This window comes from Quercus robur, chromosome 3, assembly GCF_932294415.1.
Source record: "Quercus robur chromosome 3, dhQueRobu3.1, whole genome shotgun sequence".
NCBI classification, from domain to species: domain Eukaryota; kingdom Viridiplantae; phylum Streptophyta; class Magnoliopsida; order Fagales; family Fagaceae; genus Quercus; species Quercus robur.
In genome coordinates, this window is record NC_065536.1 from 59,060,011 (window position 1) to 59,204,189 (window position 144,179).

The 144,179-nt window shown below is 35.1% G+C and overlaps 8 protein-coding genes across 13 annotated transcripts; 1 reads left to right on the forward strand and 7 right to left on the reverse strand.

Annotated features, from left to right (window-relative positions):
• Positions 1-3,808: 3,808 nt before the first annotated feature.
• Positions 3,809-10,052, reverse strand: LOC126718608 (chaperone protein dnaJ 16). The gene is made up of 12 exons (XM_050420904.1): positions 9,631-10,052; positions 7,892-8,015; positions 7,594-7,676; positions 7,367-7,478; positions 7,118-7,222; positions 6,003-6,053; positions 5,277-5,366; positions 5,075-5,183; positions 4,820-4,968; positions 4,686-4,739; positions 4,341-4,558; positions 3,809-4,251 (listed from the first exon to the last, which is right to left on the reverse strand). Exons 1-11 carry the CDS (start codon positions 9,768-9,770, stop codon positions 4,346-4,348), a joined length of 1,230 nt encoding a protein of 409 aa, XP_050276861.1. The 5' UTR covers positions 9,771-10,052; the 3' UTR covers positions 3,809-4,251; positions 4,341-4,345.
• An 11,530-nt stretch (positions 10,053-21,582) lies between these two features.
• LOC126719863 (uncharacterized) lies at positions 21,583-22,032 on the forward strand. The gene has a single exon (XM_050422371.1). The coding sequence runs from the start codon at positions 21,583-21,585 to the stop codon at positions 22,030-22,032; it is 450 nt and encodes a 149-aa protein (XP_050278328.1).
• Positions 22,033-27,792: 5,760 nt separating this feature from the next.
• Positions 27,793-35,175, reverse strand: LOC126718609 (biogenesis of lysosome-related organelles complex 1 subunit 1). Of its 4 annotated transcripts, none has more exons than XM_050420906.1 (5): positions 34,938-35,174; positions 32,332-32,550; positions 32,027-32,232; positions 31,835-31,931; positions 27,793-28,244 (listed from the first exon to the last, which is right to left on the reverse strand). In XM_050420906.1, exons 2-4 carry the CDS (start codon positions 32,498-32,500, stop codon positions 31,842-31,844), a joined length of 465 nt encoding a protein of 154 aa, XP_050276863.1. In that variant the 5' UTR covers positions 32,501-32,550; positions 34,938-35,174; the 3' UTR covers positions 27,793-28,244; positions 31,835-31,841. The 4 variants fall into 4 exon arrangements, with proteins under 4 accessions (XP_050276863.1, XP_050276865.1, XP_050276864.1 ...); XM_050420908.1 differs by lacking the exon at positions 27,793-28,244 and adding an exon at positions 30,402-30,886 and having other exon boundaries at positions 32,332-32,527; positions 34,938-35,175; XM_050420907.1 differs by lacking the exon at positions 27,793-28,244 and adding an exon at positions 30,402-30,886 and having other exon boundaries at positions 32,332-32,566; positions 34,938-35,175.
• A 23,065-nt stretch (positions 35,176-58,240) lies between these two features.
• Positions 58,241-59,780, reverse strand: LOC126718611 (zinc finger protein 5). Its single transcript, XM_050420909.1, has 2 exons — positions 59,688-59,780; positions 58,241-59,501 (listed from the first exon to the last, which is right to left on the reverse strand). Exon 2 carries the CDS (start codon positions 59,202-59,204, stop codon positions 58,431-58,433), a length of 774 nt encoding a protein of 257 aa, XP_050276866.1. The 5' UTR covers positions 59,205-59,501; positions 59,688-59,780; the 3' UTR covers positions 58,241-58,430.
• Positions 59,781-67,363: 7,583 nt separating this feature from the next.
• On the reverse strand, positions 67,364-74,092 carry LOC126718612 (uncharacterized). Of its 3 annotated transcripts, none has more exons than XM_050420912.1 (7): positions 73,707-74,091; positions 73,186-73,328; positions 72,727-72,776; positions 72,061-72,629; positions 71,800-71,883; positions 69,937-69,999; positions 67,364-67,676 (listed from the first exon to the last, which is right to left on the reverse strand). In XM_050420912.1, exons 1-7 carry the CDS (start codon positions 73,758-73,760, stop codon positions 67,620-67,622), a joined length of 1,020 nt encoding a protein of 339 aa, XP_050276869.1. In that variant the 5' UTR covers positions 73,761-74,091; the 3' UTR covers positions 67,364-67,619. The 3 variants fall into 3 exon arrangements, with proteins under 3 accessions (XP_050276869.1, XP_050276867.1, XP_050276870.1); XM_050420910.1 differs by having other exon boundaries at positions 72,724-72,776; XM_050420913.1 differs by lacking the exon at positions 67,364-67,676 and adding an exon at positions 67,712-67,833 and having other exon boundaries at positions 72,724-72,776; positions 73,707-74,092.
• Positions 74,093-104,627: 30,535 nt separating this feature from the next.
• On the reverse strand, positions 104,628-106,275 carry LOC126718613 (protein JINGUBANG). The gene has a single exon (XM_050420914.1). It carries the CDS (start codon positions 106,091-106,093, stop codon positions 104,795-104,797), a length of 1,299 nt encoding a protein of 432 aa, XP_050276871.1. The 5' UTR covers positions 106,094-106,275; the 3' UTR covers positions 104,628-104,794.
• A 5,940-nt stretch (positions 106,276-112,215) lies between these two features.
• On the reverse strand, positions 112,216-113,612 carry LOC126719864 (metalloendoproteinase 2-MMP-like). The gene is made up of 2 exons (XM_050422373.1): positions 112,484-113,612; positions 112,216-112,231 (listed from the first exon to the last, which is right to left on the reverse strand). Exons 1-2 carry the CDS (start codon positions 113,554-113,556, stop codon positions 112,216-112,218), a joined length of 1,089 nt encoding a protein of 362 aa, XP_050278330.1. The 5' UTR covers positions 113,557-113,612.
• Positions 113,613-132,439: 18,827 nt separating this feature from the next.
• On the reverse strand, positions 132,440-133,891 carry LOC126718614 (metalloendoproteinase 2-MMP). Its single transcript, XM_050420915.1, has one exon. The coding sequence runs from the start codon at positions 133,745-133,747 to the stop codon at positions 132,644-132,646; it is 1,104 nt and encodes a 367-aa protein (XP_050276872.1). The 5' UTR covers positions 133,748-133,891; the 3' UTR covers positions 132,440-132,643.
• Between the last annotated feature and the right edge of the window lie 10,288 nt (positions 133,892-144,179).

Here is a 144,179-nt window from a genome sequence, read left to right on the forward strand (position 1 = left end):
GGATGTAAAAAAAATCATTTCTAGATGGATGTTATATTTAATATTATGCAAGTTGAAATGGATTGTGTTACATTCATGTCAACCTAACATGACTTGTTTATTAAGCATGTCAAATGGGTTGGGTTAGGTCAACCCACCTTATTTATAGGTCAAGTTAGGGTTGAAAGATCATGACACGATTATTAAATGGGTCGGGTTAGGGTTGAGCCATGTAGTCGAATACCCCTACCTCGACAAGACACGAACCTGACATGCTAACCCAAATTGACACTCCTAAAAAGGAGTACATTAAAAATCACTTTTTTTTAATAATTCTAAAATAAAGAAGAAGTGATTTGAAAAATAAACAAAAAAAAAAAAAAAAAAAAAAACAAAACAAAAAACAAAAAACAAAAACATGAGATTAGAATTTAGCAGAAAAGAAAAGAAACGAATAAAATAAAATAAAATTTAAAAAATTTAAAAAATAAATAATAAATAAATTAAAAAAATAAAAGAAGAAGAGTAGAGAGAAACGTTTGAGTCTTGATAAAGGAGAAAAAAAGGAGAAGAAAAAAAAAGTGAAAACTTTGGGCTTAGCGGTCCAATTTATAGCCAAAAAAAAAATTGTCTTTATTTTTATATATAATTTTTATTTTGAGAATTTAATTTATAAGTGGATAAAACAATTTGAAAATTAACAGAAGAGTGACCTTATTTTTTAAGCAATATTTTAGTAGGAGTTAGAGTTGTATTCTTACTGAATTGTCATTTAGTTTTGTCTCTTTAAACATAGAAGTGCAAGGGCATTTTTTAATATAAAAAAATTCGAATCCCAAATCGAAGAAGCCCCTTAAATAGTAGTATAAGATAACATATACTGGTATACTTATATTTATGTGCTAACTAGCCACGTGAAACTAAAAAGTGATATGTTCATAGTAGAAAATTGATGCACATTTGCAAGTTTGGGGAATTGAAATAGTAAAAAGTGACGGGTAGAATAGTGTGAGTCAACAGAGAAGTGAGAAAACGATGCATTTTTTTATATTTCTTTAAGTTTTCTCTTATTTAAATTACCATATTATCACACATTAAACAATAAAGAAGTCAATGGGATGGACTTATTAATGTAATTTTGCACAATTTACAAACCCAGCTAGGTCACACAGTTTGCTTAAAACCCGCTGAGTTTTATCGGTTTTGACTAGGTTTTGTGCACATTCAATCTAATTGATGACTCGGACTTGTCTATGTGCTAGGTCACTGAGTTATTAGTCTAACTGGCCAAGCCGAGCCGGGTTTAATAACATTGCCCGCAGTAGACACATTTGATATGCCAATTTATTTGTGTCAACTCGAAATGACACATGTAACACAACCCATTTAACTCGTATAATAAATAAATATTTATTTTATTTAAAATTTTTCAAATACCTTTTATATCCAACCTATATTTTAAACTTAGAAAGAAAAGTGAGTAATTACAAAACTTATAAGTGAAATAATTGTAAATTGAAATTTTACAAACCCTAGATCTCTAAACCCTACAAACCCTACTGTGTTATTTTGAATTTGGGTTGAATTATATGCACTTCTTTTGGAGTGTAAAGAATGTATTTCTATACGGATGTTATATTTTTGTTGAACTATATTATTTTGAATGTAAGTTGAAGACTTGAAGTGTATGCATTACTTTTGGGATGTAAATAAATTTTTTCTATATAGATATTATACTTAATATTTAGTGGGTTGAAATGGGTTGTGTCACATTTGTGTTAACCTAATATGACCCGTTTATTAAACATGTCAAGTGAGTCGGGTCATGTCAATCCACTTTATTAACATGTCAGGTTAGGGTTGAAGGGTCATGACACAATTATTAAATGGGTCGGGTTCAGGTTGAGCTATTTAGTCAAATACTCTTATCTCAACACGACATGAATACAACACGCTAACTCGAATTGACATTCATTATATCACTAAAAGAAGTTAAGAAATCTAAATGGTTAATTAGGACTAATTTTGGTGAATTCACAAATATTTAATTTTTTTATGACCTTTGTGTCAATTGTTGCCAAAACGACTAAACATTTTAAATCTATTATTATTATTATAAATAAAAATACTTTCTCATATAAGGAAGAATGTCATATTTTAAATCAATTTATAATTACAAATAAAAATATTTCTTATATATATAATCATTTAAATTCTCTAATATAAATAATTGATGTATAAAGAAAATCTCAAAGAATGTGGTTTTCTATATATATATATATATATATATATTGTAGGGGCTCGGGCCCCTAAACCGTGAATGGCCCATGTCACCAAAGCCCAACAAAAAGAGGGGCCCATGAGGCTAAGGCCCGTTACAATGTGGTCGGCCCATATGGCTAAAGTTAGATACAAAGGAGATGGGATTAGCTTGCTAACAAAATGGGCAAGTCCTTGGTAAAATAGAGTTACACTTGGGCTAAGTTGGGCCCAACACCGACAAGTCAGCCAAAGGAAAGACCGAGGGAGAACAACCATTTGAAGTCAAAACCAAACATTGTTTAATAACTTTGGGGAGTTCACTGCCAAACACTAATTGACATCCGGAACAAGTTCCAAGGAAGTCCTCTGAAGTCGTGAGGATTCCTGAGGATTCAAGCAAGGCGAAGTTTAGAACCTAGTTTGTAGCATCGTGACACATCCCACACATAAATAAATTGGGGCCCAAATACAAATTGAGAACAAAGTTTTTGGTCGCCACATATACATATATATATATATATATATATATATATATTGATTCTAACCCTTTTATTTGGAAAAACCATGTTGCTATCTTGTTATAAATAAGTCTTTTTATACCAAATTCTCAATTCTAACATTTTTCTCAAGTTAGGCAACAAGTTTTGCGCTCCAATTTTGTGGATTTTGTGTACATATGGTATGAAGAGCACTACTTTTCAGCCAAAAAACAATGCATATGAGAAAATGATTAGTTGTACGACTGTTTTACGATAGCTTGTTAAAAGCAAATTACAATTTCATGAAAAACATATCCTGATATTGTAAAATGACTACCAGCCACGTAAAAGACTAATTTGAGATCATATCAAAAGTTTTATATTTCAATATGACACAGTTCAATCTCCCTTATGAGGAGAATTCTCCTTTCCCCCACTCATAATAAGTTGAGGAAAAAAGATACAATGCAACAAAAACTGTCATATTTTGATGTTTTCTGGCCATAAATTTTGCAAAAATTTGAGACATTGCAGGAGGCTTGTGCCTTTGATTCCAACAACATAATGGCCAATTTCTTGAGAAATTCCAAATTTGTGCACAGAGCAGAACTGAGTATATTACCGACAAAACTGTAGTTTCTAGCCTTCTGGAGAGAGAAGCTTTATAGCCAGTTTGAATGAAGGTGAAGTAGAATAGAGTTGGCCAAAAATTGTGAGTAGGCTTAATTTCCAACTAACTCTACTCTACTTCCTTTCTCTCCCCCTCCCTCCAAACCGGCCATTGGTATCTATTTTCATGTTTTGGTACATAAAGTGATGAACCCCAAGTTGATAATTTTTTGGCTTATTAAAAAAAAAAAAAAAAAAATCAAGCAGCTACCTTGCAGGTAGGATCATTCGACCAGTATGAGTTTGGAACACGTTTGGATTACAAGAGCCCAGCCACCATGCATTATAGTTCTAAGCAGGTCATGTTACTGAAATCATGATTCAAGCCAATAGATTGTGGTGTTTGTAAACCAGGTCACAAAATTTCTGAAACCACAAAATAAACAGCCATCAAACCTTAACTGAAGGGCCACAGAACCTGAACAAGAAAAAGCAAGTACAGTAAATTAACCCCCACACGTTGAGGGAAGACGAATGAAATCCAATATCTTACTAACTGGGATTTTCAAGCATCAGGAAATGTCTTGCCATATTTTCATTTTTTTTTAATCCAAAAATACACCCCATGCTACAAGTTGTTGAACTGAACTTCATGAATAAGATTATGCAATTTACAGGTATGCTGGTCGAAGATACTGACGAAAAAGAACAAGAGAACGACCAAGGCAATGAGGGAAAAAAAAGAATTCTACAATAACAATGAGATGTTGTCATCCTCAGCATGCTAGAGAAATGGAAACATTCCACCAGAATCATCATTGATCAACACTCTTGCAGCAATGCTTAGCCTCCTACTTTGTTCACAAGATGCCAAGCGAATGCAACAAAAAAAAATGAGTGCACGCTACCTGATTTAGGTTCCCTGTAACATCAGAGTAATTTATTTCTACAGTAAACCATTGTCAAAATGGAAAGACAGATAACAAGGAAAGTATATGCCACAATTCTCACCCTCTTCAGCAAGGTTTTCTCTTTTCAACCTTCAAGTGGATATTGTACCATTTCTTCTTCTTAGGCCGATCCCTCATTGTAGATTTCTTGTCTTTCACTGGGCCATCTTCTTTGGCCTCCTTGAAGGAACCTCTGCTCTTGCTCCTACTCCGCTTCATTGGAGGAGCACTTGTGTACGATGCATGTATTTCATTCCGTTGCTTAAGAAGCTCATCAATCTGCAAAACAAACATACATCAAGAGTCAAGAAAAACTCGATCAGTGCATCTTATAAACTATCAATGTACTAAAACATCATTTCCCCATGTAAAACTAATTAGGCAACAAGTTTTCACAATAACTCACTGCTTGCATTTCCTGTGCATATCTATTGGTCATCTCTGTAAATTGTGCCAAAACCTGTCAAAACTTGATGTGAAAATTCAGAAAAAGATAAGTATTTATAAGGCCATAAGCACTGATTATGTCAAAGTCCAGACCTCTCGGTATTCAGTTTCAAACTTTGATATTTCCACTCTTTTTGTTAGAATTTGAGTTTCTACAGCTCTAAGATACTCCTTTTCTTCTTTAAAAGGTGCAGCACAGAGAGCCTCTATTGTGTAGCTTGCACTTCTAAAAAAGTTGTCACCTTGAATAAATTTGCCAGAAGATGAAGGTGGTCATCAGGTTCAACCAAATACCTATGTAATTGATAAACATAATAAAATCTAACTGGTTACTTGTCAATTACTGACCATAAACAGCAAAGACATGGTCGCCAGCCTTCAATTCAGTTATTTCACATGGCTGAAATCCATCCAACTTTTTGAAGAAGGCAGCATCTGGATCTTTTGAAGCAGCCACCTGGTGCCACAACAATTCTAAAAATTAGATAAAAAGAATTGACAAGCCAAACTGGAAGTTGAATAATATATTATTGTAATATCATCAGCGCACCGAATTCATTGTTTGATCCAACCGATAAACAGGAAAACCAAGAAAGTACATTCCAGCAGATGTGACCTTCCCTGTTTTGGCACTGTCCTCCTACAGGAAATACATTTTGTATAAGCAACTTGAACAAAACCAATAGAATGTTATGCATGATATTCAGTAGAAATGGCATCAGAAGATGCTAATAAGAAGTAAGGTCCTAAAAGACACATGTAACAGTATGACACTTAATGTTGCAAAGAATTATCAAAGATCCCCCAAAATGACACGATAGTTGTTACCCTACAATGTGTGTGCATGAGTGAATATACAGCAGTGCTACCGCTGAATACAAGGCACTGTAACTCAGCTCCTCATCGCCATCTCTCAAAACTTTTGATTAAATGCTAACATTCTGTGCTAGATTAAGTATTTCAAGAAAAAAGCAAGACTAATGCAGTTATTTATTCAAAAAAATTCAATAAAATTTAAAGAGAAAACAAAGTCTACATTTGCAAGAGTTGTGAACCATAAATTTGGATGAAACTTATGTTTACACAGAAACAATGAGACACAAGCATGTGATCTTGTAAAACCAAAAGATTGAAATCAAGCCATTAAAATCATAATAGTTCAATTCTATTCATCTAGCAACCATTTTACTCTACTTCCATGCTCATTAGGATGGAGAGTCCTAATTACGAGAATGATTCATAACCAACTCAAATGAAAGGAGAAGATGCGTGATACCTGCAGCGCTAGGCTTAAGCCGTTATTCTCTTCCCGATCAAAATACAACAACTGCAAGAGGCTAATATATTAGGTAATGGTGATTATCCATGAAAGAAAGTACTGTTATTTAGGCAATTACTCAACATGTATGGTTTTTCCTAAATACTAAGTAAATTGTACATATATGTATTTTATAAAATTCAAACAAAGAAAATAGGCTATGATATTCTGAAGTCAATGATTGAAACAAATTTAAAATAAAATAAAAATTATACAATCTAAGATTTTTAAGGTTTAATTTATCGAACTTAGGAGAAACTAAGTCATACACACTGCACAATCTAATCAGGAAAGGACCTCCAAAATTTGATTATTTTCTGAGGTGCTGAAAGAAGAAATTCCCAGATCATTGTACATGTTTAAAAATCATGACAAAGGGATAACAATAGCGCCAACTCACCTGTGTGAGAAATAGGGAAATACATGTCCCCAACATTCGTCTCACAAGCTGAAAGATTGAACTTTGTATTTTAATGCTGTAATCCAGGCACTACTTCTTTAGTAATTTAAAGCAGAGTAACTGGTCATAATGACATAAATAGACTGGCTGCAGGCTCATTTGTGGAACAACTGACCAGACCCAAAACTTATTGTCTTTTAAGTTCATTCTTGAAAGACTTAAGAGATGGAACAGATACAGCTCAATCTTCAACACAGACTAGGAAATCAATAGTCTAGTCTGAGGCTGTGATCTTAAGTGGTCTATCAGCAAGCAACAAGGAAAGTACACCATGTACAGCTTGATCATTTAGGAAAGCCAAAAATCAGAGAGAGGGAGAGAATAACAAGTAAAGGATCATTTGTAAATATAGAAGTTAATATTATCAATAATAAAACATTGACATAGATTTAAGATAAATATAGAAATTGCTGAGCTTTGATATGTTTGAAATAATGTAATCTCATGTTCTGAAAAATACACCAAGCAAACCATTTTGACTTCTGTTACATATGTAATCTTAACCACAACAGAGATATTTAGCTTCAGAAGACTAGAAAGAAAACCTTAAAAGCAGGGATAAAATTTTTAAATAGATGTAGTTTCCAATGCATGTGTGCCAGAGGTTTATCACCTTGAACTTGCTTTTGTCAGACGATTGCACTCGACATACAAATCCAGATCGTGCTTCCTCTTCTGTTATCCTGACAGAATAGAAGTGAGCACATTGCTTCTCAACCTGTTAGTTAAGAAATTAAAAACAAAAAATTAAAATCAGGACACTGCTTCTCAACCTGTTAATTAAAAAATAATAATAATAATTCAGATCAGCACACCACGAAAAAAAAAAAATGAAGGCTCAACTGGAATAAGAATGACTCACCTTCTTAGATATAGGTTGCCCCATTGGTAGTGGAAGAACAGTGACTAAATTATTAAGTGCCTCCTCTAAGACTGTTGCTGATACAGTGGTCTTGATTGGCACACCAAGTTTACTGTTATTTAGAAAATAGTAAAAATGAAAATTAACACATAGAAATCGTTAAAATCAATGAAATTTTTTTTTTTCACAATTAAAAATATATGAAATATGAAAAATGCAAAACTCACCTAAAAAGTGCGGCAAACATGGTGTTCACAGTTCCTAAACTTGAAAGGTCTAGCTCCAATTCTTGGCTTTCTGATTCAACAGCCTAGACAAAGAACAAGAAACCATGTTCCACATAAGTTTTGAATATTAAGCCAAGAATAAAATGGATTCTCAGAATTTTAATGATTGCATGCATAATGAATTTTTGGAATAAAAGGTGGACCAAAGAATTAAAAGTCGCATCTCTAGCAGGAACACAAGCGATTTTAATGAACCACATAGAATTAACATTTTTGAAAACTAGCATTAATATCTCACCTCAAAACCGGCTGTGTCATACTGACGCCGCTTGTCTGGGTCAGACAAGATATTATAGGAAAAGGTGACCTCCTTAAACATATCAGCTGCTTTAGGATCATTTGCATTCTTGTCAGGATGGTACCTGAAATAGTACAACTTTAGTATCTTTGATAATCTAAGTCAGCTTGATATGGAACCATGGAATAATATTAGCAAAAATAATGGCAACACAAAACGTAGAGGACATGAAATATAAGTATATAACCCAATACCATTAGTTAAAAATCAACGGAATCCACCTTAGGATAAAACTTTGGCCAAAAGCCCATTGACTTCAAGAGGAAAACTTCAGACACCAATAAATTTACCGTTCGAATGACTCTCCAAAATTTGCAAAGCACTCATGTTGAGCACAAAATGTAGATGTTTCATAAGGGAGTGTGTTGTTTAGCAGGTTCTCTCCACAACAACAACAATGAAGCCTCATTCTTAAAAATTTTGGGGTCAGGGTCAGCACATGTATTCTTTTCCATCTGGGTGGGTTCTCTCTAACTTTTCAAAAATAAGAACAAAATAAATAAATAAAACCATTGTAGGACAAATATAAGGGAGTTAAGGACCCACATTGATTATGTGCTTTGTGATATTTTCAATTGTTTGCTTCTTATTTGCATACTCCAGTATAAATGAAAGCACAGATGTTTTGCACATCATCTTACACATATAAACACACATGAAACATTATTGGAGGTTATATAGACACAAGACTTACTGATAAACCTTCACATGAACATGAACCCAAGTACTTAGAGCTTCACACTGTATTCCAGTACTTCCATTTATAATCAGTTCACACTACTTGACATTCATTTCCACTATTACACGAGGAAAAGGCACAATGAATTTGAGGTTTTGCACCATGCATCCTCAAGAAAACGTTTCTGATTGTGGTTTGCTCATGTATCAACTACTTCTTTTCTGATCAAGCATCCCTAATCAAGTTAAAGACAAGTAAGAGAAAAAACTCTTCGTAATTTGTGAAATCGAGCTTCCCTTCTCATTCCCATCCCCTGCATCCTCCCCCAAGAAAATGGGACCCCAAGATCCACTGTGTCAATGTCTACATTCTTCCTAACACAAAATCTCGAGTCCCTTGCTTGTTTCAGTCCTTCACCATTATATGCTCTCTCTCTCTCTTTCACAATATAAACACAACAAGTGGCAGTTGACAACTACAAGGAACCAAGTGTTACTTGAACCGAATAAAGGCTTCCCGTTCACGCCCCACAACCCCCAACAGATACTGCAAGATTGGCCGTCTTTACGTGTAGTCTTCCACACTCCTAAACAATATTAACAAACCCTTGTTTAGCTTTTAGATTTACCTCACTCGCAACCACAAGAGGCACCACAAAAACTACCATATCCACCGTACAAGCATAAAAAATCCAGCATCACTCGCACAGAGCTACTGCTTTGAATAGCTATCACTAGCTGCATAGTCCTTGTTGACTCTCTCTCTCTCTCTCTCTCTCTCTACACTCACCGCGTGCTAAAAACCGAGCTAAAATTGAAATTCTAGTAATTACATAATATTCAACATTCAAATATCTCAAAATTTCAAAGAAATTACACATGAACTTATATCAAATTCAAAAAAAAAAAAAAAAAAAAAAAACACAAACACAAACACAAACTGAGAAATAATGCTTCATGAGCTAAAAACACGAGTTGAAAACACAGAAATTGAAGCATACTTGAGAGCCATTCTTCGATAAGCGCTTTTGATTTCCTGATCCGCGGAGTTCTTGGAGACACCGAGCACTTCGTACGGGTCTCGCCGGACCGGCTTCGCCGCCGCATCGTGCTTCTCAGATTTCGATCGGTTCGCCGGCATTCTTTTTCACACAAAAACCCTAGAAATGCTTCTTTTCCTCCACAACACGCAAAAAAACACAAAAGAAAAAAAATTTGAGCTCACGGAAATTCAAGAGCTGAGAAGAGTAACAGTTGTGAATTTTTCTATCATTTTTATCTGAAGCTTGAGGACCACTGGGCCATGGCTTGCGAGGAGAGAGAGAGAGACTCCATGAACCCCTCCAAGCTGGAGCTCGCTCTGAAAGAAAGAAAGAGACAAAGAGGACGAGAAGAGAAATTGGAGGGGAATTTTACAAATTAGCTGTTTGTTTTTGTATACTATTTTTTAATATTATATATTCCCACCTTTTCAATACAAAAAGAGTAAATTACTAAAAAAAAAATTATTTTTTTAAAATAAAATTTTAAAATTTTTTTTTTAAGATATTCAAATTTGGAGTAAATATATGTCAAAATGGCAATAAGATAAACTCCTCTCAGTAAACACCATTCATATAATCAAATTTAACAATGTCAAGCTGGAATATTCGAGTCATGAACTCGACATACAATTAGACTTAACTGTGTTAAGCTGGAATACTCTAGTTATGAAGATTGTCTTGTCTTTTCCACGAAATTTTCTATTTTTGGGACAGAATAACTATAATTATTTTATGCATTTATATGGTATATCCAATTTCTTTTTATAGTGTTGTATGCAATGTTTAAAGGGTGATGATGCATAGGTTGGATATATGATATCTACGAGATATTTCAAATCGATTCACATACCTTTTAATTACTAAATAATGTTTTTGTGCTTCAATATACTAGATAAAAATGAGAACACATTTTAAGATATAGGGTATGTGTGGTTTATAATAAAATCATTTTCATTTATAATAGAAAAAACAAAATTTAGATATAGTACTTATGTGTTGTTCATTTGGTTATCCTCTTAAAATGGGTTATCATTTGAATTAAACATGTTTTAAAATATTATTTTATTTAAATCTTGTAAAGATATGGGGTTTAATTTGGTATTATAAATATATTTAACAATATTACAAATTTAATAAATTTCACAATTTTTTAATAACATTTGAGGTGTCATCTTAAGATTAATGAAGCATTACTGGATCACCATTAACATTAGTTTTATTGTACATGAATTACAACCTTAAAAAAGTTGTGAAATTTATTATATTTGGCAAAACTTAGTTATTAGATTTTTAGGTGCATATACGTTAAATTCAAAACATGATTCTGTTAACTAATTAATTGCAGACAGTGTCACCTTTAAAAAAAAAAAAAAACAAAAATTAAAGTCAAGGTAACTTTACCAGATAATTCTGTCTAAGCTTTAACCTATTGTGTATATATTTATATTGTAATTTATAGTTCAAGCCTTCAAGGTGTGCTTTGTTTGTACAAAGAAAGAAATAAATAAAAAAGATGAAAACGAATGTGCTTTATGGTAGAGTACGCAGGCAGGAGGGTGCGTAATACGCACGGGTATGTTTGATGCGATTTGCCTATCTGGAACGGGAATGGATTCTGATCCATGGAAAAAGGGGGGTGCGCAGTACGCATAGCAGTTCATGTTAGCAAGCGTGTCAGATTTGTTTGAAATTGAAGAGACTTTGCTTTTTGTTTTGGTTTCGAAATAATTGGGTTCGGTGGGAAAAAACTTGAGAAGTTTGTGAGTTTGGATGATTGGCCATAATCAATGCTAAAAAGCTAAGGCATTGCAATCGCAATCAGTGGGGGTTGTGACTGAGAGAGAAACTTGACCTCAAAACACTTATGACATTATTATTAATATTATTATTATTGATTGCTTTTGTTATTTGACAAGGTTCTTTGCTTTTTGTTGGGACTCTCATTTATGTGATTTTATAGGTACAACTTGTTTTTGATGTGTCACACTTGATACCAGCATAAAATTACTGATTTTTTTTTCTTTTTTATAAGAATCAACCAATACACTCATGACTCAATACTAAAACTTGTTTCACTGACTTCTACTTCAAACAAACAAACAAATAAAACTTCTTTCAAACGTATATGGTATACTCCTTAGGGATTAAGAATTGTCAATTTGTTGGCTTAAAAAAAGTAAAACAACTTTTCAAAGTTAAAAAATAATGAAAATGAAAGGTAGATGACTTTTTGAGGATATTACTTATGAAATAAGGTTTGTGATGTATGCTGTGATTATAGTCATGATATATAAGCAGTTAAGTATTTATTATACGTCTTATGTATGCATATGACAAATGCACAAAATAATTATTAATTATTGCATATAATTTGTGTTGAATTTTAGAAAGGCATTGTAAGAGACATCTATTTGGTGCATGATTGGACAAGAGAAAAGGAGTGTTTGTGTGTGAATGTTAAGATATCTTTTTTACAACATATGTGGCTTTTGTTTCACACATGTGAGTCTCATGAAACCGTTTCATGAGATATATTATTCAATATACTGAATAATTTTATATTTATATATAATTTAATTATCTCAAAAAAAAATTAGGATAATAGTTGGTCAATAATGTAAAAGGGAAAAAAAATGGAGACATTAGTAGATAATGCTGGAAGTCCAGCAAATATAACTTTATATATCCACTAATCGAGCTTTGAGCATTAATAAGAAACCAATTAATTTGTGGGAAAATTATTAAGTACTCCCGGAATACTATAAATGCGTACTCTCTCCTCTCACATGAATGGTGAGTCCCACAATGAATTTAATTAATGGGATCCACCATTTATGTGAGAAGAGAGAATACGCATTTATGTGAGAGGAGGGAGTACGTATTTATTAGGTACTTTCGGAGTACTATAAATGCGTACTCCCTCCTCTCACATGAATGGTGGGTCCCACCATGAATTTAATTAGTGAGACCCACCATTTATGTGAGAGGAGGGAGTATGCATTTATAATAGTCCGGGAGTACACAATAATTTCTCTTAATTTGTGTTACATTGGTTTTACTTGGCCTAAACAATCTTTTTAGGAGGCCTAAGCAGAATTATCAATTGGCAAACAAATATGTATAAGTGGCTACACTTTACTAGGATAATGATCCATCAACATGCTAGAATTGTATAGTCATATTATGTCCACAGTATTTTCACAAATATTATTAAGCACAAATGAGATAATTTATCTTAGAAGTGGAAAAATTCTTGTAGTTATGCAAAACCATGGAAAAATGCAAATATTAAAGAGAACTAACCATTGCATGCTAGCTCCTTGTATGAGGATCTATAATTGCTAGCCCCAAAATTATAAGCTTCGAAGCCTTTATTTTTAATTATGAGGTATTTTAAGCATTCACTCAAGAGAATAGAAATTCCAGACAAAAATAATCAAGTAAAAAGAAGAGAAGAGGAATCATGTTTGCCATATTTTGAAAATGAATGAATGAATGTCTATTGGTTTTGTGCTCGTTTCTTGTTTCTTATTTGTTGGATATAATGGAAGAAGAAAATTTTGAATCATGGAAGTTTACGTTAAAAACACTAATAAATATTAAATACTAATTGAGCTATAAGACTCCTCCATCCTAGTTTCTTAAGACTCTTTTTATTGTATGATAAAAATTAAAGAGAAAAACAAAGAAAGAGTGAGCATCAATCTCATATATAGTTCAGGAACATATTAGTCTACCCATGCATAGAAGTAGTGGATTAGGAATTCCCGTCCTATCATTCTTTAAACATAACTATTTATAATTAATAATAAAAAAAAAAAACTAAAACAATGATAAATCTTTTTCTATCATTTTCAAGATAATGTCATCATAATCATATTTCTTTATAAAATAAATATTTTATTAATGAAGTCGTATAATGTGATTAATTATTGAAAAGACATGTTGACTTTATGTTTTGTACTTAACTATAAGAAGGTTTGTCACTTGTTACAAATTAATTAGGAAGATTTAGTATTTAAGACCTAATAAAAACATAAGAGTAAAAAAAAAAAAAAAGGTTTTATCAACAAAAAAATTAACGAACTTTCCATGATACTATTGGAAATTAATTATGTACGTACTTTGGAGCTTTATAGTTTTTACGTACCTTGTCTATCCATATTCACTAGTGCCATGCATTGATCAGACATTTGGCTCCACTGATCTCGTCATTGGACAAGCAGAGAAGATAGTTGTTTTAATATTGGTTCCAGTTGACATGGGTGTTTCATGTTTGGCACTTTGCATGCTTGTTTTCAGAATCTAAATTAAGCACAGTTAGTGAAAGTACGCAATCAATAACTATAACTACTCCAACTCAACTCGTCCCGTTTGTCCTTAAATAATAATAAATAAATAAAAAGAAGAAAAAAAAAATGTAAATTACTAATTCTAAATTTAAATTTGACTAAAATTCATTTCAATCCTCTAATTTTATTTTCAATCAATTGAGTCATTTCAATTTCAAGTTCATTCAATTAAGATCCCTCTGACAACTCCCATTAAATGGCACCATTAAAACAAAGGAAAATTTGGACACTTAATGGCAACATTTAACGAAAGTCAACAGAGAGATGTTAATTGAAACTTAAAGAACTTAATTGAGCAAATGTAAAATTAGAGTCTTGAAATGTATTTTGCATTATCATTTTTATTTTTTATTTTTTATAAAAAAATCCATGTTCTATCTATTATAAACCGGTAATGTGTGCCTTAAAGACACAAATTAATGAATTAATAATAAATAAAAACTAAATTATGAGCTGTAATACACATTTTTAAAACATAAGACATACTTATTGATGATTGGGCTTACATGCACAATTATTTTTATGTAGATATTTATGTAATTATGAGCTAAATGATTAAAAATTAATAATAACCTATAGAGATTTTTTTTTTTTTTTTGAGAAACAATAATAACCTATAGATTGATAGAGTTTAAAAGTTAAAGCAACGGTAATTCACCATCATTAAAACGAAAAGTTATAAAGAAACTATTATTGGCAATTTTTGGTATATTTTTTATGATTTTAATTATTGAATAAATGTTAGTACACAGGTAAATTACTCAATATGCAATAAGTTGTCTTTCAAATAATTTATTATTATTGATTGATTCTCAAAAAAAAAATTTATTATTGAATTCCTTTTTATGATTTGTAAAAAGTTTTATTTCTCTCAAGATTAAACTTATCAGTACTTATTGCACAGTTGTTATTTAAAGCAGTGAAGTGGTGCTGATTGTTTGATTAGGTGCCATGCATGTATCATATATTAGAGTTATCATATCCTAATTATGTGTCTAAATTTGTTCCTTCATTGAAAACTAGTTTGGTTACTTTTGAAGAAATTATGAGAATACTTTTGTCCTATCACGAACATAGGTTGTAATTATTCGAAATGATTACAACCTATATATATGGCAATAAATGCATCGAACTATTAATGGACAATTTCGGTTTGATTTAGAAAAAAATTTTATATTTATTTATTTAGTAAATGAATGAAGCTCAAATATAATAATTTGTTTGCAAATAAACTTGTGAGTATGAGATTAGTATACATAATATTATATGTTTATATGTATAAAAACATACTAATATAAGTTTAATATTCGATTATGTAAGTTTATAAATATGTTCATAAGATATCAAATTTTTATTTATAATTTATTGAATATTGATAAATAAATGTTTATTCCATAGTAAAAAATTATCTATAATTTTTAACAATACAATGTTGATCAATCTAGAAGTTCATAAACAAAAATCATCTTATCTAATTTACTCGAGCAATATAATTTCAAATATTATTTAATTATTAATTATTAGTATGAATTTGATAATATGTTTTAAAAAAATTGTTGTGGTGTTTTTTATGTATAAGAAAAAAATAAGTTAATCATCTATCTCATAAACAAGCTTGAACTTATTCATGATGAACTTAAGTTGGCTCATGTTCATACTAAAATTAAATATGCTTGAATTTTTAGTACTTGCTTAGTTTATAGCCTTAATTATATTTTCCCAACATACTATAGTAATTAAATATTAATTTAATTATTAATATATATGCTTTATTATTTGAATTTGCCCGTTTTAAAATGAAATCCTAGCCTAGCCACTAACTTCTTATTATCTCTTATCATCTTAATATTTTTTGACAAACAAATACACACGCAACTCATCGTAATATTTACTACCTTCATTTTGTTTTGGCCAAGTATTATCTACCTTTGTTTGTATCTTTCAAAAACAAGAGGTTTAGGTACGGTTTATTGGTTATGGAAATTCAACCTGCTTCTGTCCTGTGGCTTAAGAAAAGTACTTTTTTCCCTTCTCTCCTTCTCTCTTGCTCTCTCTTGTTTTGGGATTTAGTGTTTTGTTTGTTTTGCTTTTGTTTTGCATTGCTCACTTTTTTCTTCTTCTCTAAGCTGTTTTGATAGTTATTGAATTGGATGTATATGGTTACCTAACCCATCTGCCATTAAAGGTCTAGGATTTTCCGAAATGACTCATCCTACAATAAAATTGAGATTTAGAAAGGGGCATCAGAATTATAAAAATTGATACTTAAATAATCATGTTTAACTTGGCACATTTGGCAGTTTACCAAAATTATTATTAGTAATTAGAGTGAGAGTCACATTTTGATTTGGTTATGATATTCAAAGGGGTGCTAGCTAAGGTACTATCCAGATCTGTACAAAGAAGCCAGCTTGATGATGCTAGATTGGGCACCAAGTCCACACTCTGTGTAGGGACCTTTGGAATTCTTCTAAGTTTTATTTATCTTCAAATCTGATACACATGCCCAAATCTTCTTTCACAAGCACTTTCTCTGTCTATGGTAATTGGTAAACATCTTTGTCTCAGCTTAATCATTGTCAACATTTTTCTGCAGCACAATCCTTAGAAGTTTCATAATTCAATAGGGCAATTCCCTTTCAAATTAAGTTAAAATCTCTACCAAGAAGAGTTGAAAATATAATCATGGAAAATAAGGTTGAAACTAGAAATTTTGGAGGCGAAATTACAATATTGATACACTAGACAAGATAGATTCAATATACATATCTATATATATACTGAGAGAGAGAGAGAGAGAGAGAGAGAGAGAGAGAGAGAGAGAGAGAGAGAGAGAGAGAGAGAGAGATTTTATAGACAAATTTTTTCCACAACTTGTTAAAGTGGTAAATTGTGAGTGGTTGAAATAGAAGTAATATTAATTTTAGATTTATGTGAAAATGATTGTTTACAACTCACTACCGACCACTTCAACAAACTGTGGAAAAAGTTGTGACCGTAACAAAATTGATATATGAGAGAGAGAGAGAGAGAGAGTATAAATTTTATGATAGACAAGCTAGTTATAACTTATATTGTATATAAAGTTATCGATTTATTTTTCTTTTAGTAAGAAGAGTTATATATATGTTACCCCCATGGGATATCAGGGTGGTGGGCTCATTGGTAAATTCCAAGGTCCCAAGTTTAATCTACCACATTATTAGTTTATAAAAATTTCTAATGTATCTCATGGGTAAAAAGGAATAGTCTGGCCAAAGGCTGAGACACCACTTCCTTACATACATATAACTTGGATAAATATGTTTACAAAATAATCTTTGAAAAGGACTTATCACATCATGCTAAACTCTAATGAATATACCAAAGTTGTTTTTTTCTATTTTGCTATAAACATGTACAAAAAATCCAAAAAAATAACTTGGCATCTCCAATAAAGTTATGCATAATGATCAGTTTCATAGAATAAAACTTATCTATCATCATTTTCTTGATGAAATTTTTAAAAATTTATTTTTTAATATAAATCACTAAATTATCAGTTTTGGATTATGTGAGGGTAAAGAAAAAGATAGAAACCCAATCAACCAGCTCACACATTTCGCAATCCGCCCTTTTATCTTCAAATCTGATACACATGCCCAAATCCTGTTTCACATGCACTTTCTCTTCAGGTCTGTGGTAAACATCTTTGTCTCAGTTTAATCATTGTCAACATTTTTCTCCGGCACAATCCTTAGAAGTTTCGTAATTCTATATGGCGATTCCCTTTCAAATTAAGTTAAAATCTCTACCAAGAAGAGTTGAAAATATAATCATGAAAAATAAAGTTGAAACTAGAAACTTTGGAGGTGAAATTACGGTATTGATACACTAGACAAGATAAATTCAAAATACATATATATATATATATATATATATACACTGAGAGAGAAAGAGAGAGAAAGTTTAATGAGAAATTTTTTCCACAACTTGTTGAAGTGGTAAATTATGAGTGGTGAAAATAAAAGTAATGTTAGTTGTAGATCCATGTGAAAATGATTGTCTACCACTTACAACCAACCACTTTAACAAACTTTGGAAAAAGTTGTGCCCATAACAAAATTGATATATGAGAAAGAATATAAATTTTTATAATAGACAAGAGCTAGTTGTAATTTATATTGTATATAAAGTTATCAATTTTTTTTTTTTTTTTTTGGGTAAGAAGAGTTATCAATTTTGATACATATGTTACTCTTATGGGTATCTGAGTGGTGGGCATTGGTAAACTCTAAGATCCCAAGTTTAATCTACCACACTATCAGTTCATAAATATTTCTAGTGTGTCTCATAGGTAAGAAGGAATAGTCTGGTCAAAGACTAGGACACCACTTTCTTATATACATATAACTTGGATAAATATGTTTACAAAATAATCTTTGAAAAGGACTTATCACACCATACTAGACTCTAAAGTATATACCAAAGTTTCTCTTTTGAAAAGGACTTATCACACCATGCTAGATTCTAATGTATATACCAAAGTTTCTCTAGTTTGCTATAAACATCTACAAAAAATCCAAAAAAAGAACTTGGCATCTACAATCAAAGTTATACATAACGATCAATTTTCATAGAATAAAACTTATCTATCATCATTTTCTTTATGAAATTTTTAACAATTTATTTTTTTAATATAAATACTAAATCATCAGTTTTGGTTTATGTGAGGGAAAAGAAAAGATAGGATCCCAATCAACCTACCTCACATTTTGCAATACGCCCTTTTGGGCGGAAATGGAGAGAAAGAATGCATCAAAAAATTGAAGTCGGACAAATTTGACTTTTCATTGCTTTAAAATTACATTGTTGCCCATAATTTTCATTCCTCTTTCAAATTCATGGCATATTTTTCTTTCTATTTCCCTCACATTTGACCTTTGCAAACCAACAAAGGGAATATTTTCTCATTTCCTTCCAATTTTCAAACATATACAAGATAAGTGCTTCTTTTCATTGGGTTTGCCTTACCTCCGGTACTTTTTTATGGCTTGTTTGGAAGTTTAGAGACGGAGGAGAGTAAAGGGGAATAGTTATCCTCCACCTTGTTTGGATGTTTTTAAAATTAGCAAGGGGGAATGGAGTAATTAGCCATTCCTCTTGTTTGGATGTTTGAAAAATTAGGATGGAAATGAGAGGAAATGATTTAAATAGCCAAATTTTACCCTTATTTGAAAATAGACTTACAACATTGGTCTATGATTAATTTGTTAGATTAAATAATTATGACTATAGCATGTGTTAGGACAAGGGCCCAAATTGAATATTGGGCCTTGGGCCTTGGCCGAAAGCATGGGCAGTTCGAGGAGGAATAAATAGATATGAATGGTGCTGGACTCAACACCTTATATCCAATATACAAAAGGGAGGATGATCCGAGGAGAATTGTCTACTCGGATAAGCTAAACACGGATCAGGTGTAGGTCTGAATAATTAAGGTGACCTTCTAGGAAGCTCCAGCAACAGAGACATGCACCAAGAACGTACAAGAAGGTTGGGAGCCCCAAAAGTATCTCCGGGAAAGCTGCTGCTGCCACCGCATGTAATACTCTGCAGCTAACCCTCTGGCCGCATTAATAATGAAGTGATCTCTAAACAATATTCCCTTAGCCTTATAACCATCCCCAAGGACTTCTAGAGGAGAGTGATGGGACAATCTCAAGGATAAGCTCTCAGCCGTACTTGTGTAGGGCAGAGATAAGAGGATGTGTAGTATAAATTAGAATGCAAACCCCAAGGGAAGGGGGGGAAGAAAGAATCAAAGAACATCGTAACAATCAAACTTGCACTTATGACTTGTTTAACTAATTGGAACAAGAAATTACCTCCTCGGACATTGAGTATATTCATTTCAGTGTCTTCTGTGCTTGTTGGACCATCTTCTAACTCCAAATTAGCCGTTGTCCAATCCATTAGGCTTAGTTCTTTGACCCACTCTCTACAAATTTATTGTATTGGGCTCATTAGACTAACCTCCCTTATCCTTTAGGCTTGGTCTTCAAAATCGTGTCCCTACAATTGGCGCCATCTCTGGGAAGAACTTGTGCATCAGTGAGTGCAACGGTTAAACATGGTGGGATCAGGTCCACACCAAGCAGAGTCTGCAAGTTCTCAACGGCAGGACGATTTTCTTAACCTTGAACGGGAAAGAGATCGGGAGAGATATCAAAAGGGTAATGTGCATAATACCCATACAAGCAGAAGCCATTCTCAAGTGGGAAGTCACGTGTCTCAAAAGCAAGACAGTAATAAAGCCATGCAGCGGGAGATTAATGACTTAAAAAAGAAGTTACGTCGTGCGCAACGGGAGCGATCCCCTTCCAGTTTTGATATGTCCTCTAATGATGAAAGGGACGATAATTATAGGCAAAGGTCAAGAACTCCGTCAAGTGAAACATTTGCTTATGAAGAAGAGCACCACCATAAATGCAGACACAAAAGCCCGTCTTATAAAGGCCTAGGAAACGATGCCATGAGTAAGGCTTTGAATCAGATCTCTAAGTCACCCTTCACACGCAAGATAGAAGGGGCTAAGCTCCCTCAGCGATTCCATCAACCTACGTTCACCATTTACAATGGTCGAACGGACCCTGTAGAACATGTGAGCTAGTTTAATCAGAGGATGACCGTCCATTCCAAAAACGAGACTTTGATGTGCAAGTTCTTCCCGTCCAGCTTGGGACTAGTGGCGATGAGATGGTTTGATGGCTTGAAGCCAAATTCTATAGGTTCCTTTAAGCAACTCACCCAAGCATTTGGCTCTCGCTTCATCACGTGTAGCAGGGTTCCTCAACCTTTGGATTCTCTACTGTCTTTGTCTATACGAGAGGGGGAGACTCTGAAATCGTACTCAGACCGATACTAGGAGATGTTCAACGAAATAGATGACAACTTTGATGACGTAGCCATCAGCACTTTTAAGGTCGACCTCCCAATCGAGCACGATTTGAGGAAATCTTTGACTGGCAAGCCTGTTACCAGCGTACGCAAACTCATGGACGAAATTGACAAATATAAAAGGGTCGAGGAAGCCCAGCAACAAGGGAAAGGAAAGGTTAAGGTTATCCCTCAGGAGAGGAGGGATTTCAGGTCAGACTGATACAATAATAACCAACCGAGGAGAGACTTTGCAGAGCAGTTCGAATCTGTCAATGCGCAGGCAGTTAATGCTGTGTTCCGAGAGCCAGTACACCAGATTCTGGAGAAAATCAAGAACAAGTCATTTTTCAAATGGCCAAATAAGATGGCAGAAGACCCCATGAGACGCAATCAGAACCTATATTGCCAATACCACTACGAACCGGGGCATACCACAGAGGACTGTAGGAACTTATGAAATCACTTGGACCAGCTGGTCCGAGAAGGAAAATTAAAGCACCTCTTGCATCATTCCAGTGGTCAACAGAGCCAGGCGAATCCGGAGCCTCGGAGAGACACTTCCTTAAAACCTTCTATAGGCACGATAAATGTCATTTATGCTGCTCCGGGAAGGATCGGTTCGTGTCCCTCCAGAGTGATGTTTGTGGCTTGGCTATCCACTGAGGACAACAATTTGGAGTCAAAAAGAGCCAGGAAAGAAGCCTCACTGGTGCTGGGCTTCTCGGACAAAGATAAAATCGGAACCATCCAACCCCATGACGATGCTCTGGTTGTCACACTCAAGATAGGGGGATATGATGTGAAGAGAGTACTGGTAGATCAGGGCAGTGCTGTGGAGATAATGTACCCCGACCTGTACAAGGGGCTGAATTTAAAACCCGAAGACCTAACGGCGTACGATTCCCCTATAGTAAGTTTCGAGGGAAAGACTGTTACTTTAAGAGGCCAGATTAGACTGCCTATACAAACCAATTCGGACGTGGTGGAAGTGGATTTCATTGTGGTGGACGCTTATTCACCCTACACAGCTATTGTGGCTAGACCTTGGCCTCATGCCTTAGAAACTGTCTCTTCTACCCTGCACTAGAAGGTGAAATATCCGTTGGAGGGCCAAGTTAAAGAGATTGTGGGGAATCAATCCATGGCTAGGTAGTGTATGGTGGCTGCCATCTTACACCGACCCAACTTTGAGTCCTCGGCCTTTGCTAAAAGGGGCTTATGGCAATCAAAAACTTCGGTATTGCCCGATAATGGATCAACCGAGGAAGCAAAGTGCGAAGATCTAGAAAAGGTTGCTGTTGGCAATAATCCGGAGAAGTTCTTTCAAGTCGGCTCCGAGCTACCTCCCCAAGAGAGAGAAGAGCTAATCGGGTTTCTTAGAGAAAATGTGGACGTATTTGCGTGGGACGCTTACGAGGCCCCTGGGATTAACCCTAACTTCATCTGTCATCATCTAAATGTTAACCCATCCATTACTCCCAAAAAGCAACTACCTCAGTGCCCATCCAAGGAGCACGCCAACGCTGTTAAGGACGAGGTGATGAAGCTTAAGCGATCAGGGGCTATCAAGGAGGTTTTTTACCAGAATGGTTGGCTAATACTGTGGTGGTAAAGAAGAAGAACGGAAAGTGGCGAGTCTGTGTAGACTTCACGGATCTGAATAAAGCCTGCCTAAAAGATCCTTTCCCTATATCTCAGATAGATCGATTGGTAGATGCAACCACGAGCCATTCTCGGATGAGCTTCTTAGATGCCTTTCAAGGATATCATCAGATACCACTAGCCCTAGACGACCAGGAAAAGACAACTTTTGTCACTTCCATTGGAAACTACCATTACAAGGTGATGCATTTTGGTTTGAAAAACGCAGGGTCTACCTATTAGAGGATGATGACCATAATGTTCGAGCCACAGTTGGGTAAGAGCATTGAAGTCTATATAGATAACATGGTAGTGAAGAGTAAGGTGGTGTCCGAGCACGTGAGAGACCTCGGAGATATCTTTGAAATTTTGAGGAAACACAAGTTGAGCCTCAACGCTTCCAAGTGTTCATTTGGGATAGAAGCAGGCAAATTCTTGGCTATATGGTAACCCACAAGGGAATTGAGGTCAGTCCCGATCAAATCAAAGCTGTCAACAGTCTATAACCACCTCGAAATCCCAAAGAGGTCCAAAAGCTTACCAGAATGATTACTGCCTTGAACCATTTTATTTCTCGGTCAGCAGATAGGTGCAAACCCTTTTTCCTCCTAATGAATAAATGGAAAAGATTTGAGTGGATCGAGAAGTGCGCTTTGGCCTTCCAACAACTTAAAGAATATCTATCTCGACCACCGATCATGTCCAGTCCTGAGGTCGATGAAGTCTTGTTCGCTTATATCGTTGTGGCCCTTCATGCAGTAAGCCTAGTGTTAATATGAGTGGATAGTGGCATACAACAACCAGTTTATTACGTGAACAAATCATTGCATGAAACCGAGATCCGTTATTTACCACTAGAGAAGGCCATTTTAGCGGTAGTTCATGCTACACGAAAGCTTCCTCATTACTTCCAGGCACATACAGTTATCGTTCTAACCCAGCTTCTGCTTAGATCCATACTTCGGAGTGTTGATTATACGGGGAGAATTGCTAAGTGGGGTGCGATTCTGGGGGCTTTTGACATCAAGTATATGCCTTGTACCTCCGTCAATAGCTAGGTCCTTGCAGATTTGATGGCTGAATTCACTGAACACTCGTTAGAAGAAGTAGCAGAGACACAAGACATGGATGGAAAATCAGTTGGCACAATCTCTCTGCAAGGGCCTACATGCTGGAAAGTATATGTTGATGGTACAGCGAACCAAAGGGGCTCCGGAGTAGGGCTAGTTCTGGTTTCTTCTGAAAGGAGTACCATCGAAAAGTCACTAAGACTGGGCTTCTCAGCCACAATGCTCTCTCTCTTCGATACCACTCCGTTTGGTTTAGAAAAGTATAGGATAAAATTCGAATCGTTTTATTAGGTTTGAATTGAAATTTTTAGTAATCAAAAGGAGGATTGATTGTAATATAAAACACAAATAACATAGTTTATTTTATATAATCAGTTTGTAATTTTGTTAATTTAGAAAGGGTAATTTGAAGAATTCATTTGGTCAATAATTTATTTACTCTACTCTCCCTCCAAATCTCTCCAATTTGGGGAAATTAAAAATAAGAGGTTAGAGGTAGTTGAAACTCCTCCTCCTCCTTCCTTAAAAAACTTCCAAACAAGGTGTTGATGATCATTTTGGGAAGCCCAATAGAAAGAAAAAGCCCAGCAACATGGGCAAAAAAGAGTTAGTAAGTGGATAAAAAAATCATTAAGTCTAAGCGGCAAGAATAATGGATCGCAAGCCCACAGAATAAACAAATGGGCCTTGAGGAAGCAGACGGGCCTAAAGGAGCCCAAAAAGAGAGAAGTAGCAAACACATAGATAGTACGTGATGTAGAAAAGTGAGAATGGGCCACAGCAGGTTCGAAGTAATGAAAGTAAAGAAAGTAAGGGGTTGATGGAAAGTCCATGAGTCCTAAGGATGAAGGATAAAGTAATTGGGCCAAGGAAGTCCAAAGGAGTTAGTAAAAACCCATGAGAACACAAGACTAGAAAGGGTCGAGAATGCCAAAGGAAAGTAAATGGGTCAAGGATGCCCAAAAGGAAAATGGGACACAGGAGCCCACAAGCAACGTAACCAAGAAGCCCAAATGACTATACTGAGTTATTAAGAGAAGAATAAGCAACAAGTCCAAAGAGGCCCAACAGGCTTGAGTCAAATAACACCACAGCAGGAATAGCAGAGCAGTACGGTAGGAAATACAAAGATTGCAAAAAAGAGCAAGAGAATGGGTTGAAGGAGGAAAAGCCCAAAATCAAGCAAAAGCCCAGCCCTCGAAGGGAGTAGGCCCTAAAGAATGAGAGGCCAGAAAATGGCTCACGCCATAAGAAACCAAGGGTGGGCGGCAGAATGTGCAGACAAGCCTCCAGACCATGGCAGACACATGAGCAGCAAGCAAATTTTAGATATACATGGAAGTGAAGCACGCATAAGGCCTAGACATCACCAGCCTATACTTGGGCAATACAGGAGATGGTAAGGTCATGGGTCAAAGGTAAAAGAGCATGGTCTGGCGGTGGGGAAAGGGGAAAACCTATTTTGGGGTTTCTACTCAGGCTCTTTTAGGGGAAATGTCTTGCTAGGATGACATACCACCCAAAGGAAGCAAGGATGAGCTAGGACCACTAGGTGCATGCCATGAGGGATAGGAAGAGAGAGAGAGCATCCACACCGTAGCAGATAAGAGTGCCACGGCAAGCAAACAAACAAAATAATCTTCTTTGTCTGGTGGCACGGCCAGCACAGGTAAGTGGTGGTGGCTGAGCGACTGGCAAATCAGTAAATGGTCAGTAAGGACACCCAAACCAGACAAAGGTTGTTAAAGGCTAAAATAGTAAAATCCGGTTACGGCAGGCACTATATAAAGGACCATTACCGTACACAGTAGAAAAATGATCACAATCACGGTAATAGTAGTCTCTAGGAGAAAGTTATAACATAGGAGTGAGCATTGAGAAAGGAAGAGAGAAAAACAAAGGAAAAAACAGAGAATTTAGAATGGCAGGCATGCACCAATAGGTTGGTCTCCTTTCTCCCTCTAAAGCCCTGCTCTCTATCAAAGACAACGGATCCTCATTGGACATAAACCGTCCAGGCTCATTCCCTCAAAGCAATTAATTTCTTCATCTGGGGAGATTATTCGCATTGAAGAAGTGGTTTCCCTTCTTGGTGTCAGTTCCATAGCATTACTAGGCATGGCAAACTGATTTTCCCCTCTTTGATTCAAACAAGCCTATTATTATTATTTCCCCATTTATTTCTTTACTTTTTGTTTACGGGGTGTTTTTGTCACTCCCCGTAGCGACTTTGCTTGCCATGGGTATGTGATCAAAGTCTGGCAAACGGGGCGTAGTTCGTGCACAAGCCGGACCAAGATGGGTTGTAATTAGACCGGTCCCAACTCCTTTATCCAGGAAACTTGGGCCTAGTGCGACAGGAGGAAGCCCAACCCAGTATTACAAAAAGGTCCACTACAAAAGGTAATTGAATTACTCTCCCTCTCTCTACTCTACTCCCCCTCATTTTTTAAACTTCCAAACAGGCCATTAATTGAATTTTAAATACACAATAACAAGTGGTAGTGAATTTTAATCTCCACCTTTTATTTAGTTGATGGGTAATGTGGTAGTTTCTCTTTAAAACAAAAGGAGATTTCTGTTAAAAAAATACTAGAGGTAAGCCAAACCCCTTTTTCATTTTCTTTCTGGACAAAATTTAGTTATAAAATTAGTTGTACCCTTAGCTACAACCTTACTCAATAAAATAAACATTATTACATATTTTGATAATCTAACCATTGAATTGCATGTTTTTTACACTCTTAATACACATGTTAAATTTTATATTAATCGAATATTATATACTATATGATCTATAAGTTTATATTTTATGCATAATTTTAAATTACAAAAACTAGCAATTTAGATAATTTATTGATGACATAGCTATTGATCTTTAATTTTCTAGAAATTTTGCAAGTATGGAGGATATAAGAAGAAGATGTAATCCAATAGTGGAATTCTCAAAATTCATTTTTAATAAAAAGATATTGAGTAAGGTTATAACCTTAGGCTACAACCAATTTTGTAGCTACACTTTGTCATTTCTTTCTCCTTACATTTCCCTTATTAATTTTATTTTCCTCCCTCTTTCTTCTCTAGTCTCTAGACTCTCTACCCCAACAATGTGACTCCACACAATATATGATTACATTAAAAAAAGAAATAGAACATTTTTGGCTTTTGAACAAGTTTATTCACACAACCTTCTATTATTATTATATTTCCCTCTCCTTAGCACCTTCGTAAATTTTTTGCTAGTGTTTATTTGGGTATTTTGTAGTTTCCGTCTTTATCAAAATACACAGTTTTTAGTAGGTTTTTTTTTTTTTCTTTTTTCTTTTTTATGTTAAATATGTGACAAAAAAAAACTAGAATTTAAATTATTGAAAAAAAAAAAAAAAAAACTAACTCTGAGAATATTTTTTTATTTTATTTTAAATTTATGACAGAAAAAAACAAAAAGCTATCCGTCTTATACACAAAAGGCTATCCATCAGAGTTTCTGTTTAGATCAGAAGAAAATAAAATAAAGGGAAAAGAATATGACCCTTGCCGACATTACGATACAGACCTCAAATTTTGTTGTTATGTGAAGCTTTGACATGAACTTCAAAGGTTCTGGCTTGTTCTTGTCTTTAAGATTGACCAAGGCCAAGCACAGAGGGTGACCAGATACCTAACCAAGCACTATGTACCTCACTTCTGTCTCAATGCAAAAAACAAAGACACAGACGTGACACCTATTTGACGTGTACCTCAGCTTAAACCAAGCCCTTCCATATGCTGTTTTCTGTTTTCATTATCTTTCTTTCTAAGAGCATTCACATCAGTCTATGAATACTCTTGCAAAATACATAATACAGCCCCTTTTATACATTTTGGCCAAAAAAACACCCACATCAGTGGGTGTAAAATTGTGCAAAATATACACCCGGCTGTGCAAATGAACAGTAACCGTGTAAATATACACGGTTACTATTCATGTATAAATGATTTTTTTATTTTATTTTCTCTCTCCATCAAACTACTTCTCTCAATCATTACAAGCGCGCGCCAGAATAACCACCCTAGCACATAGTATTAACCAAAATCAACAAAAAATTTTCCCAAAATCAACAAAAAATTAACCCAAACACATCCACACAAACAAATCAACACAAAGATACACTTGCTCAAAAAAAAAAAAAAAAAAAAAAAAAAAAAAAAAAAAAAACACAGAGATACACAAACACACCCACACAAACAAACCCAAACGGACAAACAACAAAGAGAGATCGGTGCTTATCGGAACGTTCGGTGCTTGACTGGAATGACCGGAGCTCGTGGGTCTCACTTGATCGGAGCTCATGGGTATGGGTCTTGCCTGATCGGAGTTACTAACTGATCGGTGCTTGTGGATCGGAGAGATAGATCGGTGCTTGTGGAGCATGGATCGGCCAGTGAAGAAAGGATCTGAGTCACCGGAGCTTGGTTCGTGGATCGGCCGGTGAAGAAAGGATCTGGGTCGCCGGAGCTTGGTTCGCGGATCGGCCGGTCGTGGAGCTTAGTTCGTGGATTGCCGGAGCTTGGTTTTTGAGAGAGAGAGAGAGAGTGGTGATCTGTTCTGAAAAGAGAGAGAGAGAGAGCGCGTATATAGGTAAAGAAAGTTGAGATAAATAATAAAAAAAATGGAGAAGAATGAATATTTTATTGAAATATCTTGTAAAATAGATAAACTGATGTGGGTGTTTTATAAAAATGATAGTGTAAAATAGAAAGAATAGGTTTTTTCATGTAAAATAGACAGAAAATTTAGAAGAACTGATGTGAATGCTCTAACCCCCTTTTTTTAGGGGGCCAAAATACAAAACACCCTTGACATTTGGGTAAGTTACAAAAACATTTTCAGAGATTTCAATTATCTCTTATAAATTTTTGAGAATTTTATATTTGTCAAATAGACTTATGAAATTAAGGCTGTGTTTGTTTCAGGTGTAAATGAAATCGGGAAAATATTTTACACCCAGATGCGTGTTTGGGTGCGCATGTAAAATAAAGTTAAACTGAAAATCTTAAACTTTGATCGTAAAATAAGCCCTTTGACTCAGAAAATCATTTACACATCTCATTTACCTTCAAATGATTTTTCGAACTGACACTCGAAGAGAGAGAGAGAGAGAGAGAGAGAGAGAGAGCTAAAAGCACACAACTTCGGCAACAAACCACCACCCCAACCCCGGATTGCACCGCCGAGATCACACCCTAGATCGCATTATCGAGATCGCGCCACTGCAACCCTTTAGATCAAACTCTTGTCGTCTCAATCTCATCGCCGCTTGAAGCCTGCTGCCACTTGACCGGTCTCGTCGTCCATGACCCACCCATGACCAATCTCTCTCTTTCACGATCTGCCTCTCTCTCTCTCTCAATTTTCAATCACTCTCTCTTCCTCCCTCTCTTAGTTTGATCGAATTTTTTAGTTTAACGAATGGTTTTGTTTTGATTTTTGTTTCTTTAAGTTTATATATTGAAATTTTCTATTATAAAATTTGTTTGGAAGTTGAGAAAATTGCTGAAAAAATGTGAGAAACTAGTAGAAAAATAGCATTTTTAGAATGCAACCAAACACCTGAAAACATATTCCAAAACAATTTTTATAATGCAGCCAATCACTTGAAAATATTTTTCTTTCCCAAAAATATATTTCACTTGAAAATATTTTTCTTTCCCAAAAATATATTTCACCTGAAAATATTTTACATGTTGTCAAACACAGCCTAACTTCCGTTAGTTCTTAAGAACAATTTTTTTTTTTTTTTTTTTTTTTTACTATCACGTAATTATATTAGGAAGACTTGCTAAGTGATTTGTGACACTGGTCACACGACTTTTCTGTTCATAAGAGTTAACGGATATTACTCCTAATGATTAATTTGACAGATGTGGAAACTTTAAAGAATTATAAGAAAGAATTGAAACTTCTAAGTGTGTTTTTGCATCTGACCAAAACCTCATGAGGTATTTTTTCAGGTAGACGTTATTTTTTAAATAAAATGACGTCATGTACTATTTATTGATAAAACTAAAAAAATGGCAATCCATAAAGACACAAGGCAAAAGACTTTGGAATTCTGTTTTGCATGGTATTTCTTATGAAAACTAGGGTCCAAGGAAGTGGGCAATGCAACAGTCTTAGTTTTGGACTGTAAAATGTACCTTAACTGTTCTGGAAAGCGAGCTGTTTGTGTTTGAGGATTCCTTGTTGTAAGTTGTAACGTTTCTCTTATAGTAATGAAATGCTCCTTGTTTTAGGTGAAGGAAAAGTAAAAAAAAAAAAAAAAAAACACCAGGAATCCAAATAAGGAAAAAAAAAATTAAAAATTGAAGGAAATTTTAAATGAAAATGAAGCCAAGTATTATCGAGGAGTTAAAGCAGAACCCATTCTCTATCCAATCAGTACATGATGTGGCCCAATGTAGGTGCCTTTGGTTATCTTATGGTTACACTAAGCACTTCAACCTCACACAACTTGTATGTCATTTTACAACCTACTTTGGCTGTGCTTTTATGACTTCTATTTCACATATTAATGTGCAAAACCGATTCAAATGTGCACAAAACATGTGACCCAATACTAATCTTTGGACAGAGGGAACTTCCACAACCTCACCAACAAGAGAGTTCCATTTAATTAGATGGAATTTTCTCTTTTGTTCCATTGATCCCGAGAAGAAGTTTTTATTTATTTTGTCTAATTCTGAGCAAATTTGAGTAGGAAACTGCAGCAGTAACCAATTTTATTTTATTATATTATTTTTTAATGAATCAGCAAAAATTTTATTGACACTAAAAAGCCAAGATACAAGGCACAAACCAAGGCATGTCTCTACAAAAGGCACATGGACATGGTGACAGAGTCACAGATCAGCAAACAACACCCAATCTAAGACCAACCCCGCACTAAGGACAGTAAGAACAAACACAAGCCAATCAAACTGCAAATACAAAAAGACATTGAAACCAACAAGGGCCGACAACTGGTTTGCGGTAGATCTTCAGTCACAGCAACTCCAGCTAATTGAGTGCAAAATTAAATGCTGCTCTTAGTAGGATAGTGTACTTTATCCCCCAATCATTGCAGTAACCGTATTTGTTGAGGTTGATGCGTCCCACAGGTGATAATAAATTTGATTACCAACCAGCTAATTGTTGGTAGTTGCCTAGTTGGTACCCTCTCAACTATGAAATCAAAAGCCCTGTGCCCCCTATCAGCATTTAAAATGAAACTTCCCTTCAGCAATTCTCTTTAAACAACCGACACCATAAGAAAGACTCAAAAGTTAGAACTAATGGTCTAATTTTGAATTTTGATAGATACAGGAGAGTAACCAGGTGTGCCAGTCCATGGGATAGACTTGGAGCAAAGTTGAAGTTGACGGAGGTACCAATGTAAGTCTTGCATTATAAGACAGGATTTATTATCTTGTTTAATGGTTGCACGCAACACCTCTTTCACATGGGCGTGGACCTGACCCTATGTGAGGGGATGTTGTATACGATTGTTACACAAGACACCACCTTGTAAGACAAGGTATTGATTTGAATGATGGGGCATGCAAATTTTCTACTCATGTTTCAGGATCTACAGTTTATATAGAGAACAAGAAAATGGCGTATGAGAATGACAGTTCGACAAAATAAATTTCTTTACAAGCTTGTGCTTGAAGAAGGTTAAGAGAACAGCATGTGTTAGTCCCCTGGAACTTCAATAAATAGTGTATTTGTGTTTACTTGTAAATCAGAGGTGGGGTATTCAAGAAAGAAAATAGTCACAGACAAAGCCTTCTCTGTGATAATTAACACGTGTAGAACTGGCAAGTACACATAATCTTTGGCACATAACATTATAAATTTATAACTGTGTCTGTGTGATAGGAACAAAACATTCAATATTGAATCTTTTCTTTTTTTTTTTTATAGGTATTCATTGTTGGATCTTTCTCATAAAGGATCTACCAAATTGGCAGTTGGAATGCAATTGTTTGGACATTTTTTTCCTTGATAGTTTGATAGTTGGGGGAGGGGAACTTGAACTTGGACATCTCCATCAGAGACACCAAAAAATGCTAGTTGAGCAACAAGTCTCGTTGGAATGCAATTGTTAATATCAGATAACACTATTCATTTCACAGAAAACATAGAACACAACTTACAAAATGGTCATGCTTGGTGAATGTTTTGGATAGCAGCGGTGATGCTTTTACAATCAAATTCCATGGTCTTCATCCAGTTCTCAAAGTCTCCAATTTCCTATAACACAAACCTCACACCAACATTAAGACAAGCAAATTGACAACAATTTAGAAACAAGAACGAACAGATATAAAAAAGATGAATAAGCAGACCTTGACAGCGGTGTTTATAGCACGTGTTGCGGTGAGCCATTGATTGGTCTGCTTCATGAAGCGGGCAATCGTGACTGCTAATGCTCGAATTTCATGCTCAATTCGCTTCTCGTTGATAAAGGATTCCTGCACTCCACTGTTCACAGCATCCACCAACAGATCTGAAACTCGCACTGCATTTTGAATCGCATCTTTCTTCGCTCTCTCTGTGTACATACCCAATTAAGATAAGCTCACAATATATATATATATAAATTTTTTTTTTTTGATAAGTACAAAAAAAACATATATATTTTTGGACTGACCAGCTTGGTCACGGAGTCTGAGAGAGGTGTGGTGATGGTCATGCATTATTTGGAGCAAAGCAGCTTCAAGACCTCCTGGGTCTGCATGTTGTGCATCAAAGGAGAAAGAGGAGGACGGAGACGATGACGGCACACGCCCACGTGCCAGTGGAAGTTGTGGGGAGTACATGCCCCAGCCAACAGAAAAATCTCCTTCCTTGGTGCCACCAAAAATTATTACTTCACCATGAAAACACTAAAGTGAATCACGATTTATTTTTGGTCATGTTTTTTGAACTACGCAAATATGAGATTATGGATTCAATAGTAAGTAACATCTAATAACCGTGATATTTGACATGTGTGTTAAAAATAAAGGGAATATATAATCTAGCGGTAAAAATTTTAAAATATTAATCCAATATAAGGTTACTATTGAGTACTAACATTAATAGAGGATTACAACTGTAATTTAGGCTAGTTTTTCAAAAGTGACTTTATCATGATTGTCCGGATTGGGATCTTACACAAGATCGGTGAGAGGTTCCTGTGGATCAGTGATGCAACCATGGAAGAATTTGCAACTTTGCATGTGAAGTCCAATTGATGTGAAAGTTGTGTGGTTTTAAAGGTGTATGAGTCTTTTAGGGTCAAAACAGTTTTTCATTTGGATTTTTTATTTTCTCAGCTATGATCAATTTTATATTCAGGGGAAAATCTATAATTTCTGCAATTCTTGCGACTTAAGGGTATTTTGGTAATCTATTTGAGTCTAGAATCTTCTAGGAGATCCTAGGTATGTTAAGTATTATTTTCTTTGGGTCCAAGTTAGTATTTTATTAGGTTTTAGTAGGAGTCCTAATACTACATATACCAGGAAGAGTCTTTATGTATATTTGTGCTCAATGTATTCAAAAGAGATGGGAGTTGATTAATAGAATTTATTGACTATTTTGAGCATTGAGGCACATTGGCCTTTGTAGGTTCTCTTCTCTCTTTCTCTTCTTCTTGTCTTTCTTAAGGTACTGTTCATACAGCCCCTAAACACCCAAAAAAATCTCTTTTTTTCTTCTTCCTTATAATCTCAAATCAAGCCCTTTCTTTTATTAATCAAAACCCTAAATTCCTACATACTTTCTTCTACCAAATAGCCATCAAATAACTCATCAAACCACCTTTAACCCTTTCTTCAAAAACTCTAAATCTATTTCCACAAATTCTCCTAAACCTTAACCTACCACAATCACTCGTAGACTAATTCCCAATTTGTCCCAAGTCAATCTAATCGTAGGATCATATTAAGAATCGTAAAATTCTACTTTATATATATATATAGAAAAAATACTAGCAATCATAATTCATAATATATGTTATAGAATCATTGGGAAAAAGTAAATTTTGATAGAAATCAAGTCAATCTAATCGTAGGATCATATTAAGAATCGTAAAATTCTACTTTATATATATATATAGAAAAAATACTAGCAATCATAATTCATAATATATGTTATAGAATCATTGGGAAAAAGTAAATTTTGATAGAAATTACTTATATATAAGGCAATAACTACAAGTACCAAATTATACAAATACATGAATAAGTGAAAATTTTCAAACTTCAAAGTGACAAGATTTATTTCCCCTCAAAGGAAAGATTTTCATTAAGAAAAATAAAACAGTACAGAGACCAGATCAGAAACCAACCTAGAAGCAAAAAACTAACCCAATACATGAACCATAGGAAAAACAACCCAGAGACAGAAACAGAAGCAGAAAAGAAAACTCAATCCTTTAACATCCAATCTCGAAGCCCCATTTAGACCCAGCTGATTCACAAGAGTTGAGGGGAATTGGGAAGCCACAAGTGGACCTTTGAGAACTGGCATTCAACAGTCCATTTCCCCAACAAGTAAGCAGCCTTGTTAAAGCACCTCCTAACCCAGAAAATCTAATCCAATCACCGCTCCTAGAAGCCGCCGCAAGCTCTCTAGAGTATTGGCTTATTTGCAAAATATCCCAATTGGGAATGGTAGAAGGATTTTAAAGGACAAGTAAATATCCCAAACTTTTTCCAAGTTACAAGTTCTAACACCACAAACTTACATAAGATCCCAAACTTATTCCTAAATAAAATTTCCAAAATTTTTTTTTATACTGTAAAACATCCCATAAAGCTACAGAGTATATTAACATAGCCAAATACAAGTACAAAAATGAGTTTGAATTGCTTAAATTAGATTTTCATATACATGATGACTGAATGTAACAAAAACCCATTTCCTAAAAAACAAGTACAAGTTGTTAAAAAAACTCCAAAACCCATTTTTAATTTCTCATGCAAAATGATCACCAAACCAGGGCCGGCCCTTCCCTTAGGCGAGTTAGGCAATTGCCTAAGGCCCCCAAAATATTAGAAAAGAACAGGTGTAGAGGAAAAAAATTTAGTTTCAAATGAATTACAAAAATAATCTGGCACATCCTTTTAACCAAAAAAACAAAAATTTTGGTAAATCCTATTAAACATTGGTTCTATACAAAATCATTGACCAGATAAACTACAAATCCGGTCTAAGAGATTAACCACAAATCAAAACAAATAAATCCACTCAAAACCCTAAAAATTTTACCTTTCTCTCTAGTCTCTGCTCTCCGCCTCTCTCTAGTCTCCAGTCTCCACTGTTCAGTCTGTTCTCATCTCAGCCTCTCTCTGATACTCTGCCCTCCGCCTCTCTCAAGTCTCAACTCCTCACCTCACCGTATCAGGTTCTGAGGTTCAGGAATCAGGTATAAAATTATAAATATTTGGGCCATTTTTTTTGTTAAGAACTTAAGATTACTTTGTTTATTCGGCTGGTTTTGTAACTTTGTTTATCACTTATCAGTTTATCATTATGGTTGCCTGGACCCTCCCTGGACTAGGCGTTAAGTTTGGGCCTTCAAGTTTTTTTTTTTTTTTTTTTGGATGGGTCTCAGTAATAAGTATTGTGTCAGTGTTATGGCTGTGCTTAAATTTTTGTTATGCTTGTGCTTAATTTTTTTTTAGTAAACTACATATATGGTCCATATCCTTTACACCATATTTCAATTTGGTCCTTAACTTTTTAATTGTGTTAATTTGGTCCCTAACCTTTTAGTGTCGTGTCAATTTAATCCATGTTGTTATATCTTGGATGAAAATTAACGACATGACGAACGATCAAAATAAAATTTCAGTGCATTGTTACATTAACAAAAGCTAATTTTTTATTTTGGCCATTAGAAGTGTCATCAATTTTCTTCTAAAAAATGATTGCTAGGACTAAATTGACACGGTATTGAAAGGTTAAGGACCAAATTGACACAATTGAAAGGTTAGGGATCAAATTGAAATATGATATTGTAGGGACACGATTCTCAAGCGGTCCAACGATGACGTTGGGCTCGCACGTGATGGATCCCTCACAATAAATTTTGTAGAGAGTGGGCTTGAAAGGCTGGAGTTGGGTCACGGGACGTTAGTACAGGCCGGACATTAGATAAACTTAGACTGGAAAAGGCTTTAGTCCGGTTATCTAAGCCCATTAACTTTACAAATTGAGGGATTGGGCTCCTCGGATCCTGTCCGAGGAGCACTAGTATTTTTCTCCGGTTACCCGTCGATGGGTTTTCCATGGTAGAGCGCATATACTATCCGGGCGTTCTCATTCCTGGAGTATTTTCCAGGGAGTGAGATGGGGGATCTCTTCCTTATTAGTTTACCTTTCCTTTTATACTAGCCTACGCTTGTTGTCCCCCGTCCACGTGTAGGGTCGATCTTTCCAGGACAGAGATTTGTCCCATCAGTCTAATCCCGAAATTGTGGGAGATGGTCAATAAAGCCTAAGAATCCGGCTCTGTTAGGTGCGGTGTCATGTCAATGAAGGGTATTAAGGACTATTTCCCTGAGATATTTTCTGATCTTTTAAGTTTGCTTGTATTCCACTTTCGTTAATGGGATTCTGGGTCTTCCGAGGACTGAGCGGTCCTCGGACGTATCTTCGGGCCACTTCGGGCTTCCTATTTTTGGACTTGGGCCCTGGCCTCCTTTAGTTTGGGGCCTGTGGATTCCCTATAAGCGAGTGAGCCGGGCCCATAAACTATTAGGCCCCACAATAGCCCCTCAAAACCCTGCTGTCCAACGTCTTGGTTGGAAAGGTGGGTTTTGGTAATACCGAGCCTTAACTGCGGCTCATTTAATTCGGCCCTTGATCAACGTTGGCGACTCTTCACCTCCACGAGGAATGCGCCGGTCTACAAGATATTTCCCTCGATTTACGCGTGATGCGCTTATTCCGTTTAGTTATCCGTAGCACGCCTTTAATATCTTTCTTTTACGAGACCTCCCCAATCTAACGGTTACTGATAGCGTGGGGGAATGAAACGGATGCACATTTATTCGCAGATTTCCTTGGGGATCAAAACGTGTTACGCACCCTCGTCTTACTCCCCTATATAAAGAGAGAAGACAAAAGGTGATTCTCTCATATCTGAATCCCTCAGGCCCTTCTCATAGTTCACTTCTTCCGTCTGGTTATTCCTTATCCAATAATACATTCTCCATAATAGTCAGCCATGAATAAATCCTTCCTTTCTCAGAAACGCCATGTCCTAACAAAACTTGAGATGGCTCGGTCAGGGCAAGGATGGCGGAGACTCAAAATTTGCCTCCCCATTCTTTTAGCCAAAATCCGAAGCAGGGACTCGTCACACCTCACTTCCGGTGTGACTGAGTCGAAAACCTCCCTTGTCATCTCCATCCGCTCTCTCATGAGCATACCTAATATGGCTCCCATTCTCCCTCTTTTGCTCCTTTTACTTTCTTTTCATTGCTTCCCTCTTCTTCTCCTCCTTCCTACTCATGTCCTCCATCTTCTTTTTCCCTTACTTTCTTCAGCGACAAGAGTTTGCTGAAGTGCTTCCATGTGTTCCAATTCTTCTTCCTTCTCCTTCTTCTCTGTAAAAGGTTCTTATCCTGATATGAGCAGTACTGAGGCAAAGATTTCAGAGAGACTTTGAAGGCGATTTCAGAAGACACCTGGCGGTTTGCTTATCTGTATTACGGATGTTATTACTGCTTCGGCAGTTCATTTTTGTATAGGCTTGTGTAAACCCTTCCTTGTACGTTGTAATAATAATTTTTTATATTAATAAAAGTTACTGTTATTCTATTTCGCATGTTCTGTTTATATGTTTTAATAAATTTGCAAGTTCTGCTCGGCACAGTAGTATAGCATTTGAACCAATGACAACTAAGGCCAAAATACTTGCTAATGAAAAGACGCCACAATAACTTTAACAAAATTATTATTCGACATAACAATCCGACCAGTGAGGAACGAGACTTACCTTAACATTAGTCGCGATGGGGACTAAGTGCTTGATAAGGTGTAAGAAGTAATTATCCGAGGACATGTCACCCTTTCAATGAGCAATTTCCTTAGGCTAACGATCATCGGTTCGTTACGCCATATTCTTAACACGCTGGCCTTAACCTTTTCCAGTATTTAAGCCGAGAAACTTCTCCATCCGAGTAGTTGATTTCCCAAAAGGCCTGAGTCCGAGGATTTCGCACAGCCAGGGTTTTGCTTAGGACTTATACTTTTTCTTTTAGGTGCTCGGTTTCCCCATAGGCTTGAGTCCGAGGGCCATGCAAGTCCTAGGTTCTGTCCAAGACTTATAAGATATCTTTTTTATGTTCTTGGTTTCCCTCTAGGCTTGAGTCCGAGGACCATGCAAGTCCTAGGTTCTGTCCAAGACTTATAAGATATCTTTTTCGTACTTGGTTTTCCCATAGGCTTGAGTCCGAGGACCATGCAAGTCCTAGGTTCTGTCCAAGACTCTTTGAGTTCAGATTCTCCCTTTCATAAAGCATTTCCCAAGGCGCCGAGCAGGGGTTGTCCTCGGCCATGGCCATTGCTCGGCGTGGGCCACAGTACCTGGGCCCTTACGCAAAGCGGGCCCAGGGCCACGAATCCACTTAGCCCATGAATTAAGAGATATTTCTGCAACTTCTGGCCACGTGGTACTCTCTGATGTCACAGTGACCGAGGTGCGCCTTTACGAGGCTCTTTAATCTTGTGGTTGCAGTGGATGTTGGAAGTTGAGCCAGAACTGTTTCGTCTGTAGCGTTCCTTGGGACGCCGCGTGAGTTGACTGCCATCACCTTGTCTTTTCAAATAAATGGGAGGGAGAGAAAGTTGCTTTATATACGCACAAATCCTTCAGATTTTCTCCCACATCACAGCTTCCATATCCGGAGCTCCACTCCCTTAGCATAACATGTTTAAGGCCAGGGTTGGGAAGAAAAAACTTTCTCCGCCGCAGATGCACCCTGCCTTCATGAGACTCAGAATAGTACGGTATGGGCACAGGAAGCTTAAGTTCAGGAGAATACTTCATTTCGACCGAGGGGGAAAGGAATCTTTCCCTCTTTTAGTCAAAATCCGAAGCAGGTTCTGTCCATGCCAGAATTTTGGTGTGGCAGAAGAAAGATTTTCCGCCATCAGCGCCTCTGCTTTGCGGCAGGCGTATATTTAGAGAAAGCCCCTCAACCTCCAACTCCCTGCACCTTTCCTTCAACGGTGTCAGGCTCAAGTTGGGTCTCTTTAGCTGTTTGAGTTGTGGGCATGTGAAAGCATTGCGGAAGAACAAGGTCTGGGGGCTGTAGCCAACCTCTCCTCTGACCTACTCCCTCAGCTTCATTTTATTCTCTTGTATCTTCCTTTCTTTTCGGTTATGTAATGAGCTTTGATGCAAACTGATTTCAGCTTTTTATTGTAGGTTGTACTATTTCTTTGTTTTAGTGATAATAGAAATTTCTTCACTTGTTTTGGATACTGTTCCTTTGACTACACTACTTTGTGAGTGAGTGTGCCCCATGCGTGTGTTTCTTTCAGAATATTTAGAGCACAATAGCTTGAAACATAATCTAACTAACTCCAGTTTATCAATGCTACCAGGCATTATATCGATAATTCATAGTAAATCAAACTTAGGAAACTAACCGGGATAACAGTCGAACACTCTGTGATAAGCGCGTGAACACCGTCCAAGGCCGATAATCTCTAAATAATCCATCCGAGCAATCGGCTGGGAAGTAGGGGATTCCGATGGTGCTTTTTTGTACTTGGTTTCCCCACAGGCTTGAGTCCGAGGACCATGCAATGCCTTGGTTCTGTCCAAAACTTTTTTGCACTTGGTTTCCCCATAGGCTTGAGTCCGAGGACCATGCAATGCCTTGGTTCTGTCCAAAATTTTTTTTTTGTATTTGGTTTCCCCATAAGCTTGAGTCCGAGGACCATGCAATGCCTTGGTTCTGTCCAAAACTTTTTTTTTGTATTTGGTTTCCCCATAGGCTTGAGTCCGAGGACCATGCAATGCCTTGGTTCTGTCCAAAACTTTTTTTTTGTATTTGGTTTCCCCATAGGCTTGAGTCCGAGGACCATGCAAGGCCTTGGTTCTGTCCAAAACTTTTCTTTGTATTTGGTTTCCCCATAGGCTTGAGTCCGAGGACCATGCAAGGCCTTGGTTCTGTCCAAAACTTTTCTGTTGTATTTGGTTTCCCCATAGGCTTGAGTCCGAGGACCATGCAATGCCTTGGTTCTGTCCAAAACTTTTTTGTTGTATTTGGTTTCCCCATAGGCTTGAGTCCGAGGACCATGCAATGCCTTGGTTCTGTCCAAAACTTTTTTTTTTTTTTTTTTGTATTTGGTTTCTCCATAGGCTTGAGTCCGAGGACCATGCAAGGCCTTGGTTCTGTCCAAAACTTTTCTGTTGTATTTGGTTTCCCCATAGGCTTGAGTCCGAGGACCATGCAATGCCTTGGTTCTGTCCAAAACTTTTTTTTGTATTTGGTTTCCCCATAGGCTTGAGTCCGAGGACCATGCAATGCCTTGGTTCTGTCCAAAACTTTTTTTTTGTATTTGGTTTCCCCATAGGCTTGAATCCGAGGACCATGCAATGCCTTGGTTCTGTCCAAAACTTTTTTTGTATTTGGTTTCCCCATAGGCTTGAGTCCGAGGACCATGCAATGCCTTGGTTCTGTCCAAAAAAAATTTTTTGTATTTGGTTTCCCCATAGGCTTGAGTCCGAGGACCATGCAATGCCTTGGTTCTGTCCAAAATTTTTTTTTTTTTGTATTTGGTTTCCCCATAGGCTTGAGTCCGAGGACCATGCAATGCCTTGGTTCTGTCCAAAACTTATAAGATCTTTTTTTTTTGAAGTAGTCTTTTCTCTATACTGATTTATTTTTCAAAGGTCGGCCCATAAGCCAGGGAGGGAGGAGTTGGCTCGAGGCCGGAAGCCCCTAGAGCTGCCCGCTCCGTTAGCAGTGCAAGGCGTAACCCCTAGCAGAGGCTTATGGCGGAGCAACAACTGTACGTCGCCGGAGATGGGAAAAACTCGTGAATCTCTGCTTGCTGGAGAGCTGACTCATGCGCCACCCGTGCCAACGCGCAAGCCTTCCCACAGACGGCGCCAATTGTAGGGACACGATTCTCAAGCGGTCCAACGATGACGTTGGGCTCGCACGTGATGGATCCCTCACAATAAATTTTGTAGAGAGTGGGCTTGAAAGGCTGGAGTTGGGTCACGGGACGTTAGTACAGGCCGGACATTAGATAAACTTAGACTGGAAAAGGCTTTAGTCCGGTTATCTAAGCCCATTAACTTTACAAATTGAGGGATTGGGCTCCTCGGATCCTGTCCGAGGAGCACTAGTATTTTTCTCCGGTTACCCGTCGATGGGTTTTCCATGGTGGAGCACATATACTATCCGGGCGTTCTCATTCCTGGAGTATTTTCCAGGGAGTGAGATGGGGGATCTCTTCCTTATTAGTTTACCTTTCCTTTTATACTAGCCTACGCTTGTTGTCCCCCGTCCACGTGTAGGGTCGATCTTTCCAGGACAGAGATTTGTCCCATCAGTCTAATCCCGAAATTGTGGGAGATGGTCAATAAAGCCTAAGAATCCGGCTCTGTTAGGTGTGGTGTCATGTCAATGAAGGGTATTAAAGACTATTTCCCTGAGATATTTTCTGATCTTTTAAGTTTGCTTGTATTCCACTTTCATCAATGAGATTCTGGGTCTTCCGAGGACTGAGCGGTTCTCGGACGTATCTTCGGGCCACTTCGGGCTTCCTATTTTTGGACTTGGGCCCTGGCCTCCTTTAGTTTGGGGCCTGTGGATTCCCTATAAGCGAGTGAGCCGAGCCCATAAACTATTGGGCCCCACAGATATATATAATAAGGATTAAATACGTAGTTTACCCTTTTTTTTTTAATTTATGCAGGTTGAGATTGTTAAAAACTTGTTATTGTTCAGTGAAACTACAACAATACTTTTTATATAAATCAGATTATATTTCTCATTTGCTCTACACTTGAAAGTTATTTTTTATTTTAGTCTTTATAAATATATTGTTTGATTAAAAATGTCTACTAGAAAATATGCATCTGAAAAACTTAAAAAAAGAAAAAAGAAAAAGAAAAATTAATTGCGTCTCAAAAAGGATAAATGGATAAATTTGTTATTAGTAATAAACAAAATATAACACAAAATTTAGATGAAAATGTCACAAATGTGTAAGAAATTCACCAAAATAATTTAGAAGAAAATGATGTTCAATTTTGCAATACAACAAATCTTGATAATGAGCTTCAAAATAATTTAGAAGAAAATGAAAATAATGATGAAAAATATAATATAAAAATATTAAATAAACATTAATTTAATTAATATATAAGTATAAAAAATGCCTCATTTTTAATTCTCACCTTAGGCCCCAAAATGTCTAGGGCCGCCCCTGTTTCCCTCTCATCCTCTCTCTGCCTCAACCCACGTCACACCGTGCTCCATGGCTGACCGCCAAGCTCTCCTTCTAAACCTTCATGGCCGGAGCTTTTCAAGCTCATCATCTCCAACCTCGCACCACTGCCGAAACCCAACCAAAATCAAATCACGACTATCACCACGGCCAAAACCCAGCCAAAATCAAATCGCAACAAAAACTCAAAAGCCCACCAAATCATAAATTAAATCACACTCACCGAAATCAAAGTACAAAACCCACAAAACAACCAAAATTACAAAATGAAAACACTGAAAGTGAACCCACCGTTAAAAAAAACATATATTGGTTTTGTTATTATATTTTAGAAGAAGAATCATCTTGTTGAACTAATTTTAGATCCAAATTAATCAAACACATACTACAAGCAAGAATGATAGACTGAAAACAAAGCAAAAAAAATGGTATTTCCTAGAAAAGTGTTTTCAGAAAATAGAAAGGGTAAGCAAAATATAAAAACTATTTGCTTCATAATCTCAAATAAATAAATAAATAACCAAAAATCACACACCATAATCTGGTGAAGTCTCGTGAGCCACAATTTCACCTAAGAGGGTCGTCTGAGTTGAGAGAAAGAGATTTTCATAGTCTTTAGCTCGGCAGCATAATCTTCGATTTCCTTTCTTGATGTGGCTTTCGCTTGATCCTCTCTTGTCAGCCTAGACGACGTATAAAAAGAAATAAAAGGAAGAAGAACAAAGCATCGCGTAAAAAAGAAGAAAAGAAAAATGGTGAGAGAAGAAATACGAACTGAGATCAAGTGCACTGCCGTAGGTATTTTTTTACATTTTTTACTCTCTTTTTTTAACTTTTTAACTCTCCTTTAATATATTTTATTTAATGGTTGAGATTGAAAGTTATTTTTTCAACTTTTAATCTCAACCATTAATTACAATTGCATCAGGGCATTGAACCTGAATCTGAAAAAGACAAAGAGACTTACACATACACATACACATACACATATACATACATAAGCACACATACAAATACATAAGCACGCATAAACACATACATATACACATAAACATACATAAATATAAGCACGCATAAACACATACACATACACATACACATACAAATACACATAAACATACATACACATACACATAAATATACATATACATAAACATAAACACACATACACATAAACACGTATAAACTCACATAAACGTAAACATACACACACATAAACTTAAATATAAACATAAACACACATAAAGGCTCAATTTAGTACACCAAAGTAACTTACGAAATTGTTTAAGGATTGATGTTAATTTGCAATTTTTTCCAGTCTATATAAAGGTTTAATTTTTCTCAGTCTGTATGTGTGTTTATGTCTATGTGTGTGTGTTTATGTTTGTTTGTTTTTATTTATGTTTGTTTATGCGTGTTTATGTGTATGTGTGTTTATGTTTTTTTGTTTTTGTGTATGTTTGTTTGTGTTTGTGTTCATGTATATTTATGTGTATGTGTGTTTATGTTTATATTTATATTTATATACATAAACATACACACATAAATAAACATGCATAAACATAAATGAACATAAACATAAACATACACATAAACACACATAAACATACACATACACATACATAAACATACACACATACATAAACATATATAAACATAAATGAACATAAATATAAACACACATGCACATACACATAAGCATAAACATACACATAAACATACACATACATACACATAAACATACATATACACATATACACTCATACACATACACATACATAAACACACATACACATACACATACGTTTTTAGTTCTCGCCTTAGGCCCTAAAATGTCTAGGGCCGCCCTTGCACCAAATAATTCAATTTCTGTTATATTGAGATCAGAAACTTAGTCCCAACAAAAGGCATGAACAACCCAATTTATATATAAATTCATTGAAGAGTGAACAAACCCAACAAAAAATAGTGAAAAATAAATAAATACTCACGAACTCTGAGTCGCAGCACTGGCACAGTTGTTGTCTCTCTCTCTCTCTCTCTCTCTCTCTCTCAGATTGTGTTGAATTAGGGAGTTTCGGATTTATTTTTATTTATTTTTTTTAAAAAGTCTATTGTGGGGCCCGGCCCAAAAATGATGGGATATTCCAAGCTCAGGCCCGTCCGAGGAGCGTCCTGTCCAACGAAAAGCCTCATATGAAGCGCTATTCAACCCCAATAGCGTCAAGGAAACCTGTCCGAGGAGTAACTCCTCCTCGGACATCGCGAAGTCCAGACGAGAAACTTGCCCCAGCCATTTCAGCTCGTCTTCCCAACATATAAAACGAATTAAATTCAAAATATCTCACGGAAGGCTACCACCACATTAATTGCGCCCCAACCACCCTCTTGGCCGCATTAATGAGGAAAAGACTCCTGAACAGTACCGCCTTGGCCTCTGCAACTCACAAAGGGTCTGATGAGGGCGTCTGATGGGACAGGTGCTCGAGTGGATGCTTGGATGATTAACAGGTGTAAGGCTGGGATGAAAAGAAGAAAAATATATAATGTAGTGGAGTCCCTCAAAGAAGGGGACGGGAGAACTGTATCAGGAACAAAAAAGAAATAAAATCAGACTTGAGAAAGATCCATTCTGGTGTTTTTCTATTTTCCTTTTGCAAACCATACTGCCCAGGCATAAGACCGAACAAGTTCACTGAGGCCAAGTTCTTTGACCCACCCTCTACAAATAATTATTGTGGGTTGCGCTTTGGGCCAGGGCCTAATCAACACAAGTTGGGCCAGGAAAATCGTGCAACCACATCTATTTTTACTCATTTTAATGGGCTGGGCTGGAAAAAAAGACTCAGCAAGGCCCCCCCCTTTTTTTTTTTTTCATAAAAAAGTTTCGTTTCAAAGCAGTTATTTTTTCGTCATACGACTTTTCTATTAAATCAATTGATTTATTTGAATAATACGTATGAATAATTTTATATAAAGTGTAACATAGTGGATTAAAGAAGATTTTTTTTAAAACTGATTTGGAGCTCATTTTTGTCTTTTTCTCAATTTGGGCTCAAAATTGGAGGCCCAATAACCATACCATAACCTATTTAATCCCATGTAGTTGGATAGTGTAGAATCTCAGTGGTGTTGGTTAGGTGATCCCATCGCAATTCTATATCATACTCTATTCTATATCAATATGGATCGATTCAAGGGGTTATGATTTAGGATTGTGATTTTGATAACATTAAATTTTTGAGGAATGTTAAGGACACATCTAAATCCACACTCTGTTTATATGTCAACTCTTGATTAGATTTCAACATTTTCACATGATCCACTATGTATACTTTGAAAATGCCGAAATCCAATTAGGAATTGACATATAAACAGAGTGTGAATTTGAGTGTGGGAATGAGTGTGTCCCTAAAATTTCTCTAAATTTTATCATTGCATCCCTATCACATTTATGTTTTGTATTAGTATCGGCGTTTTTTAAATAATCTCACATTCTCATTCATTTTGAGTCTAATATATACCCATCTGGGTCAGCTCATAGACACAACATATTGGAATTGGGATGCCCATTGGGCTGATCCTTCCTAGTTGAGCTGACTTTTGTAGTAAACATATGCAAAGGCCCAAGCTTTGACATGTCAAGTCCAATAGCTAAAAGTAAGGCCTTTAGTGGTTGAATGGGCCAAATGGAAGCCTAGTTTTATTGAGCCCTAGTGTAAAGTAAGATGCAAGGCACGCACCCAAGTGGAACAAATTTGATTCGGTCGCAAAGAGAATGGGTCCAAAAAAGGAAAAAAATTACAGTAGGTTTTAAATTCATGGATGTGACAAGTTATTAATGGTGAATGTATAAGAAAATATTATCGGTAGTGGGTTCATATTGGAATTGATAATATTCTAGCAACTTAGAAATTGTAAAAGCGAAAAAATTATGTGTCTAAACGAAAAATGATCTTGACATTTAAAATAGATCTATTTTATGGTTTAGATTATATATTACAAATGTAAATGTGAATTCATTGCCACATCATTTTAAAATCTTAAATGATGTGGTCATGTGATAATCTATATATTGTTAGAATTAGAAAATAAAATGTTAACTGTGAAATAAATTGATCTTCATTTGAAACGGAGAGGCATGAACTTATGCAATAGAGGGACAAGGAGATAACAAGTAATAATGGATTAGTCTAGTACTCTCCAACTCTTTTGCCCATTTATTTGTATAAGGGTTTCCTTTTTTTCTTTTCATTGTAAATAAAAATATTTGTATCCAACTTTGTGTTTTCTGACACAACAATAATAACAACAAAATCTTAGTCTCAAATTTTGTATTGATTATACATGTATTCGGACAAAAAGTAAGAATATTTCTTTGTACACTTGTTTAATGGTGAGTGTTATAAATCATTAAATAAGCATAAAATATATATTTGCTACTACCAAGCCAGCCCTGGGCCTAGGCCGCTGCCTAGGGCCCCTTACTAGAGGAAGGCCCCAAATTTTGGGCAAAGACTGATATATTTAAAAAAAAAAAATTTTGGAGAAATTGGAAAAAAAAATTAGTCTTATAATTTTCCTCTACTTTTAAGAAGTCACTAAGTATTGAGTAATGCGCTAGAAATAATACAACTTTAAATACATCAGTCTTACAAATAAAGTAATGCTATAGTTTTACAAATTATTTTACAAACTGTTGTTGTGGCCAACTTCTTACTGATTCTCATTTGGGCCCACCGATAACATCACTTTTTTATTTATTTATAATCATTCACCACATTATCAGTTTATAAAAGTTTTTGTAAAAGAATTTGTATTTCTAGCATTTTCCCTTACAAATATATGTATCACTAATCGCAAGAAATAATTCAGATAGGAAAATATTAGAAATATTATTAATTTTATTTGAAAACTTTACAAATTGATGTGACAATTAATATGATATGTGGACGTCAATTACCTATTAAATGTATTTTTGAATTATTTTTTGTGATTAATGATACATCTTTGTAAGTCTTATGTTGCAGAATTTATAATATTCGTAACGTCATCCATTCAAATACTTGTTTATTATCTTTTTAAAGTATCACTAAGCGCATTCATTTTTACATTGTTTGAAAGTAAAATTTATTATAGCTTTAACATTTTCCCAAAAAAAAGCATATTACAAAATAAAAGGAATATATTTTTGTTATAAAGAAATTATGATATTAAATGCTAGTTAAATATTATTTAAGTGTTAACAAAAATGCCTCATTTATATATATCGTCTTAGGCCTCGAAATTTATTGGGTCGTCCTTGGCTACTTACTCGTATCATTTTCACAAATCGAGAAAGTAAAAGAATGATTAAAAAGAGGGAACCAAAAGAAAGAAGAACTTGTCTATCTTATCTAGAAAAGTTTGTTGCGTACAGTTTTGTATCGAGCTAAGCTAGCAAGAGATCCTTTTTTTTTTTTTTTTTTTTTTTGACTTAATCTTTCATGCTGTCTATAGTGTAATTAATTCACATAATTATAAGTGTACGGTCCCTAACATCCAAGTCTATTTGGGCCTTGGGTCATGGATCAATAGTATGGCCCAAGGGTCCAACTTTCGTTCCGCTCGGGATCCCGACCTGAGCCTACAATAACTACGAGCCTAAGTTGGGTGTTGTTCAAATGCCTGATAAGCGGACAACGGATTTCAGCTCACATATTGCTCGGCAAGTCATTCCCGAACAATATGCAAATGTTCGGTTACATCGCCCTGTGAGTGATCAGCAGGGCCTTAGGAAACTTCATCGCCGAGCACACTTGCTGTAGTGGGAATCATTTCCAAAGCCACTCACACCTAAACATCCACTTAAAATTAACGACATTGGACCTCTCATTGCACTAGTTTAAAGGTAATGATAATCCCCTCATTAATAATTGGCTATAAATAGGAGAAACTAAAGAATGAAGAGGGGGATGCAATTTTGTGGAGAGAAAAGAGGAAGAGAAAGAGAGTCTGAGAGGAAGAAACATAGAGAAAAAGAGAAAAGTGATTTTATTGAGTCTCTAAATCTAGAACGACTCAAAGTAGGATACCTAAACCCACCATATAAATAAGTTATAAGACCAAGTAGGGGTTTAGCCCAAGTAGGGATTTGACCCAGTAACCCTGTTTTTGGCGCGCACAATAAGTTAACTATCAAGTTTAATAAATTTAAATTATGATATATGGTAGTCATTACCCGTACCTCTGCTGACATATATTTATTTTAAGATTACTTTCTTTTTAGAACGTTTTATGATAATAATAATTCGGTCTTGTCAACACGTATTAAGTTATTAACCTGTCTCTTTCTCAAAAAAGAAAAGAAAAGAAAAAGAAAAAGATATTAGTCTGTCCAGGTTCCAAGAATGCTGTTTGTAACAATTAAAAAAGAAGAAGTAAATAAATACATCAGCAATGACGAGGAAGGAATGCGTACTCAATCAGTAGTTATATAAAATAGAGAAGATTTATATCCATACCTTTTTCATTATAAATCATAAATGGTAATTTATTTTTGGTTTTAATTTGAATATCAATAATAACCTGTAACAACCTATCATTTAGAATTTATTGTAAAAATATTGTAGACAAAACATTTTTTTATAAAATATGTATAAGCATTAGTATATATGTAACTCAAAACATAAATTATTATAATAATAAAAAAAAAAACTTTGGCAAAGAAAGTCAATTTTGATTTATTAAATTTTAGAATTTTAATTATATTTCCAAGCATCCTACGTACCAAGATGGAATAGGTGAGCAGGTCACCTGATTTTAACAATTTAGTTTTATCTAACAAATTTTTCCTGGTCTAGTGGTAATTTCCCCCTAGGCTATATTTATTAAAGAATGAGTTTTTTTTTTTTTTTTTTGGGGGGGGGGGGGGGGGGGGGGAAATCCTTTATGCTCTGATCGTATCTCATACGACCTGACGCAAGAGATACTTTCTCATTTTTTTGCTATAATTTTCAAACTCAAACCATCAAGTAATTGCTAGAAAAGCAAATGAATTAAGCAATAAACCTAGGTTCATCTATCTTACTTAAAGAAAAGAAAAAGAAAAGAAGAGTTTGTTGACTCCTACCATATCTATAATAAAGATTACATCGTTAAAAAAAGATAATGTCAATTGTTAGATGAGTAACGTGAATTAGATTATATAAGATCCTCTTTTTTAATGTCTTCATTAATTATATTACTCTTATTATTATATAGAATAATAATTACGATCATGCATGGGTTTAGATATATATATATATATATATATGTATATATATATATATATATATAATCTTCTCAAACCCAGCACATTGTTAGAAAGTCAAAACCTAACTCCAACAGTTTGAGCCTTGCTTTACAAAGGGTCTGTTTAGGATCTGTTTATTTTGTTAAAATTGAAAATTTTTTGTTGAAAGTATTATAGATAGAGGTAAATGTTAGTTAAAATGGTATAATGAGACTCATGAATAGTAACAAAAATAAGCTAAATAGTAAAATAAGTTGGCAAAAAAATAAGCTAGCCAAACATATACATAATTTGGAAAATCAGCTTTTATCGTACTGGTTGGTTATGTGGGTGATGAGGATAGTGATAAACAACAGGATTAATCTTGTGCAGTAAACTTGGTTATAGATTATGTAGAAGTAGAAATATTTTAAGGCCTATATTATATCTAGCTAGCATCGAATGCAATAACTTGAGTCAAACCGTGATAATTTCATTTTAATTCAAACTTTAGGGGATTAAACTTAACAATTGACAGCTTATGGACTAAATTGTTATAAAACCCAACCACATGTGGGTAATTATAATTTTCCTTTTTTATGTGGAACAAAGTTGTTTATGAATATGTCGAGTATGATTCAAGAAAAGGCTTGCTTATTGTAAAGACTTTGCCTCAATTGTGTAAATATTGTCCGCTTTGGAGCTTATACCCCTCACGGTTTTCAAACTTTAGAGGACCAAACTTAACAATCAAATCGTGATAATTTCATTTTAATTCAAACTTTAGGAGATCAAACTTTTTCAAACTTTATAGGATCAAACTTAACAATTGATAGCTTATGGACTAAATTGTTATAGGACCAAACCACATGCAGTTAATTATAATTTGGGATAGTTACACTTTACTCACCTGTGGTTTGCCTTTAATTTGACTTACCTACCCGTGGTTTCTTTTTTGACACTTACCCACATGTGATTCCTTCCGTTACTTCTCTATTATCCATCTCCAGTGCAGATGTTACACCATCGCTACCGCCACCACCAGTTGAAAACCCAGATCTTTAAGGCTCTCTCAGTTCAAGCTCTTGATGTCTGGTCCTCTCTCCTCTCTCTCTCTCTTACTCATCATCTTTATCTCTCTCTTTAAACCCATGGTTGAAAACCCAGATCAGTAGTGATTGGGTGGTCTGATCGGTCCAAATCTAAAAGAGAGAGAAGCACAGATGGTCACTTGGATTGGGTTTTCTTCGGGGTTTGTTAAGGATCTGTAGTTTGATGATTTTGGCTAGAATTTATAGAAGCACGGAGGTTTGGTTTTGTTGGTCTGATCAGTTAGTAACATTTTGCATTTTTAGTTGTGATTTGATGCACAAGGTGGCTTTGATTGTGAAGTTTATAGCTTTGTTGGTTATTTTGGATGATTTAGATGTTTTATTATTGATTTGAGTACTCTGTTCTTTGTTCTTCCTTAGTGAGGAGTGTTTGATATGCTTTAGGTTTTGTTTTTGATGAGTTTATGTGTTAGAGTAACGTCTGCACTAGAGGTGGATAATAGTGAAATAATGGAGGGAATCACAGGTGGGTAAAGTGTCAAAAATGAAACCACGGGTAGGTAAGTCAAATTAGAGACAAACCACAGGTGGGTAAAGTGTGATTATCCCTTATAATTTTCCTTTATTATGTAGAACAAAGTTGTTTATGGATATGTTGAGTTTGATTCAAGAAAATGCTTGCTTATTGTAATGACCTCGCTCCAATTGTGTAGATATTGTCTACTTTAAGGCCTATACCCCTCACAATTTTGTTCTCCCCCAAAGCACACAGAAGTGAGAGAAATGCCTCTACACACTAAAGGGAGGTCACTCCTTATAAAGACATCTACATGTGCTTCCCTAGGCGATATGGGATTTCATGGATTGCAAGACTCCCCTTTTGGGTCTTTACAATCCACCCCCTTACGTAGGGATGGCAATAAAAGTCCGACCCGCGGATACCCGGTCCGGCCCGACCCTAATGGGTCGGATTTTACCCGGTCCGATAAATAATAGGGTCGGGTATGGGTCTTTTAAAAAAAACCCGAAGTGGGTTCGGGTTTTTGTCATACCCGACCCAGACCCGACCCGTTTAAGTATAAAATTACCAAAAAACCCCCCTTATATATATATAAACTAAAAAAACCCTACTTCCTCTCATATTCCACACTCAGCCGTCCCACTCTCCATCCATTTCCCTCACAGCCTCAGTCTCCTCTCCCTTTCTCACTCTTTTCTCCCTCTCACTCACGGACTCAACCTCAAGCTCTAACCTCTGTCACCGCCACCATCACACGATCTCACCGCCGGCCTCAAGATTTGTCACCGTCAGTCTCAAGCTCTGTCACCACTGGTCTCAAGATCGTCACAGGTTTGTTTCTCTCTTTCTTTGTCTTCTCTGAGCTCCGATCTGTCTTCTCCAAGTGTAGCTCAGCCAAGATTTGCCACCACCAAGATCTCTCTCTTTTTTCTTTTTTTTTTGGGTTCATTACTTGGTGCCTGAAAGGGGTATTATTGTGTATATTCATTTGTGGGATTTATTTTGTAGATTTTTGAACTTGATGTAATGGTCTCGGATTTGGATTTGGGGGATTTATTTTGTATATATTTGAACTTGTGGCAAATCTTGTTGTAAGGAAGAAATTTTTTTTATGTATTTGGGTTATGTATATAGGATTTATGTATGGGTTTGTGATTTTTATATATTATTTCTTGTAATTTCTGTATTTGGGGTTGTGTTTTGAAAGGGAAAATGAGAAATCTAAAAGTAAATTATTGTAGATTTATGTGAAATTTGAAATCTAAAATTATTGTAGAAATCTAAAATAATTATTATAAATTAAATTAGTGTAGAATCTGAGATTTATTAAATTAATTACGGATTTTTTTTTTTTAAATTGGGCCACGATTTAGGCCATTAGGACTTAGGATTGGGCCCTAAAGTGGTCGAGGCCTGCGGGGCCCGACGGGTCGGGTTTGGAGCTTGGAAAAAAAATCAGTTTATTAACCGGGTCGGGTTCGGGTAATAGATACAGATCCGCAGGTCGGGTCTGGGTATAAAGAAACCCGGCCCGAACCCGACCCGTTGCCATCCCTACCCTTACGGGCACACGCGTCCTCATGTGTGGGGCCCACACTTCCAACTAAGGCATGACTTTAATACCACATGTAATGACCTTATCTTAACTGTGTAGATATTGTCCACTTTGAGGTCATACCTCTCATGATTTTGTTCTCCCCCAAAGCACACAGTAGTGGGGGGAAAAGACCTCTACACATTAAAAGGAGGTCACTCCTTATAAGCACATCCTCATGTGCTTCCCTAGGAGATGTGGAATTCTATGGATTGCAAGACCCTCCTTTTAAGTCTCTATACTTATATTCGTTTGTTTAGTAAACAAGTCAACTTTAAGTCTAAATTTAACTTCGAATATTAAAGAAGCTAAGCTCAAACATTATATTGTGTTTGTAAACAAACTCATGAATACATACGAGGTTCAATTTAATTATATATAATAATATATTTTTATATGTATACTTGTTTAAAAATATACTTGTATAGACTTGATATTTGATTATGTAACTTTGTAAATAGATCTATATAATACCAAACTATTATTTGTAGTTTATTATTAATATAAAAAATCTATTTGTAATAAAAATTTATAGATTTTATAAGGGATAATATTTGGCAGTAATGGATACTATATATAGGTAAATAATAAGTTAATCTAGTAACTTGTGAACAATTTCAAGTTTGTTTGACTAGAAAATGAACTAAGCTCAAACTAGGCTCATGTTTCGAAATAAAATTAAATGAACAAACCTAAACTTTAAATACTTGGTTCAGCTTTGCTTGCTTACAACTCTAATTTCATGGGGAGAGAAAGAGAGGTTGGTTATTATATCACGAGTTACGTTTAAGTTGTATTATCACTAAATAATTTTCTATTTAGTGTGTATTTCAACAAATCTATTATTGTGGGGCTCGAGGACCGAGGAAGGATATAATGAACTGTAGTTATCACTATTAAGGCATCATGAGCCCGAAGAGGGGATCTACCTGAGGACAGGATGAGAAGAGACAAAAAACTTCTGGGAAGTCAAGATGAGGAGGATGAGATATAGAGAGAGAATCATGGTAGGTGAAGGAAGTTTCTAGTAAGAGTCCACCTACTGCCTCCACATTAAATGTCTGGTAACAGTTTTATCAGCTGCATTGATGAGGAAGTGACCTAAACAGTGGAATTCACAGCTAAACAACTCATTCTACCACCTTCAATAGAAGTTTAAGGGGACAAGTGTCATAAGGAGAGTCTGGGTAGGTGGAGATGAAGGGCCAGGATACGATGGATTAAGAAATATATAAGGAAAGGGAACTTCCAGATAAAGGGAGAAAAAAAAAAAGGAACAAGAACATGGAGAGAGAGAAAGTAAACTGTGTATCATTCTGTGTAAGAATTGCCTCCTCGGGTAAGCTTGTAATAAGCCTCATATATACATAAACTTTTATCTTCAGTCATTCTTGCCCTACTATTGTCCTCGGACTAATCCCCCTCTCCTTTGTTTTAATCCACTCTCTTACAAATATCTATTGATTTGGGCTTAGTTAGGCTGCACAAACTTCACTGTTCTAAGTGGGTTTGGACAACCTGAGTTTTGTGTCCTTATAATTATCATATTAAATTTTCATTTTATATCTTGTGCTATTGTGTGCTTGTAAAATTTGAAGATGATAGGAGATTAATAACTATCTTATTTATTTAATGTTTAAATAGAAAATAATATGTTATTTAACATGGAATTTGATTCAATTTTTAAAAAAATTAAAATTATACATATATCTAATAGTAAATAATATGCTATTAACATGGAATTTGATTTGTGCACTAAAACTAATGAGAGTATATAATCTAAAATTGAGATTTTAAAAATATAAATTTTTAAAGAAAATATTGAATAATGGAACAATAATTAAAAGTTTTATAAACAGGATGTAATTTGTTCATGTTCCTCATATCATAAACAAAATTAGTTTTTCTTCCTCCACAAAATAGGTTCAGGTTTAAGAAAATGCTGCCATGCATTTCAATTTTTAAGAAACATAAATGAAATAAAGAAAGAAATTCTGGCTGTTCATACAGCACAGTGCAAGGACACTGGAGACTCCAAGGAAATAAAAAACACATGTCAATTTTTTGGGTTGATCTAGAGTGTCATAGTAAGAAAAATTTTTTTTTTTCTCTCTTTAAATTTCATAATTTTGAAGTCATTGTCTTTGCTTCATGGTGCTGGAACTTTTAAGAAACACATGATCTTGACCAAATTAAAGAAAATTGGACAATAGCCTTGCTGGGCTATCTTCCAGTATGAAAACTATTAAATAATTGCTGGTCCATTCTTGACAAAGAAAATCTCATGAAAAATATAATCTATGTGCTAGTCTACAATATTGACAAACCAATAATTATTTATTATTATTTGTTTGTTTGTTAATTTGTTTTGTGGTGAGATTAATGCCGTGTTCAAATCTGATGTTTGCTAATTAGTTATACTTAAATGAACTGATTTAGACTTTAGACAGTAATATGAACAAGCAAAGACTGTAATTAAATAAATAAAAAAATTGATACAAATTTTAACATTATTATATTGCCCTATTTATAAAAACTGGCAGAACTATAAGTTAACTAGTAACTACACATATATGTTAAAATATGATGATGGCATTGATCAATATGCAAAGTTTATTTTATTTTTTTAATAGGGTATTTTATTTTATTGTTAATATGATAATAATAATAATTACATTACTTGTTCTTGTCAATAAATATCCTATATAGATTATTAAAATGCTGAATAAGAAATGTTAATAGTTTTGTATATTTAGCTTATTTGCACGTGTTAGTGCGAGGAAGAGGGAAGAGGCATATTTTGTACAACGGATTCGTGCACTTTCGTTATTTTACTATACAAGTATCGTGCTATGTTGCTCAAAAAATTATAAAATAAAAGGATCATGGTACCCAAAATGAAAAAAAAAAAAAAAAAATGAAGGGAAATTAAGAAGTCAAATTTGATTATGGGTTATGATTAGTTCAACTAGCAAAGTCTTTGATAGTTGATTCAAGTTGAATAAAAGATTTGAGGTTCAATCTCCAGCCCCACTTAACAGCAAAAACTGACCGGTGTCTTAATCTGATAATAAATAGCACAATCACTAAAAATGAATATCATAGGTTGAACCTCTCTCTCTATATATATAATTATTTTTTCTAAAGTCAAATTTGATAAATAAATTGCTAGGATTTAGAATACAATTGTTACTGCCCGTAACGTATTGGTAGCAAAGTAGAATAATCATTAAATGGATGTTGTCGGTTTAAATCTTATTAAGTATTATTCTAAGGATCAAATCTTAATCAAATAAACTATTCTTAATGTTTTAGGTTGAAATCTTAACGCTTACTATAAAGTAATGTATTATTTTTAGTATTGTATACAAATCAGGATCAAATCTTAATCAAATAAAGTAACCAAGTTCTAGATGGTTTTAGGGTGGTTTTGTTCTGCCTCAATATTTTTTTGAATCCAACCTATAGCATAAGTGCTAGAGAAGCAATTCAATCAAACCCATTATTAAAGCCATCAACCAAACCTGATCTTAAAGAATAATTCAAACAAAAAACTTTTTTTTTTATTAAAGAAGGTTATGGAAATATATAGTTCAATAGTATTAAAAAAGAGGAAGATAATAATATCAATTGTTTTAAATGAGTTCATAGTATAAGATGCTATTTTTAATGTTGTAGTAGTTGTAACAATAACCAAAGAATAAGTTCATGCATGGAATTCAGATGGTGAATTACTCAAACCCAGCACTTTGTCTGAAAGGGTAAAAACCCGAACTAAAAGAGTCTTTGCTATATACATGTTTGAAATCAGTTTTCACCGTATATAGTCACGGGTGACGATGCGGTATAATAGCAATCTTTTGCATAAACTTTATTATTTTTAATGAGTGATTTTAGGGATATTACAAATATTATTATAAAAATTATATGTTTACATTTATTGTTTGTATAAAATGTACAAAATTGTATGCATTTGCATGAGCAACATACAATATTGTACTCTGTTCATGTAAATGTGTACAAAGTACAATATTATACAGTTTACAACTTAAATTGTACATGAATAATAAATGTAAAAACATAATTTTGCTATTATTATATAGTTCATGTTAACGGATATCCTTTAGACAATTGTTAATAAATGAAAATTTCTATCGTGCTCAAAATTTTGAATAAAATGTATCTAAAAATGATTTCTAAACCAATGCCCTTAGGGAATTTGTTAACATTTCCCTTAATATAAGTCTTTTAAACTAAATTTTCATTTATTGTTAAAAAAAGCAATTCTAATATTTAATTATTATGTTATTAAAGGACATTTATTAATATTTGTTACATTCAATACATACGTGTTTTTATAAATAAAATAACACATTGATAATAAATTTAAGATTTTTTTTTAGGATTTAAGATTTTCTTAATTATATATGTGGAAGTGGACGGTTTTAGACTTGATTTTCTATAGCACGAGATACCTAATAAGACCTTAAACTGAAAATAGTTTAAAGGATTCAATATCATCCTGCCAAGTTTTTCCTCTATTTTTTTTTTCTTGCTAGTTTTAGTTTGAGCATTTCCATTAAATAAGTGCTTCAATTCTCAACACATGGACTACCCACCATATTTATTATATTTTATAAAACCAAAGCACCCAGAAAAAAAAAATGGAAAACCAATTGGCTGGTTAATGTCTCAAGCAAAAGATTATTCTTTTCAGATTGCAGAAATGCTGGCATGCATTATGCGTTTTAACAATTTAAGTTAGTTAAACTTGATTAATAAGTTTCCTTTTTTTTTTTGGTAATAATTAATAATAATAATAAGATTGAAGACACGACGTGCATAATGGTGCAACTTATGTAAGACTAATTAAGAACACATGCAGGGACGGAACTAGGATTTGTACTTGGGGGCAAAGCTTAAAACCAAGAAAAAATTTATGAAAAGAAAAACTAACATCTATTTCATATTCAACAAAATACTATATACAAAATAAGTATTTCTTAAATATTTCATATTATAAAAAACATCAACAAAATATAACATACAAAATAAGTGTTTCTTATTTTGTGCACGATTTTTGTTTAGTTCATATTTATTTATTTTTTCTTTGTAGTTAAGGGGGCATGAATTTTATTTATTTATTTCTTTTCTTGTAGGTCAATATCTAAATATTTTAGAGGAGGAGAGACAAAATATATATATATATATATATATATTTAAGGGCAAATCTTAATTTTTTGTATACCAATTTGTAAGCATATATTAGTTTTTTTTTTTTTTTTGTTTTTGCATGGCCCCCTTCTGCTCTAGTGTAGGTCCATCCCTGAACACATGGTCATGAAAAAAAAAAAAAGGAAAAAAAGAAAGAAAGAAAAGAAAGACAAGAAAGACAGTAACTTTGCTGGGCTATCCACCAATCATATGGGTTCTGTTTATAGACGAAGTGTAACACTTTTCTTGATCAATTCACAAATGTGTACAGTACGTATAAATTTACAAGTCGTGCGCAATTAAAACAAAGAAAATGTCAGATCTTCCTGGCTTCAAGGCTTGGTTTTAATGATCTCACCAAACTTTGTTCCAAACCTGGACCAATTCGAATGAATTGGTTTTGATCATGACAACGTTTCTTTGGCACTTAGGCAGTATAATAATACCACAATAATATATCTGTGAACAAAAATTTTTCTATTTTTTGATTTAAAGTTGCTGTTGACAATACCAGCCATGCACACATCAGGCAAATTTTGAAATGAATTTCCAGTTCTTGAAAGTCTAAAGATTTCAAGCCACTGGAGAAGATACATGGCACTGTGTTTAATCACCTACATATATTGTGGAATAAATTACATATTTTCTATCTACCACTTCTAGAGGAGCTTCGCATATTTGCTTGCATGTTCATGCCTAACTGTAAATCCAAGGATTTATAGCTTTGCTTAGAAGCAGGCAAGGCTGAAGGCTTAAAGATATTGGGCCTATTCTCTCTGGACCTGTCACTATGTGTTAAAGTGAAGCTACATGAATCTTGTTGGAAAGAGACTTGAGCAGGTACAGCATACCACTTTGATAATTGAGAGCCATTAACATGAGCATCTTGATCAAAGGGATTATTGAAACAAATCTGAGACTCATCGTAGACTGTGAACTCTGATGAGGGACTGTAAAACCAAGGAACAGTACTGTTGCCATTAGAATTAGTAAAGGCTTGGCTGTAAGGTTGAAGGTAACAGTTGAGGCTGGCTTTCCTTGCTTGAAGCTGCAACCTTTTCTTCTTCATCCTCTCCTTCTTATGGGCATTTTGGTGACCTCCTAATGCTTGTGAGTTTGCAAACTCCTTGAGACAATATTGGCACTCGAACTTCTTGTCATCAAGGCCCCCAATTAAGCTCCTTTCCTTGGAAAGTTTCTTCTCTCTTTCAGATGAAACTGTTGTTGTTGATGAGTTTACACTTTCATCTCCTTCTGCTGAGCCTTTCATGTTGCTCTCATCATTCTTACTAGGTGTTAACTCAACCCCAAATAATTTGAGCTTCTTCTCTGCATTAGAACTAGCAGAATAGCCATTTTCTCTATCCCATGTGGGAGATTGGAAATGATTAGAGTTAGAATTGGACTCAACCTTTGCCATCACTCCCAAAACTAGAAAAGATTAAAAAAGATATTTGTAGTAGTACTGATACACCGATTAGTTGTTTGGCTTCTCTTCCTTTTATAGTAACCTCTATGGTTTCCAACGATGCATTGCATCTCAAGTTTAGATTTAATATATAATAATAGTCATCATGAACGGCACAAGCATAACCAAGGGTCAATAAAAATGTAATATAAAAGAAAAGTCAGATCAGAGAAGCCGTCTCATGCAATATTGGTATAAAAAAAACTCTTTCTTGTTGTTGATGTTGTTGTATATACACTCCAACTTTACCTATCAAAGAGGATTCAGTGTGTTTAATTAACAAGTAATTCCATGGTCTATAAGCACTTAAAATAATTTAAGACATGCAATTATGCTACCACTTGGACATTTAAAAGAAATATTCCATGCTTTAAAAGATTGCTAAAGTATTATATTAATACCAAAAAGTCAAAGAAAAAATGGGGATGCAATCACCTGGAAGGAAGGGGCTCCAACTTTGCAACAAAATTCTCACTGTACTTCAATGCATATCTATGATTTTTCATTTTTTTTAACTTTACAAATCAACAAGTCAGTGGATTCATGTATTGCCCTCTATTAAAGCCTAATCATATATAATAAACAGATAACTACATAAAAATTATATATGTGGGTGCCAAGTCCCATCTACTACAGTCTACAGCTCCACATAAAATCCTATTAAAATCAAAGTTCTGTAGAAAATGTGAATAATCAGCACTTGATGAAGCTTCCTTTGTAATTATCCCTTTAGGTATACTTAATTAAAAATATAAAGCCCAAATTAAACATGTCTATCTTGACCATGTTTGAAAAATGCTCTTAGAATAGTAACTGAGATTAGTTGCTAGCTAACAAAGGAATATAAGAAAGTGGGCAATGATGTAAGCATATATACTAATAAGGGTCTTCAATAAGATCTGGGCATATCTTCTTAGAGCAGGCAAAGCCTATAATTTATACCCAAAAAGCATATTTTTTCAGGTGAATCAAGTCATCAACTAATATTTTTGTATATTAAGCAAAGCATTTGTAATGGACAGTTGTTCTAGTTGGACCCACTTTTTTGTGGGTTTGGGGACAATGTTACAAACTATTGGATTGTGTCGTTATTCCATTGTCTCTACCCAAGATCTTCCAAATGGTGGACTTCTTCATCCAATAGATCTCTCATGCTAATCAATTCCCACTCCTTTTTCTTGCCTTTTTTAGTGTATTCAAATTAACTTTTTCTTGCTTTGGAGGAAGAATTCTAAGGAGGCATGCTGTCATCAAGCATCTCACTATCCTAACATGTGGAATAAAATGAGGCTATATTAAGAGGTGAGATTGGATTTTTGGTGGCTTGGGTGGGTTGGTTGGTTGGTTTGATTGATTGATTTCAGCTATAATTTCATTTCATTAATCCACTGATTGATAAAGAGGATCATATGGTGGCCCCTACCATAAGCCACCCCTAAACACATGTTCCTATCCACTCTAATTTGCTTCTCTTCTGGACATTTACCACAAGAATTCTCTTATTTTATGGAATCCCAAAGAATGCCAATATTGACTGTGGCAAAAAATATTATAAATTATTTATTTTGTAAACGAGAAAACACATGCGCTGATATATAATAATTATCTCATTGATCCGATGTATGTATTATTTTTCTTCTAGCACATGTCTTATATAATTATTGAACTTATATGTTGAGAAAGAAATTATGTGTATTTTGGATGCACAATACTCTTTTTTATTAATATGACGAATCTATGACATGTCATGTTTTTATTTTGAATCTGTAGCTGAGATGTGAAATTTCCCCTACTAACCCACCTTTTGTTAATGGCCCTTGTACTCCAAACAACTGCATGCAAATCTGCAAACTATAATATATTGAATCAATTGGTGTAAATGGGTTTTAAGAAATTTTTGCATCATTCCCTCTAGGCTCTAGCTGTCTAGCATTTTAAATATAATAAGGATAGTTTATGTGACAAAGTTTATCACACCCATGTTCTCAATACTTATGCATTGACTATTGGACATTATTTTAGTGTGAAAAAAACAGTTAGTAGCAATATTAGTCCTATATGATCCCCCAATTACGTGAGCCCGCAATTACGTGAGGGTGGTGAAAGAAGTGTAGAAGGCACTTCAAATATTCATATCTAAGTGGTTCAATAGAATACATGCCACCTGTCAGCCAATATACTTGGAAAAATTGGAAAACAATTAGGAATAAGTCAAGCAGAATAACTAATAGAACTGGAAAAAAATCATAAATAAACTCTAATAGGACAATAGAATACATGCCACTTGTCAAGCATCATATACTTAGGAAAATTGAAAAACTATAAGATAAGGAAAAACACTAGAAGAATAATAAGAATAATTATAATAGTACCAGGAAAAAAAAACTTAATAAACTCTAATAGGACAAAGACGTAGTAGTACAAGATTGACCAAACCAAATTTACAACTACCAGTTTTGTGGAAAGAAGAGGCTCAGATCCTCAACAATTAATTAAGACTTAATTAAGAGTTCACTTTGTAGATACCAAGTACCAAAAACCAACCACAGGTCCACAGCTCACATTTTTGAAGAATTCTTCTTCATTAGAGAGACTAGGCCATAAGGGAAAGCATGTCCTAGACAAATTAACACACAGCATTCTCATATTCTGTGCCTAGCAATTGCTATGGTTAATTTGTTACAGTGGGCTGCACACTGTATGTTGAAATAGTTTAAAAATTTATAAATCCAATGGATATCTGTGTTCCCGGCATGAAACTACTTCGCATCTTAATAGTCACTTGAACATAATATAACATATAATTCTTGTTAAATATTACAAATCTAAATATGTATACAGGGTCATATCATTTAAAATTTTTCATAACTTGACGTTCTAGATGTTAAATTCAACTAATAAAATCTTAAGCAGTGAATTTAAAATTGTGGGTATACATGTTATCAAATGTATGTATATATGACACGTAAAAACTAAGAGTAAATAGTGATTTTAATATAAGTTGGTGAGATTCGATTACTGTCTACATCAAAAAACCAGTTAATATCTTGATCTAATGATAAAAAAACAATAATCAGAATCGAACACTTTAAATTAAAAACTGATATAGGTTGATCTCCGAACCTAATTTGGCCAGTAACAAGAGAAGCTTTTTGGAATGAAACAAACAAGGGAACAGTGCATGTCATGTTCAACCCACCAACGAAGATCCATGGAAAGAGGGTTCAATCATCAATGGTCTTCTTTGGGCGTCGGGTATTAAAGTTTTTAATGACTGTATCAGCAAAGCACTTTCATAATAATAATTAAAGTGTGTTTGTAATTATCCTTTGGCAGAAGAAAGAATCCGAGGAGAGATTGTCATAATATATATATATATTAGGGTTTTCATTGCTCTCTAATTTTAATTAGCAGCAAGGTTTTGATTCGTTGACGCGTCATATTCGATTTATAGTAGCTTTTTTGGGCAAAAGCATGTAAAGGGTCTTTATATAAAATTAGAAAACAATACTGTTTTGTCTAACTTTGAAGATTTGCATAAGGATATGGTGTGGTTTGCGCACTATAATCACATCATATTTGAACCAAATATTAATTAAGGTAATGGGGCGACTTCTTCACATGTTTTTTTCTTCTTTTTTTTTTTTTTGATGAAAGACTCCTTCACATGTTAAGATAGTGCATATTAAAAGGGCTACTAGAATAATGAACAATATTAATAATAAGTAAACTTAGCGTGTACATGAACAAGATGCAAAAAGTACACATAAATGGCTTGTTTAAGTGTTATCTACCCCAACTGTTAAAGATATATTAGCCCATTAGTATAGGCCCAAGTCTAATTCTACTTTGTGTGCAAGCCAAGTCTCTTACTTGTACTAGAAGTCTATTAGTCTAGGGTTTAGTCTACTATACATACACATGTTATAATTCATTGTAACACAGGATTTGTATTACACTATATTATATTATTGATGTAGCCCTTTAGGGTTTCCTCCGTGGATGTAGGCCGTTAGGCTGAACCACGTAACCCTCGTGTGTTATTGTGTTTTATACTTTATACTTTTGTTTCTGCATCCATACTAGCATATTCAACATGGTGTATCAATGCTAATATTTAACACCAACCAACATTAAACCTTATAAATTTATAGGACATAATCTTTCACAAAAATAAAAAATAAGAAAAAATATCTGATTTTGATTTGAAGTTTATTATAGAATGAAAAGAGTCTTAAATTTGAGGCGGGTTTAGGGTTTCTTAGGTTTTTGGTGGAAAAATAAAAAATAAAAAACAAAACAAAACAAAACTCAATAACATCAAATTCGTACTTGTAGGCAAACAGGGAAAGGAAAAGGAAAAGAAGAAGCTCCCTAAAGAAACTCTAATCTTTATAAACTAGCAATAAAGAGGACATGCATTTAGGTTATTAAAGTTGTTAAAGGACTTAGCATTTGTTTGACTAATATTCAAATTTATCCTATTTTCGTGTTAACTTATATACAACTTTTTAAAGTTCACTTTTTTATGAATTCACTATACTTTTACCTATTTATTTTAAATTATCCAAAAACTGATACTTAAAATCTCCTGTGTATCTTTGTTAACTTTTTTTACAAGTTTCATTACCAAAGAGACTAGCTTTACCTAAATAGATCTAAGACAAATTTGTAATGATGTTGTTTTTGATTGTCTATTTATTTATTTTTTGGAACTTGGTTAGAAATACTAGATATGCCGCCCTATAGCTTGAACCCGCTCCCCCAATTCTCAACGACTCTCAAGTACTTCGTACTTGGAGAGGTACTAATCCGCCTCAAATTCGGTTGGTTTTTCAATTGTCTATTTGAAACGATATATTGCTTTGAACTAAACCCACCTAACTTTCAAGATTTATGAGTAGCTAGCAAAAATTGAAAAGGATAATTTACAGAAAAAATAATAGGTTAACGTTCGGTACAAAACTTAATTACACAAAGCAATGATAGTTTTGGAGGGTTGGTGGGGGCACAAACAATTAATGAAGAATTGCATTATAAGAAACTCCTATTTTCCATCAAATTAAGAACTATGCATCCATTTAATTAAGAAGAGACAAAGTCTTGTACAAGCAAATAAATGATTTTCGTCTGGTACGTTGTAACAAACTCAAGAAACCACATTCAATGTTTGGAGACAAGAAGAATAGCTTTTCTTAAAAAAAACATAATCGCACCAACAAACTCAGTTTGACTTCTCCTTGTTAGGAATCTGAATTCCCTGCATATTATTGTGTTCTATTCCAGATCTTTCGTCGTGGCTGCTGAGCCTTGTCTGGTTCCAAAATTCGTTCACACTTTTTCTCCGTTCACTGTATTACTACAGTACAGAGAATTGATTTGGCGTTTTACAAAAAAGGTGAACGAGCTTTGTCATTTTTCTCATGTGTTGGAATAATCTCCTCTATTGGTTTGAATTGGAGTAGGGTTTTCTCTGTTAGTGTTAATGGGAAATTGACCAGTGGCTGACATGATTGTTTGGACCGTTTCTATATAAGTTTGAGTGAGAGTAGACCATACTTTCTTGTACTCAGGTTGTGAAAAATCAATTTTAGGCCAAAAGTTTTGTCGTTAATTAATGACAGATACACATGATAATAAAGCAATTTAAAATTGTTGATAATGTGGAAAGCAAGGATAAATTTGTAGAGAAAGTCGACAGAAAAAAAATAGTTGATAAAACTTTTCATATAAGCTAATGTAGCAGATTTTGTGTTAATAAGATTATGAAATTATTTAATATTCGATTTATAAATGTATAATTTAAAAAATTTAATTTAAATTATCTATGATGAACGGATTAATAATCTCCAATTATTTTAATATTTGGCATATATGGAGAGTATAAGAAGACAATGTGATTCAATCATGGATTTATTAAAAAAAATACATTTAATAGAAAGTTCTTAAGTGGTGTAATTTGAACCAAAGGAATATAGGGAAAATGTTTAATTTTTTGCACACTAACTATTTTACATAGTTTTACACACCCTAAAAAGCAACAAAAACTATGATTTTAAGCCATCATTTTAGTTTTTTTATTTCTATTTTTATTTTTATTTATTTATGTGTAAAACTATGTAAAACAATTTGTGTGTAATGTTGTCCCATCAAAAGTTGACCGGTGCTCACACTATTTGTGTGTATAATAATCATATTATTCATATATCTAATCATTCACACAAATCTATAAAACCTAAGTTTAGGCAACTTTCAAATTTCTGTTGAATTAGTGAAGTAATATGGTGTATATTTCTACTTATTAATTATGATTGTATAGGAAATATGTTGCCTTTTCTTATCTATAACAAGTCTGATTAGTGAACACTACCTAACAATAGTTTTTTTTTTTTTTTTTTTCCCTCATCAAATTACTCTCAAGTTATATTTTTGGTGTGACTTTTGTTAGAATCACACTATTCAATAACTTTTCATTACATTGCATGAATGGTAATTATAACAAGGGTTATGCTAACGAGTGCCTTTAGGGCACTAGTTAAAAATCCAGTTAAAGAAAGTTTTGACATCACTTTTATGGGAAATGAAAAAAGCTGTCAAAATATTAATTGTTTTTTTTTTTTTCTTTTCTCATAAAAACTTTCTTTAATTAGATTCTTAACCAGTACCCTCAGGGCACTCGTTAGCATTTCCCTTATAACAAATCTACAATTGGATTATTTTGTCTCCTCGCTTGCAAACACCAAGATGATAAAGATTAATAACCATCCCCTTATGAATTTATGAATTGGATAATAAATTACATTCAATTAATATGAAACTTAAGTATCTGAAATTTTGAATTGAAGGGCCAAGTCCACTCTCAAAATCCATGAGAGGCTCAAGTTCCATCTGTGCATGGTGGCTTATAACATTATATCAACTAGGAGCAAGCTTTGTCTAGGAAGATCACAGATGTCTCATGTCCGCTCTGCCAACAAGCCAAGGAAACGGTATGCACCTCTTTAAGGATTGTGAATCTGCAAAAAAGACTGATTTGCAAGTATGTGGTGTCTAGACTCTCAGATATTCAAGCACAAGAAATTCAGAATTTGTGGAGAACAACTCCTTTAAACTATGCAGCCAGCTCTGTGAATCAAATTTGGAGAAAATGGATTTCCAAAAGGAAGAGCGAGACCTGCATCAAGTGTTCGAGGTAAATAATGAGGGATAAACTCACTCAAGAAGAACTCCCATTGTAGCAAAGCGAAATAATTTTCCTAATTTTTTTTTTAACCCCAACATATCTCTCTCTGTCTCTCTCTCTCTCCTCCCAGGCTCCCACCCGTTTTAGGTTCTCTTTCTCAGTCAATTCCTTACTGTTATAGTCATGATTAGTGGCTCCACCTTCTGAACAAAATGTGTCGCCCTTATATTTTTTGTCTTCTTCTTGACCTGCGGCTATGGAGGAAAATATCATCAATTGGGTGGCAATGGTGGCGTGTGAACGGAATCGTTCTAGTAATGAAGTGGTGGGGCAATTGAAATTTGGATTGAGTTGTTAGAAAATTAATATTGAAATTGACTAGAGAACAAAAGAATTAGTTTGTTGGAAGTATATCCAGAAAGATAGGTAAAGTAGAAAACATCTCTAGAAAAATATATCTAGTGAACGCTCTGCTTTATTAAAAATAAAAAGTAAAGAGAGCTTCAACTCTTTTGGCAGGCAATACCAGCCAGGAAGCAGGCATACCTATAGTCAGAAAGGAGACCACAAACACAATAACCCAACCCAGCCAACAAATCTAGTACTTCAACTAATCCAAATCATATGGTACTTACAAAGCCTCTCCTAAATTCACAAGGGAATTTGCAATGATCACGACCCAATCATGTTAAGGTTTAATCAACTAAATTCAGGTACCAGCACAGTGGAAAAAACACAATTGTTTCTACTTTTAGTCTTTACATGGCCTCATCTGCCTTTTACTTTCACTTATTACCATGGCAAAAGGCAAAAGGCAAACGAAAAAAATGATTGCGTCCTCATTGATTACCTCCGTAGCATTTTATGCAGTAAATATCAGCTCCAGTTGACAAATGAAAAGATATCAGCCCCAGTTGACAAATGAAAAGAAACCAAACGCAATTAATAAAAATGGTAAACAAAAAAACAAAACTGCATCTTAAATTTTCTGCAAGATCTATTAATATCATTTCACAGAGGAATTCTTTCCATGCAAAAATGTGAGACCTGATTCATAGGCCGCTTTCACACCCAATTTGAGTAGGTACACAATATTCATTTCATGTAAAATACTCTTGATAATTGCTCCCCATTGCAAAAACGAACAGAGGATTCCAATCAATTTTGCTTTGAAACACTCACTGTCATGGTTGCCGTTTAGATCGAGGTGCAAGAGCAAGGAGAATCTTTTTTCTAGGCCCCTGCGATTCAAACATCCTTTATAAGAAACACACACAGAATGTGATGATGCCTATGACATGCAATAAAATATTCACACAACACAAAAACAGACATGAGTGAGGAACATTCAGTCACCCAACTACTTGTGTGCTTCTCCCACTTTCCAGGCTACCATTCCTGTATGAGGAGAACCAAATATGAACCCCTCCCCCACTAATGGTAACAATTGAATATTAAATTTAATAAATAATCTGAAGCAGAGGGAAGGGGGGTTTGGTCGGACTTGGGTCCAATAAGACTTGAGGAACCCACACAGAGAAGATATCAGAGCATCTGTTTTACATAACATTTAAAAGTAAGGTGAGGAAAAAAATTTGAATTGTAGAATTGTTTTAAAACAGAACCAAAGCATTTGGGTCATCAAATTGGAAACCACACATACTTAGGAGACAAACAGAGATCTTTACGTTAAGAAATAATCATTGCAGGTCAACAGGCAATCACCAACATAGCTAGCAGAGTGGCTACTGACTAATGCCTCTAAACAACCAATCAGCTATTCACTCTGCTGTTGATTCAAATTAGATTAGTTATGGAGATTTCTCTAGTTTCTTTGTGCATAGTGACTATAGGCATTTAACGCAATATAATATCATACATATCATCTCAAACTTCATGTTCTTAAAGCACCTATTAATACAAAAGCATCTTGACGCTGCATTTTTATCTTTCCACTAAGGAAAGAGAAACATGGCACTACATACGCTCTGTTTTTTTCAGCATTAACGTTTTCTAGAAAATGGTTTATTTTCTAGAAAACTATCTCATTTTCCAGTATTTGGTAAAAACCTTGAAAATGGGCTTAGAACATTTTCTGGTGTTTGGTATCCACAAGTTTTATAACATTTTTTGTATAATTTAAAACATGTATAATATGTGTATTGTGTAAACCCACCTAATGTAATCAATATAAATAAATAAATAAAAAACCAAGCATGAATTTGATTTTCAAACTAAAATTTTGACAATGGATACAATCAAAATTAGCTGTCCAATTTTCATGATCTCAACTACTCATCTTGTTCATGTATATGAACAGAATTTTTGATAAGTAACGGAAGAAATTTTATTAGAAAAAAACCAAGTACACTGGAAGTGTACTATAGTGGCACAAATCAAGAGCAATATATATATATATATATATATTAACCATACTTCTCATAATTCAAAATAACCAATATTCCCATAAGTTCCATTTTAAATAGTTCAAAATGCCATATAGGCCAAATAGTTTTACTGGCAAACTAATCCAGTACAAATAGTTTGATAAATACCAAAAATTGTTATAGAACTGTTCACGGATCTGTGAGGAGAAAAAAAAAAAAAAAACTTATTAAAGAATAATGTCATAGAGGGAGAAGAAATAGGGAGAAAAAAGAGAAGAAAGGCAGATAGAGAGAGAAATCTATGGGAAGAGAAGATACCAGAGAGGGTGATAGTGAGGGTGTGAGAAGAGAGAAAAAAAAAAGGAAGAGAAGAAATGAGAGATTTTATTGTGAGAAAGGCTGAATGAGCAAAAGAAAATATTATTTCCTGAGTTAGAAGAAGATAATATTTATAGGAGTTATGCGCTGCGTGAGAGAGAGAGAGATTGTTTTCCAATTTTTTTTTTTTTTGGAAAACAATCTATAGAAAATAAGCCTTATTTTTATAAGAGTTTTCCATTGACCAATTTTTTTTATGTTACCAAACACAGGAAAATGTAGAAAACTATCTTCATAAAAGGTTTTCCAGCGAAACAAACAAAGCGATAATGAGAACTTGAAATGAAAATGAACAATGGTTGGGAGACAGATTACAACTGAATTTGTCGGTGAATGGAATGATCCCCAAACTACAGTACCCCCCCCCCCCCCCCCCCCCACCCCAAAAAAAAAAAAAAAAAAAAAAAAACATAATCTGATTTTCTACTTGTCAAAAATAATCTGATTTTCTGAGTAACATATATATAGGCAGGAAGATTTTCAAGTTGGTCTCCATAATACTGTATACAATGCAGATAACAATTGGATAATCCATACATGCTTCTTCATTTGCTACTGAATTTTAAGGTTCATTAAAATTTTGAAAAATTGGAAAAGCAAAATATTATAAGTTGATTTTTAACCACATAACACACAAAAAGAAACCAAAAAAAAAAAAAGGAGAGAAAAAGTTAAATAATTTAAAATAAATAAATAAATAAAAAAGGCTGAGAAAGAACAGAACAGAAAAATATACCATAGGGATCCCCAGTTCTTTGAGGTCATGTTCCCCCATCTGCTTCAATGCAGTCATATCCACCTAGATAACAAGTCAATTTTATCAGATATCAGCTGAATTAAAAAGTAAGCAGTAAAAGATTTATCTTTGTTCAATGCAAACTACTTTAAAACCTAACAAAGCACATTTAAGGTTTTGGTCATTCAATTTGAAATCCAATAGGAATTAATAATTTTATATGATCAAATGGATACTGGCTACAGCACTCGCAAATTAAAGAAACATGACCTCCTCTCCATACACAGCCAATACAATGAATAGGAAACAACAACAAAATAAGGATGCAAAGATAAATTTTAGAGGTCTTGATGATCCACTAAACATGCTCGATAAGGAACCTTTCATTCATGCTTGAATTTCTGATGATCCCTCCACACCATTACCTATAAGCTGAAGACCTCTCATTCATAACCATTTCCATGTGACATGATGTGCACTGGATATGTGTCAAAACCTTATGAAATCACTGCATGATTTTAAAGTTTTATCCAAACACAAATCAAGTAAGATTGTAACTTCTACCAAAAAGAGAGAAGGCAAAAGAAAAATAAATTAAGATTGTAGAAAAAACACAGATGAGTAGTGGCATGCTCAAACTATAGGAGTCAATTTTGAATTGTTAAAGCAAAGATCATGTCTCAGATCTTCACCACATCAATCCACATTTGAATGAATTCTCTATAATTAGCAAACAGGAACAAGTACGTACACCTAGAAATTTTTTCTTCTTACTTAACTTCATTTTACTTTTTTAGAAAATCAAATGTTCAAATAACCCATACCTAAAGCTTTGATTACATTTTGTAGCATAAAAGATTCAATTCTTAAGCAACCATAAAAATAAATGTCCATTGGAATTAAGCATATAGGCATGTAACTGGGAGATTTTAGTAACTAAAAATCCTATCCAAGACCAATACCATTAAAAATTGAGTGCGGTGAGCCAAACCTAAATCATCTAACCTTTTATTCAAAAAGAACAAAACTACTGATAATGCAATTTTTGTGACAAAGTTGGACAAGAAGACTATAGAGGCTATGTCAATTTATGAAATGCTTAGATTTGCACCTACAATGGTTATGATATCTGACCTTGTATTCCATTGATAATAAAAGGCTATGAAAATTAAGATTTTTCCAATGCTGGAGATATACTTAAAACATGCAGAATATAAACAAAAAATCCCGTGATATGTTGGAAAAATTTACTTAGATTAATTCAATGAATTTTTTACCTTAGAAAAATGAAGGTAAGGCACAAAGCTGAGTTGGAGAAACCTCTGTTTTTTTTTTTTTTTGGATGGGGAGAAGAGGGAGGGGGGAGGGTGGAATGAAGAGGCATATGCCTTTACACTGAGATAAATACAATTGAACCAAAGAGGAATCGGAAATATTCCACCTTGGTAAAAACTAAAAGAGTGATGTTTTTATGGATATCAAGCACAACAACCAACAGCCAAGTATTTTCCTCTTTAATAGGTAAGACCCATTTATTGGATATTACTACTGTGAAAAGATTTATCATGTATTTCAAAGATTATTCTTCCCAGATTCTCATATTTGAAGAAGCAGGAGGCATGGGTAATGTGGCGCATTAATCACAAAAACAAATGAAGTACAGTGAAACAATGAAAAATAAAAAGGAAATATAATTAAACCCTAGCATTATTTTTTGTTGTTGGTTCTGATTGCTTAGCATGCACCTTTATATAATGATGAAAATGGGTGACTTCACTCTTTACATAAAATTGTGCATGATTCAGGACATCAGAAAATTCTAGATATTTGTCAAAGTAGGCAACTAAAGAACAAATAACATACTTCCTCAGCCTTGAAAAGAATGACATATTTTCCCAATCCCAGTGACTGTAACAAGCCATCAACAGTTTGCTGCTGTTCATCACCCTACATAACTCATTAATAACAAAGGTTATCAATTAGCACAAAACTAAATTTCCATTGTTTGAAAATGAATAGAAAAATACACTATTTAGTGGCATTTCATCCAAGAAACCAGGCTGTTGATAGAGTTCAACCACCTAGATTCCCTTGATTTAGAAGTAGCTAAATAAGTAGCATTACCATATACGAACTCTTTTGTGCAAGGCTGGTTAGTGGTGGATGTGGTGGAGGAAGCTGTCCGAGAGGAGGTGGCACAGGCTTGGCAGGTATTGGAGGTACTGCAGGTTTTGCCATGAAAGGTGTGGTACTCATAGGTCCTGAAGTATCAAAAACTTCTTTGCTCATATATGGAACTGATCTTGAATCATGTGTCCTGTTCAATGGCCTTCTATGTTGTTCTTCCATGTTCCTAGGCGGGGAGTGGTCCCTAGAAGCACCCATACCAACAACTCTATCAGGCGATCTTCGTCTTAAATGATCCAACGTCCAAGTAGAATAAGAACTTCTCACTGAGTCCATCCGAGGCAAATCATCTGCACTTCTTGTAGGGGGAATTCGCCCCAAGAAACCCGTGTCTTTTGGTTCAGGCAGGCGCTGCCTTGAATCAACAATAGGTGCTGGGGGTCGAACTGCCTTTGACAGCTTCTCGCGAAGGTCACCACGGTTCTGATCATCATCACTCTGAACTCGTCTAAATGCATTTTTTTGCATGAGTTTATATCGGAGGTCATCTCTACCAATGCGCACATCTTATTTTTTTAATGGAAGTGACATTAGTAATGGAAAACTAATACAGAATAACAGAAATGTAATGATATTGCAATTGCTTCAGAATAAACTTACTACCATTCGAACCATTAGCACTTAAACTTGGTGAACTAATATCTGATCGTTGTCTGCAAATGGAAATTATAACCATAAGCCCTTATGCAAGAAAATGGTTGAAAACACCATGCTCAAAAAACCCATGCACCCAAAAAACCCCCCCAAAACCTTGTCTAGCTCCATAACCACACTTATAAAAATGTTGAAATGTTTTCAATTATCCCATACATGATATAATTCGTAAGCACCCAAATGAATTAAGGAATTATTGAAAGTTTTTTATTGGTATGTTACACATGCACCCAGTAGGTTTTGAACCCACAACCCACACCCGTCGTTACATTATAATATGAATTAGAGCTCACTGGTGAGTGCATATTGAAAGTTCAAAACATGTAAATAGCAACCAAGCAGGAAAGACTACCAGCCATATGACTAGGGCACCACAATGGACTTAAAAAAGAGGAGAGCAAGACACACCGTTTGTTGTTAAGTTCACTTCGATGTGACACAGAACTATCTGCATTACTTCCTAATCTATCTCTCACAGACCGCTTAGCCCCAGCCGCGGCCACAGAATCAGCATTCGAAACACCCGATAATTGAGTAGCCCGCTTTACTACCTGTTAAAATTGATTGGCACACAACAAGTCAATGCACTTATAGAACACCATTCTGAATAAAGTTATACTATCCCCAACTCCCCGAAAAGTTGAAAACCTAACTTTCCCCACTTAGGTTACCAATAAAATAGAACAATTAATTCAAAAATAATAATATCCACTGCACTATATTGCTTGTATTCCCCAATAAAAAGAACTAGTTACACTAGGGTTTTTTTTTTTTTTTTTTTTCATCATTTTCTCGGAAACCAAACAGAGAGTTAAACAATAATAATGTTCTGCCATTCAATTAAAATGAAATAAATTTAAAAAATAAAAAATAAACAAAACAAAACCCTAGAATGAGGAAATAAAACCCTAATAGAGAGATTGAGAAACCTGGCCACTACGCCCAAGAGTGATGGTGACTCGGCCACCACGAGCTTCGGCCATACTCAGAATCCGAAACCCTAGTTTCAATCAATCAGCTACTCTGGCTCCTCCAAATCCAATACGTATCGAATCGAACAGTCTCGCGAAGCATCACCGATTTTGACCCAACCACACAGAAACCCTAATTTTCTCGCGCACTCACTGTAAACCCAAATATTATTTTGGCTTTGCTCAGAAAATATTGCACTTCCTTGATTTTCTGGTTTTTTTTTTGGGGGGGTTCAGCAAATTCGAAAATTTTCGAACTGAGTTTTTGATTTTTGAGGAAATGGAAAATATTGGGGAGAGAGAGAGAGAGAGAGATTATTGGGTGAAAATGAGAACAGGGAAAGCTGAAAGTACGCCCCGTTGGTAGGGATATGTGTGATGTGATTGTCTAAATGGGATTTGATCAGATTGAATAAGGGACGTTTGATTAACATTTAACGGACTGTTCTCTGGCAGTTCCTTTTATAAAGGGGCTTTGCATTTGCTTTGTAATAAAGAGAATTAGACCATTTTTTGGATTTTGTTTATATAAATGGAATGGATGAATAAAATTTATTATAAAATAGATAGGAAATGCAATATATAGGGCTCGTGTCAAACGTGTGTTTAAATAATAATTTTTAGTTTTTTTTTGAAAATATGTGTGAATGAAAAAGTGTGTAGAATGTAATGTTGTTAAAAATTGAAAACATGTGTTTAAACCTGCGTACCAAACGGGGCCATAATGTTTTTATTTTTTATTTTTTATGAGAGTTTATAAAAAATTGAAAATAAAAAATATCTAGTAGTTTTATTATATTTTTTTGGGGTGAATTTCATTTATAGCCTTGAGGTTTGGGCTAATGCTAACTAGATCCAAAATTTTCAAAACTAACTAATTCGGTCTCTAAAACCAATTTAGTCCTTAAAATAATTGAGAAAAAATAACTAACTGTTTAGGGACTAAGTTGGCTTTAGAGATCAAACTGGCTAGTTTTGAAAAGTCTTAAATCTGGTTGGCATTAGCCAAAACATCTAGGTATGTTAGTGGAATTTACCTTATTTTTTTAATCTTTTATTTGTTTTTTAAAATATGAATGAAATTGGTATTTCAATTATATTTCATATATCACTTTTTGTATTTCATTTTATACTCTACTAAATTATTATGTGCCGCTTTCTCCCAAAAAAAAAATTATTATGTGCCATATGTCTAATTTTCTCCATTTTAAATTTTAGTTATTTTATAAGGAAGAAAATTATTATTAATGAATTATAAAATAAAACACAAAAACTGGAATTAAGGATTGAAACTAATTTTTTTTAGAAGAATTGAAACTAAAAAATTAAATAAAGAAAAAGTGTAAATAGACTCAACATAAGAGGGCCTCAAACTTTCAAGCCATTTAAATAACAAGTAAATAAATTTATTTAAGTAGAATGTGGATAAGTAGGTCAATCCAAACCCAATTCATCGTTGTACTAAATTAGCTCAGGTTAATCAGTAACAACTTGACACATTAAGTAGGTCATGCAATAAATATTTAGGATTACCATTCTTCTAGTATAAAAATTAAAAACATGTAAAATTTTCATAGTTTTCACTTCCCTCCATCTCCTTCCATTCTAAGCAAACCCTTATGTCTCCAACCCTTACACTTATCTTTCCTTCAAATCCCATTTCATGTTGTAGTTTCCATTGATTGTGAAATATGTTAGTAGTTTTGATATTCCGTTTGTTTTAATGGAAAATTTTATGTAAAAATAATTTTATGCATTTTCCTATATTTCATAGTATCTAGGAAAAAAAAAAGTTAAAGGAAAACTATCTATTAACTTTCTTTGTTTAGCTTGGCATAAGATAAAGTTGTTTTTCTCTAAAATTTTATGGAAAACAACTTTATCTCATGCAAAACTAAATAAAGAAAACAACTATATCCCATACGAAATTAAATAAGGAAAGTCAAGAGGTAGTTTCTAACACATTTTGAAGTCGCTACCAAACATAAGAAAATGATATAGTTTTCAAGAATTTTTTTTTTGAAAAATTATTCATTTTCTACAAAATATTAATGCCGAAACAAACAAATATAAACTTCCCACTTTTCACCATATTCTCATCCCTTGCATCATTTTCCCCTTAATTGAGTTCGCTTCCTTAACTTCCTTTAAAAAAAAAAAAAAAAATCTTAGGACTATCTTTTAATAGGTATCAGTTAATAACCCATAAGATTTTTGGTGATTACAAATTCTTTTGAATGAACATCATCATCATCATTATTATTATTAGTAGAAGATATTCTTCTTTATCTTTTGTTGCTTTCTTTTTTAGATTGGCCATGATCACTTGAAGGATTAAGTATAGTTCTCTACTTCAAAACCTTTGTATATCAGTCCTATTACCATTAGTAAAACAAAGCATATACTCCCAAAAAAAAAAAAAAAAAAACCAACAACAAAGCACATACAATGCCTTGACCTGGCCCATTGTTATACTTATTCTTGTTCTTATTCACGAGGGTCCAATGATCAAAGAACAATAGGACATCAGCATAAAAAAGAAGAACAATAGGACATGACAAATATAGCCCAATGGGCCAACCCACCACCATCATGAGTAAAATATTTACGAGGGTCAAAATATGATTTCGATCCAAAAATTAAGTGCGAGATTGTAATTTAAAGATCATTAGTGTGAGAAATTTTCATTTCGTTCTTGAATGATCGATTCAATTTAATCCTTCGAGTGTAAAAATGTGCTATCAATATCACTTTTTTGCTGTACCATTACTATGAGAATTGAGAACTATACTTGTTATTAGTTTGGTAACAATATTGACATGCCACATTAGCTTTCACGCTGATCTTAAAAAATTAAAACATATGAAGATTACTCTGCATCCTTTATGCAGTGTTTATGGCTAAGCAATTAGGTCTCAAATATGTTATTTTTGAAGAAGATGCACTAAATATCATCAATGCAAAGCAGGAAACCACTCGGCAATATCAACTAGTCCATTTAATTAGTTTGTTGGAATTTCATTTTTGTTCCAACATCAGCCATCTTTTTTTTTTTTCTTTTTTTTTAAAGAGAGAATCATCTTCTTTCCTTAAATGGAATCTCAAACCAAAGGAAGGAGATGGAATCTCAAACCAAAGGAAGGAGATAGCTTAGGAGCTAGGAATTAGGATCAACATTTACATTTAAATAAAGTCTTATCCTTATCTAGCCAAAAAATAAATAAAGAGTTTAATATTTAAAAACAATACCAAAATCTTGTCCTTAATTAGCGAGAGCGCCGCTGCCCGTACACACATACACACAAAGAAGATAGAAAGAGGCTTTCCAAACCATAACTCTTTAAATATTTTACATACTAAATCATATTAAATTTTAAGAATTTCACCCTTAACCCATCTCAAATCTAGTATGGCACGTATATGGAAGGTAGTTGGAGTTGGTAGGTCTCCTACGGATCCTAGATGAGGGATTTTTGGGGAAGAGGATTAAGCTAGCTTTGCAAACATCTTGATGCATTATCTCCCTTCAACCCTTTGAGCAAAATGCGGCAAAAGGAAGGAAAATCTATGGGTTGATCCCATTGTCTCCACCCCGTAGGAACTACAGGATCACCCCAAGGACACCCTTGGCATCCAGGAGTTTATGTGTGTGTATACATATTAATCATCCATTTTGGAAACTTTTTATGGGAACTTTTTCATTTTCTCATAAAAAGTTTTCTAAAGTAGTTTACTAATGTATGCCTTAGTAAATTGTAAAACCTTATATATATATATATTTACACACACACAAACACACTATTCAATTGATGTGATAATACATCATAATAAATTAATACTATTCAATTGATGTGATAATACATCATAATAAATTAAATAAATTGTTGTCTCTATCTTATTAGTATTAGAGCCACCTCATTTTGGATGGTAAAATGCATTTGCTCTGACCTATCTTACTCCAATCTTGCATGAGCTTTCCCCACCCCAAACATGAGATGGAAAAAAAAGAAGAAAAGTTTAGTTGCAAAATTGGTTGTAGTCTTAGGTTATAACCTTACTTAATATTTTTTTTATTGAAGGTGAATTTTAACAAATCCACCATTCGATTACTAATGTATGCCTTAGTAAATTGTAAAACCTTATACACACACACACACACACACACACACACTATTCAATTGTTGTGATAATACATCAATATTTTTTTTTATTGAAGATGAATTTTGACAAATCCACCATTCGATTACATCTTCTTCTTATATTCTTTATGCTTTCAAAATTTTTAGAAAATTAAAAATCAATAGTTATGTTATCAATAAATTATTTAATTTGCAAGTTTTTGTAGTTTAAAATTATATGTAAAATATAAACTTACAAATTATATAGTATATAATATCCGATTGATACAAAATTTGATATGTGTATTAAAAGCATAAAGTGCATGCAATTCAACAATTAGATTTTAGATTTTCAAAATATATTTACAACCAATTTTGTAGTTAAATTTTGTAAAAAAAAAGAAGAATAAATTTCTAAGATAGACTCTTTGTCCACATTTTAAAGATCTTATTCTCTAAATCTTCTTGAATTTCCTAGCATTTCTCGCACCTCATCACCGCATAAATTCTTCCTAAACCAAAAAACTAAAAAGTTGTCGGATTTAACTCAGCATAGTTGTGTTTCCGTAGTAATGGGTAGGCACTACATCATTCTAATTGTTTTTCCCCAAATCCCACATATAAAGATTATTTTTTCTTAAATATGGTACTCAGAACCTGTGAGTAGTCTATAGTAGATTCAACAATGTTGCTATTTGTTAACATGAGACGAGTAGTCTCTAGTAGATTCAACATACATCAGTGATAAGACACAACAAATATAGTGCACCTAATGATGGAGACAGATGAATATACCAACTTGTCAGCCCTAAGAAGATAACCTTTGTCAAAACTCTTTTTCATCCATGTTCTCATGAGGAAGTTCTATTTTGAATTAGATAATAAGCCATAAATTTCTATAGGCATAGGCTCAACGCATGTAGAAGATGGAATCCACAGTATTAAACAGTCATAGTTTCAGTGACCAAACTTCAGAAATAGTTACTCTGCAATTCACCAGTGACTCTGATAAATGGATTCAAAATAATGCCAAGTTGGGGTTGCAAAATAAAAATAAATGGATGCAAATATCAAAGAAAGTCATATTAAACTAAAGTCAAGTCATCAATGAAAAAGATTAAGGAAAAGGAAAAGGAAAAGTTGTTTTTCTGCACGTGTTTCTCTTTTTCTTCTGATAGACATTGACTGAAAGGCATATCCCCGCATACAGGTGAAGGTGTTGAAGAACACTGCAATAAGCTCTTTTCCCATCACTGAATACGTAGGTGCAAATCTTAAATAGAAACTTTTGGAAGCAACAATGGTAAATTCAAGAGATCTGACATTCTGTTGAGTATGTCAATGTGCATAGAACCATACCAGAAGTTAACAAATACAGTACATGCACTGTTGCACCTGTCTGTACCTCAGATTTTATTTGTGTACGTATACACAAATGTGCATCCTTGTACATATTTGTGTACATACCTCAACTGTGTATCTATTTCCCCAAAAAATGGTTCACAAACTATTTAAAGCTAATAGAATTGCATTTTTTAACCCCAAAAAAAAGCTAATAGAATTGTAAGTTTGTAACTTAGTGTGCGTTTGGATATCGCTTATTTTACTGAAAACTGAAAATAATAAAAAATATTTTTTTAATTATTGTTCATTAATGAATTTACTATTCATATGCATGATTGCATTGTTTATTTCTCATGAACAGTGCACCAGGCGCTGGACTTTAAAAAAAAAAAATAAAATAAATCAACCAGATGTAGACATGGGAAGCACAAAATGTGCTTCCCAAACGCACCTTCATTGTCATTACTTGCTTTCCTTTATGAAAAGAATCAAGATTTGAATCTTTGCTCTTTATTTACGTAAATATTAAATTTTTATTTTTAAAAAAAACTTTACTATTCAAACATGATAAAAATCTTAATTTAAAATAATTGGGGAATTTTCTTGGTGCTTAAAAACTCATTGCAGCTCCACCAATTTGTAACCCTGCAATCCTAGTGGAGCTTTAAGAAGAAAAATTGTATGACAAGAACTTGTAAGAACTAGAAACTAGCACTATCGCATAACCTTGATGCGATGATTACTTCACAAGTGTAAGAGTTGTGGGGGGCAAGGACTGGAGTTCAAATCTCCAGAAGGAAATTTCATACACATATACACGTAGATTAAGTTAAAGTAGAGTTTCTATCTTGTATAAAAAAAGAAAGAAAAAAAGAAAGAAAAGAAAGAACCAGAAACTAGCTAAAATTGTGGTGCATTAAGCAGCATGCATGCACAAAGAATCAGCAGGCACCTTAGAAGAAAAAAGTTTATAAACTGGCAACAAAATAGTGAATGAGTGGTGCATTGTTGAGCATAACAAGAGAGAAAGAAATATTTCAGGAGCCACGAGAACCAACACAATGATTTCCTGATGTAGATCAGCTTAAGAACTTCTGATTAGGCAAAAGGTCAAACAAAGAGTATTTCCCTTCATTTGGAACCAAGGCTAAAGTTTTTATTTTTTGCTAGCAGCCAAGGCACAAGTAACCATTTACATGCCCCAAAAGCAGTAGCTTAGGGAAGAAAATGAATTGAGTCCAACTAGTTTATAACAAATCTATCTTTAAAGCTGCAATCTGTTAATTAAGGAATTCCTATTAGAATTTCAGATGTGAAGAAAAGTAACATTTACTTATAATCCTCTCAACTTCATATGAAATGGAGATAATCCATTTATTGTTGAAGATTAAATTTTATAAATCTAAAAGCTAATGTATTATTATGTCATTTAAAATTTTAAATAACATAACTCTATCTAAAATCAAGATCTATGATATCGATATAGACTCTCAATTTCGCTTAAAATAGATTGATCCTTATTTGACTCAACTAGGTTTAAATCATACGTTTATTTTACTAGATTATCTTGGTTATTATTAATTTGTGTAGAAGCAACAATCTTGTGCTGTCATCATAGTCCACAGATCAATTGATGAAGAAGGAAAAAGGAAATAATTAAGTCCAAACTTTGAAAACTTCGAGAAGAAACCCGGATATGGTTATATAACTTATCACAATATTGAAGTATATATTCTCTCTCATATCAGGTTTTGCAAGGAATTACTAATAGTATATAAGATCTGACGAGTCAAACCCAAAAGAATAACGAACCCTTGTTCAAGGATTGTACTAGCTAGCAGAGTAAATGATGGATCTATAGCACAGAAGAAAATAACTATTAACATCTAAATAAATAAATGTCCACAAGATTTACCAGCTCATCTTCCGATCGAGGAACAACATTTATTGCCATACACACATATAGAAATCTAGATCTACCTCAAACTGTTTTCTGAAACTTGCATCAATACAATTTAAACATACAACCAAATAAAGCAGTGTAAATGGTAATAATATTTAGCACTAGTGCGAGAGAGAGAGCTACATGTTATCCTAAAGCACAAACGACGTACCACATACCATGGTATGATATTTCTTCATGCCAACTCCTTCAACAAGCACAGCCGAAAAATATCTACCTGAAACTCTCATGACTTAATAAGGTAAAAAACAAAAACAAAGAAAACCCATATGAATAATAGCTCTTAAACTAGTTTAGATTTGCTTGATCTAGCAAACAATCGGACCATAAGGCTTCGATTCCCCGAGAGAAGAGAAGAAAATAACATCAAAGGGTAGAGAAGAAGAAGAAGAAGACCCTTCACTCAAAACAAACTAGAAATGAGAGGGTAGGGTAGGGTAGGGTTGCGTTTCTTCTTCTTGAGTGAACCCATGTCTTCAACTTCTAAAACTAAAAGCTTCTCTTTCTTCTTTCTTCTTTCTCTTTCTTCCAGTTTTGATCTTTGTGGAGAATGGGAGTTTTAGTGGGGTTGGTGGGTGGTGATGATGAAAGTGAGGGGCTAATGATGATGAGAGGAAGAGGCGAGAGGACATGATGATTGCTGCAGGTTGTGTTTTGTGTGTTGAAGGAAGATATATAGAAATATATATATGAAATTCCAAAGTGTTGGGATATGGCAATTCTCAAAAGGGTTTGATGGCTATTATTTCTTCTGTCACATGAGATAATTATCATGAAGCTACCAATACCATGATACTGTCTTTTTCTCTCTCCTAACCCCTAAGCACTTCTTCTACTACACATGAAATCCTGTGTTTGACTGTTGAGAGAGAGAGAGAGAGAGAGAGAGGGTTGATGGAGATTTTCTGTGATTAACCTTTTCTCCAACATGAGTGAAATTGACATTACAGTCTATGCACTTGTCAAAGGAGGAGATAAAAACTAGACACTGTATCCTTTTTTTTTTGGAAGACTTTAGTAGAGACTGTATCTGAGGGTCACGGTTGGTGTAACTGGCTACAGAATGAATGCCATAAAATCTTCATCTTTCTATTAATTAATAAAACACTGTTACTTATTTCTTTGTAGAACTTTTTATATGTATGATTAAATTATATCATTCAATATATATATATATATATATATATTTTGCTTTAATTTTGAAATTAAGTTGTGATTGCATTGATAGTTAATGAGGTTGGAGCTCCTTAATGGTAGGTAATTATTGAGTACTTCTGGAATACCATAAATGTATACTCCTCTTCTCACATAACTGTAAATTTCACTAATTAAATTTATGGTGGGATCTACAATTCATGTGAGAGGAGAGAATATGCATTTATGGTTCTCCCAGAATATTCAATAATTTTTACTTAATGGCATAACTTCATATCATTCTAAATTTATGTCCTTTATTGACTGTTATCTATACTTTTACTTTTTAGAGATTTTTTTTGAGAAGAATGTATATATATATATATATATATATAGAGAGAGAGAGAGAGAGAGAGAGAGAGAGAGAGAGAGAGAGAGAGAGAGAGAGAGAGAGAGAGAGAGAGAGAGAGAGAGTTTAAACCTATGACTCTTATCTATACTATTTGAGGAGAGGGCTTAATTCTCATGCCACTTTTATTTTCAATATTAACCCTTCCATACAAAATTTTTAATATTTCATTTATTTATTTTTTTGGCTTAAATTAATCCATGGAGCATGATTTATTCTTAGCATAAAGAAACTCACCTAATGGTGAAAATATCTCATGCATTGGATATTTGCATTCTAGACTCAATACAAATAATAATTATTGCGATTGGAAAGCATCCTTTTCCCTATAGGCTGTGTAGTAAGTGTAAAACATAGTGTAATTTACTTTGTTATACATGTTACAATAGTCATTAATTTCATCAATTGTAAACAAGCTGGCATCCATATATAATAATTATAAAATCATGTCTGATGATGCCGAAAATATCACCAATAGGTCACACAGCACTCGCGACTCAAAGTGAACCTGCACAACAAAATAACCGAAGACCTTAGAGAGCACCGGTGTGGTGCCGGCCAAATACTCTCTGAAAGTCAAGTTAGAATTATTCTCACAACTCTAGAGTGTTAGAGAGGGTAAATTATGCGTAAGGGAAAAGTACCTGCCCCCTTGGGCTTAAAAAGGCACGAGTAGATTGTAGCAAAAATAGTTGAAGAAAAACTAATAATTAAAAAACTTAAAATAAACTGGTCAATTGGAGGATCGTTGCTGTTTGCCGTGTTACTACTACTGGTAGTACTTTCTCAAGTGCTCGGCATTCCATGGATGTGGCAGCTTCTTTCTGTCTATCGTCTCTAGGTGGTAGGTTCCTTTCCTTTGCCATGACGTAACTCGGTAAGGTCCTTCCTAATTGGGGCCGAGCTTTCCCTGTGTAGGGTCTCTAGTTGCACCCATGACCTTCTTGAGTACGAGGTCTCCTACTTGGAAGTCTCTGTGTCGGACCCAAGAATTGTAGTGTTTGGCCATGCGATCCTGGTATCTAACGAGCCTTTGTTCCGTCGTCGACCTAATCTCGTCTATCAGGTCCAGCTGTAGCTGCATTGCTTCGTCATTCCTGCTCTCGTCATGGTTGTGAATCCTGTAACTTGTGAGCCCAACTTCAGCCGGGATGACCGCCTCGCTCCCGTATGTTAGTCGGAATGGTGTCTCTCCTGTTGGGGTCCTCGCCGTTGTCCTGTATGCCCATAGTATGCTCGGCAATTTTTCAGGCCATATGCCCTTTGCCCCCTCGAGCCGAGTTTTGATAATTTTAAGCAGGGATCGATTTGTGACTTCAACCTGTCCATTAGCCTGAAGATGGGCGGGGGATGAGTAGTGGTTCTTTATCCCTAGCTGTGAGCAAAAATCTCGGAAGTAGTCGTTGTCGAACTGCCTCCCGTTATCCGAGACAAGGACTCTAGGAATACCAAACCTGCATATGATGCACCTCCAGACAAAACTTCTAATGTTCTTCTCCGTAATGGTGGCCAAAGCTTCTGCTTCTACCCATTTTGTAAAGTAGTCAATACCCACTACCAGGAACTTCAGCTGTCGTACCGCTGTTGGGAAAGGTCCCATAATGTCGAGTCCCCACTGAGTGAACGGCCATGGAGCCGTCATCGGGGTCAGCTCTTCGGTTGGCTACCTGATAATATTGCTGAATCTTTGGCATTTGTCACAACTTTTAACGTAAGCCTCAGCATCCTTCTGCATGGTTGGCCAGTAATACCCAGCTCGTACCAGTTTGTGCATCAACGACCTCGATCCAGAATGGTTCCCGCAGATCCCTTCGTGTACCTCCCTCATTACGTAGTTTGCCTTTTCGGCACCCAGGCATCTTAGATATGGACAGGAGAAACTTCTTTTGTACAGGATGTCTTTTATCAAGACGAACCTTGCCGCCTGGACCTTCAGTTTTCTTGTTGCCTCCTTTTCGTCTGGCAGTACCCCGTTCTTCAAGTATGAAACTATCGGTGTGGTCCAGGTGCTTTCGGAGCATATCTCCTGCATGTTGCCGGGATCTATTAGTAGAGAAAGTTGAACAAAAGAAAGTACATTACCCGGGGTTATCATATGCTTTGCTGAAGCGGTTTTGGCTAGGCGGTCGACGAGCTCATTTTCTCCCCTGGGGATTTGGATGATCTTGGCTTCTAGGTCGTCGATTCTTGCCCTTACTTGATCCAGGTATCTCTTCATCCTTTCTCCCTTGCATTCATAATCTCCGTTCACTTGATTGGTCACGACCTGAGAGTCGCAGTAAATGACTACGCTCGCGGCTCTTGCAGCTTTGGCTAGGTCGAGGCCTGCTACCACTGCTTCGTATTCCGCTTCATTGTTGGTGGTGGGGAAGTCAAGACGGACCATACATTCAATCCTGTCTCCTTCAGGTGACAGTAGTAAGATGCCGGCTCCCCTGGCTCATCTATTGGATGATCCGTCGGTGTATATGCTCACTGAGGGGACTCTTCTGCCCCCTTGTCTTCGTCATGAGTAAATTCTGCTATGAAGTCGGCTACGATCTGTCCTTTAATGACTGTACGTGGGCGGTACTTGATATCAAATTCGCTCAACTCTATTGCCCACAACGTCAGTCGACCTGCAACTTCAGGATTGCTCAATGCCCTTCGCAAGGGCTTGTCGGTCATTACGTTCATCGTATGGGCTTGAAAGTAGGGCTTGAGCTTGCGAGCTGCCGTGACTAATGCAAAGGCGAGTTTCCCATTGGTGGGTATCTTTCTTCGGCACTGCGGAGTGCCCGGCTGGCGTAGTATACGGGCTTCTGTACCCCGTCCTCTTCTCTGATTAAGGTCGCGCTGACTGCAACAGGGGAGACAACCAAGTAGAGGAAGAGTTCTTCACCTGGTTGCGAGGGGCTCAACAGAGGTGGTGAAGATAGATAGGCTTTTAACTCCTCGAATGCTCGCTGACACTCGTCCGTCCACTCGAAAGACTTCTTTAACGTGCGAAAGAAGGGCAAACACTTGTCCGTGGCTCTCGAAACGAATCTATTTAATGCCGCTACCTTGCCGTTAAGGCTTTGTACTTCCTTCACATTTCTCGGGGGAGCCATCTTTATTATGGCTCGAATTTTGTCCGGGTTAGCCTCAATCCCCCTTTGAGATACCATGAATCCTAGGAATTTTCCTGCTGTTACGCCGAAGGCGCTCTTTCCCGGATTGAGCTTCATGTTATAGGATCGAAGCGTGCCGAATGTTTCTTTAAGATCTTCCAGGTGGTCTTCCTCCTTTCAACTCTTCACTAGCATGTCATCGACATAGACCTAGACATTCCTCCCGATTTGCTGCGCAAACATCTTGTTCATCAGCCTTTGGTATGTTGCACCTACATTTTATAGGCCGAATGGCATTACTTTGTAGCAGAAGAGGCCTTGACTGGTTACGAACGAAGTCTTCTCCTGATCAGTTTCGTGCATGCGGATCTGGTTATAACCTGAAAAAGCGTCCATGAAGCTTAGTAACTGATGTTGAGCCGTCGAGTCTACTAGGACGTCGACCCTTGGAAGGGGATAGCTATCTTTGGGGCACGCTTTGTTAAGATCGGTGAAGTCCACGCACATCCACCACTTGCCGCTCGCTTTTTTAACCATTACAACATTCGCCAGCCAATCGGGATAGTAGACTTCCCTAATGAAGCTTGCCTCTTATAGTTTGCGGACTTCTTCCGCAATTGCTTGGTCTCGTTCCGGGGCGAACACTCTCTTCTTTTGTCGGACGGGTGAAAAGGAAGGCAACACGTTTAATTTGTGTACCATGACCGAGGGATCTATTCCTGGCATGTCGTCGTGACTCCAGGCGAACACGTCTTGATTGCTCCTTAAGAAAGTTATTAGCTCTCGACAGATTGCAGGGTTAGCAAGCGTTCCGACCTTGGTTGTTCGATCCGGATTGGAGCTGTCAAGAGTTATCTCCTCTAGCTTCTCTGTTGGTTTAGTCACCGTTCGGTGCTTTTCTATGTTCAAGGCCTGGACTTGGTCTTCCATCTCCATCATGGCCACATAGCATTCCCATGCGGCCATTTGAGTTCCGCGCAGCTCTCCTACTCCATAATCTGTAGGAAATTTGATCATTAAGTGGTAAGTTGAGGTTACCGCCTTCCACGAGTTGAGCGTAGGTCATCCGAGGATAGCATTGTAGGCAGACGAGCAGTCGACCACCAGGAATGTTACGTTCCTGGTGATTTGCTGGGGGTAATCGCCTACCGTTACCGACAACATGACCGTGCCCAAAGGGAATACCCAGCTTCCTCCGAAACCAACGAGTGGGGCGTTCGTCGGCATTAATCGCTCCTTGTCCACCCTCATTTGCTGGAACGCCGGATAATACAAGATGTCGGCTGAGCTGCCGTTGTCGACCAACACCCGATGCATGTTGTAGTCTCCTACCCGCATGCTGATGACGAGAGCATCGTCATGTGGATGGTGCAGGCGTCGTGCATCTTCTTCTAAGAACCCGATAATGGGGCCTTCTCTCCTTGCTATCTTCGGCACTGTGTCCGTCAGCTGAACGCTTTGTACCATCCGGAGGTACGTTTTGTGAGCCTTTTTTGAAGACCCGGCTGCAGCTGTTCCTCCGATTATCATCCTTATGTCCCCTATAGGGGGTCTTGGTCGCTCGTTCTCTCGCCGGGGGTGCTGTTCTTGTGGGGGTGGATCTGTTCTCTCCTTACTGACGAACTTTTGCAGCTTTCTTTGCCGGATAAGGGCTTCAATCTGCTGCTTCAAGTCGTAACAATCGGCTGTGTCGTGACCATGGTCACGGTGGAAGTGGCAATATTTGTCCTTAGATCGTTTGTTGGGATCACACTTCAGCTTTCCAGGGAACGTCAGGGCCCCTTCGTCCTTAATTTGCATTAGGACTTAGTCTATCGGGGCGGTTAACGGGGTGAAACTTGTGAATCTTCCCCCCATGGGTTTAGGGCGTCTCTCCTCCCTTCGGTCTCCTACCCTGCCTTTCTTCCGCCCCTGGTCCTGTCGGGTGTCTTCTTGCCTTTCTCTTTTCTTGGGCCTCTCTTCTCGGGCCAACAGCGCGTCTTCAGCGTTCATATATTTGGTAGCCCTGTAAAGCACCTCTGACATGGTCTTTGGGTCGTTTTTGTATAGGGAGAACAAAAACTTACCCCCTTTCAGTCCATTTGTGAATGCTGCTACAAGTATCTTGTTGTCGGCTTCGTCGATCGAGAGCGCCTCTTTATTGAAGTGTGATATGTAGGCCCTTAACGTCTCCTCCTCTCACTGCTTGATATTCATTAAACAAGCTGTGGACTTCTTATACCAATGTCCTCCGATGAAGTGTGTAGTAAATTGAGCGCTTAGCTCCTTGAAGGTGTTGATGGAGTTGGGTGCTAGCCGGTTGAACCAAATCCTTGCTGCGCCCTTTAGGGTTGTAGGAAAGGCCCTGCACATAATCACATCTACTACTCCCTAAAGGTGCATCAGGGTCTTGAAGGTCTCTAGGTGATCTAGAGGGTCCTTGACCCCGTCATAACTGTCGATATGTGGCATGCGGAACTTACTTGGTAGGGGGAAGGAGTTGACGGTTGTCGTAAATGGCGAGTCAGTCCTGTTGACAAGGTCATCAAGATCACTAGACACTCGTCCCTTGAGAGCATTCATCATCACTTCCATCTGTTCCTTTATCGCCTGCATCTCCGCAATGATGGGTGGCGGAGCCGTATCTGCAAGAGAAGGAAGGCTCGTGTCCCGTCGTTCTGGTCTGCTTGGGGCGTTGCTAGCTTGTGGTCCTTCTTGATTCCTCCTTTCAGCGCTGGTCCCTTCTTGATCTGCTCCTTGGTTATTGGGAGCCGCATTTTTCTGGTTCAGCTACTCTTCCAGGTCGTGGTTTTGTTTGGTGAGGCGCTCCACGGCTGTGGCGAACGTCCTGACCTGTCTCTCAAGAGCAGTCGTGGGGGCTTCTTCTTCTTGAACGTCGTTAGTGGTCGCCATTGAGCGAGTGATTACCATGTAACTCTTTTGTTTAGGAAGCGATAATGTGCTACGTTTCCCACAAACGACACCAACTGATGATGCCGAAAATATCACCAATAGGTCACACAGCACTTGTGACTCAAAGTGAACCTGCACAACAAAATAACCGAAGACCTTAGAGAGCACCGGTGTGGTGCCGGCCAAATACTCTCCGAAGGTCAAGTTAGAATTATTCTCACAACTCTAAAGTGCTAGAGAGGGTAAATTATGCGTAAGGGAAAAGTACCTGCCCCTTTGGGCTTAAAAAGGCACGAGTAGATTGTAGCAAAAATAGTTGAAGAAAAACTAATAATTAAAAAACTTAAAATAAACTGGTCAATTGGGGGATCGTTGCTGTTTGCCGTGTTACTACTACTGGTAGTATTTTCTCAAGTGCTCGGCATTCCATGGATGTGGCAGCTTCTTTCCGTCTATAGTCTCTAGGTGGTAGGTTCCTTTCCTTTGCCATGACGTAACTCGGTAAGGTCCTTCCCAATTGGGGCCGAGCTTTCCCTGTGTAGGGTCTCTAGTTGCACCCATGACCTTCTTGAGTACGAGGTCTCCTACTTGGAAGTCTCTGTGTCGGACCCGAGAATTGTAGTGTTTGACCATGCGATCTTGGTATCTAGCGAGCCTTTGTTCCGCCGTCGACCTAATCTCGTCTATCAGGTCCAGCTGTAGCCGCATTGCTTCGTCATTCCTGCTCTCGTCATGGTTGTGAACCCTGTAACTTGTGAGCCCAACTTTGGCCGGGATGACCGCCTCGCTCCCGTACGTTAGTCGGAATGGTGTCTCTCCTGTTGGGGTCCTCGTCGTTGTCCTGTATGCTCATAGTATGCTCGGCAATTCTTCAGGCCATATGCCTTTTGTGTGGCTGAGTGGTACACCATGCCTTGCTCCAAGGGCTTATAAGGCATGCGTGGGGCGCTTCTCTAACCGATGTGGGACTAAGGGTGTCAAGCCTCAAAAGAGGTGAAAATCCCAAAGACCACACTCGGGGACGAGGACAAATCCTTGCGGGCTTGGCTCCCCAAAGAGGACAATGAGCCGAGTGTGCGGGGAAAAAACCCCCCACAATGTCCTTTACTGACTCTTATACCTATATTAGTTATTCAAATAGGATCGAGACTTAATTCTCAGGATAGTTACCAAGAATCTTGTAACTCAATTAGTATCCCATAATGTTTCTAACAAGAATGTTTAAGATTCAAATCCTCTATTCCTAATGTAGCTATTGAATTAAAAAAAAAAAAAAAAAAAATCTTATGACAGTTTCATTTTCAATGTCAATCCTCCAATAAGAAGTAGAAGGTGAAAATATTTTGTTAACTTATTTTATATTTAGCTTCTACTTCATAACCATTGTCTTTGTTATTGTAATATAATGAATTTAGTTACAAGTAATTTTTTCTTTGTTATTGTAATATAATGAGTTTAGTTAACAAGTACAATTTCAAATAAATTATATGAAAATTGAGTTCTTATAAAATATATCAATAGTTTTTTTAGAACATGATATATATATATATATTTTTTAAGTTTATACTTGAATTAATAATCTTTTTTTGTAAATTTTAAGCTAACTAGTAGAAGCTAGTAGACAATAAAAATTGAATTAGTTTCAAATAGGTTGAAATTAGTTTCAAATAGTTTGGAAGTATTTTTAAATGAGCTTGAAGTTGTTTTAAATTAGAGAGACACTTCACACTAGGCACAGAATTAATAGAGAGTGTAAAATCTAATTAGAATGGTACATGATCGATGATAGTTGATACAAAATTAGAATGCAATTACAATTTAATTTAAATTTGTTATTGATGAGTGGTCTCCACTCTCCACTTTAAAATATATAAATATTTTTATATAGACTGCACAACAATATACAAGCTTACAGTTAACGGCAAAATGTGTCATATTCATTTTTGTCCTCATCAATATAGATGTCAATGATGGTGGCGTTACCTATGATGATGAGTGATGACAATGTAGATGAAGATAAGTAGATGATAAAATTAATGATTAGTTAAATGATGCAATATTGACAATGATGATTGTGGTGATGAAACTTCATTACTTTTTGGTTTCTGCCAATTTTTACAATGGGAAAATGGTTAGCTACCTGAAATTCGCATACACACCCTTTTGAGTTATACTTAGTTCATAGTTGTCAACTAGCTTGTTACATACCCATGCCTTGTTGGTAAGTGATAAACCTTTTGCTTCCTGTAAACTAAAGCAACACATATGCACAATATTGAAACAAAAGGATAAAGCAATAAATCAAAACACAATTATATAATTCACTCACAATAAAGCCTGTAGCTCAAAACCCCACTCTCCCATCTTATGAATGCCAATACCAATACTAAGCTTCACCTTTTAGACATCAAAAAAGTATGTTATTATTTTAGTTTCTCAAATTAAAATAGATGATGTCGATAAGATTGTGATTTTTAGTAGTAAGGTCGGATTCTCTCTTTTATATATATATATATATATATATAAAACATGGGACTGAATACCCCATTTATTGCAATACTATAGTCACAAGTATTTGCCAGGTTAGTTTATTATACCTTTCACCATAGTTATATCGCTTTGCCTCTTATTCAAAATTTCATGAGGAGTTATCATAATGTTTGGCATTGGATTCTAGCACATGGCCGGTCAGGCCACTGAAGTTGGCCCCCCCAAATGCTTAATTAAGAAATATTTGTTCAAAAGAACTTTTATAAGGGGATCGAGTTCAGTTTTTAAAATCGACATGCACCTTTAACAAACCATATTAGAAACTTTTTAGCAAAGTCCCACCCAAACCCCTCTTTTTCTTCTGAAACGTACATAATAAGTAACAAAATGCAATTGATCAATGCCCAAATGTGAACTTTTCTAAACTCCAATGCATATCTTGCCCAACTGTTTTTGGGACAAAATGTGTTTGGTTCTTTTACTTGGCAACTTCTTCCACCAAGATATTTTTAGTTGGTGCTATCTAGATGTCTAACTAACAGACCCACCTACACTTCCCTTGGCCAATACTCTTCACATTTGTGACTTGGGGAAATTTGGATAGCACAGAATAACCTCATCTTCAAGCAGATCATTACATATTTACATTACTAAATCATACCATATTCACGAGAGTTACTAACATGGACTGAAATACTATCACATGACTTATATGCAATCACAAGAACCACAACATGCCACTCTAGTTGTCTTTACTTGGCAAGATCGAACATATATGAAATAGTAAGGACTTGGTTCAAGTGCACTGGACTCAAACTTTGTCTAAAATGTAAAACTAAACACTTATGACAATATTGCCTAAGGTAACGCTGACCCGGTTGGAGATGGAGACCTAATCCATGACCATTTAGGAAACTGGTTGAGAGGTTTCTCTCTTAATATAGGCCTTATAACGAACATTGAAACAAGAGTACGTAGGATTGGCTTTTAAATGGGATAAGGGTTTTAGAGACATTATTCTCGAGGTGGATTCCCTTTCAGTATTTACATGATGAGCTAACGACTCCACCATGGGCATCTATGTGCTTATCTTTCATTGAAGAAACCTGCTCACTAGAGAATGGCGAGGAGAGTTCAGGCATGTCTACCAAGAAGCTAACTTTTGTGCAGACTAACTAGCATTGAAGGGAGGCGGACAAGAAGTATGGAATTAGGAATATGTTGAGCCTCCAACTTTAATTATACCTTATCTTTTGTGAGATGTCATGCACAAAAAATCCCTAAGACCTACTTAAATAGTATTGTGATGTGAATAATACTAACTTCCTATAAAAAATATATTGCAGGAGATTGAAGAGAAACCTTTTCAATGTCACATATAATCATATATAGTGTACACTGTTCATGGTAATAATAATATTCATGATTTCTACCGCTCTACACTTTTTCTCACAAAAAGGCGAAGGATAAAGAAGAATCCCGTTTATCCTGTCTTTCTAACTTTAATTTTTCCTTTTTTATGGCTAAATTTTCTACTTTTATGTTTGACCCTAAGTAATAAAGTTAGTACTTTCATTGGACTTGTCCAATTTTTAAAGGTTCCACCTCTCATCTATATTAAAAAGCCTATCAGGGTAAGTCTTGTGGCCAATTACAAGGCACATAATTCCACCACTAAAGAGTGCTTCTGTCATTTCATCGATAAACATTAAAGCGATCGACCCCAAAAGAACACAAAAGAGCTGCAGCCTTCTTTACAGCTGAGTGGAGGCATGCATTGCCCCTGGGAGATTTGGTTCCATGTTTTAATGGGAAACCCAAGTAATAGTTAGACACTGATCAGGCTGTGTGTATCCTAGTTTGTTTTAGACAGTAGGGGAGGGTAATGTGAGATTTCATCCACAGACATCAGACACTATAAATATTATATCATTATTATTGGACTTTCACTCAAATATGTATGTGTTCTAATTATAATTTTTTTTCCTCTTTTGATAATTTTGTTCCAATTATAATTTAATTGATAAAATCTTTAATTATAGAATAATATACTAGAATTTAAATCCCATTAATACAAAAATGAGTTAGTGCCTTAATCAGATGGTAAAGATCAATTAATGATATGACTTCTTATCTTTTTTAGAGAAACTAATTATAAACTTAAATAGAAATATACATCACCCACTTAAACAATAAAAAATCAAAGAGTATGTCTTCCAAACAAACATTAACATTTTAACAAGACCATGGACCATCAATCTAGCCACTCTATTCTTTTTTTCTTTTTTTGCACAAAGGCAACTCTAGAAACGACAATTTGTCAAAAACAACTGAATCTCTTCAATCAATGACCATATAGAACACTTTCTAAAAAAATAAAAATAAAAGACCATCTATAACTGTTGGGCAATGACCGCATTACAGGTGAGTTTGGTATCAGCTTTAAACTTTTATGTATAATTTTTTTAAAACCTCAATTTTTCATATTTTTTTAAAGTACAAGTATATTTTAATATACTTTCATTAAAAAGTTTTCAGCAAAAAGCTAGATAAGCTATTCCTAAACGAACACATAGCTTTCTCATTTTAATTGAATATTCTCAATATCTTTAATTTTTTTTTTTTTTGGTAAATAAATGACTTTCATGAAAAACTAAGCAGCAGACAAGGAGTTTAAGTTTGAATATTCTCAAGGAGTTTAATTATTTCTTTAATTAGAAACTATGGATTTTGAGTTTGGTTCGCTAGTGAAGAAAACTGTTTAGGAAATCTTGAACATAAAAATTGGTCCTCTTGAGTCATGAATCTTGTAATTTAGTGACATTATATGGTCTCCTTTATAAAGAGAAGCAAAGTTTGAATCCCTTTTTACTTATTGTAACAATTGAATTATAAAAAGAAAAATTTGATGACATGCGGAATTGATGACATTCTCGTGAAAACATAAAGACAGACTGAAGTTTCATATTCAAAGTGAAGAAATTGTGCACGCTATATGTCCTTCAACTTTGAAATAATACTAAAAACCTGCACCATAATCTGCAGGTAGCTTGGTACCATTGACATTTACTACCAAAGACGCTGAACAATGCTACAAAGGTCTGAAAACGTTTGAATACCCCAAGAAAAATCACTTTTAAGTAGATATTTTTCTGCCCAAGATCAACTGATCAATACTCCATTATGCATGTAAAGCAACATGCATGAAGCCACTGGAACTTTCATAGGGCATCAAAGAAACCCTTACAGAAGACCATAAAGGAATACTTTAATATGTTAGCTAGTTACAACAAGCTCTCTCTCTTGCCTGATAAAGCTCTCTTCATCCTTAATGTGTGTTTATAATTTTAGTTTTGCGCATTTGTGAAAATAAACCCACTTACACAAGATTACAGAAGGGAGAAAAAAAAAATTAGACAAAGAGAATTGACGTGGTTCTCAGTATGCCTATATTCATAAGCAGTGATAGAATAAGTTCCACTATAAAATAAGGAGATTACAATATATAGTAATACAATAGGACTCCCACAAGACCCAAATCCAAATGCACACTTGACTGTACACGTGTATTCTAACAATAGTACCACAATAGCATTGTCACATAAAATTTCATGTATACACCATTAAATGGAATTGGAACTAAGAAATTTTTTGGATAGGACCAAACCATGAGCTTTTTAGAAACCATCTGGAACATGCCAAGTATGCAGAGTTTACGAGCAATTTGTACGAAGCAAGTGGGATTGTCCTCTCCATATTATTGGTCATTTAAAAACTTTCAGGTGAAGGTTTTTCAAGTTCTCATCGTCATGATTATGATTCCATTTTCTGGGGCAAACAGAAAAGTCATCAACTTTGGAATCAAATTTAATTTATTTGCAAATTGGAGCCAAGCCATACAGACTCGACGGCCACCTATGTTGGGCTCCACACCCAATTTTCTTCTTCAACCTTCCAACTTTTGGGCAGCTGCAAGAATTGTCAAAGGTTTCAACTTTCAAAGTTCAAGTTTTCACTCGTTTGGGAAGCCATATTTCCTAAGTAAATTGACTTCTCAAAATACTACCCAACCACCTTTAGCCACGTGCTAGGCTCATGAGCATCAACCCATGCAATCAAGATATAGAATTTTGCATGATTTATCTAAGTCTTGTTGAACTTTCAAAATATTTTATTCGAACCTTAAAGTTTTTAAAAAGAAAAGTTTCGTTTAAGCCTTATAGTGTCAAATCATTTTGAAATCATTTTGAATATAAGAGTTTTGGATAAGTTCCATTTAGACTTTAAAATTTGAAATAAATTTTATTTAAACCATCTAATCACATGATTTTTAACGGAGTTTACCAAAAAAAAAGTGATAGAGGGTTTAAATGAAATGTTTTTAGAAATGTTGAGTTTTTAATGAAACTTTTTGAAAATCTAATGTTTAAATGAAGCATAAAATCAAAATTTTGAGGTTTAAAAAGTAATTTATCCTAAATTTTTTCACAATACTTTTGCCACGTATTGTGGTAGAATGTTATGATTAAAACAAGTTCATTCAAGAACTTGAAATAATGGTTACATCAGAATTTATAATAGATTCTACAATACTAGGGGTTTCTTCCATCCATGTAATGAAGCCGTCAATGAATTGAGCATATTGGATGAATCCAAGAGCTGCCTTGTTACCCTCCTGTTTGGTATGAGAGATCTCAGCACATCTCATATATAGTAGATGCTTTAATGTCCACGCAATGATATTGTCAATAGTTATTGGAGTCACGCTTTCTCCTTGTAAAATCGAGCATTCCAATAGAGAGTCAATTGACCGAAACAATATTATCTTTCCATATATAAATTACTGATAGACTAACACTATTTTTATTATAAAGTACTAATAATAATGGATTACGTCAAGAATTATGAAAATATTTTTGTGTAATATGACTTTTATTGTTTTCCTAATCCTAATTAGTCTTGGAAGGTGATTATCAAAAAAAAAAAAAAACAATTAGTCTTGGAAGGTAAGGGATGGGACCTATCCAAGAACAAAGGGGAGGAATTTGCGGTGCAAACTAGAATGTTTGGTTAAAGTTAGGAAAATGATATTTTTTGAGAAATAAAGTACGTACCATAATTAAAGTCAAACCACTAGTTGACTTTAGTCCTTTCCACAGTTTCTTTCTTCTTTGTCGGCTTATGGAAAATGCAAATATCCCTTATCTTCAGATTGTTGTCTTTTTCCAGCCCCACAAACTCAAATTCTGATTACAGATAATTACGAAAGTACGAAAGGAGGCCCAAATTGCCTCCAATTTGGGCCTTAGGTTGGCCCGTCTTGGAAAATTATGTTATGTCCCAGTTATCCGTGAAGTCATGATTGCAATTTATTTTTTTATTTTCACCATTTCCGCCTTTCCGGGGACATTGAGAATTTTTTAATTTTCTCCAATTTCGCGGAGAATTAGGGAAAACTTTCAAATTTTTGTCTCCGGGAAATAGTATAGTTTAGTATTGATTGTATGTTCTGATTTGTATACGTTCATAATTAAACATTTGTATTAGCCAAAAGCAGGATGGAGTTAGAACTTAGAGTTAGGGGTAGCTTTATTATCAAATGTGTGCTGCGGTTTAGCCACTGAAGTTTTTTTGTTTTTGTTTTTATGTATCTTTGATGTGTGCGCCTTCTGCTAATAAGGAAAAAATTATTTTGTTTAATTTTTTTTAAGGATTAGGTTATGTTTTGGGTAAAATTGATTGATTGGACTTAACTTTTTTTAACTTTATTATTGGTAATTTTTGTTGTTAGGCTAATTATTTTGAGCTTGTATAATTTTTTTAATTTTAATTTTTTAAATTTTAGATCTATAGATTTTTTTATGATCTTTAAAAAGAGGAAAAATGCTGGGTTACAAACTTTTTTTCAAGTTACTAATGTGGTGAATGATTGTTAGTAAGTAAAAAAAATGGCGTAAGTGGTGGATTCAAATGCGAATTGTAAGGACACGATTCGTAACGAACCGTAATAGTGTTGGGTTCGCACGTAAAAAGACCCAAACAATATCATTTGTAGAGCGTGGGTTTGAAAGGCTAGGCCTCAGTCACCAGACGGCGGGTTTCTCGTGGTGTTCATACATAGTTAAGTCGTTTTCGCCTTAGGAGTCTTTCTCCTGGAGGCGGGCTGGGAGGCTCTGGTTTTTGGCCATTTTTCCCAGCCACTTCTATGAATTGCTTACTTTTCCTTTTATACTAGCCTGTGTTTTTTATCTTTCGTCCATGTGTAGGATCGACATTCCAAGACTGATACTTGTCCCATCAGCTTATACCCAGAGTGGTTGGGGGTGGTTGTAAAAGCTGGAGAGTATGGCTCTGTCAGATGCAGAGTATTGAATGGCAGTAAGGGCAGCTTTCCCTGGTCGTTATTCTTCCCAGCATACCCTTTTCTATTGGCACAGATATTTTAGATTTTTTTTCAAGTTGTTTCTATACCATTTTTGCCCTTTCTTCTTGTGAAATCTCGGACATGCCGAGGACTGAATCGTCCTCGGCTGTGTCCCAAGGCTATTTCGTACTTGTATTGCCGAGCCTGGGCTATAACCTTCCTCGGCTTGGGCCTTTGGACCCCAACGAATAAATGGGTCTGGCCCACGAATTATTGGGCCCCACACGAATCAATAAGAATTTGTTATCTTAACAATTTGTAACAATGTTGTAAAAAAATTTATGGTTATAGGATTACTCTTAAAAAAATAAATGATAATGTTAAGAGGGGAAAATGTTATTTTATGGAACAAAATTGCTAAAATTAGTTCCTATGTATATACTAATATTTAATAAATAAAAAAATTGGGGTGGCAAGTCAAATAATGGCTCTGTCTATGGCCAAAAACTTTATAGTACAACTGGTGACATTTCCAAGTGTTTTCATAGGAAACATGTAGGTTAAAATCTCCATCTTCCATCTTTCGAATCATAAAAGAAGATGATGACATTTATCACAACTATTCACATGAAATGTTCTCAGGGTTCAAATAGGGAGTTTTATGGTCAATGGCATCACCACCACAAATGTATAATAGCAGAGCTCCTGGCCCCATCGTGATGGCCTTTATAATCTATATGACTACTAAAGTTGAGAGTTAGAAACTTGCATGATGAAATAAAAGCCAAGGAGATTGTAAATCTTATTAGAAATCAGCATATATAAGGCTAATAAATCCATACATTCACTTCTTGATGAATGCAGATACCTTATTAACAATCTTTCAGCAGAGTTTTGTTGAACACATGCAGTTACAAGGAGACTAATAAATGAACATATGTTGCTCTTTGATTATCATTAAATGCCTCGAATATGTATCATTACTACAGTTTTCTTGAATGAAAGCCTCTTTCAACTTAAAAATATAGCCACATAACTTATACTTCACAAGCTACCGTATGATTGGTTAGTTTCTTGCTGTGATGTGATAACCTGCTCTCTGCCATTGGCATCATAGCAGAAATTTATTTGTCAAATCTGTTGGATAAGTCTTTTGTGTCAACTTGATTTTATGGACCACAGAGCAGGTATGCATGTGTTTGCATAATTATATATGGTTCGGACTCCACCAGACCTCTCCTCTCACCAATTATTTTGCATAACCTTACTTCACATCACCAGAGTCCAGACATGTGATTTTCAGGCTTTGTGATCTGCACTGAAGTTAGATATTTAAGCTTATAAAGTTAAAATACGAGGGAATCTTTATATTGGATTTACTTTTAGGTTTACATTGCAGCCTCAATCTCACTTTTGCTGAAAGTGGGGGTTTGGGAACTGTGGGGAAGATTTAACGTGTGCAACTTTTTTGTAATGGTTTTACATTTGTGGAATTTGATGCATCATAAACTTAAAGTACAGTTGTGTACATGTTCTTACAGCAGATCCAGCCATTCTAAAGCAATTTGGCTTTGCAAAGAAGTAAAGAAATGTTAGGTACACTATATATTTTTCATAATTGCTAATATAGCTTGTTGCGATTAGAGTAACACCACTCTTATATGGATTCACTATTGATACTACTTTTATTATGAATCAATCATAACAAGCTATACCAGTACTGATGAAAAATATTGTGATCTTAGGGTTATGGATCTAATTTACATAACAAGAGAGTCAATGGAAGAAAGGGAAATGGAGAATCTGTTGTTAATATGTAAACAACATTATTTTCCTTTACAGGTCTATATTGGGAATGTCCAACTAAGCTAGCATCACTTGTTAGCTCATCAATAATTGCCACCAGCTTTAAGGTCTTAGCTTCCTCTCTTCATCTTTTCTTCTTTTTAATTATTTTTTTTAAGCAAAAAAAAAAATTGGTGCAACGCTAGAACTTTTTAGGAGGTCACACGTTTTAATACAACTACCAATTAAACATGCTTAATTGTGGAGTTTTAGAGATCCAGGACCTGTTTGGTATGCTAGCTCAAACAATAGTTTTCAGTATTTAATTAAACATTGAAAACTGTGGGCCCTTAAAAGAAAACTATGTTTCGTAGGAGTTTTTTTATTTTATTTTATTTTTTTATTTTTTATTATTATTATCAAAAGTATTTGAGTTACAGTTCTCAATTTAGGGTGTTTAAAACATGTATTTTAAAAACTTATCATACCAATTTTTAGTTTTCAAGCAATGTCGTTGAGTGGTATTTTTGTAAATAAATTGGAACCAATTTCAATGCCTTAGTTTACAAAAGAAGAAGACGTGCCAAATCGCAACTACTTCAACATGACTACGATTTAATCATTCAACAAACCAATCTTTAATAATATTTGCTAGATTTGAACTTAGGGCAGTATCTTACTATTAGTTGACAGGAAATTGATATTTCTATTTGCATGACATACTTTGACATTTGATTTAATACCTACCTCAAAAAATGTCTATAACTAATAGCCTAAATGCCTAGTTAGTAGGAAATTTGCAGCAATCTTTGTGTTAGGTATAATGTACTTTTCTCGTTAATTCTTATAGTGCACTTGGATTGAAATTGGTTCCCCCGTGTGAAAATGTTTTTAATTTTTTGTCACATTAGTATAAAGAATTATAATAAAGTTTAAGTCCAGTGCATCAGATAATATTTTTATAGTTCTTTTGATTTTAGTGATAATATATATCATAATCAAAGCTATAAAAGAGACTACCAGAGCTTTTCCTTTTAACAAAGTACTTTTCAACGTGGTCGAAACCTGAACAGAAACGAAGCTTGGAGAAGCTAGGTTTAATTCTCTCAAGAACGTGAAACAGGTGAGAATGTTTAACTGGACTATTATCTTTTATAATCACATTTAACTGGACTACCAAATATTATTTTGTCCCCTGTCTCCTAAAGTCCCATCTCCATTATCTGTGCCTATTTTTAATTGGGTGATCAAATTTGAGGATCGACTGTTAGTGGCTTTTAGCCTAACTCTCATGCCACTTGCAATTAATTAAGAGATAAAATCTTTGACCCTCCTATTGAAATATTAGTTTAATTATATTAAAAATAAAGTTTAGGATTTTGTATGCCAGATTGCCACACTGATATGAAAGATTGTGCTAATGAAATCATTTGAGAGAGATTAAGAGTTATAAAGCATACTTTGTTTTAGCGTAAGAAACATAGACACGAGTATATATGACACAGTGAACATAAACAATTTTTAAAAAATTATTATATAAAACGGTTAGTACAATGCCAATATAACAAGGTACGACATGAATACAATACAAATACTACATTCTAAATGAAGTGTCCGTGTTTCCTTGGTTTTAATAAAAGTATACTAAGGTATTACTATATTTGTAATTCCTTTTTCTCTGAAACCTCTTCAAGCCTTTGAAAAGAAATTGCCTAAACTTACTTTGCCAAATTTGCACTCCTGCACTTCTAAACTCAAAAGTTAAAAAAAAAAAAAAAAAAAAAAAAGTCATTTCGTAGTGTTGGCAAGTAGTCTAGAACAATTAATTCTATATTTCTATTCAATCTAAGAAGCCTCTTGACAAGATGTACTGTAAAATCAGAGAAGGTTGTAAATAAAATGAGTTTCACCAAACATTATGCAACTTTATTAAGTTGACAGAAGACGTCAAAATTCAGTAACACATTTTTGGATTATAGGCCTTTTTTCACTGCAATTGCAGATTGGAGGAAAACTCACCATCTAGTAATGTTATACTATGCCACGATTGATAATGAAATGATCAACAGAGTAATTTTATGAGCTGATCAATAAGTGTCAATCAAATTCAATGGACTTCATAAGCTTTCAGCTCAGATAGTAACTTGTTGTGCAACGACGGAATATCTAATATCAATTTTTATGATTTGGGGTTAAGGAAACTCAAACCAAAACTGAATAGGAATTTGAGGCAATATTCAACACAACTCGATTGAAACATGTTTATCAATCTTAATTGGATTTCTTTTGATGTCCCATGGCGCTTTTAGGCTTTGCACAATATATATATATATATATATATATAGATGTTTATATATATATTTCCTTTTATACCATCTTGAGTGTTATTGAATTGCATAATGCAACCATTTTAAAACAGCCTAATTACCTTTTGGTCACACCATATGAGGTTGGTGAGATGAGGCTGCCCCCAACCTGTCAGCATATAGGCATGTCAAGAATCGAGACTGTGTGGTACACGACACCAATAAACGCATTATCATAAAATTAAAAAAGAAATTTACAAAATTATCTTGAAGCCTTAGTGATTACCTGCTTATTAAACAAACAAATAAAAACATCATTTGGTAATGGAGAAGACATAAGTGTGTGTTTGGATAAGTTTCCTTAGCTTACTAGCTTATTACTTCATTTATTTACTTGCAGTTTTTATTTTTATTTTTTTATTATAGATATATTATAGCTCAAGTGGCCCAAACCATTGTAGGCCGATGTATTTATAGAACAAGTATGTTAATGTTAGGTTAGTCTATGGTTAGCCTAGTATTAGTCAACCACTCTCTAGTAAATAAACTTTATATTGTGTTCATTGTAACATTGTAGCACAAGTACATAATATAATATGTAGTCGTTAATAACTTTTTTACCATGGATGTAGACCGTTAAGTTGAATCACGCAGGTAAACATTTGTGCATGCTCTCTCTTTCATGCTTCTGCTTATCATTCAATTATCATACACAATCACACAACAACTTATATATTTTTAAAGCCTGATTTTTTTTAGTGACAATTGTACTTCTGTCAACTTTTAATAAATAAGCAAATAATAACAAAAAGTTAATCCTACCTCACACTCTGCACACATAAACCTTAGAAATGGTAAATATTAAAACAACATTCAGCCCCTTTAAGCTGCTAATTTTCTTGGCATCTCTTGCAGGCAATAATGGAGCATAGAACAAGAGGAGGATGGAGGTTAAATCATAAATGCGTGAACGCAAAAGAACAAGACAGAGAAAATTAGCTTTTTTCCCTAACCTCCAAACCCAGCTGTGGTCCTTGTCGAGTGAAAATAGCTCTTAATGGTGTTAGGTCTCCTGTCATTTTAAGGCACAACAAGGAAAAACACTGGAGCAATAATTTCAAAACCGTGATGCCATCAAAAGCTATTTTGATCACTTTTCTTATCACAATTTTTGGCCATAGGTCAGTCCTAATCAAAGCTGAGAAATTTAAGGCAACCTTAGTCATTAAGCTTCTAGATCATGGTCCCTCATGTCAGTTTGTACACAAAGTTTCATACGGAAAACAGGGGCGGCGCCACCTTATATATATAGATAATAATTTAAAATTTTATATTTATCTACCTTTAAAAAAAATTTGGGAACACCCTGAATTTTTTTATGCCAATAAAATTAAATTTTGGTCCATAATTTGAGTAACTTAACAATATATTAGGGTATTTCAAGTAAAAAGAACCACATGCTTTTATATTCTTTTAAGCCTATATTACGACTTTATTTTTAGTTTTTGCTTTATCTGATGCACTGTCATTGTATGACTACTTTTCCTCAATTATATTATAATATATATTATACAACTAATTGGTCAAAATCACGTAAATTTAGCTTTTTTTATTGTACAACTACTTTTCTTTTTTCTTTTTCCGATAATTTTGATTAGAAAAAAAATAGTAGTTTTAGTTAATTAAATGAATAAACTTAAAAAGTTACTTAATTTTTATATAACATCAATTAATTCATTATCATATATATATAAATAAACTTTTTATTTTTATGATTATAATTAAACATGTGATTGTCCATTCTAAGGAAATTTAATTAAATTTACACGAAAAGTGTCACTAAATATTATGTTTTTACATTTTGCTATCATATTATTAGTAATAAATTTATTACATTTTTATTTATATAATTTAAAATTTTATTAATTATATTATTTATGATGTCACAGGTTCGACCATCAGTCGAATCTTGGTCCGATTAAAAAATCAGTAACCAGTCTCTTTTTCGGTTCTTTCACTGTATTGATTTATAAAACCATGAAAAAAAAAAAAAAAAAAAAAACTTGAACGAAAATCTGGAAAATAAAATAAAATCACTAACAAGGCCCAAATCAAATGCCAATAGAAAAGCCCAGTACAAGATCAATCTCATCTCAGACTAAGACTATCACTACTCCAACACCAACACAATTACATTTTTAATTCAACAAATATTTAAAAAAAAAAAAATCATCACTGCCTCAATGCCTCGCGGATTCACAAGTCATTAAACAATTTAAACTAAAAATAAATCAAACCTAAAGGCTAAAAGGAAATAGGAAACTCACTTACTCTCCCCAGCCATCGTCGTCCATCTCTATTCAGCAACACTAACAACAACTACAACTGAACTCCACGAGTTTTATGTTGTAAAATTTTATGTATTTGCGTTTTTTATTTATTTATTTATTTATTTTTATTGTTGTTGTTGTTGTTGTTTTTGCATGTTGTTGTTGTTGTTGTTGTCGTCGTCATCATAAATATATAAAATTTTCTTTTTATTAAATGGTGTAATTTATGCTTGTTAAGAAACATTCTAAAAAAAAATTCCTGAGACTGCAGTAAGATAAGAACCTTTCCTCCAAAATTGAAGTCATACCCATATAGCACTATCTGGATATTTCAGTCAAAACACGTTTGCCTTTGGATTAAATTTTGATGAAAATTTTATTTTCTTATTTGTTGAAAATTGACAAAGGACAGTTTCACCCAAAAATAAATAAATAAATCAGTGTGATATTAAAAAGATGTTCATAAACAAACATAACTACTAAGTTTTATTTCCAAAATTTTAGAGTTGGTAATGAATCATCCACAAATTTGTTAAGTTAACGATATGTATTCTTTTTTATCATTTTATTTTATTTAAAATCATAATTTTTATTATTTTCTTAGTTAATATGTCCAAAAAAAAAGTTATATTAAAAAAAATGAGTTAAAAAGTACACAAAAAAAATTACAAATTCACATTACAATTCTCAATATCTTATACAAAATGCAAAAGTAAAGCAAAAACCTTCTCACCCTTGTAGCGTTATGTACAAAATTGTATTAAAAAAAAACACTAAAAATAATTTTACTTTTATAAAATAAAAAATAAAAATTATGGGTCAAAGAGAGGGAACCCATATTTGCCAGACTTTAATATCACAATCCAAACTACCACTGTAGACCAGATAAGAAGTACCACAATCAGAAGAACCACTTTTACCACCATTATTATTACCATCAAGAGCCACTGCTAAGGACTTAACTGGGCGTCTATGTCCTTCCAACACACCCAAACAAGAATAGCTCTTCTCGATTCCTCTCCTCCAGATCCTAACAGTGTTATCAGCAGAGCCACTGCACACCAAATCTGACACCACAGCCAAGCACAATATAGCTTTGGTGTGACCTCTAAGAGCACCCACTAACACCATTTGACCAAAATTACTATCTATAGCTTCACTATCTTTCTCCCAGACAAGAATTGAACGATCACAAGCTCCTGTATATAACACAGACCCATCACTGGTTAGAGCCAATGCATTCACAGCTGACTTGTGCTTCTCTAATGTAGCCACTAGTGAATGTGAATGATCTTTGTAATTGTCTCCAGCTTGCTTTTTCTTCCACACCTTGATTTTCTTATCAGCTGAACCAGTGTAAACAAAACCATCTTTGGACAATACTAAAGCATTGATTGCATCATCGTGTGCATTCCCAACAGACTCTAAGCACTTAAAATCATTGGTTCGCCAAATCTTGAACGACCTATCCCACGAAGCTGAGTATAAAAAAGACCCATCTTTGGATATAGCAAGTGCTGAAATGGCATCAACATGATGTACCCACGTACACTTCTTGTGTCTACGTACTTTTACGTAGTTCTTGGCAGAGAAAAACCTTGAAAAACGATCATTCAACGTTGGAAGAGTGGCTATGCACTTGTACTTTTGGTTTGGGGTATTGTAATCATTGTTGTTGTTATTGATCTTCCACACACGGATTTTGTTGTCTTGATGAGCACTGAATAGCTTATCTTGCTCCAAATCTACTACAAGGGACTTAACCGCACCGTTGCTTAGAGCAACAACGTTGTCCATTGAATTATTGCTTTCGAGGCCAAAAGGGTCTCGGCTAAATTGGCTTATTTCGCTGTTGGAAGTTCCACTGTAGAGGAATTTGCCAGCGAGAGTTAGAGAGGACACGTAGGAGGAGTGGCCTTTGATAGTGGCTATGCAGAGGTGTTGGGCTGTGTTTGGATTAGGTAATGATTGGTCATGTTGTTGGTGAGATGGTGAGGTGAGAGAAGGAACAGAGGGAAGACTTGGTTGGGAAGAAAGTGTAGAAGAGCTTAATGAATCTGATTGAGATTGTGACTCTGAGTCTGTGTGGCAAGGCAATGGACATGGAAGAAGCCCCATGTTTTTTTCGTGTGTGTTCTTTTTTCACACCACTCAAGAGGAAGAGAAAGAGAAATAGTTGAAGAGACAAAGGGTTGGTTGGCTTTTATAGAATGGATCTGCCTGCGAGTAAAGAAAGCATCAAGTTGAGGGGAGGTGGATAATACTATTTTTGTAGGAGCCAGTTTTAGCTATCATGGGGGATACTTTTTTCTGTATTTTTGGAGGCGGTAATAGCATAGGTGAGGTGTTACTTGATAGAAAAAAGAAGGTGACCTTTTTGTCTGGAAAATATTAGCTAATAGTAGATATTTTTAGAACATTTTATTTGTAATGTTAATTGTAAAATTAAAGTTAATGGCTAATATTCAGAATTTGTAAATAACACTATCCTTTTTTTTATGTATGAAAATCTTGTACACATGATTTATCATTAGCTCACTAACTTTATAACTACATTATTGCTATCACATTTATCAAATAAAAAAGATTATTTATTTGTGAGTGTGATAGAATATAATATATAACTATCTCATATCTCATGCATCTGACATATGTTTATTCTTTCTCACAAATTTGTGAGAGCACATACCTTTTTTTTAAAGCGAGGAAAGCCAAATATATAATTTTTTTTTCATGAGATTCACATGTCTGTAAAAGAGATGAGAAATATATCCGACAAATAAAATACGTTATCGGTGGCATGTCTAGCACATAGAACCTTTTTTTTTTTTTTTCTTCATTATTTTCTTTTGTTCTTGTTTATTTATGGGCTTTATAAAGTGATACATTTTTTTCCCTCTTATATGCTATCCAATTTCTTATGAAGATTGAAGTATCTCCAAACCACATTGTATTTTTTATACATAAAGAAGATTATTATTTAATTGTGAGAGTATCATAATGGAAAAAAACCAATTAAGGTAGCTTTTTTCTACTTCTTGATTAGAAATTCTGTGTCTCTCTCAAGTCTCATTTAGAATTGGAGTAATATGTCTCCCTCAAGTCTAGTTAATACTTCTTAATTAAAAAAAAAAAAAAAGTCTCAGCTAATATTATTTTTGCATTTCTTATGAAGGTTGAACTTCATTTTATATATATATATATATATATATATATATATGAACTTCATTCTTGATTCTACTTAGAATGAGAAAAGCAATTAAAAAAAAATTTGAAAAAGGAAGGAAAAGAAAAGGAAAAACAGATGGCGGTGCTAAAGCAGGCTTGCAAGTTGCAAATAGCAACAATTCAGGAAAAAATAAAAAATGAAAGTTGCAAATTGCAACCCCACACGCCGTCAAACTTGAACCGCTCACTATTCAACTAGGGGCTTTTATGCTTTTCACTTTTCAGCACAACTGATGGGAAATGTCGACTCGTTTTGCGGGTTCAGACTTCAAACCTCTTGTCCAAACTTGAGATAAAACCAGCACAAAATGTGCTGTACTCAACTATGGAATTTCTTGACATGTACTCTTGGTTTACTTTTTGTTTGTAAGTTGTAACTACTTCTTTTTCTTATTAAAAATTAAAAAAAAAAAAAAATAATAATAATCTAGTCGACCTCACACCTTGTGTCAGTAATGAGTAATATCATGTGAACTACTGGAACTTTGATGGGGCTAAATCAATACAAGAACTTCTATCAATACCATTAAACCACATCTGATCATGTCTGGTAACAGCTTTTGGATGAGATGGGAAATTGGTTGGTTCTTGGTAAGAGCATTTCACATCAAATGAGTCTAAACTTTGGGTGAATAATTAGTAGAATTACCTGTAGTGCAATTTCTGCTGCAGTTTACCAACAAAACCAGCAATGGTTTTAGTTTTACTGCATACTATTGCTTTTTGTCTGGTAACAGCTTTTGAGTGAGGGGAAATTGGCTGGCTATTGGTAAGAGCATTTCACATCAAATGGGTGGGTGAATTAGTAGAATTACCTATAGTGTAATTTCCCCTGCAATTCACCAATAAAACCAACTTACTATTGCTCCGCTCTTGCTCTCACTGTCCCACATACATGCTGGTTTGGAGGGACTGCCCACCAATGGGTTCCACCACAGGAGAATTAGCAATGGTGAATGGTTGAATATAATTAGTCCATGTTTATGTATGCTAAACAGCCTATATTGCTGACCAGACCACCACCCTTAAATGGATGCATTGTTTTCTTTTTTGATGGCCGGTTTTGTGAATGATTGATAGAACCAGATGAGTTTTAACACTTAAATTATTTTATTGACTTATTAAAGGTTGGATGATCTGGTCAAGATGGGTCCCGTCCAATATTGAAGGTTTTCTCCTGTTAGGGTCATATAATTCTGTGTCGAAAATCAAAATGTTGTCAATTGTAATTGTTTTCTTGACTCTATGTTGTAAGTCTTGTGTGTCTTAGACTCTTATGGCCTGTTTGGATGGAGGGGGAGTAGAGAAGAGTAAAGTAGTGTTGGCTAAAAATAAGTTAATTTTGTACTAAATCTACTCTACTTTACTCTACTCCCCCTCTCTTTCCCTCAATCCAAATGAACCATTAGTGATGTATGTGGAAATCAAGATTCAAGACAAAGAATCAAGAAATTGCTCAAGGTAATTGTTGCTACTATTAGCTCGACTGCAATTAAGCTTGACACCATGACTAATCAAGTCGCTGGATTACTGAAATCTTAATTCAGGTTCATGATCGACAAACAAATCTCTCTCTCTCTCTCTCTCTCTCACCAACTAAATAACTAAAGATGTGAAGATTGGTGATCAGTTGAAAGTGTTGCAACAATCTACAGACATGTTGTTGCTATTATGAGAGCTTCAAGTTTATAATTGAAGTCACGAATTAGGATGTTCTATTGAAGAGAACCATTGTCAAAGAGTTCAACTGGGTTGAAGTTTCGTGAGGTCACAAAAATAAGTTCTACTAGAGATAAAAATTTAGAATTAGGGTTAATTCTATTAAACTTTGATTCTATTAGTAGATTCTTCCATTAATGGTAAGTGTTAAACCCTGAAATGATTATTTCCTTCATAACCATATTGTTGACTCAACTTTTTTTTGCACTTTATTACCGAAAATTGGTTATGTGACATGTTTAATTGAATTTGAATCCAAGAGTATAATTGACTAATAATTTAAATTGACTTACATTTGGTTAAAGTCGATCAATCAGGGTCTAGACAATTGTTGATAGCCATTTCGGAAGCCCAAGTGGAAGGGAGAGGCCCAGCAACACGGACAGAAAAGAGTTGGCAAACGAATAGAAAACCTATTAAGCCCAAGTGGCAGAAATAATGGATCACAGGCCCATGAGATGAACAAATGGGCCTTGAGGAGATAAATGGGCTTAAAGGAGCCCGGAAAGAGAGAAAAAGCAAACCATGGGTATGATGTGGAAAAGTGAGAATAGGCCACGGCAGGCCCAAAGTAATGAAAGCAAAGAAAGTAAGAGGTTGATGGCAAGCCCATGAACCCCAAGGATGAGGGATAATGTAATTGGGCCAGGGAAACCCAAAGAATTCAGTAAAAGCCCATGGAAATACAAAATTAAGAAAAGGGTCGAGTAAGCCCAAGAGAAGCAAATGGGCCCGGGACACCCAAGGGAAAACAAATGGGACACAAGAGCCCGCCAGTGATATAACAAAAGAACCAATGACTGTGTTGGGCCATTAGGAAAAGAATAAACGGCAGACCCATAGAGGCCCAGCCAGATTAAGGCAAAATAATTTCGCAGCAGGAATGATAGAGTGGTATGGCAGGAGATGGTAGTAGAAAAAATGATGGGCTAAAGAAAAGCAAAGCCCACCGTCAAGCAAGGTAAGTTTAGATGGAATCCTTAGCTAGTAGATCATTGCAATGGCTACCTTAGGTTTTGCCACAAGCAGGAAGAGTATTCAAAAGGTTTTAACACTAGGAAGATTATCCAATCAGCAACGCTGGCTTGGGTCTAGTTTTAAGATACAATCATACAATGCTCAACCGTATGCCAAGTGCTCACAGTATGGATTTAAATATTTTTATTTATTTTTAATACACCGATAGTCGGGAGTAGGAAAATTTAAACCATGAATTTTCGGTTGAAAACCTATTAAAAATACGAGAATTGAAAGATTTTTAAAGGTCTTAAAATATGATATTCTCTTTTCAAAAAGACACGTCTAGAAATATTAAACTGAGCTCTTCATTATCCATTTGGTGAATTAGGCCATAATTGGAGCACAGTTAGATTTTCCTAATTTCTTTGCAAATTTATGGGCCATGAGTGAATGAGCGTAATGGCTGAGTCCTCTCCAATTAATAATCCAATAGCGAATATACTCTCACTCTCCCATTGTTAGCAATCTAGCCCATATATGCGGCCTTTAACGCGTAGGCTCCAACCCTTAATCAAGGCCTTCTTCACTAATTACCCCTTTTCTCTCCTATTTTTACTTCTTTTTTTGCTCCCCGTCAGCAGTTTTCACCCCCAAAAATACACACCCTAAATTTAATGTTCACTATGAAATGAAATGATTTGATTCTCAAAAAAAAAAAAAAAATGATTTCAATTGATAAATATAAGGGGTTAAAGTGATAACACAGAACTAATAACATCTTTAATAGTTCTCCAAGTATATAGTTTAAACCCCGCATTCCACTTGTTTCATTATCTATCTATCAATATATATATATATATATATATGATAAATATAAATATTAAATACAATACAATACCTAAGTTCTTCCCTTTTGCTATAAAAAAAAGTTTTACCCTTTTACCAAAACTCGGGTATAAAATTTTAAAGCAAGCAATCACTCTAACAATAGTAATACTTATACAACAATTTTACAACCTTTTTTATTTTAACATTTGAAATGATAGATTGTAATTAGTGTAACATTACTTTTCATATGACTATAAGTGATATAATTTTTCTTGTATACCGGTTAAAATAAATCTTACGTGTGGAAAAAAATTGTGTATCTTTAGTGATGCTCAATAATTTAGATTGCAAAATGAGTGAGCTTGAAATCAAAGTAATCATAAGGTCATAACATGTGGAGAAAGTCTACAGCCGACCAAGAATTGAATTCATTTTTGCAGCTATCGTTTGAATGCGATGATAGAAACAAAAAGCCTTCACATCACATCTGTATATAAACAAATACATAAATTAAAATTTTTTTTTTTTCTTTCTGAATAATAATGTATGGTATTAAAACCGAAAAAGGATTACATGTGAATTCAAGAACAAAAGTTTCCAAAAATTGGACTTAGGAAAGGATATTCACATCCAAACCAATAAACCAGCCCGCTGCTGCATTAGCCTCCGCCGCAATAACCCAAGCAAAAAAACACTAGACTATAAATGGAGAATGAAAGTTTGACAATATCTTTGATGACTCCTAACTTTCAAGTTTCAATATATTATTTCATGTTTATTATGTATGTATAAGTTTATACCAACATAGACAATAAAATGAAATGATAACAAGCCAAAGTCATTATTTAATCATTTTAACGGTGCTTGATAGGAAGTAAACAAAAAAAACAAGTAAGTTCTTTTAGTACTACAAATAAACTCGCAATTTTTGTGATTGATTGTCTGTCACTTTTACATGAATCCATCATTTTTTATTCACTAATCACAATTAATCACACAAAAAATTATAGCAAAAGTTGTGTATTTTTTAATCGGTACTAGATTTTTTGAAAACAAATATTTATTATATCTTGGACAGTGTATATAATAAGGAACACAAACATCATTAACAAAATAGAAAAGCTTTGGAGCTTAAAATTTTCAAAAAGTTGAACATGATTTAACTCAACCAAACGGAAAAGTCCAAAATAATAATAATTATTGACAGAACCTCCCCATGACCAATATATTTCACATATTGACATATAACCACCCAAAAAAAAAAGGGGGGGTTAACCTCTCATACAGACATAGTACCTGCATGTTGTTAGAAAGAAATGTGCAAAACGTTGTGGTGTAGTCTGTTTTTGTTTTTAGGTGAATCATTGTAGTGTAGTACGTATTTACTTCAAGTACCATGCAAATCACACTTTTAGATAGCTTCAAATATTTAAACTCAAATTATGCTCCCAAATTCAACTAAAATTTAAGTTAAAAGATGAAAAATAAAATGTATTATATACCAATCATGTATACAAATCACTGTACATCCATATACTCAGACAAATAAAAATCATTTAGATAAATTCTATAAGCATACCTTGAAATTTGGGCTAATATCAATCAGATTTAAATTAATTAGTTTTGTAAAGCCTTGAACCTGATTATCATTCGTCCAAACCTTAAAATATGTTTGTGAAATTTACTTTTTTTTTTTTTTTTTTTTTTTTGAGAAGCATAAATAAAATAAAATAAAAATAAAAAAAATACTAAAAAAAGAGTAAAAATCCAAACCCAACGGCCAAAAAGGCTCGAATGCTCAACAGAGAGCTCGAAATCAATGCGCCACCACCATCACTAGTTTCACGACCAGATGACGGCGTAGATGAACCATTGTTACCCGCCGGGTTCGCTCCGTACAAGTACTGAATCCCCATAATATCATCGCTTTGAAGCTCGACCTTCCTAGTCCTCGTCGTGATCGCAGGGTACATGATCGACTCCTCCACCGACGAATGTCCGAGCCCAAGCAAATGCCCAATCTCGTGCACAGCCACCGACTCCAGATCGATCGCCGCCAGCGACGTGGACTTGTTGACGTCGTCGTCGACGACCCACGACTCGGCGGCGTCCAAATGGAACCGCCCGCTCGGCGGCGAAAACGCGTGGGCCAGCGTTCCCAAGATCCCATCAAACGGCTCTCCGTCGCCGTGTTCGCCGTTGAAGAACCCGATCGTGATGTCCGCCGAGTTCGGCGAGGTTGACAGCTCGAACGTTAGCGGCGTCACCTTGGACCAACGGTCGAACGCGCGTGCGAACACGCCCCTGATCTCGTCGGTGATGTTTTCTTCTGGATTGAACGCGTAGGTTAGGTCGTAGTGGCCTTCGGGCCAACGAGGTTCGCCGGGAAAAAACGCGTAGCGAGCGACGATGCTGAGGAAGGACGAGGTGGCGTTCGATTTTCCGGAGTTCATGGCCGAGGTACCGTTGACGATGTCGGCGACGCCGCACCTGGGTTTTATAATCTGCTGTACGGTGTGGTTGTCGAGACTTCCGGTGACGTTAAGGTTGAAGTTTTTCTGGTACGTTTCGACGGCTGACTTGAGTGCATCGTCGAAATCGTCGGTGAAGTTCGACGTGCCGTTGATGTAACCGAAGTAATGTAAGTAACTCTTGAGCCTGTTCAAGCCGTCGACTCTTTGACCAAAGTGGTGACCGGAGAGGTTGTGGAACGATTCCCAATTGCTTCCTGTTGCGTTTAGCCATGGCGGAATTGAAGATACGTTGGTAAAGAAGTGAGCTGAAATTGGATTTGGAATATACAAAAGCGAAAGAGAAAGCAGCAATGCTGAGTGGATCAATCTCATGGTTATTTTATTTATAGGACAAAGAGATTGATGAGAGAAAATGAGAGTAGAATTTCGGGTTTATAAAGAGACAGAGATAGAAGATTGTTGTTGTTGTTGTTGTTGCTGGGGCGTTGAAATGTTCATGCACCACGTCAGAGATAGATGATTGGTCAATGTATCTAATTTACTAGTTTTTGATTCGTGCTCTGCATGATTTTTTTTTTTTTTAAATAAGAACGTAAATATATAAAATTTTATTTTTGTGGTTATGTTATGGACAAAAATCACATTTTTATTTTTAATGTAACTTTTTTTTTTTTTTAGCATCAACATATAATTGAAAAGCAAACACATGGAAAATTAAGATTATTTTTGTAGAGTTTATTAAACAAATAAATAGAGGGAAATCAAGAAATAGAAACTATGAAAAGCACCTTTACTTTGCAAAAATTCAAAGAAAAAGAGATATCAACAAAAATACATTCTAATATATTAATACAAAATTAACATCAACAAAAACGAAGCAAATGTGGGTTTTTTTTTTTTCTATGGCTTATCAGTAGCCAAACATTTGAAATTAAGGCTGCGTTTGTTTTGACTTCAAACCACTTCCGGAAATGGTTTTTCGTAAAAATGTGTGTTTGGTAAGCACAGGAAAATAGGGTCAACGAAAATTAATTTCAGCTTTGACCGAAAATTCCCCTCTCAAGCCGGAAATCAATTTCAGTTGCTATTTTACCTTCAAATGGATTCCGGAAAACACAGACAAAGAGAGAGAGAGAGAGGGAGAGAGCACACCCCTCTGGCCAGAGAGATCGCACCCAGAGAGAGACCGAACCCAGAGCCCAGAGCCCTTCGACTTCGCACCCATCAACTTCACCGTTCGACTTCGACTTCGAATCGCACCCTTCGACTTCGAATTGCACTCAGATCGCACCCTTCAACTTTGCCGGCGAACCCAGAGCCCTTCGACTTCAAATCACACCCAAATCGCACCCTTCGACTTCGCCGGCGAACCCAGAGCCCAGATCAGGCATTCGACTTCGTCGAGATCACACCCCAGGATCGCACCGAGATGGCACCGATCGCATTGAGATCGCAATTGAGAAATGGTTGGGTTTTGATGAATTTGACCGGATTTGATGAATTTTTTTTGGTTGGGTTTTGTTTCTGTGTTTATCTATTCAGAAATGGTATTATATATTTGTTTGGAAGCTGAGAAAATGTGAGAAAATGTGAGGAACAAGAAGAAAATGTGTTTTCTATATTATTTTCAGCAACACAACCAAACACTAGAAAATATTTTCCAAAGCATTTTTTGGAATGCAACCAAACACTTGAAAATATTTTTCTTTCCCGAAAATAGCATTTCCGGAAAATATTTATTTTCCGGAAAATATTTTACATAAACCAAACACAGCCTAAGAGAAAGAAATGCTAAACATATAAAACATCAAACAACTTTTGGATGAAACTGTATAAACAAAAAGAAAATTCAAAATGCACAAAACATAATCCATAAATCAAACCCATCAACAAATAACGCAACAAAATGATGTAAGATAAAATCTACATATAGGCCTCTAAGATTATAAATGTTTTTCTTGTTTGTCAAGTTTTACAATGCCATAGGCCTCTAAGATTATAAATGTTTGTAAGGACTCGATTTGTAACAACCCAAAATGATATTGGGTTTGCACGTAAATAAGCCCAAACAATATAATTTGTAGAGCGTGGGTGTTAAGAACTAGATTAACTTTTTTGGAATGAAAAGATTCACCCTCACGTATATTGAAGGCTCAGAGTTGGCACAACAATCGGTTTTTTTCTGGTAATCGATACAGTTCTTTTGCTTTTCACGTTCTTCTTCCTCAGTCTATGCTTTTTTCTTTCTCTTATGTTCCGATCCCCTTTTTGCATGTTCTTCTTTCAGTTTATATACCACCCTCTGTGTTCCATCCTCACCACACACATGTAGGTTGAGTTCGGGGGATTTCTTTCTGTCCTATCTAGCGCCTCCTAGAACTTCCTATGGGCAGCTGTAAGGTTGCCTCCTTATTGTTCAGGTATCACCTCCACATTAATGCGGCCAGAGAGTTGGTTGAGAGGTAATTAATGCGGAGGCAGCTGTAGTTATAGATATTTGTTTGCTTTTTCTTTCTTACCCTTGGTTTGTTATCCCATCTTCAGTGGAGACATAATTCCGAGGTTCGGTTGTAACAAGACCGCGTCCTGATCGTCCTCGGACGCATACTGCCGAGGAGTATGGCGTCCTCGGACGAATACGGAACTCTACTTTCGTGATATTGACTACCACCCCCCTTGGTAATTACCCTTATGACCTGACTTAGCCTCCTGGGACGGATATGCATCCTCGGATGGGCCACAGGCCCAATGATCCTGACCTTAATGGGCCTGTTGATTGACTGGCCCCCACAATGTTTTTCAGAGTTTATTATCAATAAAAATTTAAACTTTGTCTATATCTTTCTCCAGTGGATTCCAGGAAATTATCATCTTTTGGATTCAAGGAACCCCTTTTGGATTTGAGGTTTATTACCAAAAACTAACAGTTTTAGTTTCTAATCCATCAAATAGTGTATCAACCATGTATACTTTTTTTAGGCTTTCATGACTTCAGTACACATTAGAGTCTTGACTTACCCAAATCTGATGAAAAAATGGTGATCATCCCATATTTTTTTAATATAAAAAAAATGGTAAAATACTATTTTGGTCCCTAAATTTTACCAAAAGCTTTTTTTTTTTATTTTTTATCCATAAGCTTTAAAAAGTTCTTTTTTAATCCCTAAACTTTGTAAAGATTTTTTTTTTTTTTTTTCAGTAGTTTAAAGACAAAAATAGGGATGAAAAAAAAACTTTTAGTAAAGTTTAAAGATATAAATAAAACATTTTCAATAGTTTAGGAATGAAAGATGAACTTTTCAATAGTTTAGGGACGGAAAACAAATTTCTTAAAGTTTAGGGATGAAAAACAAACTTTTGATAAATTTTAAGGACCAAAATAGTATTTTTACCTTTTTTATATTTAAAAGACGTGGGATGATCACCATTTTTCCCAAGAAAGAAGGAAAAAAAATTGTAATCCTCTTTCAAAGTGATCGAAAGCCATATGGTGCAGATGCTCAAAAGTTAAAAGTTTGGGAATTTCATATGCCATTAAATTTTGTATCATATTAGTAATGCATTAATGCTCACAAATATAAATTTAAATCAATGCATTTATTTATTTATGTTTTAATTTCTTTAGCCATGTCATTGTCATATGTATTGACAAATGTCAAATGTGTTAAGTTATGAACAAATTGCTATTTGCTATGTGGCACTATTTGTCGTTATCACTCTAATATATAGAATATTGCACCACTTGTCATAGTTGTGTGCATCCACCAGCTGTGGGATCCAACTTTTTATAATATACTAGATGATATCCCGCTCCATGCGCAGACTACTTTACAATTTCATTTAAAATCATTTTTATGTATATTAAGACCTACATATAATACTTATTTTATTGTATAATATTTTATATTTGTCCGCATTATTGTTGAATACTTTGAAACTTGATTTTCCTAATTCATATTTTATTTTTTTTTTTAAAAATGTATAACACTATAAGGCAATAACATATTATAATATTTATTGTTAAAAGTAGATTTTATTTTTTGAACTGATTAAATGATTTTGAAATCTATAAATAAGAATTTAAATCATAAAATACTTTTATATACTAAAATTACATAAATTGAAGCAACCTCACAAACACTTCCTCAACCACTCTATTCTCACAACCAATATGGAGACCTCAATTGCAAACACCCAGTTCATTATCTCAATTAAATTAAGGAAATCATTTGTAAGTATCAACATAAAGAGAACGTGATTAAACAAAGAGAAATTAGCTAAAAACACGTCCATTTATCAAAATTTAATTATCTTTAGTTGGGCTTCCATATCCTTAGAAAAAGAAAAGAAAATACTTTGAAATCATTATTGTTTCTTATTTTTATCACTATGACTCATACTACACAAAATAGCAGTAAACAAAACCTACAAATTACGAGTTCTAGCACACACAAAAAAAGCTAACTTCATAAATAATCAATTAGAATGTAACTTTTTCTTTAGTTCTAAAACAACATACATTTATAATTTTCCCAAACCAAAATCCCAAACTCTCAAAGGCTCAAAGCGAATCATAACATTCACAAAATTCACAATGTCCGACTTCAACATCAAACCCATAAGCTACCGTCACTAAATAAAAAATGCAAATCCTCTTCTTTGGTCATAGCCTACTCATACAGGTTAGGATCAATTGGTACAATAATGTTGTAGTTATGTAGGTGTTGTTGAAACTTGAAAGGTTGAAGGTAAATGACTAAGTGTATTTGAGATGGGATGGCATGAAGAGCTGTGTGCATATGTATATAAAGGAGTAGAAGTAAAAATGGTAAATGGAAATGCAAAGAGTTTTTTTTTGTGTGTGAGAGAGAGAAAAAGTCAAGAACATTGAACCAAATGAAATAAATAGTAATTGTGGGTGGGCTGAAAAGGGTATGCCCATCCCCCAACAATTTGGGCCTATTTTTGGGGTAGTCTTGGCCTAAGACAAGCCCGTGTTAGCCGAGAGTGTAAGGAAAAACCTTGGGAAAGAAACCTCACCTCAGCAGGTTTTCCTACAAGAGCCCATGTCAGCCGTGAGTGCGAGGTAGAACCTTTGGAGAATCCGTCCGTCGAACATAGGATTTGGCATCGAGCACAAGTTACTAGAGGGTCACCTCGATAATAGAAAGTGGGTCCCCTCTCTGACACATGATACGGTACAGAGGAACAGTGGTCCAAACTGAAGAAGCTACCCAAGCCTTGTGAGTGGATGGACCCACTGACATGTCAAATATTCCTTCATCATGACTGTCCCACTAAAAGAAGGGTATAAATTGGAGGAGAAGGGTGAGGACGAGGGGTTGGAACAAAAATTGGGAGAGAAATACATGAAAGAAAGTGAGACACATTTTGGGGGTCAGAGGTCTTGCTCGGACCTCTAACGGGTAGCTCAGCAATTGGAGAATCTCCTCAGCTTGGTCTCATCCAAAGCAATCCAACGACAAATTGGGCTATGGTACGATCCACCATTGAAAAAACCACTCCAAGAGTCTCCCATTGTAGGTTATACCCAACCAAAAACACAAATAAATTTGGGGGCCCAAATCCCAAAGAACCCAAGGGTTTTTTTGGAGGAAGTGCCACCATAGTAGTCTTAAAACATTGAATAAAAAATGTAACAAAAATTAGTTTGGAAACATTGAACCACTGGAAATGAAAAGTCTCTAATTTTTAAATTTGTTCTTATTTCTAATGTGGTTTAAAAGTATTTCAATTCTTTTCATAGAGTGTGCCATATGATAAAATCTCATGCTCTCCTGCATGAGGTTTTTGTTTTTATATATAAGTAATGTTATAAACACAAACTATTTTACGACATTTTTACAAAATGTTGATGTGCCCAATCTTTTATTTATTTCATCTAAACCGACCATTAATATGACATTTTCATTTACCAATAATCATTCACCACATCTGCAGTTTGTAAAAATTTTTGTAAAATAATTTGTTTCTCTAACATTATTCTTTTATATATATATATTGATTGATTATAGATTGTATAGTATAATATTTCATGTTGAAACTTTTACTTTGAAGTTTAAACAATTTTGTTGTTGTTCTATGGTGATATATGGGATAAAATTGGCAATTAACAACAATCCCCAGACTATATAGTTAGTTGGCAACGTTTCGAAACTATATGCTAAACTAGCATCTCGAGTTTAAAAGACTTAATTTCCATGTTTTGATTTGGCTTTTTGCAACGTGGCATCCACCTGGAACTCGACTTTTAGAGGCTCGAGTTCCATCTTGACCCTTAGAGCCTCGATTTTTGTGTTCTGAGAATTACATGGTTTATTCACATGGAATCCACCTAGATATCGACCCTTAGAGGCTCAATTTCATAAAGGGAAAATACACGCTATTAGTCAGTCACAATTACCCTCTCCACTCTCACTCAATCCACAAAGACACTCTCAATCCCTCACTCTGATTCTTCCTCTAACTCTCAATTCCTCTCAATTCCCTGTCCTCCACCAAATTCCTCATCCATAGCCTCACCCTTAATTCTTCTCCCTCAATTCTTCCCCCTAAATCAAACCCTAAATCCACAAACTCGCCCAAACACTCCAACCATCTTGCCTCATTGAAACCTGCTACCTCTATATCATTGAAACCCGCGACCTCTGAATCATTGAAACCCACACCAAGTAATCCATTTTGTTAAATGATTTTTTTGTTTTGTGGGTTTGATTTTTTTTTTTTTTTATGCTTTTTTCTATTCGTGGGTTGAACTTTTGATACTATTTGCTTATTGAATAGTGTGGGGTCCAATGGTTTATGGGTCCGGCCCACACGCTTATAGGAAGCCCACCGGTCCTAAACTGAAGGAGGCCAGGGCCCAAGCTCGAAACTAGGAAACATAAAAAGTGGCCCAAAGACACAGCCGAGGACGGTTTCGTCCTCGGCAGGTCCAAAACCTCAGGGATAGGAATGGAACACGAGTAAGCTAGAAAGATCAGAAAATATCCTGGGGAAGTTGTCTTTAATACCCTTCCCTGACATGACACTGCCCCTAACAGAGCCGGGATCTTAGGCTTTATGGATCATCTCCAGCAATTTTGGGATTAGACTGATGGGACAGATATCTGTCCTAGAAAGATCGACCCTACACGTGGACGAAGGACAACGAACGTAGGCTAGTATAAAAGAGAATGTTATGTGACCAAAGTGGGGGCTCTCGCCCACCGAGCTTCTGGAGAAAGACTTGATGAAAGAGAATGCCTGGGTAATATACGCCGGACATCACCTAAAAACCCACCGACGGGTAACCGGAGACAGCACCATCGCTCCTCGGACATGATCCGAGGAGCCAAATCCGCCTAGATACAAGATTGAAGGGCCCGAATGTACAGCCTAAAGCTCTCTCTCATGTTGGTTCACCTATAGTCCGGCCCGAAATGTCGCCCTGTGATCCAACGCTGGCCTTTCAAGCCCACTCTCTACAAATATTATTGTGAGGGACTTTCCGTGTGCGAGCCCAACATCGTTGTCGGGTCGTTAAAGATTTTGTGTCCTTACAATTGGCGCCGTCTGTGGGAAAGGCTTGCGCGTTGGCACGGATGGCGCATGAGTCAGCTCTCCAGCAAACAGAGGTTCACGATTTTTTCCCATCTCCGGCGACGTACAGTTGTTGCTCCGCCATAATCCTCCGCTAGGGGATACGCCTTGCACTGCCAACGGAGCGGACAGCTCTAGGGGCTTGCGGCCTCGAGCCGACTCCTCCCTCCCTGGCCTAGGGGCTGACCTTCGAAAAATAAATCAGTATAGAGAAAAGACTACAAAGAAGACATCTCAAAAGTAATGGACAGAACCAAGGCCTTGCATGGTCCTCGGACCCAAGCCTATGGGGAAACCAAGTACAAAGAAGACATCTCAAAAGTAATGGACAGAACCAAGGCCTTGCATGGTCCTCGGACCCAAGCCTATGGGGAAACCAAGTACAAAAAAGAGATCTTACAAGTACTGGACAGAACCAAGGCCTTGCATGGTCCTCGGACCCAAGCCTATGGGGAAACCAAGTACAAAAAAGAGATCTTACAAGTAATGGACAGAACCAAGGCCTTGCATGGTCCTCGGACCCAAGCCTATGGGGAAACCAAGTACAAAAAAGAGATCTTACAAGTAATGGACAGAACCAAGGCCTTGCATGGTCCTCAGACCCAAGCCTATGGGGAAACCAAGTACAAAAAAGAAATCTTACAAGTAACGGACAGAACCAAGGCCTTGCATGGTCCTCGGACCCAAGCCTATGGGGAAACCAAGTACCAAGAAGAAGTCTTACAAGAAGTCTTACAAGTTTTGGACAGAACCGAGGCATTGCATAGTCTTCAGACTCAAGCCTATGGGGAAACCAAATACGCAAATGAAAAACCAGATACACAAAAGCACGATCGGAGTACCCTACTTCCCGTTTGATAGATCGGATGGATTGTGAGGAGGTCATCATTCTTGGGCGACATTTGCGCGTTTATCACAAGAGTAGTCAACTGCTACCCAGGTCAGTTTCCTAAGTTTGATTTATCACAAATTATCGATATAATGCCTGATAGTGCTGATAGATGAGAGTCGATTAGATTATGCTTCAAAGTAGCTTTGTTACAAATATTCTCAAAGCAACGCATACATAGAGCACATTCGTTCACACAGTTGCATTGCCCAGTAGATCAACGCTTGAAACATGTAAATCAATTTCCATTTTTATTACAACGAAGAAATAGTACAGTGTACAATGAAAAGCTGGAATCAGCCTACGTCAAAGCTTACTACATAAGCAAGAAAAAGAAAAATACAAGAAAGCTGGAGAAAGCCGAGGAGGTATGTCGGAGGAAAGGTTGGCTACAGCTCCGAGACCTTATTCTTCCTTCGCGCTCTTACATGCCCATAACTCAGGCAGCCAAAGAAACCCAACTTGAGCCTGGCACCGTTGAAGGAAAGGTGCAGGGAGTGGGTAACTGAGGGGCTTTCTCTAAATATTCGCCTGCTGCTAAGCAGAGGCGCTGATGGCGGAGAATCTTTCTTCTGACATACCAAAGTGCTGGCATGAACAGAGCCTGCTTCGGATTTTGACTAAAAGAGGGAGAGACGCCGTTCCCCCTCGGTGGAGATGGAGTACTTTCCTGAACTTGTGCTTCCTGTGCCCATACCTTACTGTTATAAACCTCATGAAGACACGGCGCTTCTGCGGCGGAGAAAGTTCTTTCTTCCCAACCCTCGCTTTCAACATGTTATGCCAAGAAAGGAGAACTCCGGATATGGGAAGCGTGATGTGAGAGAACTAAAAGGAGGGGTGTATATATAAAGCAACCCTCTCTCCCTCCTATTTATTTGAAAAGACAAGATAAGGGCAGTCAACTCACGCGGCGTCCCAAGGAGCACTACAGACAAAGTGGTCTTGGCTCAACTTCCAACGTCAACTGCAGCCAAGAGACTCAAGGGGCCTCGTAAAGGTGCGCCTCGATCCTTGGGGCGTCAGAGAAGTACTGCGTGGCCAGAGGTCGCAGAAATATCTCTTAATCCGCGGGATTCATTGAATTCGCGGCCCAAGCCCGCTTTGCGTGAAGGCCCAGGGACACCCTGTTTGGCACCACGGGAAATGCTCAATGAAAGGAAAAATCTGAACTCAAAGTCTTGGATAGAACCTAAGGCTTGCATGGTCCTCGGACTCAAGCTAAAAGGGAAAACCAAGTACTGAGGCGGACATTGGTCTTGGACAGAACCTAAGGCTTGCATGGTCCTCGGACTCAAGCTAAAAGGGAAAACCAAGTACTGAGGGGGACATTGGTCTTGGACAGAACCTAAGGCTTGCATGGTCCTCGGACTCAAGCTAAAAGGGAAAACCAAGTACTGGTGCAGACATTGGTCTTGGACAGAACCTAAGGCTTGCATGGTCCTCGGAATCAAGCTAAAAGGGAAAACCAAATGCTGGTGCAGACATTGGTCTTGGACAGAACCTAAGGCTTGCATGGTCCTCGGACTCAAGCTAAAAGGGAAAACCAAGTACTGGTGCAGACATTGGTCTTGGACAGAACCTAAGGCTTGCATGGTCCTCGGAATCAAGCTAAAGGGAAAACCAAGAGCTGGTGCAGACATTGGTCTCGGACAGAACCTAAGACTTGCATGGTCCTCGGACTCAAGCTAAAAGGGAAAACCAAGTACCGATAAAGACACAAGTATCGGACTCAAGCCTAAAGGAAAAATCAAGTACATAAGATAAAACGCATAAGTCCTGAACAAAACTCAGGTTTTGCAAAGTCCTCGGACTCAGGCTTCTTGGGAAACCAACTGCCCGAATGAAGAAATTTCTCGGCTTAAACGCTGGAAAAGGTGAAGGCTCGCGTATCATGGAGATGGCAGAATAACCTAATGATCGTCAACCTAAGGAGGCCATTCATCCGGTGGGTAACACGTCCTCGGATAGCTACTTCTTACATCTTATCGAAGCATTTAATACCCATCACGGCTAATTTTAAGATAAGTCTCATTCCTCACTGGTCGGATTGTTATGTTGAATAATAATTTTGTTAAAGTCATCGTGGCATCTTTTTATCAACGATTACTTTGGCCTTAGTTATTATTGATTGAAATGCTATACTATTATGCCGAGCAGCGCTTTCACATTTGTTAAAATATATAAACAAGACATACGAAATAGAGTAACAATAACTTTTATTAATATGAAAAATTGTTACAACGTACAAGGAAGGGCTTAAACAAGCCTATACAAAAAATGAACTGCTAAAACAGTAACAACATCCGTAACACAAGTAAGTAAACCATCAGGTATCTTCTGAATTCGCCTTCAAAGTCTTTCTGAAATCTATGCCTCAGTACTGCTCATATCAGGAGAAGAACCTTATACAAAAATAATGAAGGAGAAGGAAGAAGAATTGGAAGACATGGAAGCACTTCAGCAAGCTCTTGTCACTGAAGAATGCAAGGGAAAAAGAAGATGGAGGACATGAGCGGGAAGGAGGAGAAGAAGAGGGAAGCAATGAAAAGAAAGTAAAAGGAGCAAAAGAGGGAGAAGGGGAGCCTTATTAGGTATGCTCATGAGAGAGCAGATGGAGATGACAAGGGAGGTTTTCGACTCAGTCACACCAGAAATGGGGTGTGACGAGTCCCTGCTTCGGATTTTGGCTAAAAGAATGGGGAGGCAAATCTTAAGCCTCCGCCATCCTTGCCCCGACCGAGCCATCTCGAGTTTTGTTGGGACATGGCGTTTCTGGGAAAGGAAGGATTTGTTCATGGTGGATTACTATGAGATAAGTATTATTGAATAGGGAGTAACCGGATGGAGGAAGTGGATTCTGGGAAGAACGTGAGGGATTCGGATATGAAAAGGTCACCCTCTGTCTTCTCTCTTTATATAGGGGACGAAGAAGAGGGTATGTGACACATTCAGATCCCCAGGGAAATCCAGAGTATAACGCGCCGTTTCGTTCTCCCACACCATCAGTAACCGTTACATCTGGGAGGTCTCGTAAATGGGAAGATATTAAAGACACGTTGCAGATAACCACGCGGCATAATGGTAACGTACGCAAATCCAGGAAAAACGGCTCGTAGACCGGTACGTTCCTTGGGGAGGGGAAGAGTCGCCAGTGTTGATCAAGATCCGAAGAAAATGAACGGCAATAAGGGCTTGACATCATCAAAATCCACCTGTCCTACCATGACGTTGGACAGCAGGATTTTGAGGGGCTAATGTGGGGTCCAATGGTTTATGGGTCCGGCCCACACGCTTATAGGAAGCCCACCGGTCCTAAACTGAAGGAGGCCAGGGCCCAAGCTCGAAACTAGGAAACATAAAAAGTGGCCCAAAGACACAGCCGAGGACGGTTTCGTCCTCGGCAGGTCCAAAACCTCAGGGATAGGAATGGAACACGAGTAAGCTAGAAAGATCAGAAAATATCCTGGGGAAGTTGTCTTTAATACCCTTCCCTGACATGACACTGCCCCTAACAGAGCCGAGATCTTAGGCTTTATGGATCATCTCCAGCAATTTTGGGATTAGACTGATGGGACAGATATCTGTCCTGGAAAAATCGACCCTACACGTGGACGAAGGACAACGAACGTAGGCTAGTATAAAAGAGAATGTTATGTGACCAAAGTGGGGGCTCTCGCCCACCGAGCTACTGGAGAAAGACTTGATGAAAGAGAATGCCTGGGTAATATACGCCGGACATCACCTAAAAACCCACCGACGGATAACCGGAGACAGCACCATCGCTCCTCGGACATGATCCGAGGAGCCAAATCCGCCTAGATACAAGATTGAAGGGCCCGAATGTACAGCCCAAAGCTCTCTCTCATGTTGGTTCACCTATAGTCCGGCCCGAAATGTCGCCCTGTGATCCAACGCTGGCCTTTCAAGCCCACTCTCTACAAATATTATTGTAAGGGACTTTCCGTGTGCGAGCCCAACATCGTTGTCGGGCCGTTAAAGATTTTGTGTCCTTACAAATAGTATATCAGGCAAATCAAATTTCTATCTTATATTTTGTCAAAAAAATGGAACGCATTTCAAATTTCTATCAAATTTTAAATGCATTGTTCTAGGAGAGCTTGTGTTGTGGTTTTTTGGACCTTAGTGAGTGTAAAAATTTAGTTGAGATTGAAAACTCTGTGGGGCGTCTTGATAAGCTTTAAGTGAGGGACAACTTTTGCTTTAGCCTTCAAACTCCTCCAGGCAGTCTCTCGATGAATTTATTTAAATCTAGAAAATATTTGTTCTATGTACAACGAAATCCAAATTTTGTGTTTTTTAAAAATCTGTCTTTTGGGGGAATTTGATTGGGCTTAGGGAGTTCAATATTGGAACGATGTCAACACAATTAGGTCATCTTCTAGGTAGCATCTATAATTTACAACATATAGAGAAACTCTGTCTTTATGGCAATTTGATATTTGCAAAGACCGTGGAGATTGATAGACAACCACTCTGCAATTCTCTTGGAGGTTTTTCCAAATATGTTTTTCCAAGCTTGAAAGACCTACGTCTTAGTAGCTTTTATAATCAATCAAAAATAGATTTTATTTTGAATTATTGTTGCCCTGTCACATTGGAAAAATTAGACATCTGCAGCAGCAAAGTTGTTACCTTCCCAGAAAGCATAAGCAGATGTGAGAGATTACATTCACTTCACATTCCAATTTGCAATGAGTTTTGGGAAATTCCTAGACTTCCACAAAGTTTAAGATATTTAGCTGTATCAAATTGGCTGTATCAAATTCCTAGGCTTCCTCAGCTGATCTTTCGTTCCATCAAAATATAAATAAATCAATCTTTCATCTTGAAAAGGCCTAAACCCAATGGTTCTGTTTTCTGTAGTGATTGTTATTTTTTCTCTTATTTAGAAAATATGAAATTTATAGTAAATGTATTTACTTAAATTGGTTGTTTTATGTGAGAAACTAAGAAAAGAAAGTAATTGAAGATTGTATAATCTAATCTTGTTGTGGCATTTTACATTTACTACTACCCTCAATTCATTTTCTTTATAAGAGGCCTTCTATATGAAGGATGGGCCTTACTTGACATATTCTTCCAACTTCTCTCAACTTTAAGTTTGATATGAGAAAATATGTTAAACGAGACTGATGAATCCTTTCATTTCTTTGCTAATTTTCCAATCATTAGATACCTTTTCTACTATTAAATCTTATGATGTTCAAGAATATGAGATGAATTTAGCTTATTTGTTACTTTAAGATTGATGAACTTTAGTTTGGATATTGTTGATAGTTTCACTTCACTGCCTAAGGTAGAAATTTATCATCATAAGGTATTAGGTAGAGTTAAGAAGCACTGACATGCTGGGGGCACTCTTGCATGTGTGTCTTCAATGTGCAGGGGGGGGGGAAGCATATATGTGTGTGTGTTAAATTCCTATTATTTTAGATATGTTTTTAAATATGTATATATTTTTAATTAAAAAAAATTCCTATGAAACTAACTGCTTCTCATTCTTTTGCAGTATGGCTGCTGCAAATGCTAACGAGATTGAGGCTGTGCGACCTGGACCCATTGATGATTCAGTGTTGACTCTACAAGCCCAACATCGGTCAGATGTGTTAGGATATTTGCCCTTTAAATCCTATTGTATGATGCTATGTATGACATTATGTTTGATATTATATTGTGATAAATAAAGTTATTTTATTATTATCTAAAATAATGAACATGAATATTTGGACATTATCATATAGTCCATGAAATGCATAATATGTGATTTAGTCACAGAAGATATAAATTACAAGTTCTTTATAAATTCAGAATTTTAGTTCGTAGTCGGTGATGAAATTGGGCATTTCATCTATAAAGACAATAACATATCAATGAAGATGATTTGTCTTGATTATGGAAGTGGAAACTTCTAGTTGATATGTTGATATGTTTTAAGTGTTAAAATATATTGAACTGGATCGCTGTGAGATTTATTATGCTACTAATGATTGTCAAATTAATAATAAATCTCACGACTTCTATTTACATGAACTCTCAATCCTGAGAGAATAATGAACCTGATTATGAAGTGTAGGTTACTTTGATATATTAGGAGTGAGATCTAAAGTCACGATCAAAATCTCAGTATGTTGGGCAGCCACATTTAATGTTAGGAGAACATATATTCTCAAGATAAAATTCATAATCTCTTAACGGAGATATAAAATATTTATTTGAGATAAATTTAATGAGTTTGGTTATTCAGAGTGTTAGGCCTAACCATTTTAGTAAGAAATTACTAAAGTATATATTTATGAAATTGGACTTCATAAATATATGATGAATAACTTAAAAGATTAAACCAAGTACTCAAGGATTAAGATGTAGTAATCTTCAAAGTGGTAATCAACATTCATGACTTTGTATTACTATGAATATTTTAATGAAGGGGTTGAATGTATAATAAAGTCTTGGAATATAATTTATTAATAAGGCCTAGAATGCAATTATATTTATATAGTGGTATTAAATATAATTAATGGTAATTTTGGACTTGTCAAGAGTTAATAGAAATACCCAAAACCCATTGGAGCTAATGTCTTATTTGTCCCTCTTGGTCCCACTCCAAATCACATACTAAGGCCCAATTGGAATGATTCAAAAGGTTAGCCCAATTAGATAATCGGTTATATATAAGGAGAGAAACATACAGAATTTTGTAAGAAGAATAAAATGGTGTGTATGTGAGTGTAAGCCACTCTCTTATTCTTCCTTGAACACATATGTGTAAACTGATTGAGAAACCACACTTCTTGGGCATAAGTGGAATTGGAGTGAAGATTAAAAATGTTCCCAAATACTTTTAATCTTTGATTTTGAATTTCAGCGCACCAGGGTATGCTCTCTTGTTCTTAAATTCTGAAATTTACATAATACATGTTATCAATTGCGAATGAAGTAAATCCATTAATTTTCCGCTGCATATGTTTTGTATACGATACAAACCATGTTTTTCCAACAAGATGCTATTTGGAATGGGCAGGTAAAACACAACACTAAAACCAGTTGTTATGTTCAAAATTCAATCCTTCATATGGTACCCCATTTCATTCATAGAATGTAAACATACATTATGTCGTATAACTTTTCGTAGAATAACTTTATGTAAATTCTATATTAATCCATGGCTTTGTCGAGTGCAGGATCCAGGAGCACTTACCTACCGCAACCGTGATGAAGAGTTTTCCAATCTTGAGCCAATGGTGGATGATTGTGTGGTTGACATAATTAAGAGAGTTGATTTGAAAGGACTCCTCAGGACCTCAAGTAAAGAGATTGACCATGGGTTGATAACGGCCTTGGTGGAGCAATGACGGCTCGAAACTCACACCTTCCACGTGCCACATGGTGAGGTGACCATCACATTGCAAGATGTAGAGGTTCTTCTCGGTCTTCCTATTAATGGCGAGGCTGTAACTGGGAGCACTGAGAAAGTTTGGAAGCAAGTGTGCTGGGACTTCCTTGGCTTTTGTGTTCCAAATGATAAAACAAAGGTACTACAAGGCCAAATGATTGTCATCAAACGGCTTTTGGAGCAAGTTGCAATTCCATTGCCGTTTAATGCTATAGAGGATCAGCTGCATAAATATGCACAGTACTACATTCTAGCGCTATTGGGGGACACAATCTTCATGGACAAATTTGGTGATAGGGTGCATCTAATGTGGGTGCAGTTATTGGAAGACCTTTGCAACCCATGAAGATACAGTTGGGGAAATGCTTGTCTTGCATGGTTGTACAGAGAGTTATGCAGGGCAAGCAATAAGACCACTAGTCAGATTGGTGGGTCCTTATTGTTGGTCCAGTATTGGGCATGGGCTAGGTTCCCATTTTTGTGCCCGAGTGTTGAGCGTGGCCCGCCAGTAGGTGCTTATGGTCCTCCAGTGCGTGGTCCATTGTTCCTGAAGTAAGTCTCCACTTCAAACACCTCATATACATTTTGTGATCATTACCTAACCATGTAACTTGACTATATTATAGATTGATTACATTATAATTTTAATCATAAGAGTATGTTTGTAGGAAAGTTGTAGATATTGATCCCCTCGTTCTTGATTGAAGGTGGTTGTGGGTCCCAAACAAGAAAAACAGGCCCTCCAACATCTTTTTTGCGTCGGTATCGTGAGCAAATAACTTTAATGTTGCAGGACCAGGTACAAAAATGTATTTTTTGAAATTTTTAGAAACAGGATATAACTTTGGTGAACTTTGAAATATACACATTGTTGCTTAATGTGTTGCCTACTTGTTTTTTGGTTGCTGTAGGTGGTGTAGCAACTGTATGAAGTTGAATTACGCAACCTTCCAACGTATTGCGTTGTAGGGAGGGCAATGTGGATGGCAACAGTGTCGCTCGTATGTTTTCACCTAGTAGAGAAACATACACTGGATCGTGTCGTTTGTCAGTTTGGGATGGTTCAAGAAATTCTCCAACCTGTTAATACTGATGTAGTGCTTCATGGGATTGATTTGAGGGGGAAGGTCAGTGTCTCTTGAGATGGGAGTGTATAACCTCCCATTGAATAGCCTCTCATTGTAGTGCATCCATCATCTAGGGCTGTAAATTGTAAAGCTGTAGTTGTTTGTTGCACCTCCTCGGCATCAACTTCTGCAAGTGGCTCCGAACTTAGGTACAACTCAGTAGCATTTACTTGGGACATTTTATGGATCCTATTAAACATGATCTTTACATGTTTGTCTTCTTTGATCACCATGTACTTGTAATTTATCTGTTCATGAAAGACTTCTTGTGGGTAACGGTAAATAATCTTTATGTCATAACAAGCAGGGTTCAAATTCAATTCTTCCATAATTTTCATCTTCAAATCATTCAACATCTTCAACTTATGACATATCATCATATAATAGCACTGGATACCTGGCCCTTTAAATGGGAATCCGTCAATCTCGTTAGGATTGACAAAGGGTCCACCGTAGTATATATTTTTATCAATCATCTTCAGTTGTGATTGTGAACCTATTAGAATCAAGTGTAATATGTTAGTGACATATCTTATCTCTTTCATTTAACATCAATTACAAAACCTTTTATCTACTCAAAGTACAAAAATTACAACTTGTTACATCATATGCATATACAAACACACCCCACATTTACATATACTCACCCCACATCACATACAAACACACTCAATCATTATCATTTCATACTCAAACAAAAAAAATAAACTAAAGACAAAACTCACCCCATTACAAAATTTTAAATCATTCTAACAAAAAAATAAAGAAAAATATCAAACCAAAAAAAAAAAGTCATGATACATACCCATGATAAAAACCTAACAATACAAAAATATCTTAAATATTTTTTACTTTTTATAAAAAACCTAGCAAATATATCCACTAACAACTACATATATATGAACCTAGCAAAATATATACATATAAAAACCTAGCAAATATATACACTAACAACTGGAGAGAGTAAGTGTTATAAAAACCTTACCTGACATGAGAATGTATAAATGTGAGTGTTAGGATTGTATGAGTGAGAGAGAGTATAAGAGTGAAGAGAGGTTTTCTTCACTAAATACCCTGAGAGACCTACAACAGAGAGAGTTGAGATCTGAATGTGATTTATGAAGAATAGGGACCCAAAAAAATCCACTTGGATTAATATCCACCACAGTTTACAAATCGAGTCTCTAAGGCTCGATTTTGCTTTTTGGAAATTGAGTTTCTAAGACTTGATTTCTAGGTGGATTCCATGTGGATAAATCACATCATTCTCAGAACACAAAACTCGAGGCTCTAAGGGTCAATATGGAACTCGAGCCTCTAAGAGTCGAGTTTCAGGTGGACTCCACGTGGAAATAAGCCAAATCAGAATAAGGAAATCGAGCCTTTGAGGCTCGAGTTTTGAGGGGTAAATCGAGTCTTTGGAATTCGAGATGCTAGTTTAATATATAGTTTCAAAACTTTGCCAACTAACTATATAGTTTAGGGATTGGTGTCAAATGGCAATTTTTCCCTGATATATGTGACTTTACTTTTGTGTATTACGATGTACGATTGGTTCTAAATGACGCCGTTAGATATCATTTATGTAGTAGATTTCTTTCCTTGATTGTACAATGTTTTTTGAAAATTTCATGTAGATTGAATAACAAAATTTGTTATTATAACTCATTTTTAATCATGAATGTTAATAGATGGAAGATGATATTCTAATTAAATCTCTAATTTTGTATATTAAAGTAAAAATTATTGTGAAATTTAGTCCAAAATCAATTATAGATTAGTTTAAGATTTAAAATAGTTAAGTTTCATTTGAGGAAAATTATAAAATACTTTGTGATTTAAAGTTACAGTTTTTCTTATTTTTAAGTGTGTGTATACTATGTGTACATTATCTAGACATTTCCCAAAGCAAATATCTTGAACAATGTATCTAATAAGGAACAAAAACATCATCAACAAAATAAAAAAGCTGTGTACTTAAAAAAATTCAAAAAGTTGAACTTAATTTAACTCAACCAAGTGGAAAGTCCAAAACATTGTGCTGTAAGTCTTTCTTTCTTTTCTTTCTTTTTTGTTGGTGAATTATTGTAGCGTAGCCTGTGTTACTTCAAGAGCCCTCCAAATCACCTAAATAACTTCAAATATTTTGTATCCTTAACACTATATAAACTCAAATTATGCTGCCGAATTCAATTAAAATTTAAGATAAAAGATGAAAAATGAAACAAACACTATATAAGAATAACATTAAAAAAAAAAAAATGTGTATCCAACAATCGTATATACAAATCACTGCACTAATGTATCACATCCGTATACACAGACAAATAAAACAAAAAACAAAAAAAATCAATGGGCGAATCAAACTATCACCACATAAATAAATTTTAAAAAAACAATAAAATAATATAAAATGGTATATTCCTAAAAACTAAAAACAACTAAAAAACCAAATCCAACGGCCAAAAACGATCTAAGGCCCCACATAGAGATCGAAATCAAGGCCTCACCACCATCACTAGTTTCTCGACTAGCAGACGTCGTGGCCGAACCGTTGTAACTCGGGTTCGCTCCGTACAGGTACTGAATTCCCTCAACATCATCGGTGGCAAGCTCAACCTTCTTAGTCCTCGACGGGATCGAAGGGTACATAATCGATTCCACCACAGATGAATGTCCGAGCCCAAGCAAATGCCCAATCTCGTGCACAGCCACCGACTCGAGATCGATCGCCGTGTTCGACGAGGACTTCGTGACGTCGCCGGAGACAACCCAGCTTTCGGCGCCGTCTAAATGGAACCGACCGTTCGGCGGCGAAAACGCGTGGGCCAGTGTTCCTAAGACCCCGTCGAACGGTTCTCCATCGCCGTGGTCTCCGTTGTAAAACCCAATCTTAATGTCCGCTGAGTACGCCGAGGTCGTCATCGTGAACGTCAACGGCGTTACAGTAGACCAACGATCGAACGCGCGTGTGAACACGCTCTTGACCTCGTCGGAGAGGTTGTTATCTGGGTTGAACGCGTAGGTTAGGTCGCGCTTGCTTTGAGGCCAGCGGGGTTCGCCGGGAAAAAGCGTGTAGTGAGAGACGGTGTGGAAGCGCGTGGAGGAGGTGTTCGATTTTCCCGAGTTCATGGTCGAGGTACCGTTGACGATGTCGGCGACGCCGCATCTGGGTCTTACGATTTGCTGTACGGTGAAATCGTCGAGCTCGCCGGTGACGTTAAGGTTGAAGTTTTTCTGGTAAGTCTCGAGAGCTGACTTGAGTGATTCGTCGAAATCGTCGGTGAAGTTCGACGCGTTGTTGATGTAACCGAAGTACTGGAAGTACTTCTTGAGGATGGACAAGCCGTCGACTTTTTCGCCGGCGTGGCAGCCGGAGAGGTTGCGGAACGAGTCCCAGTTGCATTGAGTGGAATTCAGCAATGGCGGAATTGAAGTTTCATTGGGAAAGAAGTGAGCTGAAATTGGAATTGGAGTATACAAAAGAGAAAGAGAAAGCACCAACAATGCTACGTAGATCAATCTCATGGTTTTTATTTACTTGTTATTTTCAGAAAAAAGAGTAGAATTTGGGGTTTTTATAAGATAGATAGATGATTGTTGTTGTTGTTGGTGTGGGCGGCTTGGTTGCGTGGGCGTTGAAAAGTTCATGAACTACAAATTTCAAAGAGGTCATGGTCAATGTATTTAATTTGTTGTATTGTATAATATTTCGTGTTGAAACTTTTTACTTTGAAGTTTGAAGTATGAACGGCTTCGTGGTAGTTCCGTGGTGTTATGTTATATGTGACTTTGTTTCTGTATTATATTTGACTTTATTTTTGTGTACTAAGACGTACGACTGGATCTAAACGACATCGTTAGGTATCATTTATGCTACTTTCTCAAAAAAAAAAGAAAAAAAGAAAAAAAAAGTATATATATATATATATATCATTTATGTAGTAAATTTTTTTCCTTGATAGTAACATGTATTTTGATTTTTTTTTTTTTTTTTTGTAAATTAAATAACATATTTTGTTATTATAACTTATAAGTAGGGTGCAATGGATTCAAGTTGGATGGATATTTTAAACCTAACCTGAGTTTGTCAGATTTATAAAGAACATTTTTAATCATGAATTTTAAAAAATAGGAGATGATATTGTAATTAAATCTTTAATTTTGTATATTAAAATAAAAATTATTGTGAAATTTAGTAAAAAAAATCAATTATAGATGATTTTTGAGATTTAAAATAGCTAAGTTTCATTTTAAGAAAACTATAACACACTTCGAGGATACAATAAATACGTAATCTCTTATTTCATATGAATAATGGGTTTCATCATAAGTTTAATTAATTGGACTTACTATTATGTGAGATGAAAAAGTACACATATATAAGGGGATAGATCTTAATTGGAAAGGACATAAAAAATAATATGATACTTTCTTCTTATTGCTTCTCTCTTACTTCCCTTCTTCATATTCTTCTCTGGGAGGCCTAGTTCCCTTAAAAACTACCTGCATTGTCTCTCAATTCTTGATAAAATTACCTGATTCTTTCATGTTAGCTCTTATGAATGGAAAACTCATGTGACTAAGAAGACCCACAAACTGAGTCTAGCCACTGCCAACTGGTCTCATAATGGTCATGATTTTTTTTTTTTTTTTTTGAATATAAAAGCTAATGGAAGTTGGTCATAAGGGTCAATTTGACAGATATGAAAACATAAGGAAGTTACAAGGAAGAATTGAAACCCTGAAAGATGTTTTTGCAACTGGCCAAACCACAAGGATTTATTTTTTATTTTTTATTTATTTTTTGAGGAACGGCCAAACCACAAGGATTATTTTTACATTTAGACCATTCTATAATTACCCTTCATTTTGATATACCATTTTTTTTTAGAAACTTATACCATATTTGATTGCACTAAAATGTATTCACATACAATTATATAACATATTTGATTGGACTAAAATATACCATATTTTGTGCCTTTTGCTCCGTTTATATTTTGTTGATATTATATAGTTTCTATTTTTTTCATAAAGATTTTATTATAATACTGAATTTTGAGAGAAATTATTAGAATAATATTTGATTTTATATAGAAGAATGGAAATAATAATTGAACATGATAAGTGTAGAGAAATTATGAAAAACTTTATTATTCTTCCACACAATTTGTTGTGCAAATCCCGTATACTACGTACAAATAGTTGAATACGCTGAAACGAGTGATATTTGACTTATTTTGGTAATTAACAATTCAGCATGAGTTTGAAAGAGACCGCGGAAGGATCAAAGTTGGAGGCTGAAGATTCAGCAAAGAAATAGCAATAACCAAAGGTTTGGATTGGAAAGCCGCTGAACTAACTTTGGCTTTGTGAAGCTTCCTTTGACATACACGTGGAACGAAGTTATAGGTTGAGAAACTGATCATTTTTTTATTTCCCATTGAGCCTATCAAACGGAAGTTTCAAGGCAATGCAATGATTAATAAGAGACGCAATTGTGACACACCCAAGACTATTTAATTGCTTCTCATTCCAAAAGGGTCAAACCTCTATTTTTCTTTGTTAAATTTGGCAAGGTCATGATTCTCTCAAAAAAATATATATATACAAAAAATAAATAATGGCAAGGTCGTGTTAGATTCCATAGTTTTCTTATACCTTTTTGTTTGGGACATCCAAAAGAAAAATGGGGCATGTTTGAACCAAATGCTAACAATAATGCCATAGACAACATTTTTCACAAAAGAAAAATAAATAAATAAGTAAATAAAAAATAAAAGAGTTGTGTAATAGAACCATTGGGGACTTGGGGTTGCCATCAGTGTCATGGCCGATTTTTGGGCCTTGACTCTTAAAAGATGGATTATGAATGTATTTAAAGCAAAAAATTAATAAGTTTAAAGAAAGAAAAGTGTTAAATCTATTATACTTTTATAATATTTTCACAATAAATTATGAATAATAAATTATTATTAATTTTAATTTAAGTTCATAATTTAAATTATTTTTTTGTCCACATGTAATAACAAATAACAACTTATTAATTAAAATTTATTATAAAAGTATCTTAAAATTCTTATCCACGTGACATTCCTTCTAGAATTAAATGTAAAGAATGTGAATTGTAATTCAATCTTAAAGATCAAACATCTAACAATTGTACCTTGGTCCTCGCCCTTTCGTACTCTTTAATCATTTGTGTCCTGACATTTCGGGTCTGTGTTTTTAACTCAGTACAGTTGCTTGTACTTAAATACATCTCTGACAAAAAAACTTTGTAACTCAACGTATTTAAATGTCACCTCATTTTTTTTTTTAACTAAAATAAAAATATATTGATTCCAATATAGTGGTTTGGCTAAATTGTTGCATACTCGATTTTAAAGTGATTGTCTTAAGTTTGACTAGAAATTCATTCAGGTATTAATATTTTGAAAAAATTCTCTAAATCAGCGATTTACTTTTTTATAGACCCACTTGTTATAAACAGTGATTATTTTCTTGTGAAAACTTAAAAAAATACTGTAAATATATATATATATATATATATATATATATATATATATATAGATTCCATTCAACTGTTGCCGCATGCATTGAATCTAAGCACAAGATGCAGCCTTTTCCTGTGGTAGTGCCCTAAATACAAGACATATGGTATTGGTACTGCCCTCAGAAAAGTTGACACATTTTTCTTTTGTGTTCTATCTTTGCAGCCTTTTCCTTTCATTCCCCTTGAATTGGACATTCAAAGGTAGCTTTCCTGCAAAAATAAAAATAAAAAGATCATTGAAAGGTGGCTAGGAGCCTACTCTTCCTTTAAATTGTCCTTGTTCCCAGTCTTCTACATAGAATATAATATAAAAAACATATGCTAATGGATATGTATCATGTATCATGTATGGTATGCTAATAGAGGTCACATCCTTGGAGGAAAAGTTGGTGCTCAATTTTGGAACTTATTTCTGTTTTTTCTACTACAATGGATTGCATTCTTTGGCAGTATATATATTTATAATTTGGAGTCTTCAAGCCGTATTAAAGAATGGTTGCTACTTTAATCTGAAAGAGAAAATACGTGCATAATAAAGCAAACATGGGTTTTTTTTGTTGTGGGTGGGGTGGGGGAGTCAACATACTAGACAATTTAGCAGTGAAAAACGAAGAAGATAAACAAATAGAAAATATAAAAATAACTAAAAAATTGAGTGAAAAGTGAAGACACGATGTGATACAATGATAACTTACTATTCATATTGAAAAAATTAAAGTTAATATTAATTATTTAAATATTATTCTTAAGTTAAAACTAAATAATAATAAGGGAAAAGGAAAGGTAAAATAACGTTACCACAGTCAACAAGTCTAATTAATGATGCAATTGTCAAAAATTCATTTACAATTACTAAAATGGCATGTTCTGATTGGTATGCAATAAAAATAGTGTCAATTATGGGTGTGTATGAAAGTGATATTATACAATATTAGGTTAGTATTAGTAAATCCATGACAATGTAATGATTATTTATATCATAATGTTAAAAGTTCAAGTGTTTGTGAAAATTCAAGACACGGCCCAAGTCATTGAAGTCTCTGAAATTTCGATTGCATCCGGATCAATCGAGAAATGCATTTCGATTGCCTCTTGACCAAGTTTTGATTAGAAGATAATTGGGAATTCTAATTCTCTTGAAGGCCCATCAAATCAGCTATCAACTGGGAATTTGTGCCATACATGAAAAAGTATATAAGGAGCAATTATAAAAGACTAAAACAAAGGAGAGAAAACCTATGTTGTGCCAAAAAAGTTCAAATTAAAACCTAGTTCTTTTTGTATTATCACCGTACTGGAGATAAGAAAGTTAATCTAATGCTACCATTGAAGATTGGTGATCGAATGCTTTAGCCACAAAACCACCATAGTCAATTATTGTGAAAAAATCTTCAAGATGATTCTCGAAGTCAAGTCATGGACAGAGTTCGTGTATAAAATTAAATGATAGAAGAGTCCAAGTTGCTTGAAATAATATCGGTTCATGTTGTAAGTTAATAAGGTTAATTCAATTGTACATTTCAATTCTAAATAGTAAAATTTTCCTCAAGGTAGGTAATACCCTTGTGTTGTCAACAAATTATTATGTTCCTTACTTTTCATGCACTTTACTTTATATTGTAATTTGTTGTTGTGGCTAATTAACTTGAATTCATTGTTTATCATAATCGGTTAAAGTAATGAATTTTGCTTAGCTATGTTAAATTATCTCAATGGGGGTGTAATTAAACATACTTCTCATACCGGTCATAATTTGTCACATTTTCAAGTTGTAAAATAGGTTGTAAAAATACTTTCATATACCGGTCATAATTTGTAACATTAACAAGTTGTGAAAAAGAATTTTTAAGAAAATTATGTACTTGATGTAATTTCATCATGTTTGATGGAACTTTGCATGCATCAAAACTTTCATTTTTATTTTTATTTTTAACTTTCTTTTTAGCTGAAAATTTGTTTCTTTCACAATTCATATTATTTGTATACCTTTTAAACAAACATCATACATACACCTTTCATTTGAATCGTTAATACCACATGCAGTTGTCATCTCTATAAATTTAAAAATAGGTATAAAATTGGTGTAAAAACACCTACAAATAACATCTTCCTGTTAGTTTGTTGCCTTTTGTTTTTAAGAGAGGGCTCCGCTTACAATTTGTTGTTTTAAAAAACTTCTCTAACCAGTTTGTTAGCCATCAAAATATATAAATAAACCCACCATCCACAGCCAAAACCTACCCCAAAGAAAGACAAAGGGGTAACCTGTAAGAAACCCTAAAAAAAGAAATAGTCTCTCCCTCTCTCTATTAAGAAAACTTGTCTACTTTTGGTGGAGGAGGGAGGGGATGGAATCAAATAACTCGTATGAAAACTTGTGGGCTGATCTATGGGAGAACGGCAATGTTAAAGCATGTCTAGTTGCTGCTGGGACCAAGAGGAGCCGCCGCGTCGTTGCAAAGGCTAAATCGAAGAAGCTGTCAGCTAAGCTCTCCATAACTATGAAGAGAGTTAAAGGGGGAGCCTCTCTGGGTCTTCATTGGATCAAACACAAGTACCACAAGACCAACCATAAGACAAAGCGCGCATATTGATATATATGCACTTTGTGAAGAAAAACAAAAAGCATTCCTTTTGTTATGTTCTTTGTGCGTTATTAAACTCCCAAAAAAAAAAGAAAAAAGAAAAAGAGGTTAATTTAATTTCATTTTTGGGAGTTTTATATATGGGGGCATGTTCACGGATTTGATATAGATATCCAACATATATTTATTAATTATTATTATGTATAATTAAGATTTTAAGTTACTTCTCTTGCATGCATGTCTTGATCTTTGTTTTCCTATTTTTAATTTCAGTCCTTGGGTAGCAACCTCCCTATATGGGGACACGGTTTTTGTCCAATGCATTGATAAGAATGCAGTCACATTATGCCTATCTTAGTTTTTCCTATTTTTATATTCCGGACATATGTCCGCATTTTAATGTGTCCAATGCATGCTTCACCTCCTATTATATTTTTAGAAATTTGAAAGACAACAAGTTCTAGGCTACATTCCGGGAAATCATAATTCTTTTTCCTTTCATTAATAAACACTACTTCACTTGTTATTTGGAATTAAATCCGCTACTTGAACTTTACCCTCATGGAGAGTCGAGACTCGAGACTCGAGAGACTAGGCGGTCCAAATATCATTAATTGTTTTGTATATATTCGTTTCGATGTCTTTTCTTTAATGTTAGGAATATTATTAAAAAATCAAAGTAAAATTTTATTGTCAAAAATTTCTAAAAGTTTAAAAATGCTGCTCAAATGAAAATTCTATTAACCAAAAGTTTCTAGGTGTTTAAAAAATGTTTATAATTTATTTTATATTATTTTAATAATCTACCCAATAATATTTTTGTTTTGTTTTGTTTTAGTAATAAAATTTTGGTCTCACATGTTTATTGCCACGTGACTCATTAGCATACTAAAATTATTAACTTTGAGTGAAACTCTAGTACCAAAGTTTTTAAAGTAAGGGATGTTGAAGGTATGATCATTGCTGCACTTAGCCAAAACATTCAACTTCCCAGCTCAGTGGACCTGGTTGAAGCCTTAGCTGCTCGGAGAGCCATCCTTTTTACTCAGGAGATTTGTCTTGCTCACGTAGTGGTGGTGGGTGACTCACTTAAGGTCATCACAGCTATTAATAACCCAAAGAAGAATAGGATAGTGGGGCCATATTATAGAAGATATTAAGAAAGCCAGCTCTAGCTTCCAAGTTTGTAGCTTCTGTCATGTAAATAGTTTAGTCCACTCCCTAGCTAAAAGAGCAGTTTCAACTGTTGATACAGATATGTGGTTAGAAGAGTTATCACAGGACTTGTTTGATGTCTTTCAGTCTGATTTACCTTAATAAAATTGACTTACTTGTTCCTTCAAAAAAAAAAAAAAGTTTTTAAAGAATTGAAATACTACTCCATTTAAAACTCAATTATAAATTTCAATAAATCTGAAATGGTTTTCATTATTTGTTTTAAATTATATATATATATATATTTAAAAACAATATAGTTTTACACAATGTGTTTTTCATTATATGACTTGAAGTAATTTTTATTATTTTAATTTTATTCTCTATTTTAGTATTTACTTTTTATTATATCATTCTTAATGTAACATGTGTCAACAAGCAACAATAAAAACAGTCACAGCTACACCTCGCACAAATCACATCACCCTGCTAGGGAAAGCCTAATAGGGGCGTGACCAAGCTTGCACTTAGACAGAACTCTTAAAATTAAAGGTTCTAAGGCTTCAGAGAACTCTAGTCCTAGAGAGGACTTTTTATTTTATTTTTCATACTTAAATTAGTCTGGCCAATTTTATGTTTATGTTTATGCTTATATTGTTGATATATCTATATTTCTCTCAAGATCGGCGGACGTCAAGTGTCATTTTAAAAATAAACATGGTTTCTTCTTTTATTTATTTATGAGAGTATAAATTTATAAACATGGCAGTTAAGTCAGTTCATCATTTTAAAATTATTTATCAATGGTCAAAGTCTCATAATTCAACTAATTGGTACCTCTTTGCTATTTACAAATAAAGATATTAAGTGTTCAAATTTGCCCACCTTCAACTATTGTATTATAAATAAATAAATATATATATTAACTTCAAGGGTACCAAAATCTCTTTAGAAAAATTTCCAAATGTATAGCAATTTTTTGATGCTATAGGGGTTTAAATGAGAAATAAATAAATAAATAAATATATATATTAACTTCAAGGGTACCAAAATCTCTTTAGCAAAATTTCCAAATGTATAGCAATTTTTTGACGCTATAGGGGTTTAAATGAGAAGGATTGGAAAGATTATGAATGAATTGGGTGGAAAAGTGGTTTGGTTTCCTTCTTTAATTGATTCAAGGGTAGAAAATGAGTGGTTGATGATATGGATGGATGAGACTTTCATCTATGTCCACCATCTTATGTCTACCCAAATTCAAGAAAAAGAAATAGAAGGAATTCATCAATTTTACTTTTTCATTATAAATTGTTTCGTAAGTTTTTTTTTTTTTTTTTTTTTAAGAAAAAATTGTTTTGTAAGTTTAGTTTTACTTAATGATTGTTTGGATTGGGCTGATTTTCCTGCGCGTCTGCGTTTGACCTTTTTTTTTGGTTGAGAAGCATGTTCTATGGCTATCCAGTGGGTCCCGTGCACTGTTCACGGGACCCCACAAACCTCTTTTTTCAACAAAACTTTCATTAAAAATAGGTCTCACGGTACTATTCACACATTAAAAATTATTTTGTTACAGTGTTTTCAGTTTTCAGTTTTCAACAAAATAAGCGATATCCAAATGAATCCTTACTTCATAAAAGAAAGTATTTTATGTCATAGTTTTTAGGGGAAATTATACTTTGTCTTCATATATTTTGCCCAAAAAATACTTTGTCTACATGTGATTTAAAAATTTGCGCTTTACCCACCTAAAGTAAGCTTCATTTGCCTCGGCGCTTTACTCATCTAAGGTAAGCTTCATTTGTTATATACCTCTGTTAAAAACATGGGTAAATTTGTATTTTTATTACTCTTTTATATCCCTCTCCTCTCAAAACATAAAAAACTAAAAAATCAATAAAAAAGAAGATCTAAAAACTAGATTTGAAAATTTTACCTCAATTGGTCAATATATGGCTATTGCTGGACGGAAGGATCACCTGGCCATAGTAGATATGAAGAATATGATCCCAAGTAGAGAACTTCAGGTTTGCCCAGGTCCTAACAAGTTGAGTTGGCCCTTTAGGAGATCCAACTAGATAGATGAAACCTCTTAATTAGTGGCATATGAATAATGGGATTATCTATTTGTTAACAATTTCTCCTTTTGCAATTTTAAAAGTATCAAAATTTGAGTGTTGAATGGCCTATACATGTTGTAAACTAAATAAGTGCAGGATGATGATTGGTTTTTCCAGCCTAACCATCATACGGCTAAGGCAATAGACTCTATCTCTAATGCCTTATCTTATCACAATCTGTATAGCCCTTTAAATTTGTATTTTGGATTGAACATGATCTGCCAGTTATCACAACTGACTGCATTTTTGTGTTTCGGATAGATTAGAATCTCTGGTGAGCTTATCCTTAACACATGTAATTAAGGAAATGATGTTGCGGTCTTTATATGAGTGGATGACCATGTTAATTACCAAAAAAAGAAAAGAAAAAAGAGGATGAATTTGTTAGCCAGCATCTTTTGTCTCCTTTTTTAATTTTTACAAAACTTAGTTTTTAGATTTTCTTTTCTCTTGATTTTTTAGTTTTTTATGTTTTAAGATGAGAGATATAAATGGTAACAAAAATATAAATTTATACTTATTTTTAATAGAGGTGGATAACTGGAGACAAACATACCTTACCTCAGATGGTTAAAATGTTAATTTTTAAACCACGGATAGGCAACCATAGGTGGACAAAGTGTAATTTCTCTTTCTTTTTATTTTAGAGATAATTACAATATATTGCTAACCTCACAATTCGAACTCCTCCTTTTTTATTTTATCAGTACTCATAATTCATGTCATACTAATAAATACATAAGGCATAGAATAAAACACGTTTAATGGCTCAAAATATTTTGCATTGGACTTTCGTCTAATATCAAGAATGTGTAAGATTCCGTTTCATCAATCTGTAAATTCGAAGATATAGTTTGCTTGGACTTTGCAGTTGCAAATTTGCAATTGACTTTGAAATACATAGAGCTTGTTTTTCGTTTTACGTTTCTTCATTCTAGGTCCCAATAAAAAGCTTCATTTGAAAACACATCCAATTACGTTTCTCCACGATTACATGACATAATGCATTACGTTTCCTAGTTTGTTGTTTACGTTATTCCATTTCCACAGGAACATTCCACGCGTTCCACGCTTCTTTATTGATAAATCATAAATCCATCAAAGAAAGTTTCTCGAAGCAACGAATTCTTTATTATTTTCCGGGATTTCGAAGCTTCTCTCTTTGCTAAAAAGTCTGAGATAGGTTTGGCTAAAACTTAAAATACACCGATTAGATTAAACGACAAAATATGGCATCCATTCCATATATAGACTCTCAATTTCCTATAACCCAAAAACTAAAAAGAACAACTATTTATAGTCTCTCATTTTCTCAAAAAAATATTCAATCTTTTTTCTTATCTCGCGCGGGTGCAAATTGAAAAACCTAGCTAGCTTGTAATGGAGTCAAATGGGACCTCTTGGGCTGATCAATGGGACCACCATGATAGCCCAGACCCAGTTCCTGAGACCAATAAGAGTTCAAAGGCTACGTATTCGAAGAAGATTGGCGATGGGTTAGGGAAAACTAAAGCTGTTGCATCAACTGGCGTGAAGAAAGTTAA

Bases quoted from the DNA above. Each gene is read 5' to 3' on its own strand.
- LOC126718608 (XM_050420904.1), bottom strand. From the start codon at position 9,770: ATGCCGGCGAACCGATCGAAATCTGAGAAGCACGATGCGGCGGCGAAG. The intron at 8,016-9,630 runs GTATGCTTCAAT...GTACTATTTCAG, and splicing joins TATCGAAGAATGGCTCTCAA to GTACCATCCTGACAAGAATG. The intron at 4,969-5,074 runs GTCAGTAATTGA...AATTTATTCAAG, and splicing joins CCATGTCTTTGCTGTTTATG to GTGACAACTTTTTTAGAAGT.
- LOC126719863 (XM_050422371.1), top strand. From the start codon at position 21,583: ATGTTTGTGGCTTGGCTATCCACTGAGGACAACAATTTGGAGTCAAAA.
- LOC126718609 (XM_050420906.1), bottom strand. From the start codon at position 32,500: ATGTACTCCCCACAACTTCCACTGGCACGTGGGCGTGTGCCGTCATCG. The intron at 32,233-32,331 runs GTCAGTCCAAAA...GTATGTACACAG, and splicing joins CAGACTCCGTGACCAAGCTG to AGAGAGCGAAGAAAGATGCG. The intron at 31,932-32,026 runs GTCTGCTTATTC...TTTGTGTTATAG, and splicing joins CTATAAACACCGCTGTCAAG to GAAATTGGAGACTTTGAGAA.
- LOC126718611 (XM_050420909.1), bottom strand. From the start codon at position 59,204: ATGGCAAAGGTTGAGTCCAATTCTAACTCTAATCATTTCCAATCTCCC.
- LOC126718612 (XM_050420910.1), bottom strand. From the start codon at position 73,760: ATGGCCGAAGCTCGTGGTGGCCGAGTCACCATCACTCTTGGGCGTAGT. The intron at 72,777-73,185 runs GTGTGTCTTGCT...TTCCATTTGCAG, and splicing joins AGTGAACTTAACAACAAACG to ACAACGATCAGATATTAGTT. The intron at 72,630-72,723 runs GTAAGTTTATTC...TAAAAAAATAAG, and splicing joins TGCTAATGGTTCGAATGGTA to ATGTGCGCATTGGTAGAGAT.
- LOC126718613 (XM_050420914.1), bottom strand. From the start codon at position 106,093: ATGGGGCTTCTTCCATGTCCATTGCCTTGCCACACAGACTCAGAGTCA.
- LOC126719864 (XM_050422373.1), bottom strand. From the start codon at position 113,556: ATGAGATTGATCCACTCAGCATTGCTGCTTTCTCTTTCGCTTTTGTAT.
- LOC126718614 (XM_050420915.1), bottom strand. From the start codon at position 133,747: ATGAGATTGATCTACGTAGCATTGTTGGTGCTTTCTCTTTCTCTTTTG.